Below are 132862 nucleotides of genomic sequence, written 5' to 3' on the forward strand. Positions count from 1 at the left end.
CATACAGTACCCACTCTCTTCCCCAGAGACTCCTCGCTCGTTCACTACAGCAAGAGAAATGAACTAGTGTTGTGTCGTTCGCGAACGATTCGGGCTAGTGTTGTGTCGTTCATGAATGATTCGGGCGTATGTCAGTTCAGTGTACCGTCACATCCCTAGTAAGTTCAGTGAACGAATCACTGAACTGATTCATTCACTGAGTCTGCGAACGATAGTCAGTGAACGACCAGACTGAGAATTTAAGCTCTGACAAGTCAGCTAGCTGCCTCTCTTCCAACAAGTCTTAGTAGTTTTTATTTGCTTCATCATCAGTGTCACTGTCACGAAAGTTAGCGGCTGTTACTTAAATAGACAACTAACTACAATACTACCTCGTGAAGGAATGTCTCTTGACTTCCTGGATTAAAAAAAAACATTGCAACTCATCTCTTTTAGCATATAAGCTATGTAGTCGCTCAGTAGCCTACGTCGCAATATCTCCTACTAAATTAACATAGCCTACTGGCAAATTAAATTGCCAAAATGTTCCGAGATTGATTACAATATTTTACAGTCTAATTATTTAGTTAATCAAAGAGCGCTGCAACAAAATATTTAGGAACTTTTTGTTTTTCTTTCACAAACTCCTCTTCCTTGACATACTTTTGACTTTGCTATCAAACGTCAACAATTAGCCTAAGCGGCTTTGACCAGACCAAAGGAAAGTCACCGTTGTCTAATTTGACTTCGTCAGAACAGTAACAACGGTCAACATAAGAATTTGTACGCTGGTGGCTATTTTAACGTGTTATTATACACAATGTAGGAACTTTGAAAAATGCGAGAAGGAAAGAATGAGCTTGGGCCGGATCTAGAAGTCGGCACGGGTGGGCAGTGCCCACCCAAATTTCTGCTGTGCCCACCTAATTGGTCAACTTTATTCTGCGCCATTTGAATCTGCCAATCACTTTTATTTCATTCGCCCCGTCAGAATTTCCTGATTTCTGATTTGCTGTTTGAACAGAATAAAATTGTAAATGGACTGCATTTATATAGCGCTTTTATCCAAAGTGCTTTACAACTGATGCCTCTCATTCACCCATTCACACACCAACGGTGAAAGGCTGCCATGCAAGGTACCAACCAGCTCGTTGAGAGCAATTAGGGGTTAGGTGTCTTGCTCAGGGATACTTCGACACGCCCAGGGCGGGGGATCGAACCGGCAACCCTCCGACTGTCAAACAACTGCTCTTACCTCCAACGGTATAAACAATAAACAACGGAGATGCCTTAACTCCGATATCATTCTGCAGAGCATTTGTAGTCACCTGTGACAGTGGAGGAGGAATATTAGCTCATTCTTATTAAAGCTGATTCTTGTTAAAAATGTAATTTCTAATGTATTGTTGCTGTATTTTTTTGTAGCGTTGTGTTGAATAAGGGTCTTTGCTGGTAGTGGTTTAGTTTACTAGATAAATAGCTAGCTAGCTAGCTAACGTTACTGTTAGCTAGCAAGCACACTAGAACAGTATTTAACATCTGACAGTTTGCTAACATTGATATCAGTGCTCAGCATGGCTGGATTATGGACCGGGCCAGTCGAGCCAGTGCCCCGGGCCCTCGGACTGCCAAGGGGCCTCCAAGCCTCAGGCTGCGCGCGAGCCTCAGGCACAGCGCAAGCTGACCACTAGGGCCCCTGGGTGCTTATAGCATGAGCTAACCACTAGGGCTCCCCAGACCCCTCAGCGCTTACAATGTAAGGGCCCCCGGACCCCTTGGTGTTTAAAATTTATTGTATGTATTTCTCTTAAATACAAAAAAGTAATATATAAATCTAAATAAACATGTAAAATAATAAATTAACAAATGAAGCAATTTAAGATTAGACTTCTTTTAGATGAAAATAAATGCAAGCGGTTTAAATAAATTCATGGCATTGTCTGCTTTGAAATAATAACTGACCTCTCGTCTTTAGAAGAATATTCTGACTATTTCTGTAGGTTATTTCCCTTCAAACACAGCCAAAAAATAACTAATAAATCTAAACAAGTGTAAGAGCCTAAATAGGCTAAATAATCAAATTAAACACAAATTAGGATTAGTGTATAATTATTTAAGATGAAAAAGCAAACTTTTGTATTCAGGCTTTTCCTACACAACAAAATAAATAATAGGCCTATAAAATGAATGATTTAACAGGGGGGGGTCCTACTTTCCCAAGTTATGCAGTGTTCTTCTTCAACCTTGACATGTTGTGGGTGAGGAACACAAGTTTGTCCACGTTACTTGGGAGAAGTGAACTTCGGGTTTTGCTAACGATGAAGCCAGCCTTTGAGAATATTCTCTCCGATGGTGTGGATGTGGACGGGGATACAGAGCACACGTTTGGCAGCTTTGGATAGCGGTCCTCATTTTTTCTCCACCAGTTCAGTGGCCCCCCCGTTGTCCTTCAAAATTCTGAAATGCTTACATACTTTAGACTTCTTCCGAGACTTGTTCTAGCTAGCTTATAGCCTACTAACCACTCCACCACAGGTTTTGGCTTCTCCCTCCAGTTTACCGCGCATGTTGTCACGTGGAATTTTTTTAGCATGCACAGATTGCAAGAATATAAACACTAAATTTATAATTCCCTTTATTTTACTCATAATTCAATATTGTAATATAACCACTGTCCATTTTTGTAAGATTCTATAATGATGTATTCCGGTATTGCATTACACATTGACTGTCTAAAAAAAAAAAAAAAAAAAAGACTGCTCGACTCAAAGAATCTCAGTCGACTGAGGGGTCTCTGACAGAAGATTTGTCGACTTTCAGGGGGCAGCCCTACAAATAACCGTATTTGAAAACAAACAAAACAGTTAGTTTCCACCTTTGTTTGCAAAGCACAGTTTGTTTATGGTTTGGTAATTAGATTTTAATGTTTTTTCTCTTTAAGGAGCATCCTTCCACTATATTACTGTTTATGTTACATGTTCTGTTCTTATGTTCTTATATATCAGTTCATGAGTTCGAGTTCCAAATTTGCCTTTGATATGCCAGCAGATAAGCTTTTAAGTCAAAGTTTATGTTTGATTAGCAGACAGTTTTATCCAAAGCACCTTACAGAAATCACATAAAAGGTAATAGTAATAATAATAATAATTATTAGTCTTTCCTGATTAGAGAGATGACTATGAGAACATAATGTAGAGTTCACAAATAGTGCAAACATGAAATATGAAAATGTCCATGAGCGAAATTGTTCTACCCCTAGAAGTCAGTATTTTGAGGCTCAGGTAAGTGCTAGTGCTCACACCTCTGATACTTCTCTATTAAAATCTTAGCCTATTCCTCATGTGCAAATAATTTTGAATAATTTTGAGTGCAACTGTATGTAGAGTGGTAATGTTGACAGACACATCAGTCGTACATTAAAAATAGGAAAACAGCTCAATACTATAGTATAACCCACTGTGAAAAGGTGCCTACCCCAAATTTCAATTGCCACCCCAATCTGAGCAGTCTAGATCCTGGCCTGATTGGCTTGTCATTTCCCAATTATTAAGATCTGTGTACCACGCGAACATATGGGCAGATCCCTATAGGGCCTATAGGCTATATCAAATAAATTAAACATAGTTTCTGTGCGTTTTGCACTTCATGCGATCAAATGAACAAACTGCAAATTAATGGCTGGTTTGCTTTCTTCAATTAGACAGTAGGCCAGCGCTGTCATATTTTTTAAGTATGGGCAAATGTAATATAGCCTATAAAAAACTTTCCAGCGTCATTAGCTTAATATTTGTTCAGTCTTGTGATGTCTTTAGAAATCGATTAAACAAGCAAGACCATACGATGTATGTAAATTTTAACCCCATTCTTAATCGTTATACTGTTAAATTGAGATGGGGTTAGAGCTAGTCAAAGCGTCTAATCTGAATTAGCACTGTCGTTTTAGTTCAGTTTTCTGCAATACACTAAACGCAGACTAGATTGTTAGCTATCTACCCATCTGTCCATAAATGCTTGTTGAGACATTACATTAAGATATATTTCAGTAGCCTATGAATCTATCAGCAGTTCTGAAATACAATGCAACACCAGGTAGAAATTTAGACAAAACAATTTTTAAAACCTTTTTTTCTCTCGCCAACATAGCCTATGTGAAGTGGCATTGGCAGTAGCACGCAAATTACAGTAGCTAGTGAGTATGGCTGGTAGGCTTGTTATTTAAGTAGCGAGTTAATAATGTCAGAAACCGAAAATATACGCTACAGCTTGTGAAACAAAAGTAGACTAACAAATAAAATGATATGAGCATTACCTTAACGTTCTGACAGGCTTCCAGTGCTCGGATAGCAGTGTCGGTCAGCTTGACGTGGTAAAGTGTTTTATTCTGTATATTTTTGCTAAATTTTCCACACGAAAGTCCATAACGATACTCCTGTCTCAGCGCTGCCATGTCTGGAACTGAGACGGATGGAGACATTCTCACTGAAACGTCACATAGGCGGGGTTGCCCATGGAAGCGTTGTTCTGAGCTCGTCCAGCACATGCACGCATACAAGGCACAAACGCACAAACGCACAAACGCGCGCGCACCCATCACCCACAGTAAAGAGTAGGCTAGCAATAAAGTGTAAATGGACATCAGTCTGCAGACAGTTAATGAAATAGAGATGTCTAGTTAAAAGTAAAAATTTGAAGAAAAGTATATTTGTATAGGCTGTTTTTAAAAGAAAAGATTGAATATATAAAAACAAATAGCAGTTTTGGCTGTTCTTTTGGTTTATTATGTTAAACAATTTTATTGTTTTTATTTTATTCTAGAATTTTTCCCTCAGTCTATTTCTGAAAAGCTCTAGCAGGATGAATCCAGAAAAACTAATATGGTTATATTAAGTTTCCTTTTTATAGCTTCAAAAATTATGTCTGGTTAAAGGCAATAGAAAATATTCTGAGACTGTAGAAAGAAATAAACAAAAAAAATAAAACATTTGGAAATGAAAAAAACATACACATCTTATTGCGAAAGGGATTAGGCCAGACAGAGTAAAAGTATATAAATATATATAAATCTGGCTAACTGTGCCATGTATCTGTAAAGCCCACAACCAGATGAGGTGAGACAGACAGTCACATTAAAAAGAGGGAGAATTTGGGTTAATTAGTGAGCAGGTAATCCTCCACATGCAAGATGCTTACCTCCTGGATTAAAAAGGCTGTTTATAGGCACCAATAGACTCCTTTCTTGCCATATGGCTCATAGAGAGTCCCCTGGATGTGTAATTTGGATTATATGAGGAAGACATTGTTGTGCAGAACAGTGTTATGGTCAGGAAGAAAATACTAACTGTATTCCTGGTAAAACAACAACCAGAGAGAGAGAGAGAGAGTGAGAGGTCTAGGCCTCTAGTAATGCATTACTAGTAATGCACAGTAAATCTAAAAAAAGAGACAACGGTTTGAAGTGAAAGTGAGGCTCAATGTGGATGAGTCATAACATGTAAGCCTATTTAGGCAAATTGCTTGGCCTCTGTTTCATTGGGGAGAATAAATTCATGGCCCCACAGCAGCTGATAGAAGTGGAAAAACATGCTTGTTGAACCACCTGAAGCTGTGTGGCACACACTTCAGCTCCTTCCAGGCTTTCCTTTTCATCTGGTATTTCACCCCTGCCCTTCCAAAAACAAAAAAGATATAAAATAGAAACGGACAAATTAAAGTGATCTCACATTATGATTTTGTCCTTTTTTCTTCCACATTATCACTCTTTATTGAGGCTGATTGGGTGATAGTGGGAAGACCTGCAGCACTGAGAAATATTATTAAAAGCGGCCACTTTCCCCACAGATGCTTCTCTGTTCTGCAAATACCTATCAGTTTGGTTTGTTTAAGAGCAAATGTCGGACTTGCACAGTGCAATGATTTGCACTAAAATGCAGCCTCACATTCGGCCAAATCTAGTTCTGTGCTAAAGGTCATCTCATGCAATGATTTTGGTGTGATTGAGGCCAAATCACAAAGATTGGGGGGAGGCTTTATGTCTGCAGTTTCTGTTCTTCATGGGATTGGGTACAATACACAAGAACTATTTTACAAAGTAACATGTTAATTTAACTTACATGAGTTTGTATGAGTCCAAGATAAATCCAATGTACTTTATAAGAGCAAAATGTACATTATCTGAGTTTATTTAAGGCTGCACATTTTTACTGAGTACACCATTTACATTGAGACATTCTTCTAGAGTGACATACAAGTCTGTGTATATAACAAGGCTTGAACAGATCTTTTTTTTTTTCCACTGGACATGATATTGTTAATGTTGTAAACTCCAATTGAGCTGGTCAATATGAAATCACACACCTAATTAGTTTTCAAGTTATTTAAGTTTATGACAACAATATACTAAAGTTTGAATACCTGTAGTTTTAAATATGTAATTGCTGTTGTTTGAAATCTATAGTTAAATGTTTTGATAATAATACTAGCAGTGTTTTAATGCCGGTTCAATGCCTTTTTCTAAACGGCTTTCATTTTTCTCACTGTCACAGCAAACAAAAATCAAATTTCTTTTGTCATGATACAGTGCAAACAAATGAATCAGAATTAGTCATTCTGCACTCGCAGCCGTTCATCTCATATTGCTATTACTATTATCTACGTAGCATTTGGTTGGGCGCAACACCATAGGCGCATAGAACAACAACCCCCCATCATGAGTATGTGTTTGTGGTTTGTCTGAAATTGGATAATCTGTGTTTGTGCTTCTCTGTTGGAGGTTGCTTGCAATGAGAGCCATCCGACTCACCCTACGATGCATCAGTAAAAATTCTGCCAAAATTTTAAAATAGGATATTGTGTGTGTGTGTGTGTGTGTATGCAAGCTTGAGACTCAGCTAGCTCACCATGAAAGCCTGTTTTGTCTTGCTGTTAACTGTTTCCCACTATCTTGTAGTTCACAGCAGGTATGTCACAAGCCAAGAAAAACCTGCTCTATTCTTGGAAGCCTACGATGTCTTCTCTGAGATTTACATATCTACATCTAAATATTTCTAGATCTGTATACACATATATGGATGTGTTTATAATCAGGAATAAAATGGTTCCATTATTTCTGTATGATCCAACAAAATTATTCTTGCCCTATCACCTGCCACCATTTATCTAAATTAATTCCTGTCTGAACACTTAAGTTGTGAAAAAGTGCTGATGTATTTACACTAAGAAATTCAGTCTGTTTCAGGGGAATTTTCCACCAATAAGGGTATTTGAACAGAGCCTGGGACTTAGGATGCTTCATTTCAGAGATACGTAAAATTGTCCCGTATTGATCTTACTGAAATATGCTGCCTTTATACTGATGCAGGCTCACTGAACACCAGTTTTTCAATCAGTGTCTGCCATCTCCAGGCAAAAGTTTTTTCTTGACCTATGGAGCTCTCATCTGTGTCCTTGGTGTTGGGCGATATCAGGCTGGTGAGGTCATCAGGCTTATGATGTCATCTACTGACTATTTCTGATACCTTGGACAAAGTGAAAACCAATCATATCAGTTTTAACGGGACAAAAACTGAACATGTCAATAGAAACAGAAAGGAATAAAAGATTTGGCACAGTACTAGTTTCCCCCTGGAAGAACTCAAAGGTGGGTTAGGATTGTTTTTTATAGAAGTGTAACATGGGCTTGCATGATGAGTCATTAAGGAGCTTACATACATTGGACCAGATTAGATTTGTCTCTCCTAATCTGAGAGATTATCAGCACAAGAACCTGTTGACCAGAATTGCTCCACGGCGCCACACGTTTCTTTTCATTGCTAATTATTATTTTTAAAATCCATCACTTCCATTTCCCCAAGAGATGTAATCTTGGGGTGTGAGAGGGAGGGAGAGACCAGCAGAGAGAGGGCAAAGAGACAGAGAAACAGATACAGAAAGGAAAAGCAAGTTGTTCAGTGCAGACATCAAAGTGTGCCTGTGGGTTTCAGTAGTAAGGATTCTGCAGCAGTGCTCCTCCAAGCAGGGGGCTCTGTGCTGTAGGCAGAAGGGTTTTGCATCATCTTGAACTGGTGATGAGCTGGGCTGTAATTGAATTACAGACCCATGTGGGTGCAAGCTTTAGAGAACTCCACCGTCTGACAGTTGTAAAAAGCCTGGAGATTCAGCTCCAGGGTGGGCAGAAAAAGAGCTTTTTCTCACTTATACACCAGATCACACCTCCAATTCCTCCTGCTTGTGGAGAGAACCAGTGCTTGAGAGACTGCTGGAAGACTACTGAGAAACCTCTTGGAGACCACTGGGCTTCCTGTGGGGCAGCAGCTGGGAATGCCAGTGGAGAAAGAGGTGTAACCATGGAGATGACCAAGGCTATACCAGACCCTATTGCTGTTGAGGGGATGACCCCAAAGTCCTGGACAGAACAGGAGAAATTCCCAGCAGAGGAGAAAAAAGATGAGAGTCATGAACAACCTACTGCTGAAGGTGACAGCCCCAATTTTGTGGCCTCAGCCGCCGATGCCTGGCTGGAGGAGAACAGTAGGACTTTGAGGAAGACAGCCAGTTTTGGGAAGAGGGTGCACTTTCGGATACCCTTGGGTGGAGAGGAGACAGAGCTGGAGAAAAGTGAGGGATTAGAGGAGTGCCTCTTCCCAGAGTATGACTCAGATGAGTTGGCCTCCTCCTGTTTTGAGGAGCTATTTCTGGCAGAGGACTGGGTGGACATCACAGGTGCGTGACTCACAATGGCCCGATTATGTCATAACAGGGAACCTTATTAGCTTTATATTCCTTGTTTCACAGAAAGGAAATTAGTTAGGGGCGGTCACACTGAGATGAAATGTCTGAAAATTGCATATATATAAACTCTGCTCAATCTTTTTGTCAAAAGGTAGTTTAATGTCATGTCACTGTTGGCATCATATTATCATAGAGACACACATACTGAAACTGTAAAAATGGTTACCCAAGTTTCATCCACAAAATAGGGCAAGTTGCATTTTTTATTTTTTGGTTTAATTTCATGTTGAATAACTACTAGCTGATGTCACTGTGTACCACCTAGCTAGATTAACAATTCTAATTGTATTGGGATGGCAGGTATACCATCCCACCAAGTTACGCCTTGGCATGCCCCATACCTATGCAGCACCGAGAGTTTGGCACTTTTCAGGGTTCCCCACAGAAATAACCACAACCACAGACACTCAACCCTTAAAAATTCTGTACATTCTCACCCAATTTCAACTGACAGAATTCATAAACAACTTCACATGTCCACACAATAAAGCCCCAAACTAAGGGGATTTTGCGTTTTCTCCTTCTTCTTCTTCTTCTTCTTTTTATGAGAATTAATTTTCAACACAAGTGCTAATGTGCTAAGATATGTTTAATTATTGCTCTAACAATCGCTGCATCAAAAATTATTTCTCTAACAATTTCTGCTCAAAAGGGTGTAGATCTGTTGGGTAGTTGAGCGCTACGTTCCCTTTTCTGTGCCATCTTATGGCTTTAAATGATGCCAACTTTAGTGTCTTTTGGCTATTGTTGCACAGCTTAACTCTCTCTCCCTGCTGATAAGACAGCATTATTCACTGCATGGTCAAAAGTATGTGGAAGCCCAAACATCACATCCATATGTGCTTGTTGAACAGCTCATTCCAAAACCATGGCCATTAATATGGAGTTTGTCCCCCCTTTGCTGCTATAACAGCCTCCAATATTCTGGGATGGCTTTCCACTGCATGGGATTTCCTTCCATTCAGCCACAAAAGCATTAGTGAGGTGGGGCACTGATGTTGACCGGTAAGGCGGGGTTTGCAGTCGGCATTCCAATTTATCTCAAAGGTGTTTGATGGGGTTGAGGTCACGGCACTGTGCAGGTTAATCAAAATTCCTCCACACCAAACTCAGCAAACCATTTCTTTATGGACCAAGGGGCCTATCACAAACCATGAAAAATAGCCCCAGATGATTATTCCTCCTCCACCAATCTTTACATTTGGCACTATGCATCTTGGCAGGTAATGTTCTCCTGGCACAAATCCTGATTCATCCGTCAGACTGCCAGATACTGATACATGTGATTCACCACCCCAGAGAACGCGTTTCCACTGCTCCACAGTCCTATGGCAGTGTGCTTTACATCACTGCAGCCAACACCTGACCTTGAGCATGGTGATCTTAGGCTTGCGTGCGACTGCTCAGCCATGGAAACCCATTTTGTGAAGCTCCCAATGAACAGTTCTTGTGCTGATGTTGCTTCCAGAGGCAGAATTCTGTAGGGAGTCTTTCAACTGATGACAGACAATTTTAACGTGCTACTCATTTCAGCACTAGGCAGTTCCGTTCTGTGAGCTTGTGTGGCCTACCAGTTTGTGGCTCAGCTGTTGTTGCTCCTAGATTTTCCCACTTCATAATAACAGCACTTACAGATGCAGCTCTAGCAGGGCAAAGATTTGACTAACCAACTGTTTGGAAAGCTGGCATCCTATGACAGTGCCATGTTAAAAGTCACTGAGCTCTTCAGTATAACCCATTCTACAGCCTATATTTGTCTATGGAGATTGCATGGCTGTGTACTTGATTTTATGCACTTGTTAGCAATGGGTGTAGCTGAAGTAGTCAGGGTGTCCACATACCTTTGGTCATGTGGTGTGTATTTAAGTAGCATTTTGTTACCTTGTAATCCAGGTATTTATTTTTCTTCCTTGCTTGGTAATCATAAGATGGTTTAATCGAAAACTTCCGACCAGTAGATGCTAGCAAACAGTGTTAGCACCTAATGACCAGCTTGGTTTTTTAGACACCTATCAATTAGGGATGGTGCTGAATACAAATACCATATTCGGCAACACTCGAATAATGCATTCTTTCAAAATGTTTTTTCCTCTGGAATCTGTCCACAATTATTCAGATTCGGATCTTTTTTCCCATCTCTGTGATGCAATTCGCTCAGAGTACATTACAAAGTTTCTCAATCAGACACACACACACACGCACACACACACACCTGCAGAGAGACACCAAGTGAGAGTTTCTCTTAACACTAGATAGGCCAGAGCGATGCCATCAGACTTTGGGGATTTTAAAATTAAAATTACTCCAATGCCATAAATGCTATATCCTCCTCCTTCCAGGACTTTCCTAAATATTTGGGCTTAAATATTTAGGACTCCGTTTTTAAAATAAGAAAAAATTGACCCAGTAAAAAAATACAGGTAGCGTGTGCCATTTTCTTCACAAAACCCCCACCAGACAATAGATAACAGGTGCTTTTACCCAGGTGTAAACGTGTCTCTGTCTACTACGATACGCTATTCAGCAACTGAATGACAGATGGTTTGCTATGAATTATCCAATTAAGCAGTATCAGAAGTAATTAGCGGGCTCGCTTCCGGCAAGCCCACTTTCGGTAGCTTTCATATTTCATATTATCTGCACTTTCCGCCCAATTTTCTAGCTCTAACTAGTCCTTCAGTTTTTGCACTACATTCAAACTTTTTATACCAAAATGACCGGCCAGACATTGTTGCTTGTATTCAGATTTTTGAAATATTCAAAACTTTTTTTGAACATAGAGGCTCATGCAGGGACGTTTCGTGGAACGTTTCGTAGAACGCTGTAGGACGCATGCGCAGGTGGTCACGGTCTATGAGTAGGACGCACTTCCAACGGCACAAGATTTTTAAGCACAGCTTTATTGCCTACGCTAACATGTTCACGTTTTGCCTACTTTAGTTAACCTACTTAGCACGTACGGATGCTACCTGCACGCATGAGTAGGAGCTAATGACGCACAGCTACAACCACCGATACAGATGTATGGACACGCGGATGCTACAACGACCGATACAGATGTATGGATACACGGAGGACAACAAATAAGCTGAGGACATGCCATGGCTAGCTAGCTATATAGGTAGCCAAGTTTTACTCATGACACTTTCAGGATATGACTGATCCCTGGAACATAATCGCTACTCGCTGATCCCCGGCTGTATATGTAACGCTACAGTGCGCCGTGGGTCTGGACGGTTTCGTGCTTCTTCTGAGCTATGTAAAAACGGTTTATAAAACGTACGGTTTATTTTAAGTTCTAAATGGTATAGCGCCTGGTTGATAAGGGCACAAGGTTGGTAAATCTTTTCCTAATATATATACATATTTATTTATTTATTTATTTTTTATTTATTATTTTATTTTATAACATGTTAACACTTGTAGAATGAATAGTTCATTTTGTAAACTTGGTGAACTAACGTGTTACCTGCTATGTTAATTGATATAGTAGTTTATTATCTGCTATATGCTAATTGTATCAGCATTTTTTCGCGTCTCGTTAACAAGCTGTTTTCAGGCATTTTGTATAGTTTATTTTGGTTTTAAACTATTGAGATGTGTTTGATGTGCAGAACGCATTAAGAAGTTAGCGCTCTTGTTTGTGGTTAAGTGCGTTTTGGGTTATTAGCCACATACATTGGTGGTTGTTCGCTGCATTAAAGACATGCCATTTGTTAGTCTATTCTGTCAAGACCTGTGTTACAGGACCGAGCAACGCTAAAACTGCGCCTTTCAGAATATACGCACAAATATAATAATAGATATAGTGGCAAATCTCGTTCCTCGCACGAATTGCTGAAATACCGTTTGTACGGAAGTAATCCTCTTGTTGCCGGTGTTTTGTTGAGATGAACGAAGGTATGTTTTAAAACTATTTTAATCTAAATTCCACAGTAGCCCCCGACTGAATATTATTATGTAGCCTGAGTGAATTAAAGCGGGCCCATGTCATTTGTACCGTCGCGGTTATCACGAACATTGTACTGGTCTCTAGACTTGGAATAAGTGTCCCATTTATAACAACCGGTGTGTGGGAATCACGTATCGCGTTACGAGTTGCTTTACATTAAAGAATGTCCTTATATTAAAAATACGATTTCATTATAGATGTCCATCGACGCTGCGGAAGGCCAGAACTTAGTTGGTGGCCAAACGTGAAAGGTAAAACCGCAAATGATTTGTTAGTAAGCTTAATGGTAATGTATTGGTTTTAATGTAGTTTGTGTCTATTAGCATATTGCGTGTTAACCTTGTTAGTAGGAACATGTGGCGTGAATATAATGCTTATGTATGGGAATCCTTGATATGTGCCCCAGCTATGTAAATATGCATTAAATCATGTTGAACAGATGTAATAATTATTAAAGCAGCAAGCGGCGTTGGGAGGGGTCCAAGCATTGGCACCATCGCGCCCCCCATGGAGCGATTTTAAAATGGCTTTTTCCACATGATCATATGCCTTCACCCAACATATCTACTGAATATCATGATGATTGTATGAAATATTGATGACTTATGGCCAATTTTGTGCTAAGAGACGCTGTCGGATGGATGGATGTGTCCTGGCCGCTTCCCGTAAAGGCCTTTACTATGTCGTAACACTTAGATGGGATGTCGTAACACTTAGATGGGATGTCGTAACACATATATGGCCCGGCGTGTATGTACAGCTTCCATGCTGTAACTAAAAAAGGCGTCACACTAGTGTTGTCACAAGACCAAAATTTTGACTTTCATACCGATACCAGGTTTAGTATCACAATACTCAATACTGAAACAATATTGATTCAATATTTGGTACCTAACAATACTGAAAATACCTTCATAGATCAGAAACCTAATGTCCAACAGGGGTAACCTCATTTTCGAATTCAGTTTATTAAAAACCTGGTTTATTAACAACCTTTAAGTTGAAGCCTGTTCAACATATTAATAAGCATAGGCCTATAGTGGTACAACACTAAACAATAGAAAAATATAGCCTATTAAATATATTTCAATAATTAAACAATTGTAAAACTAAATAATCTTTAAACGGATCTTTCACTTTTAAATAGATCTAAAAACTGCATATTTTAATAACAATACAGCATCTTCCTATAATAAAATATTTCCAAATTAGAACACCTATTGCTACTGAAGTGAACTGAGTCGAAGCTTGCACTGTATCAACGAGTGAGTGCACAAGTGCAAGTCACCTCACTTCACAACCTTAGTTGCTACTGCCATCTAGCGAAGATTCTGACAAATTACACCTTTCATCCTCTCAATCAGTAATGCGTGAGACACATTCCCCAGGCTTTTACATTTGACACAAAACTACCGAATGTCGTAAAATTCTAATACCGAACCTTTTTTCTTTTTTTTAAGTACCGAAAAAGTGCTGAAGTTTCGGTATACCGTCAGACACATATTCCAATCCATTGCTCAGGTTAGCAGAGAATGCACATTTCAGAGCGCCTCAGAGACAGATAGAATAATAATAGGCTACACATTTCAAATAATAGATAGGACATTGAGAAAAAAACAAAACAAAAGACGAAATATCAACTCGTGACCTGCGTGCTGCTCGCAGAGTAACCTACCGTATTATTTATTCAGACACTGGCATATAAGAAAATGTTCGGTTACGCTGACCGATAAAACGCTATGCCAAAAGCAAAATCAGACATGTTATACATCGTTAGAAGGCCTATACTCTCACCTACTGAATAAATGAATTGTCAATCAAGCCAAATTGTACTAAAAAGGACGACAACGCCGTAAGCAACAGGTGTGGTATTACGCACAGGTGTTTTTGAAGGTAGCCGACCCAGGTGTGACAGATGCACGTATATTTCACAAACGGATTGTCCAAGACAATATATGACCACTCAGTCGCAAAAGGGACATCTCTATGCGTAAAACCAATGGTAAGATGTTTAGTCCCAGATATTGACTGTAGAATGACATGGTATAATTTTAAAAAACTTTGTCTTGTTTATTTCGTTATTCAGTGAGCAGCGTTTTCACTGCTGTATTGGCATATTTTAGGGCTAATGTCGGGTTTATCTTGTTGCTACGGAATATTACATTACATCACAGGCATTTGGCAGACGCTCTTATCCAAAGCGACGTACAACAAAGTGTATAACCATAACCAGGAACAAGTGTGTCGAAAACCCTAGAGAGAAGTACCGTTGGTGTTAGATAAACAGCTTCACTGCTTGGACCCCTAATAATAATCCTAACAGATACAATCGGGTTCCACCAGCTTTGCTGCTTGGACCCGTAAATATAATAAATTAGAAGAATAGTTGAGACTATTGTGATGTATGGATGCACATTATGAATACACATTCATGCAAGTACATTTTAATTCGGTAAATGTTTGAAGCTATACATTTAATATGCACTTTTGTTGTCTTAAAGTAATAATCTCGAAGATTTTCATTAAAATAAATGTCTGTTAAGTCACTATCTATCGCCAAATTAGGTAAAACAATGGTGATTAAGCATATTATTATATTAATTTATATTATTATTATTATTATTATTTATGATTAAAGAACTGGGTGTCTGTGGCGACATTCCCGGGAAAAAATCACAAGCGGCGCATAGTTAGTGACTCGTTTTCCATCACCCATCAGTGCTTGGTCCGCCAGAGAGGGTAGGCGGAGCTAACGCAGCAGGCTCGCTCTTCAGATGTTGTGTGAGCGGCGTACTGTTTTTTCCGGTGTCTGCATGCGTTACAATAACAGAGAGGGAGGTGGGTGATTATGGAACCCTAAAAAGTTTTTGTGTAACATGAGAGGTCATATTATTTGTTGATGTATATTTCGTATTACATTTGATGATAATGTAACGTTACTAAATGACATAGCTATTTGAACAGCTAATGCTAGCTACCGGACCATGTCAACAAAGGCAACATTAGTTTAGACAACGTTGCGCACAGTATCCATCTCTCATATCAGGTAACGTTGCATTAGCTAGCTAGCTAATGTAAATAACACAATCTAATGTCGGCTAACAATTATAAAAAACGTTAGCCAATGCTACCGACCTCGCAAACCGTCTCTCAAATGCAATGCTACCTTGTGCAACGTTGCAGTGTAGCTAACTAAAGGCCAGTTCAGATCAATGATTCGCAACGAGACTGGATGCAACTTGCAAAATTCCAAGACGTCTGATTGTAAACGTTCTAAAACTGCACTTGGCGATTTGACAAGGTGGGTCTTTTGAGACCCCAGGCAACGGCTTCAGACGCTTTGCAACTAACCAGTTCACACCGCTGCAATTTTCTCTGCAACATTCTAAAACCGTTTCGTCTCGTTGCGAATCATTGATCTGAACTGGCCTTAACGTTACCGTTATTTACACTGCCATCAAGTTCATCAATATATTGATCGGAATAAAGCCGGGGTATAGGTGGAGCAAAGCCGGGACTGATTTCTGTGTAAAGATGTCAAGCCGGAGAAAACTAAATAAAAGAATACGGCAGTATGGATTAACGTTGTTATTATTTTATTATGCTTCCTCATATGTTCCTTCAGCCTTGATGCCCTTTTTTGATGAAATCTCCTTTGTTTTTGTTTTATTCTTCTTGTTCTGATTGCTAATTTAACACCCAGCTCAGCTTTATCCTCAGTTTAGCTAGCAAAACCAGAAACACGAAGGGTAACATTTTGCAATGCGGTTGTTTCAAAAATATCACACAACAATCATTCACAAAAAAGACTGTTTATTGTGCACGAGATAAATAATTGCACAAACCACAGCGAATCCCACAAATTCTTCTCTGCAGTGTAAAGACGTTCATACCGGGCAAAAAGTGGATAAATAATGTTTGTGGAAATTGATCATCACTAATTCTACTCCAGGTCTGCTACAGCATTTTAACCCGGCTCAGCAGTGTAAAGACAGCTTAAGTTAGCCTAATGTTAGACAATGAATGAGTATGTACATACCGTTACTTTTATAACAACCACTTTTTTATTCAGTAAATAGTAGGATAAGTGTTATAGTTGGCGTGGCCCAGGTGCCAACTGGCTGACGTCACACAGGCGACACTGGTTGGATCCGGTTGGATCTCTGGGAAGTGAGGTCCAAAAACACACCTGCAATTACTGCTTTTCGCCATTGGTACCGCCAAAGAGAACGAAACGGAAATCTTCGAGATTGTAACTTTAAACTCAGTAGCAAAATAAAGGGATACTTAAAAGAGACTCTAGGATTAGTAAAGCCATGTACACAAAGGTTGTTTCCTATCATTTAAAGTAAATATATTCATGTATTTTGTATTTGTTTTTGCTTTAGCTTTTACGGCCCTGTTTATGATTAACAACATTAAAGAACTTCATAAACCATCTGTAAAGAGGCTGAACATCATTCAGCCGGGAACGCTATACACTCATTAAAATGCATTGAGGCTTGAGGACAGTGCCAGCTGGAATTTGAAGCAAGCCCACACAATTCCTTCAGGAATTGTAACCTTTCTAGTTTCACACATATAATGGCACACAATTTATTCACTGCAATCATGTGATTAAGTTTATAAAGCCTCTAGGGTGAGTATGAATAATTGTGGACTCTGTAGTTATAGAAATGATAGGCTTAGAACTCTGGAGGTATTTTCAGCATATTTTCAGATTTTAACTGAAACTGAGACTTTGAATAAACTGAATAGCATAGCTACATGAAAACTGTGTGAAATGTAACCGATTTGTGTGTGTGCGGTCCCAGAAAACCACCAAAGCTGTGCATGCTCTTTGGAATTGATGACAGGAAAATGACAGTGTGTATGTGCGATATAAAACCGCATTCCAAGGAGAAGGGAGGGAGAAATGTGGTGAATTCATTATTTACTTAAAAAAAATATTCACTACTTTTCCCATTTTGTGTTTTGTCCTGCACATTTTAGTGCTTTTCTCAATGTTCCTGTAATATGCCTCCATACATTTCACCTTTGCCTATATAACAAAATTGCTTTAATGTAGAAATACAAACGTTGAAATTGATTCAGTTTTGTCCTTTATTTCAAGAAAATAGTTTTGGAATATATATTGTTTTGTAAGCTTTATGAAATTAGGTCGCAACTGGTGCAGAAATCGATGCTGTCATGTTGTATACATTACATTACATTACATTTATTTGGAAAATGCTTTTATCCAAAGCAACATACAATAAGTACATACCGAAGGTAATTGGAACAACTACAAAACACAGATCTGATACATTACAATATTCATTATGTAACATTATGTCCAGTTCACGCAGTAAGCATAGGCTCAGTCAGAAAGTAATGTTAAGTTAAACTAGGAGGCATGACAATGAGCTACAACATCAAGATAACAATACAAATGCAACAAAAGTGCTGGATAGAGGTAAATGTGTAACATGAAAGTGCTACAGGTATAAGGCAGAAGGGTACAAGTAATAAGTGATCCTACATTTGGAGTGCCCTGAAGAGTAGTGATAGTTAGTCCAGGTACTGTCTGAAGAGACGCAATTTCAGACTACAGTGGAAGACGGGCAGTTACTGAATGGTTCATAGAGGAACAGAGTTTGTTCCACTACTGGGAACTAGGGTGGAGAAGCTCTGTGGTAGGGAGGAGCAAGAACCATTAGCCTGTATAGTGGGGAGTGCAAGTCGCCCTGTTGCAGCAGACCGGAGTGGTTAAGCTGGTGTGTAGGATTGAATCATGCCCTGTAGGTAGGCGGGGGCTGTCCTGTTGACTGCAGTGTAGATGAGGGTCAAGACTTTGAACCTGACCCTGGTGGCGACTGGTAGCCAGTGGAGTGACCTCAGCAGGAGAGTGATTTGAGAGAACTTAGGAAGGTTAAAGACAAGTCAGGTAGCTATGGCAAGCCCTTTAAACAGCAAATAAAGTTGAATCTAAATCTATATCTAAATCTAATAGCCCATCTAGTAACCCCGATTCACATTACGGATATCTGTAATTAATTTATGACTAGTCAAAATGCTAATTTAAGATATCCCTAATTACATTTTGACTAGTCAAAATGCTAATTTCAGATATCTCTAATTCCATTTTGACTAGTAAGATTTTGCCATTTCTATGGAAGTTCTATGGAATTCAGATTAAAGATATCTACAATTCAGTTTTGACTATCTAAAACGTGAATTTCAGATATCTCCATTTAAATTATGACTTGTCGTAACTCAGATTCGAGATATCTTCAATTCAGATATCAATTACAGATATCTTTAATTCCTTGTTATTGAAGTTATCTAAATTATCTTTTTTGATATCTGAAACTAGGATATTACTAGTCAAAATACAATTGTAGATATCTTGAACTGGAGTTATGATTAATCAAAACTAAAGTGGAAATATCTTGAATTTGAGTTATTACTAGTCAATTGTCCTTTTGATATATACAAAGAAGTTCTGAATGTCTTGAAACTAGACATTATCTTATTTTGGAGATATCTTCAATTATCATTCTGACTAGTCGGAATACATTCATAGATATCTTCAATTATCATTTTGACTAGGTCAAAAGGCAGTTGTAGATATCAAAAACTGGCTCCTTGTATGAATTTCCTCGTTCTACTAATGCAGCGACGCCTGAACCAGAGTCAAGCGTCTTTGTCAGGGTTTTCAATGCTGCGGCCCATGCGAGAAATGAGCTGTTAACTTTACTGTCTGCAACAAGACAACTGTTTCGCCCCATCTCTTTCCACTTCGTGGAATTTTCTTACACGTACATTTTTTAAGAACAGCCACCGCCATTTCTTAAACCATTATTGATCACACTAGGTTTGCAAAACATTACATTTACATAATATTTTATTTGGCAAACACTTTTATCCAAAGCAACGTGCAATAAGTGCACACCGAAGGTCATTGGAACAACCACAGAACATAGGTCAGACAAGGTGCAATTCTTATAATGAACACAATGAACATAGTTAGTTCAAACAGTAAGCATAATGACCAATATCCATTGCGAAGCCTTGCATTAGAGTCACGTCAGGCACAGCAGATTTGACTAGGAATAATTCTAGTCAAAATGGAATTACAGATATCTTTAATTATCATTTGGTATGTGTGACAAGTCGAATGATGATTCTTCTGACGTCATTATAGATATCTTTAAAGGCATTTTGACTAGTCACATTGTAATTATGAATAGTGAAAATGCATTTGTAGATATCTAAAATGTAATTATGGATAGTAAAGTGAGGCTATTAAATGTTAAGAGGGCTTGCCATAGGTAGCAGAATTCTGGATTTGTCTGATGCCACTGGAAATCAGCGAGGCGGTAGTAGGTAGTGAAAAACACCATCTTTCTTGAGTTAAAAAATTACAGACACAGGTTGTTGGCTAATGACACTCCCAGCACTGGCTCTAAAATATACGACCTGCCCACTAACAAATGTTTCCTCCAAGCAACTTTTCAGTATAGCTGAGGATGTTGTCTCCTCATCACTCTAGGCTGCTCCCAGCACGTGCATGAGCTTGTCTTCACAAAATATAACTTGGGGAAGTTTGAGTAAGAGTATAAGACCTGAAGATATATTCCACCCACAGAAGCTTTAAGGGTTTTTCTTTAATTCATCCCAGCTTCTGTAAATCAAACATATAGATAAAATGGGGCTTCAACAAAGAGTGGAGAAAAAGTATTCAACAAAAAACAACAAAACATTTTAGCCTTACATTTTGTAGTTTTTTTTATTTCATTAAGAGTTCATTGCATACATTAGTTCACCATGAAGATGAGAAACTATTTTTTAATTATAAACGTATATTACAGTTTATACAGTAATTGACTTCAATGTCCCTCAGGTAGGGGTGGTGGTTCATACAGTTCATACAGTGCAGTTCAGAGTGAGGCGAGTAATTATGTTTTGATTTATAAAACATTTAGCCTATGTTTTAAACTTGATTTGACTGTTTCTTTACCTCCGTGCTATAAGAACCTGTTTTGGCTGTATAACATACAAGTCATTGTTTGTTTTAAAAATTAATTATTAAAATGATAAAAGTCAGGGATTTTTGGCATTTTATATAGCTTCCATGTTAAACTCCACCCACTTCTGGCTTTTATCAGAATACAAATACAAATAGTTCTGTTGTTTGAACAAATACAGATACAAATACGAATAGTGGCATCTCCCACTACATCATTAAGTTAGGGGAAGCCTAACTTAATCCATGTAGGCTACATTCTGCTTTAGACATTGGTGGGGAGTATTTACATACTGTTTGCTTGCTGATTACCACAGGGAGAAATAACAAAGAACAGGACTTTGTTTGGTATATTGTGGTTGTTGATTTCGATTTCGTGTTCACTGATTCTACTGCCAGAGATTTGTAGCCGCTTTTAGGTGCTAATATGTAAATTGTGTTTAATATTTGTGATATCATGATTGCGTTAACTTTCTATCGCTGCTGGTAACACTTGCCTTGTTCTGTTTTGGTGCACACTGGGAATTTGGTAATGGGTTTCAGCTTGCCATTGCTCTAAAAAATGTTTGTTGCATTGAATTTGTTCTGCATTTAGATAGATAGGAAATGTCTGAGTATTTCTCTACATCTTTGTAAAAGAAGATGTTTCATTAAAAGCAAAGTAATAAATAATAAAATTTGTTTTAACAGCCAATTCAAACTATTATGAATTATTTGTGACAATATTTGTCCTGTGTTGGCAATCATGCTACTTTTTTGTACTACTCATAATCTGTTTATTTTGCTTGTTGCTGCACTGCCATGACAGTGCCTATCCAATGCATCCATGGGTTCCTGACACCTGTCGAAGATTTCACCAGAGATGGAGTGTTACTGCCATGTTGCTTTTCTGCCATACGCAACACATATCTCAAATACTGGCAATGCATTTAAATTAACTTACCGTGACTGGTGGCTGTGTTCATTAACATAACAAGTCTTAGTAAATAATCCGCTAAATTGAGAACATGCACCGATGCAGAATTTTGCAGCACTAACGGTAATTTGCTGCATGCTTAGTAAATATGGCCTCTAGGGTGCTCAACTTGTGTAGGGGAGAACGGGGCAAAATCTAACAGAGTTAAATGTATCACAGACTTTTTAGGTCGATGCATCAAGCTTGAATGACATATTTCAGGCTAAACACACAAAATTACCATCACTTTGTCTCTGACGAACGGCGGGAGAGCTCAATTAATATTTCGGATGATGTTGACAAAAGCCTGCTTTGGCTATATGCAAGTGAGTTTTTTTTACCAGAAGTGTTTTTTGGCTACTTTATTATGCGTGTATGTCAAATAATTCAAATGTATGTAATCGTAAGCAGTCTTTTAGTTATGAACAAATCGCCCCCTGTAGGTACCATGGCCTACAAAAGACACTAAACTACAAAGCCCATATGTGCACTGTTTAACCATGCCCCCTACCACAGCTTACCTGTTACAGTATTGGGTTACTATAAATTTGAAATGCGCACCCTTCAATAAAACTGAGGTTGCCACTGTTTCGCTCTCTCTGTTCCATGTTCCTCTCCCTGGACTTGCCACCCTTCTCCCGTCTCCCTTTCGTGTGAGTCCACTATGAGGCGCCGATTCATTAAAAAGTCTGTCATGCCCCTTTTCCACCAAGGCATTTTGAGGGCTGGTTCGGAGCCGGTGCCTAATCGCGAACCAGTTCTTCCATTTTCGACAGCAAAAGAACCGGCTCTCGGCCAGGAAGACTGGTTCCAAAGCGGCAACTCTTAGCTGGTCTAGTACCAAGAACCGCTTACGTCAGGGGCTGGGGGCGGGATTATCGTGACCAACCAAGACCAACTAAAACTTTGTGACCGCCAGGTAGAGTGAGACCACCTTCGTTCGACAGACAGGAAAACGTAGCCTAAACTGATTTGCAACTATATATGAAATAGGCGAAATATCGGTAACAACCTGTACCTAGTTATGTAGGAAAAAATGTCCTTGTTATTCTCCAGTGATTATTTTTTCTGTACTTTCACGATTTTTTTCTGTGGCGACAAATAAGTAAGAGGTGGTCCAGCGCTATAGCTTTTGGTTGCTATGGGGACGTGTATCGACCTCCCCATATAAATGAATGGAACCTTGCATAAATTTGCTAGCAGTTTAAGTGTCCTGTCTTGCGATGTGGTCGCTATCAGTACGTCTAGGAATCTGATATTCACTGTTGTAACCCAAGGCAAAATAGCCATTAGGAAAGCAGTTTGAAATTATGAAGCAACGTCTGTGCCATTGGATTTAATGGGTCGTGATGAGATAACTCTGAGCGTGTTGTTTGTCTTGAAGTTGATATAGTAAATAAAAGGTCCCTCCGGTTTTTCGCGATTCAGAATTTTCGGAATTCAACACAATTTAAATAAAATGCCCGACGCTGCATAATTCCTAAAACGGCCAATTATTTTTTACGAATTATGCAGCGTTGGGAAAATTGTGGCATTTTGATGTTGTGTTGAATTCCGAAAATTCCGAATCGCGAAAAACTGGAGTGACTAAATAAGGCTGAAATAATATAACTAAATGTATATGTATGAAGTTGTTTTCTTTTTGTTTTTTTGTTTTTTGTTTTTTTTACATTTAGACAGTTTATTATGAGTATTTTTTCAGGACATACATTTTAATAGGTAACAATGTTGCTGGGAAAGCGGAGACGTATACAGGAGTATACAGTGACGTAATGACATGGCTCTCTAACCTGTGGAAAAGCAAACCGGTTCTTAGAAGGTTCGCAAATTGAACCAACTGCGAACTGGCACTAGCACCAGCCCAGAACCAGCACTAGGTTCGTGTTGGTGGAAAAGAGGCATCAGAGAGCGGCGGGGGTGGGTGTCCAGGAGTTAACTGCCGGTGGTGGGTATTATTTTTATTTTTTTTAACCTTTATTTACCCAGGGTAGGTTCGCTGAGCACGGATGCTCTTTTGCAGCAACACCCTGCTTCACACTCATACACATTCACACCTCAGCCACTTAACTCCTGGATACCCACCCCCGCCACTTAACTCCTGGAGACCCACCACCACTGTTCTCGGACAGACTTTTGAATTAAACGGCCCCTCATAGTCCACATGCCAGGAAGAGTTCGCAAGGCCTGCAACGGAGCAAGGTACGTATACCCCCGGCTACTGGCTGCGGGAGGAACCTCCTATGATTAGCAGTGGTTGAACAACCAGGAGAGCCATGCACGACCGATGCATCCTGCAAAGCGATCTGCAACAAGGATCAGGCTGTGTGTTTTGGAACCAGAAAAGGGTGATCAGCTTCCCCTGTTTCACAACTCCCACAGACTTCGCACTGAAAACCAGGAATCATTTCCAACAGCGGAACTACAGGACTCAAGTAAGGCTGTAACTCTGGGCACAGCATAATTCGCAACGGACTGATACAAGGGCCTGACAGATACAAAGCGTCAGACGCTTGCGTCAACAAACGCACCCATTGTTTTCAATAGCTGTAGACAAACTGGAGGCGTCCAGTGGGCATGTCAAAACCTGTTGACGCGCCTTTAGGGCTCGGTTCTATTTTTGAGAGTCGATGCGGGGTACAGACCACCAAAATACAATGTGTATATGGCATCCCGGCATCCCGACCGTTCTAAATTCTCTTTTGAGAAACACAATTAAATTTAATTAAATAGACAAAGGTCTGCACAGATCCTGAAGAATAATAGGTTTGTCTGTGAAACTACAGTAGTCCCGTCTTCCTTTGCACATACTAGCTGTAAAAAAGTAATTAGAAAAAAGTGTAGGACGAAAGAAATTCTGGGTACATACCCATCGTGATCTCCTCTGTTGACACTTCGACGCTTCAAATTCTCCCGCCTTCGATGTGAACAAGTGGCCTCACTTGACGTGCGTCATTGACGCTTTCTATCTGTCAGGCGCTTTATAGTAATTTATGACTAAATGTACATGACGATGCTAACGGTTATTGTGTTTTAATGATAAATGTAAACATTCTGTATGTTCGGTTGGCTCTAAGCCTACCACCGCACTGCGTTAGTTTAATATATGTCAGGCACAGAACATAACTTGCATGTGATCTATTTTAATTACTAACTGGTCTTAACATGGCTTGTAAAACATACACCCATTGCCAAATCCTTCATGTGTTTGGCACGCTCTATGCACCATCACTACATCCAGCTTCTTTCAAAAACCCCTCCATTCACACACTACATTATGTTCCTTTGTTCTCCGTGAACACATGTCCGTGGTACACCACCCCCACACAGGAAAATATGCACGCACACGTACACACAACCTCCAACACTTCCCACACACACATGCACTCACGTAGTTTTTTATACATCATTGAAGAGAATTGTGCTTTTCCCTTTTCGGTACTTTGTGTTTCATAAACTGTATTATATTTACACGGTTGTCTGTATTGATATTACTCTTGTGTTGAATTGAGTCAGCCACTGCTAATCAAAAGAACGTAGTGGAATACCTTCACCTCTTACCGGAATCATTTATATTAGTTTGGTATTAGCTGAATATGATATTTTGATTAGGTTAAGATAGGCTATTAATGTGTAATTTTAATAATTATTAATTTAGTTATTAATTTACATTGCCAATTTGTAGTTTGTATATTTAAAATTATGAGACTGATTATTACATGCTGGCACCACCTGTGAGGATATTGATGTATATCTTCTACAGTTTGGTGCCCCACTATGAGAAGTAGCAGCATGTCCCCTACACTCCCCCTTGCGGGGTTAAACTGAACGGGGTTGTTAGCTTGTTGTCTGTAGACTATTAATTAATCAATTGATTGTATATGTTCAACACAGACCAGATCTTCATAAATATATTTAACTCAAGTTTAAGCTACATGGTGACATGTGTCAAGCTGTTTGGATCGAACAGTCATTAGATGGGAAGAATAATGTACAGTCTTGTGAGAGATATTAACCGATATAGGTAGGCCTAAAAAACATATAAATATAATCAAAAAATAAATTTAAAATGGTATCATAAAACATGGAATTGTATTGAATTGTCTTATTTTGTGTTAACTTTTTTTGTGTAAGCTATTCAGACTGTTAGGTGTACCCCACGCCACATTAGTTTTTAAGCCAATCTCGGGGTTAAATGTAACATTTCGCTCTTGATACTTTTGGTCAAAGTTACGCCAAGTTACGCCAAGTTATGCCTTGGCGGGGGCATGCCCCATACCTATACAGCACCAAGAGTCTGGCACTTTTCAGGGTTCCCCACAGAAATAACCACAACAGCCACAGACACTCAGCCCTTAAAAAAATAAAATTCTGTACATTCTGACCCCCATTTCAACAGACAGATTTCATAAACAACTTCACATGTCCACACAATAAAGCCCCAAACTAAGGGGATTTTGCATTTTCTTCTTCTTCTTCTTCTTCTTCTTCTTCTCATTCTTATTTTTCCTGCCGCCTATCCCACTAACAACATGTCTCCCCATTGGACATTTAACCGACATCAGCCAAATCCTCATTCTCACGACCCAATCAAAAACTCGCTTACACACGCAAAATACTCATACCTTTTTACTCTGAAACATTTCCAGTTTAAATAGCTAATCTGCCTGTAGCCTAGTGGGTAAGGTTACAGTCTTGGGAACATGGGGTTGTAGGTTCAAGCCCAGCTAGGGACATGTTTCTTTAACCTGCTTTTACCCTCACTAATAATTGTCTACTACTTTTCAATTATTGCTTTTGCACCATATCTACCCGCCGTTCACCGAACGTATACACTGCATTATGACGTACCGTCTGCATGTTCAGTTATTAACCATATGGATTCAACTGGAGCTCTTCTGTGCTTACTGGCCTGTGTTCTTCTTTAAAACCACGGACAGGTTTGCTAATGATATTTTACGCATTGCATAGCTATGTCAGGGTGATGCACTAACAAAGTCACAGACTGGTAAACCTCCGGTTTAAGGATTGAATCCCGCCTCGCCCTCAGGCAGATAATTTCCTCCTTTACACTAACGTTTTCTTACGCTTTTATATTTTCTTTCCCAAAACTCACTCACGGCCACCCATATGCATTTCATGATGGCAAATGTATTCATTTTATTAAAAAGTTACACCGGTTCACCACTGTGCCATTTCTACTGACTATATTTCTTCACTTGGCTACCGTACAAAACCTTATCAGCAAACGCCACATTTCTACATTCATGTTACCTCACCTTGTTCTCTATCTAGCCACATACAAACAATTACTACGTATGTACGTTCTGCAACTCCCCATTAAAACATTACATTTAAAATCATGATTCACTCATAAGTATAACTACTAGTACTGAACATGAAAAAAAAGCACATCAGTGCAATAGATTTCACACGTTACTTAACCCTCCACTTCAACAGGTGATGCTTTACACCGACTATTATATATACCGTTCCATAAGGAAACTAAGCTCGCTCATGGTCACTTTATTTACTCCGCACTATAGTCTGTGATCATCTCAACCTTCACCTACATACCCATTCTGCTAAAAACATATTGTTTCAACTACGCAATTTCATCATTTCGTCCTAATTTCTCTCACGCTGTTATTTTATCATATGCAAAGCCGCTGGGACATATGCGTCTGCTCCTATTCTCCACTATCAAGTTTTCCGGTTCTAGCTTAGCAAAACACCTAACAGGATTCCCACCTGCAGATAAGCCTATCAAAATGCCTTATAAACCTTACAAACACTAAAAGTGCATCTCCACGAAATAACAGACAACGGAGCAGGACAGCAGGGTACACAAGTTGCGACCTAGGCAGCTCTAATTCTACGGGCTTGCTGATTCTTTTCTCAACCAAGGCTCGTTGGATGGCCGTCAAATCCGTGAGTACATACATACACTGGCCATATTTCACCTGCGTTTCTGTTGCGTTTATGCTTACGCCACCGCACCCTTTGTCACAGCCACTGTTTTACATATATAGCAAACCGAAACTGCTAAACAGTACACGCTCATCATACTGTACAAATTCACACAAGGATAGCCATAATCCACAACCGTTTCTTACAGGGTCACTTCGCATTTCTCACTCTCGTAATGAAACGCTTTGCAAAAAGAAATGATATCTCATAAAAAACACGTTTTCAACGTACAAAAATGCCAAGTTACTCAAAAGTATTGATATCAAAATGACGCCAAGTTACGGTACTACAAACAATATAGGCTATCTTGCCTCACCGAAATTACATAAGATGTATTTCAAAGCAATGCTACCCAATATTTCCTCAACTCTTTCAAGTCCGAGTCTAATCACGGACATGACACTGAAAGTTAAGATTTCTCCAATATGTCGTTTCAGAATAGTCACACTTGTATTTCTGAAACTCTGGATCAGTCTTATACTTTCTCCGAAAACATTCAAGCTTGTATTTCTGAAACTCTGGATCAGTCTTATACTTTCTCCAAAAACATTTAAGCTTGTATTTATGAAACAATATATCTTTCCTGTATTTACTTCTGAAATATTCCAGCTTCTTTTTCTGAAACTCTACGTTTTTTCTGTATTTATTTTGAAAATAGTCACGCATAAATTTTTGATACTCTGGATTTGTCTGGTCTTTACTCCGAACATAGTGATGCTTAGCCTGTTTGAGACCCTCATTGTTGCGATATTTATCTTGAAGGTCTTGAATTTTTTTCTCTCTGTAATCACATTGTAGTACCGTTGGTGTTCTTTCTTAGCTTTCACATTTTCTCGTTTCTCATTGAACTTCCTTTTTCATAGACCTATGTGTGACTTCAAGTTCTCATCATTCTTTTCAGGCTGACATGTTCCTGCACAAACATTTCCTTTTCTTTGTTTAATACATGTTTCAACTTCATAATGATTGCCTGTGTGGAATACCATTCTCTGTGCATCGTTGTGAATGTGTACCTGTAGGCCAGTGCGCATTCCATCTTCCATCATTAAAAGTCATTATAGTTGTTTGTAGAAAGTCAGCTGCAGCAAAAATATCTATCTCTGTTGCCCATGAACCACAGTAATATATTCGTGATTTGGTCACGTAGTCTTGTACAGATGTGTACTCATCTCTCAAATATATTTCAAATTTGGGACTGTTCTTTTGAAGGTTTTTCACGACATCCCATCTCATTTTCAGATGCTTCTCTTCATTTTGACATATGCTAAAGGCTAGGCTAAGATAGAAACAGATTCCATCCGGCTTTATACTCTTTATCTTACAGGGACAGCCCATGACATCATCGTTTGTTGCTATGGTACCCTCAACGTTTTCATTAGTAAGTTATAAACGTGCGCACAAAGCATCCTGATCCTGACACGTTAAAGGTTTAAAGGAGTAACATGGTGGTTTTCACACTTTCTCGGTTTTATGTGCTATTTGCACAAGAGGCATTGAAGAAACACGATGAGTAAATTATTAAATATGTCCGTTCTTTATTTTTGGAGAAATATGCGTTTTAAATTTATCGTCCGATTTTCAGCCGGTTGAGAATGTTATCGACTTAGTGCGTCACAAGTACAGTAACCACTCCCCTTTCCACGCCCCGTAAAGAAATCTGACCGGACACACCGTCCTGCTACAAGTGTGCTGTGAAGTTTAGGTAGCAAACAACAAGGCTGAATCCTTCTGACGTAATTTACATAGAAAATATACGCTCAGATCACCTAGTTTCACTCACTGTGGCCAAACAGAATTGATAACTTTTCAGAAAATATATAACTTTAAAAGGTTTAATTCAAATTTCTACTGGGACTTTTGCCGTTTATTGAGGGTGTGAAAGAAAATTTTGGTGCCGCTGACTGTAATCGAATGGTTTTCAGATTTACCGTTCGATTGAGCAAGCATCATTCAAAGTATATTTTTATGGGTTAGTGCTGTCCGATTGTGCTAGCTACTTAACATTAACCTTGTACGGCGAGCAGTAAAGGCTAACAGCACAGCAAAACTATATTTTTTTCACTTCTATCGCCACTGTAATGAACTAAAAAAAGGCGACAAACTACCTTTTCTGTGAGAAATGTATTGGCGAGCCCACGCGCATACACAGCTGGCGACATTCTAAAGCTCCGTTTTGCCCTCCCTACTGTCAGTCAGATTGCTGTGATAGCTCATTCTAAATCATATTTGGGGACCCATGGATAACGCGTGACCCATAGTTATTATATTTGACTAATGTTAGGTTCACTTATTAGAGTGCCTTTTAAGGACTATTAGACTATCTGGTTGGTTATATTCATTTATAGCTAACATTAGCTAGCTATGTAGTTTGCTTTCATAATGTAATGTTATCGATAACGTTAGTTAGCTAGTTTGCTTTCATAAGGACATTATAGTTGTGGTTTTATCTTAACTTGACTAGCTAGCTAGCAAAAATTATTATTGGATATAAGTCAACGTCCTTAGCTATCGATATTTGATATACTAAGTTAGCTAGCTTATGAAAATTCAGTCTCCCAAGATGACCGCGTATCATGGAGGTAGCTATGGTAACGGGGCACGGTCTGTCAATCGTAGCTAACTGACAGTTCTCATTACCACGCCCAGATAGTTCGGGTGAACTTTTATAGTGGGAAATTTAGGCTTAGAAAAATACGTTTTAAAATACGTTTAAATCACTGAATAATAAAAAAATTACGCGCATTTGTTTTGTTGTTGCCTAAAGACAACTGGCAAGTGTCACATTCAACCACCATGTTACTCCTTTAAAAGGTTGTTCCTGAACTCTTACATCGCTAATAATGACATTGTCTGTTCCCTCACTTTCATAATGGGTTATTTGAATGGGTTTTGTTGTGAATTTTGTTTGTCTGTCTTTATTGTTGAGGATGCCGTCGCTTTAGCAGTGGTGTCTCTGACTTGTTTAATGGTAAATGGTAAATGGTAAATGGACTGCATTTATATAGCACTTTTATCCAAAGCGCTTTACAATTGATGCCTCTCACTCACCAGAGAAGTTAGGGGTTAGATGTCTTGCTCAGGGACACTTCGACACGCCCAGAGCGGGGATCGAACCGGCAACCCTCCGACTGCCATACAACTGTTCTTACGTCCTGAGCTATGTCGCCCCATGTTTATTTTGATGGAATGAATTACTCTGGTGATGCTTTTCCGGTTTACTCTCAGGCTCAGAGCAGTTAAGGGTCTTGTCATTTTTAGGCATAGAAGCTTTAGCTTCACTGACAGTATGGTCTTGGCTGTGTGTTTTCCTTGGTGCCCTGTGTTGGTTTGCGTTTACGGCCGTGCCAGCAGCATATACTTCAGACATGTCAGCAGCAAAATTTTGTTTGGCAACACCAATACAAAACCCATCCTCACACACCTTGGGCTTACGTTTCAAAACTTCACTGTAGACTGCTCTACTGCTTAGAGCAGAAGTGGTGTTTTTGTCTGCTTCTGTCTGCGCACAATCTTTTGTGCTGTTACCAATCGTTGCTGCAAGTGTAGTTGGCTTTTTCGATTGACTTCCAACTGCCTGCTGTCCATACACCTTAAGATTACCTTTCACAACATGACTGTAAAGTGGATGGCTCCTCTGAGAGCTCACTGTGTTGACCATGCAGCTGGAAGATGTACCTGCATCACATAGCATTCTACGCAGCTCTGCACTGGCATCAATCATGACCGCTTCAACTCCAGTTATCTCAAATCTTGGTGTTCTTACCCCAAATTACCGTGCTAAGTCAAAAACGTAGCTGTACAGAGATGCAACAGCTATAATAAGAAACACAACTCACCTCCTGTCGTTTCTGGTTAACATTTCTATTACCATGTGAATCAATCAGCGAAAACCATGATCCCTCTTTAACAATAGCACATGTATTAGCACAAATGGTTAAGAGGCATGCATCATTACTCAGCAGTGTCCGTTGTAATGCTACATGAAGTGGCATGGCAACATCATGTATGGCATGGTCGTAATCATCAACACAAACAAATCCATTGAAAGAATCAGCAAAGTTTATCGAGAAATCAGAATTACACAATCTGTGTCTCCTTGGCAGTTCAGACATGGCAATGTAACCCCTTCCTGGGACATGATCTCTTATCTTACCCTGAGCTCACATTGACCTATAAAGGCAACTCCCTTTCACCAAAACATCATCCAAATCTTTGGTCTCCCACATCAACAACTCTTTGTTTTGCTCTTAAAAACTGCAGTCAGACTGATTGCACCACACTGCTTGTTCCATGAATCTCCAAACTGTGGATCACCTTGATGAAAGGATCCCATTAGCACAGATCTCTCTGGAAAATCAACAGGTTTAGTCAAAGAGAAACAATCATCGGTAGCAACAGGGTGTTCTTTCATACAGTTTTCCACAGTAGTTGACACTGAGTTTGTTGGAGAGTCATGAGAGTTTGTTTGACATAGGTGTGCTGAAAAGGTGTGTGACATATCTGTTCGGAAAGAGTTCATACAACTTTGTTGGTTGTCAGAGTTTTGTTTGGCCTTTGGATAGGGAGGTGACCCAACCCCCGACAAGTTTTGTTTGCTTTTTTTTCACGAGGAAGTCTAAACTTGGGAGTGGACCTGATCCTCTGTAGCACACCCCAGGTGAGCCATCCTTTTTTTTGGCTGCCTGGGTTCTTCTTCTGGGCCGCGGCATCGACAACACCCACACAGAAAACACATCAGAAACACTCAACTCTTAACATACCACTACTGCAAAACTATTTCCTACACTTACTCATTTCATTTTCAACAGTTCTAACATACAGATGTATTTTGAAGATACTCATGAACATGTTTACTTCATAATGATCCTCACACAAACACAAACTGCTTTCATTAGGCATACAATATTTTATTAGTTTATTTATACCATGCATATTTATTTTCTAAACAAGTACAATGTTTGTACACATACAGGGGGAAAAAAAACCTACAGTCAGACTCCTGATCATTAATTTAATAAAAATTGGGACCAATATTGGGACAATATCTGAGCAGTAACGTTTTGCTTGTTTGTGTACAACTCTCATGATATTGGTCCCAATATAATTGAATGTCTTCTACATTAAAGTAATATTTCACAATATCACACATAATCATGAGAGTTGTACACAAACAAGCAAAATGTTACTGCTCAGATAATCTCTAAGACACTGACCACATGTTCTAACATTTTCAATGATCAGAAATGTAATGCGAGATGATATAATGGGTAAAACAGGAAACACACTAACACCATCAATGTAAATTAGGTAATCCAGAGCATGGAGCTGGGATAGGTACAGGACTGAATACCTGACCTGATGTTCCTGATGTACCTGATGTTCTTGCTATTACGAATACTCCACTGCGTCCAATCCATTGCATATTTTCCAATAAATTAATTTTCAGATATTTAATATTTCACCAAACACATTTACAAAACAGCAGTAACACTTTTGCCTCTACAACTCTCAATCTAGCTTCCCTTCTTTCACATGCAAGGGTAAACCACACCACATTCATTAATAACTTTTATGCTTACCTTCACTAAAGCAGTCACAAATTGAATATCTGGAAAAGATAAACAAGTTTCTCAATACAAGATTATGGCATAGATACATACTTTGCAATTTCAAGGAAGAGATAATGCATAGCTTGCTAGCCATTATTAAAATCCACAAATCACATATTCCAATTATTCTTACATTTAACTGCCCCGGTACACTTACAGGGAAAAAAAACTACCATTAATATCAGACTCCAATACACACTAATGGCAATGATAATATTAATATTAACTCACGTCCCATTACCACATCATTTAATCACTGTTATCCTACACTCTTACATTAACTCTACATATCTTAAATGTAGCTATGGTATGTGACTAGAACATGAATGAATGAAACAATGTCTGTATTTTCTAAATAATCATAAAGATGCAATATCCAAATTGTAGAAGTCTTCATTTTATCAGCGTGTGCTGGCTGTTAGAAATCTTCTATTGCTCTGAACGCATTATGTGCTTTACCCATTGTCAACCTACTTAAGCACAAGTGACTTCATAATTACGATATTATTTCTCATGGTTAGTGAATTCACATCTTTCAACTACAGTAAAGAAATTTGCCAAAAAAAAAACTATTAAAATTAAATAGACAAATGACCATTCATTTTTGTATACCAGACAAACATAAATTTCTATTGACTTTATTAGGCATTAAGGAGAACTATTTCCAAAAACCCATCATCGATGCATCCCACAAAAAAAGCGTGAAGTCAAATTTGAGATGGTCAATTCCAACACAAAATGATGCGAATGCACTGGCGAATGGAGTAACATTAGTTCTCGGAATGATATGAAGGACAAAACGTTTGTTACCCAACATGCTAGCTAAGGTAAGGTTACGCATCTTCCATCTACTGAGAATAAATTTTTTTTTCGCTGCTTCATAAACATTCATAATGCAAGCTAAAAACTTTACGCTGTACTGTTGCTGTCAACTAATGTTACCCGACGTTACCACAGAGTTAAGCAACACTACCCGACAACGGCTAATCAACCATAACCATAGTACACAACACAATCTAACGTTAACCTTGTTAGATTTTGGTGTTTTTTAGCAATGTGTCTTCATTAGAGTGTTCACAGTTATAATCTGTTTGTCCCCACACCCATCCTGTTTCCGTTTGGGTGTTGAGTACCCCTTTTCAAATGGAAGCTCTCCCTGGGTGAATAGACTGTCACGCACACGTGAGGTAAGCGGTGTGGACAGGGCCTTAGTCATCTTTGACTTACCATCCACTTTAGTTTAAGTTAACTTGCTACATAAAAGACCAATGAAACGATTAACACAATAACAGTACGTTATATGTCGTTTGTCTCCTTAGCCCAGTCATTTACGTTATAATTTATTCAAGACATTGTTATCCAACATGCTAGCACACGTGAGTTACTTTAAAATGCCTTACAATCAACCGAGAGGAACACAAAATACCCATCCCAGCTTTTTCAAGAAATATTCTAACTGCAGCTAACAATACATCTAACGATACGGAGATAACTAACTGATATCAACTAACGTTACCTCCAGCCTGTTGAGAAGAACTAACATTAATGTTAATCTCCACGATAACTTCCCCGTCAGGCCTGACGTACGTTACCATACTCAACCATTACACAAGCTAACTTTCATTAATGTAACATTAACCACTTTAAATTTTAACATTTGACCGTCAGTTGCCTTAAACATATTATCATACGTTATTCCAGACGTAATAGACTAAATATATAGCCCTATCAATTCTAATTTTGTTGAGACATATCAAGGTAGGTCCTACCCTCTGTTCGCAATCCTGGAAAAGCAAGCTCCTGGATTTTTCTACAGATATGTAGGGTACGTCAATCATTCTACCCATCATAATAAAAGTCCTCAGACTTCATAAGTTATTAAATTCCTTGTTGATAGGCTATCTATGTGCTTTTGCTGCTATCAAAGTTCTTCCAACACTGCAGTTTGGAGGCCTACACCAAATCCCATGAATTTACCATCCCTACCAAAAACTCTTGTGAAGACATAATAAATATGAGCAAACTTAGCCTACTACAAACAAAAGCGAAGCTGCTTAGGGCACCCATTGTGTTTCTACGTTTTCTTATTGTTGGGGGCCAAGCAGCGAAACTGCATACATTGTGTTTCTACCTTTCTATCTTTTTTCTTCTGGGCAGGGTGTCTATAGCAGCCCCTAGAACCATATGGTAAAAAGTTTTGAAATTTGGTTAAAATAATTCTCCTGTCTGGTGATACCGTGAGAGGTCCCAAGGCCGACACATGGCAACTTTTCATGTCAACCTAATTGATGCGGCTGCCATATTGGATTTTATTGAAAGGTTTAAAAGATTTTCACAGGCCACAAAGTTTGCCCAATCTTCACCAAAGCTGGCACAGATCATCTTCGGACCAACCCTCAAAACAGGTCTCTGATGCATTTTTGCTTTTCAAAAATGTTGTTCCATTACCGCTAAATCAAAGGTAAACAACCCAAACAGGACGTGAGCTCATATCTCAGTTACACCCAATCTTTCGTCAATTGACATAAAACTTGGTATCCGTTCAAGTTGCCATGGCGAGTCTGCCCTGCTGGATTGCTTGGCCCCCTCATCGCTGCTTGCAGCTATATTTATGATTAGGGGTCCAAGCAGCGAAGCTGGTGGAATCCTATTGTATTATTATTATTATTATTATTATTATTATTATTATTATTATTTTTCTCTGCTAAAAGTGTCTGAGGCTCAGGGACTACCTATGTCCGCCATATTGTTTGCCCACCATTTTGACTTTTTAGTTAGGGCGTGGAAGCTTTCTCCGCTAAAATGTCTGAGGCTCAGCAACCATAAGTTGTAGACCAACCAAATTTGGTAGGTGGGTTCCTATGGCTCCCCACTACTCAGGCACTACAAATCACCTATGTCAGTCAGATGGTGGCGCTATAGCAAAGGGCCATACTTTAAAAGGCCATAACTCCAACACCATAAGTCAGATCAACACAAATCTTCATCGACCGATGCATCTGAATGTGCTCTACAACTTTTGGGACTACCTATGTCTGCCATATTGTTTGCCCACCATTTTGACTTATTAGTTGCGCTGCAGAAGAGCTGTAGCTCCACATCTAAAGTGTTACGACATCTAGTAAACTTCTTTACGGCAAGCGGCTAGAAGACATTCATGGCGACGCAGTTTTTATCAGTGAGGGGAGGGTCTGAACTTCATAATGTACAATATTATCTATGTGGGCATTCACCACTCAAAAATCGTATTCCGTCGTAGCAACAAGATAAACCCGACAATAGCCTAAGATATGCCAACACTGCAGTGAAAACGCTGCTCACTGAGTAACGAAATAAACGAGACAACAGTTTAAGAAAATGATACCATGTCATTCTACAGTCAATATTTGGGACTAAGCATTGAATAAATATACAACCTTACTGTTGGTTTTACGCGTAGAGATGTCCCTTTTGAGACTGAGTGGTCATATATTGTCTTGGACAATCCCTTTGTGAAATATAAGCGAATCTGTGATGCCTGGGTACCTTTAAAAATAGCTGTGCGTAATACCACACGTGTTGTTTACGGCGTTGCCGCCCTTTTTAGTACAGCCTGGCTTGATTGACAATTCATTTATTCAGTAGGTGAGAGTATAAGCTTTCTAACAATGTATAACATGTCTAATTTTGCTCTTGGAATAGCGTTTTATCGGTCAGCGTAACCAAAAATTTTCTTATCATCGCATTCACTTACGCATTCATTACATTACAGGCATTTAGCAGACGCTCTTATCCAGAGCGACTTACACAACTTTTACATAGCATTTTACATTGTATCCATTTGTACAGCTGGATATATACTGAAGCAATTTCGGTTAAGTACCTTGCTCAAGGGTACAACGGCAGTGTCCTACCCAGGAATCGAACCTGTGACCTTTCGGTTACAAGCCCAGTTCCTTACCCACTGTGCTACACTCCGTCACTCTGTGGTAGCAGTAAAAGAAACTGTTATCATTACTCTGGTTTTATTATTTTTTTAAAAATGAATTGACGGTGTGAAGACAGTAGTAGACAGATCGCCCCAGGTGACAGTTGGCTAACCACGATGTACTGTATGTGTTGTGATTTCAGGTGAGCGACGACGTCTAAATGTGCACAAAAGTGGTATTGCATTAGTACAGTGGATATGTATAAGAATGCTAGGATGTCAGCGATGCTGGTAGAGCGTGTGTATGAGATCGCTAAATGTTAGGAAATACAAGTACATGCTTAGGCTATATCATGTAGTCGTAGCTAACTGGCCTCACTGTAGCAGCTAGTTAACTGGCTAGTTAGCCCCACTGTAGCAAGCTAGAAGCTAGAAATGTCCATTTGTAATCAGTAATATGTGCTTATGTGTGAATGTCCAGTAAATGTGTGTTTAGCTATGGTGAGAATAATGTGTTGAGCAGAATCTGAGAATTGCAAACTTTATTTTATTGAGAATATATGACAATAGATAATAGATCCCTATGGACAGAGTGGCTGTTACGTTGGCAAGATTGTGTTGTGTTGTGTGGCGCAGCACAGCAGTGAACTCTGTATAGGCTCTGTGTAGAGGAGGAGCTCTGTGTCTGGCTGGCCTATCACGGAACGATGTGGACACTGGATACAGCTACCCAATGAGGATTTTCCTTCACCACGAGTACGGATATTGACACATTTTACTCGGATGGTACTCGTGCTCGTAAAAAGTACATTATCCGTACCGGATACTCGTTTCATCCGAGTATTCGGCTCAACCCTAGTGCCGGGCCATCTAAGTGTTACGACATAGTAAAAGCCTTTACAGCAAGCGGCTAGGAGACATCCATAGTGATGCAACTAAGTAATCCGATACCATTGGGACTAGTTTTTATCAGTGAGGGGGGAGGGTCTGAACTTTGAGTGGCATGTATCTTTAGTCATTCAGGTGAATCTATGGTGCTTTAACTATGTCAACAAAACACGCCAAAATTTCCGTGTCGTGGAAGCAATGGAAGACAGTGCCAGAGTGCATGCTACTAAAAGTCTGTTAGTAAAAGCTTTTTGAGAGGATGAATAATTACTTTTCTTTGGCATGGATCCATCTGAAGACAATATCGGGTGAGTTTGTTTAGTCTTTGAATCCGTCATTATGTTGAGAAATAGCTAAACCATTTTTATTTATAGTATTTGAGTATAGTATTTGAGTTTCTCTGCAAACGCACAAAAACACGCTGGTATGATAAAACACGGTAAATATATATAGTCTGCTTCGTTCCATTGCTACCATAATATAACAAACTTTCTTGTGTCTACAGCTGCTGTTTCTTGCTGCAATTACTAATATTGAATATAAACAAAAGATGCAATTTATGCTGTAGTCTGCCAATGTCTAGATAAATAATATGGTACTCTTCACGCGGCATGCAGGTAGCAGGGATGGCAAGTTGATATTTTGTTTTTTGTTTTGTTTTTTCTCAATGTCGTATTTATTATTTTAAATATGTGTTATCATTCTATCTGTCTCTGAAATGTGCTGAAATGTGCATTCTCTGCTAAGCTCAGCAATGGATTGGAATATGTGTCTGATGCCTTTTTTAGTTGCGGCGCGGAAGCACTGCAGCTCCACATATGTGCCGGGCCATCTAACTGTTACGAAATGCCATCTAAGTGTTACGACATAGTAAAGGCCTTTACGGCTAGGAGACATCCATGGCGACACAACTAAGTAATCCGACACCATCGGGTCTAGTTTGAAAAACAGGTTTTTCTACAGGGCTTTTTCAATTTTGGTCCAATCAGCACCAAATTGGATACAGAGCCTCAGGGGAACAACCTACATAAACGCAATATAAATGGGCCCAATTGGATAAACAGTATGGCCGCTGTCAACCGATGAACTTCTCAAACTTCAACGAAGCGCGTCTCATAATAATGGCACATAATTGGCCATAAGTCATAATTGGCCATAAGTCATCAATATTTTATACAATCATCATGATATTCAGTAGATATGTTGGGTGAAGGTATTCATGAGGACAAAACCATTTTCAAATTGCTCCATAGGGGGCACAATAGTGCCAATGCTTGGACCCCTCCCAACGCCGCTTGTGGCTTTAATTATATTTGTCTTTGATCTGCTGCCAGTTCCTTTTGCAGCTCCTGTCACATGCACTGGGAAGTCATAAAAAAATAATCAAATGTTGCAGCGTGGTGACATTATCAGAAAGCAAGTGAATAAAAGTCTTATGTATTTAATTTCTGAAATTATCTGCCAGGCTTCCTCCCTCATTTTGATCACTCTAGATGTGTTTGATTTGCTAGTAAGCGTTTGAGAGTTTGAAAAATATTGCTTTTGTCAATTTCAGCATGTTATGTCATCCAGCAAAGGGCAGCGTCACCACCCTTTGTGTCTATAAGGAGTGTGATCCTGTTTTTGGTGTGTAATTCATCTCCCCTTTATAGCAGAGTGGGTGCGTGCAGTTTCCAAGACGATTGAATCCTGGATGAACTTATCAAATCATAATTGATGTTCATGGAATGGAGTAAATACTTTAATTAACAGGATAATTTGATAAGATACGCATAAAATCATCCTGGATTGTTTAAGCGATTGTTGAAACGGCCCTAATGAACTCAAAATTCAGTCACATTTCCAACTGTTGGTCAGGAAAAATTAGGAAATGGATGTGTGAAGATGATATAATAATTGGGTTTCTCATCATTTACCTTCAGTGCAGTGAACAAGTATTTGCCCTATAAGAACAGTGAGGATTGAGTAAAATGTTATGAATCCAGCGGTTTTAACCAGTTAGCACCCTCACTTTAACATACAGCTCTCTGAATACTGAACACAAGTGTATCAACAGTTAAACCAGTTTAATTAAAATTATTTAAAATATTAATTATCAGTTAAATTTATAAATTTGTTGATGGGCAGAGCAACCTGTTGGATCAACCTTTATCAAACTATACAACACATAAACAGATTTAAATTAAGAAATGTATTTATTATTAAGTTACAACAACAAAAAAATACTTCTAATCTAAAAACAACGGTCAGGTACTTTAAACAAATAACAAATATTACCAACCACGGCCGGCGGCAGCTATGGGCAGGGGTGGGCTCAGCCCACCCAAACGGGCGTCTTGCCCACCCAATCAAAAGTTAAGAAAAAAATTTTTTTTAACTTTTTTTGTTCAGCCAATGGAAAAATAGCACCGAAAAATACCAGTACCGTTCCTAACTTCTGATTGGGTGGGCAGCCACGGGTTGAAACAGCTAGTTTCTCTGATGCAGTGTACTGCCAGTTGATTTAATTAGCGGTGTTAAAGAGCATATTGCAGGTTGGAGACCCCAGTGAATCAATGTGTAGGAAAATGATGCAGGACCTAGATAATAAAAATATACTTATATGTACACACTAGTGACTTCTGGAGTCGTTTTTTTTGTGAGAGAGTTTTACTTCGGCATCTAAAAAACGCCAACCCGGAAGTGACGTAACAGAAGGGAGATCGGTCAAGTTGAACAATAAGAAGAATGGATCTCAACACTAGTTTTGACACAAGAGGTTGTAAATGTTTATGCAAACGCATATGACGGACCACAGCCTTACCATTATGAGCCTGCTAGGCGTCCAAGAGACCAGGCACAGACCAGGGTTACAAGGAATAACGGTCAGGAGAGAAATTGAGTTGGTGTGAGGAGAACCGGTGGAGAACTGGGCAGGTGTCTTGGTGAGTGACCAGCGTTAGCTTATAGATATATCCACATTATATAATACCACTAACCTATTTAAAGACACTCAATTTCAAAAATAACGTATATAACCAAAATATTTTGAGCAGTAATACTTACATAGCAATATAACATTTTATCTGTGTTCAGTAGATAGAGACAGAGACAGTACATCAATGACACAGTCCTATCCGCTTCTGTTTCGCTCCAGAAAACGATGTCAGCTAGGCTATCAGCAAACAAATGGCTTAGCTATGCCCAGACGTCCTCAATAATAATAGTATTTTCCAAGAAATTACGAAAAATCGTTGACAGTGTTTCATTAGGTGCAGCGTCTTTTAATGCTACCCCAGAGTGTGTGTAAGTGAATGCGATGATGAGAAAAGATTTGGTTACGCTGACCTATAAAATGCTATTCCAAAAGCAAAAATAGACATGTTATACATCGTTAGACAGCTTATACTCTCACCTACTGAATAAATGAATTGTCAATCAAGCCAGACTGTACTAAAAAGGGTGACAACGCTGTAATCAACACGTGTGGTATTATGCACAGCTATTTTGGAAGGCACCCAGGTGTCACAAATGTGTGTATATTTCACAAACAGATTTTCCAAGACAATATATGACCACTCAGTCTCAAAAGCGACATCTCTATGCGTAAAACCAATGGTAAGTTTGTATGTTTATTCAATATTTAGTCACAGATATTGACTGTAGAATGAACAAGTATCTATGGGCGTTAGCTAACGATATTAACGCTGCGTTCACATCACAACATTGTAAAGTTTGCTATCATGTATCAGACTATAACAAAACTAGTATTGGTTGTCTAATACCGGCAGGAGTATTTTGTAACAAATGCAGCAGTGAAGTCCCGTCTCTTCACCTGCACAAAACGGACCCAGGCACGAAAGCTAGTGTGCTCAATGTCCTGACAGGCTGGAGTTTGTGCAAATTGCACAAACACAATAATTTACCATGATGATACATGGTGAAATGCAATATAAAACTACTGAAAAAAAACCAACTCACTACATTATGACCGCTAAGACTCACTACTACTGCACATTGGGCTAATATGACGCAATGTTTGAGCTTTGCTCAAAACCGCCACTAGTTCCTCTGAATTTGTGCCCTTATGTCTTGTAAAAATTATTCAAGCCTGCATTAACTTTTTTAACTTTTCAAATGGTCATTTACAGACAAGGTTAAGTATACATTTAGTAAAAGATTTAACCTGCAAGATGGTCTTTAATGTGACGAGAAGTGCTATATCAATTGAATGCATAACATGCGCCCACGCCCGCCAGCATCCCCCCCCCCACCGGACAGCATCCAACAGCACCCCGTCTCCCCGTCGAGCGCATCAATCGACGACACCAATCCTAGTGACAAAAATGCGCCCAAGTTGCCCACCTATTATTTCTACCAGCCCACCCTAATACAGCAGGCTAAAACCGGCCCTGTTACCAACATGAACATATTACAGTCACAAAAGAAATGGATGAAGGAATATATCAAACCGCAGCTTGCTTCTCCCAGGAAATCCAAAATCAAATATCAATAACCCAAAACTCAAATATTCCAAAATATCAGGAATGGAAATGTAAAAATGCCAGATGAGCTGTAAGTCAAAGATGTCAGACCCTGCGCACACCAAACACCAAGAAAACAACCAAGATCCAAGGTTCAGATTCCTCTTGAAAAGCAGATACAACCCCCAAATCTCTACCACACAGAATTTAACAGGCTCAAATTAAGTACCCAAAAGTCTAGAATAACTTGAGTAAAGAAAATTACACGTTTTATGTGTACTCTCCAAAACTTAAATTTTTTTTTTCTTTTCAGCCATGCAGGTACGGATTTGCTTTTGTCCTGCTGCATAACCCAACTATGCTTCAGAGTCAGCTCGCGGACAGATGACTGGACATTCTCCTAAAGAATTTTCTGGTACAGAGCAGAATTCATGGTTCCTTCACTAATGGCAAACTTCGAGGTCCTGAGGCAGCAAATCATCTCCACACCATCATACTACCACCACCATATTTGACTGTTGGCATGATGTTCTTACTGCTGTATTTACTAGACTTTACGCTAGTCATATTCAGACCTGTGTCATCAAAAAGTTCCACTTTTGACTCATCTGTCCATAGAATATTATACCAAAAAGCTTGAGGATCATCCAGGTGCTTTTTTGCAAATGTGAGATGAGCATTGATGTTTCTCTTGATTAGCAGTGGTTTTCACCTTGCTACTCTCCCATGAATCCCATTTTTCCCACTGTCTTTCATATTGTGGACACATGAACACTAAACGTAGCTAAGGCTGAAGAGGCCTGGAGTTCTCTGAATGTTCTTCTGGGATCTTTTGTGACTTTTTGGATGAGTTGTTACTGCACCCTTGGAGAAATTTTGGCAGGTCAGCCACTCCTGATAAGATTCACTACTGTTCTTAGAAATGGCTTTATAACCCTTTCCAGACCGATATTTCAACAACTTTTCTCATCTCTTCTGGAATTTCCTTTGCTCGTGGCATAGTGTGCTTGAAGAAACTGTGGTGACTACTTCACTCTGATGGCAAGGTTCAATATGAGTGAGGTTTAGATTCAACAGGGCTGGCTCAATCAAGCCTGGCTGTGTTCAGTCAGCTGAATCTTATTATGAATTAAATTAGATTAATTGGTTAATAACTTTTTTCATTAAATAAATACAATTTTAAAAAAATGTTTTGTGTTTACTCAGTTTCCCTTGGTCTGGTATTACATTTTGTCTAAAGATCTGAAACCATTCAGGATAACAAATATGTAATAACACAGTAAATCAGGAAGGGGCATATGCTTTTTTCACGGCAGTGTATCTTTGTCCTCTAATTTATGTAGCTTAAAGGTGTTTTCTTACCATGTTAAACATATTTTAAAGTTGCTTTGGCTAAGTCACATCTGCCAACATTAAATTATGAATAATAATGAACCTCTTTGCTTTGAAAATGAAGGGAGTGTACAGTAGGTGTATGCCATCAAACACATAAAAAACAGTTTGATAAAATCATTAAAATGCTATAAAAAAAAGGTCTCAAAGGTTTGTACACATTAGTTTTTTAAACAGCGGGTTTATGCAATGTTTGTTATATCTTATAATTGATTATCATACTGAAAGGTAGGCAGTAGCAGTTTAACTTCCTTTCCTGAACAGAAAAGTCTCCCTCTCCAGAGCGGCTGAGGGATTGGTCCCACAGCCAGTCTGCTAAACAGCGACAAGCAGATTAACCCTACCCCTTCCTTCATCTCTCCCTGCTTCCTTCCCTCCTACCTTATTTTCTACCAATCCTATTCCTCACTCTTTATTTCTGATGCTTCCTCCTTCTCTCCCTCACTCCATTACTTCCTCCTTTTCTCTCCTTACAACTCTCCATCCCTCTTTCCATATCCACTTTTTTCCCTCCTTCTCTCCCCCCTCCCTCCCTGTGCAGAGGACAGGCTATTGCGTAAGAAGGTTCTGGAGCCAGGTTCTGAGCATGCTCTCCGGCCTGTATGGGATCAGGAGGTGACAGTGCAGTTGCAGGGGGTACTGGAAGACAGGACTGTGGTGGAGAAGGATACCAAGCTCACCTTTATCATTGGCGAGGGTGACGTTAACCAGGTGAGACCTTAGGAGGGTGGCAGGGTTCCAGGGAACACAGCAATGGTCCATTATGAAAGAGGCAGGTGGAGGGGGACTTTGCCATTTGCTTGGTGTTAAGTTTCATTAGGTGTGTGTGTGTGTGTGTGTGTGTGTAAAAACACTGAATAATTTTCATTTCCTGAGATTAATTTGTTGTGTGCCACTGTGTGTGGTCATTGCAATTACAATCCACTAACTTCTCATCTACTTTTCATTGTCAGTCTCATCTGAGTCAAGCTAAGGCTGATCCTTATAAATTTGCAAGCAGGACAAGATATATAGAACAGTTAGCTATCTTGCTTACTAAGATTGAACGTTAAACGTTCCCCATAGTGGGGTCTATCTCAATTCTCTTCAATTTGGTTGGTGTTTTCACAGTTTGCATTCCTTTTTTATGTAACCATACTGTTTGCAGAGAGGGACTGAAAAACTGACTGTTACAAAAACTCTCCATGGAAAAAAAACATTAGATTTTGGTTTGGCTCACCATTTAGCCTTTTACAGAACCTTTTGGAATCCATCCATCATCCATTATCTATACCTGCTTATCTTGGGCAGGGTTGTGGGGGGTACTGAGCCCAGGGCAGCATGCACTGGGCGAGAGGCAGGAATACACCCTGGACAGGCTGCCAATCTATTGCAAGACACACACACACACCATTCAGTCACCATTCACTCACACACTCTCATACCTATGGGCAATTTAGAGTCTCCAATTAGCCTGCATGTCTTTGGACTGTGGGAGGAAACTGGAGTACTTGGAGGAAACCCACACAAACACAGGGAGAACATGCAAACTCCACACAGAAAGGTCTGGCCGAATTTGAACCTAGGACCTTCTTGCTTTGAGGCAACAGTGGTGCCCACTGCATCACCATGCTGCCCACGTTCTGGAATTCTGGAAATAATGTGTCCATAATTTCATTATTTGTGGATGATTAATCATGCAAAAACGTAATCCCTCTCAAAAGTCTCACTGTGTGTTGTGTCAACCCACCACAGTCCAAAAGGCATTTTACTGAAATAAACAGACCGCCCATGGAGTTAAGTTGCTGTGCAGAGGTTTAAAGGGAAGAAGAAGGTGTTAAATGTAAAGTGCTAGAGGGAAGTACAGAGAGTGGTTAATGCACAGTAATAAAGCACAGAAAAGAGAGTTAAAATTCACAGCATGAATTTACTGTGTGCAGGATTGAATACACAGTGTGAAAATGCAAGAGGGAGTGTTTAATGCAAAGCACAGAAGTGTTGAATGTACAGTGTTAACATACATTCAGAAGGGTAGGTGATGTAGCTTTCTTGTTTCTTGATCAGGCCCTGGAAGAGTGTGTGCTATCCATGGAGCTGAAAGAGATCAGCTTGCTGCTGGCAGATTCACACTACACATACGGACTTCTGGGAAGGTACAAGCCAGAATTTACTTCCGCTGTCATACTCCGCTGACTAAATGCAACCTATGCAGGTACAGGGAAAGTTTCAGTTAACACACAGAATACTATATACTATACACATATACTACTCTTCTGAATAATTATTTCACAAACACGCAGACACACACATATAACACAGACACGTGAACGCACATATACACGCATACACGCACATCCTCATAGGCGCACTTACGCACACACACGCACACACACATGCATGTACACACATCCATATACAGTATATGCATTCACGCATACACATGCAACCCCCTCCCCCCCGTCCCTTGGCAGCTCATGAATGTATTGATTGAATTCTGAAGGCAGCCTTTGTCCATGATGAGAGGCGAGCTCTTCACTTCCTGCCAAAAAGGGACACAAACACCCTCATAAGGAATGGTGGAGATGGACAGGAAAATAGAGATGGCACAATGAGGTTTTATAACTTAAAAAATGGGCAGAGCTATCACTTGAGCAGACACCAGTTTAAACCATTATAAAGTTTTACTATGGAGAGTCAAGCATTTTCATTTGTTCAGACAATACCAATGTGGGTTTCAAGCCATGACCCTCTCTAGTCACTATGAGCAGTAAAAATACATTTAGCATGCTGAGCTAAAGACCAAGTTCCCCAGACAAGGAAACTAATTATGGTATTATTGCTGCTCCTGGGATGACATTACGTTCTGTACCAGGATTTTCACGTTAATTCATGTCTTTGAAATCTGCTATTATATTTCTCTGTGGCCCCAACTATTATGGGGTCCATGAAAATACTCTCTTCCATCACTACAAGGAACATCAAATGTGAAACTGTCTGGGGAAATAATACTGGGTTGCTGAAGCTGTTGTAATTTTGAGAACCCTTTATCAAACTTAACTGTAGCCGAGTTGTCTTTCCATATCTGGGGAAACTGACCACCTTGTGCGTAAAGATCAAGACTCGACCATGTTGACTGTGTCTGTTCCCCAGAAAGCTACAGAAAAAATTGCATTTCATCTCAGGAGCCTAGCTAGAAGAGAGTCTCTTGAAGGGGAAAGCAGAATGACAGTGATCACTGAGCTCAGCCAAGGAAACATGTTTTTTTCCCTGTTGAATGAAGGCTCACAGCATGTTGGTAATAAGGATGTATGGTGGCGTTAATGTCCACCCTCCTGCATTCATTGCTGCCCAAAATGGGTGTTCACTTTTATGTCCACACTAATGCAGGGAAAGCAACTGCTTTTTGTGCATGGTAGTTGTTAAAGATTGACATGTCTTTGTTCCTTTTTATTTATTTATGTATTTATTTATTTATTTATTTATTTGATTGAAAAGACCTAGTGTTTATTATAGTACAGATGAAGAACATTTAATTTACAGTATAGTGTGGACAAGGACATGTGTTGTTATTCTTGTACTGAAGGATGGTGAGACAATTTTACAATGTAAGCAAGAGATGGAGATCATATGCTTGCTTCCAATAATATGTAATCTTTAAAATGTAACTTCCGCTTAAGGAAGGGAATGTCTCACAAACACTTTGTTCTCAAACCTGATCATTAAAATGGACAGAGCAGAGTTTGGAATTCACCTGGACACAGGTTAAAGGCACTACTGCCAGCAGAGTGTATGCCCAAGCCATTCTGAATTAACTGTTGAACAGAGTAAACATTCATCTTATTGGTAAGTAAGCAGAAGAGGGCAGTGGGCAGGGTTTATAGTTTGTAATTCACATTCATGTTTACATTCATCACATATTCGGCATGATCAGAGGCACAGAATAATTGTAGCAGTAAATTAAAACACCTTATAATGTGCATATGCAGGTTTTTTTCTACACATACTTTTTCTGCACAATCTGGGAAACACATTTTTAATGGTAACATGACACTAGCCACATCCTCAGATTATGAATCATGGGGCTTTATTCATGAAAAAAGACTTTGGGTAAACGTGCAATCCACCAGCAACTTTGTAACCTTCCAAGACATGGGTTCTGGTAACATCAAAATAGATGAGGAAAGCTGCTTTTGTTTGTGTCTTAACACCCAGGTAAGCTTTTACAAAGCAAATAGCCGACCATACGGACCAATCTGGTGTGTCCTTGTTATAGATGTTTCTTTTCAATTAATCACATGGAGCAACCAGAAGATGACAACACAGCAAGCAAATTAGCTGAACCCATTTAACATTAAACACTGAATTAACCTAAAAAGTGAAACACGTTGATGTGTAAGTTATTTCTTTAATAAATGCATCATTTAAAACGCCTAAGGTCTCCCCAAAAGGACACTGCAGTATATCTACAGTAGGTGGGTTTGAAAACCATCTACTAGTGTCCCTAATCTGAAAATCTGAAGCCCTCTCCATGACCTCCTTTGCTACCAACCGTCTTGTTATCTCTTTCGATGTTATTCTGTAAACATATAATAGCTAGAGGCGGCATAATTTATACAGAGGGGGACATCATGTTTTTTGGTAATCTAGCATCCAATTCCCACCATAATACTCTCCAAAAACCAAACTTTTCACTGCAGATAACTTTTTAAAATTATGTATGATTTGATTCATCGCAAATAAATTTAAGCCTTATAACTGGTAATTACTTGAACAGCTATTTACCTAGCTCTCTCAAAAACAGTTTTTTGGAAATATTTCCTGCAAAGGTTATTTCCTTTGGGAGGTGGTAGAGGACTGAATTGCAAGATGTACAAACCTGAAATGAATATGGTAGCTGCATTGTACAATAAGTTATTGGTTGTGTTCCATTTATCAAGCAGTACATTTATGGCGACTCATTTGTGAAAGGAGAGAATCTTTTTAAAACACATGACTCCTTCATCTTTAGGAACAGTTGCCTGTTAGAGAAGTTGAGAGATGTGACTCCTGAGATGGTTAGCCATTGGGTATGGAATTAAACAACCTGAAACATTAAAAGAGTGTTCTGAACCCTAATGAGATGTGCTAACATTTAAAGGTGACAATGCTTTTCCATTGCATCTATGGATCCTGACACCTGTCCGAAACTCAACTTCACCAGAGATGGAGCAATACAACAATGTTGCTTTCCTGCCATGCGGACGAAGCATGTGAAATACCAGCAGTGCATTTAAATTAACTCACTATGGCTGTCCTCATTGACATAACCAGCCTTAATAAATAATCGCTAAATTGAAAACATGTTTAGGAAATATGGACCATAATCTGATGATTTTGCATCACCAGATAGATGATATTAAGTGGTGCTAAATGCGATCAGTCACGCCCACTCATTGCAAAGTGCTTTGAGAGCCGTGAAAGGCACTACATAGGCCTACATAATTTTTTTAAAACAAAGATTACGGAGAAAAAATTTCAGACAATCCTTCAGGCTAGTCCCGTATGTCTGCTAAATTGCCTTTTTCTGTGGGTATAAAATGCTACCCTCCTCTACTCCATCTGTGTCTGCTGTTTCAAGCAAGTAGACAGTCTATTTTAGATAGGTGTGGTTCTCACTCACCTGTGTTTAGCCTGGGCCCATGAGTTTTCCACCACACTCATTCAACAGCAAATGTCACAAAGACACAACCTCAGGCTCTTTTAGCTCAGATACTTTTTCCACACAAGAATCACCTCTCCAAGCAAACCACCAGTTACTGGTGGTGCTTCCTTACCGCAGTGGCTACCCTGCCTCACCCTGTGACTCACTGGACACCCCTGGCATCCCACCATTACTACTATAGAGACATATTCAAGTTGGCTCTCATTTTCTCACATGACTAGACCATGGCTCCACTCCAGCAGACCCCTTTTAGATAAGGGAATGCTGTTCTCCATATCTATATGGAAGGCTGCCCTGTTTTGCATATACATGAACACTCACTGAGGAAGCAACTGGCAGCCTCCCGGCACCCTAGGATGATTCAATGCTGCAGTTGCTCTGACCCTCCACCCCCGGATGACCTTCCATGATTCCTAGGCAGGCTCCTGTTTACACACACTCTCTCCCACTGTTCTCCCTGTCTCAGTGCCCTCCTCTGGTATTCCCTGTGGTCCCTCTAATCAGAGTGCCCTCACATCTGCCACCACCTTTGCTCAGGATCCTATTCAGATTCAGAGATCACTCAAATAATATGAAATGCTTTAATGTAAGGCAGGCTTTCTCTGAATGCTCATTTATATCTTGGACAACTCTTTCCAACAGCTAGTCAAAAATGCCTTCTACCATTATTGAAGCACGCATAACCTTCTGTACATACATTATACAATGCCCTGCAAATGATCCGCAGTCTTGCCCAGCTGTCAGATCTAACCTTGTCAAAACAGCGAAAACTTCAATCTCATCCATCAACCAGGTTGGCGACCAGGGTGTCTAAACAATGATCTGCAAAGCATGTTGCCTATATTGACCACTAGCTACGTATGTATCTCAACTAAATAATTCTATTTGTAACACTCAGAATCATTAAGGTATATTTCCTTAAATTTTTGCCTGTATTTTGTAAATGATTTTAATGTATGTAGGGGACATGCCGCTACTTGTGGGGCACCAAAATGTAGAAGATATACACCTATATCCTCACAGGTGGCACCAGCATATATTAATCAGTCTCATAAATATATACAATGTCATGGCTCCTGTTGGAACTCCCAGAGGTGAAGAGGAGCTAGTGGCGAGTTGTTTCGACTTTGTGGCAAGATGGACAGCTTTTGACCATATCTTCAATCTGTTTATCCATGCCTGGCCACCAAAAGTAGCTTCTCACTTCCTTCATTTGTACTATTCCACTGTGTCCTGAATGCAGTTACTGCAAAACTTGTGTGCAAAGTGACAGTAGAATGATCACCCTCCTCCCCCACAGCAAACACCCGGCCTGGACAGACAGCCCCAACCTACTTCCGAGGAAGGGCTTCAGGTTTGAGTTATCACCAGCAGGTTGACCCTTGAAGATGATGTCCATGACCTTAGATAACTCAGGGTCATTGCGGGTCTCCTTTTTTACCTGTACAGCTGAAACAGGTGCTTTTCCTACCTCCCTGAAGTAGAATATGTCTACAGTGTTTGACTCCGGCTTTGTAAAAGGGAGTGGCAATTTGGATAAACGATCCGCGTTGCAGTGAGAGTCTGACTTGCGATACTTGATGCCATACGAATGTGCTGACAACAGCAAAGCCCACCTCTACAGTCGGGATGCAGCGAGAGACGCTATTCCGGTGTGTGGACCGAGGATGGTCGTGAGAGGTCGGTGGTCGGTTAGGAGCATAAACTTTCTTCCATACAAGTACTGATGGAATTTTCTGACCCCAAAAACAATGCTCAGTGCCTCTCGTTCTAACTGAGCATAATTAGTCTTGGCCTTGTTCGATGTCCTTGATGCGAAAGAAATTGGCTTTTCCTCACCATCCGGCAGTACATGAGAGAAAACCGTAAGGAGAGGCGTCACAGGCGAGCTGAAGCGGAAGTGTTGGGTTGAAGTGAGTCAGAACCTCTGAGGTAGTCAGCACATCTTTTGCCTTTTGGAAAGCCTCCTGACAGCTGGCTGTCCACTTTCATGTTTTATCTTGGCGTAGCAGTTCGTGCAGCGGTTGTAGCAGTGATGCCAAGTTGGGAATGATACGACCGTAATAGTTTAACAATCCTAAGAAGGATCGCAACTGACTAACGTTCTGGGGTGGAGGTGTGTCCACAATGGCTGCAATTTTCGATGGTGCAGTGTGTAGCCCCTTAGCATCAATCACGTGCCCCAGGTATTCTACCAATGGTTGGAAAGAATCACGTTTTTCCTTACGGACTCTCAAGCCGTATTCTTTCACTCTTTGAAGAGTAGCATCCAAATTGTGCAGATCCTCTGGGGTCTAAGGGTAAAATGAGGCACACTGGTGATTGTGCGATGCTCTGACATTTGTGTAAATTTCATCAACTTTATATACAGTGATTCCAAAGTGTTTCATATCTTTGTTTTCAGCACAAACTCAGCTATAATAATATGGCAGCAGTAAGTAGGTCATAATCATGTGTGGATTGTAAATTGCTCTAAAAACACACAAACTGTAAACAGTAGTTTTGAACATGCACAGGAATGTTGTAATAAAACACACTAAACAATTGTGACTAAGACTTTTGGTCACTGAAATGTGTTCATCAAGGTCTTGGGTATCAAAAGATGACAAAATATTTTAGCAAATCCAATGAGAAATATAAAATAAATTGCTAAGTGTTGTGACTACTATTTTTCAACACCAGGTGAGAATGGGAGGGCAAATGGCCTTTCTGTAATGAATATGCATTGGAAAGGAGGACTTGCCAGCTAAGTAGGCTATTCACACCTGGCCGCATGCCTCCGCACCACTAAGACAAAGACTCAGTGAGCCATTTAGAAGACAGAAACAAAGACATCTTTTGATTTTAGAACATTTATTGAAGTAAACTATATGCATGGAAGATGAGATGAGACTGGTGTACTCTTGCAACGCCTGCGTGGCCTCTTAGCTAGTGGTGAACTAGGCCGTGTTTCCTGATCAGCATCTCTGTAAATATAATAAAAACAAAATTGTTAGGAAATGTGAAATCAAATCAAACTTTATTTATATAGCACATTTCCTTCAACAGGTGAAAATTAAATGTGCTTTACAAAAAAGGGACAAACCACTAACTAATGAAAACAAAATTAATGAAATGTGACATCATATACAAACAAAGAACCAAACAAACACAACCAGACGCAGAGAGGTAGCCTATAATTTTGAGAAGCAATGGTTAGAATCATTCATAGTGTGGGAATTTACAAGCGCGCATATTGGTGAATATTCCTACAAACACACAGAGAATGTAATACAGCACACATTTACAAATAATGCAAGCTATCAACGAAACAACATTAGCTAAACTAAATAAACACTGATATTCCAACTCAACTACACGCAACTCATCAATAACAATGCCTCAATCTGAAGTAGGCTAGGTCTGTTTAGCTAAGTGGTTATTTTATTGCTATTTCCCGACTTACTTAGAGTATGCTAATATCGATTGTGCAAGGATATCAGTTTTAGAATCCTAGCCACACCACTACACGCCAGGCATGAGCTATTTATTACGAATATGATCGAAAAACATACAGTCTACCTGATACTTCTAACACAACCAGACGCAGAGAGCCTAGCCTATAATTTTGAGATGCAATAGTTCGAATCGTTTGAACGCGCATATTGCTGGATATTCCAACACACATAAAGATATGTTGCAATACAGTACACATATTTACCAATATGATCATAAGAAATATACTTACGCATGAAGTTGATCCTCAGCTGGATCAGTTCGCTGTTCGAAATGACACCGCTCTTCATCAGTGTTGGTTTCCGGATGGACCATTTTCCAAAATGTTCACCTCAAAAGAAGTGAATTAGGCGACACTTTGACATTCTATCCCGCTTTTGCAGACTTGGCATTTCTCACATGGATCTCGCATCGCCACTCCTTTAGTCTCCTTCTATGGAGAGTAATTATGTTGTTAACATGTGAATGCGATTTGGGCGGACTTCCTGCTGAGCGAAATTCACATAGTAATGAGTAAAGTTTAACAAAGCATACATGGTCTAATTAATCAAATTTAAAACTTTTAAAACAATTCATATTATTTGCCAATGGGCGCGTTGGAAAGTCGCGATTCTAAGGTTGCTGTCAATGTTTTTGTTGCGTCTGTATGATAACAGCACGTGAAGTTAATCATCCAAATAGAAACGAAAGTTAATTTCATCTTGTCGAGCTCCGCCGGCGGAGCTCTCGACCCCAGAGGGTTAATCGTTTGCTCCAGTGCACAGAATCCAGGTAGCACTGCACCCCTGGCAACCCGCTGAGGATTTAGTCCATGGCTCGCTGGAACAGTGCCGGGGCTGACGTAATGCCAAAAGGCAGTCTGCAGTATCTGAAAAGTCCCTTATGTGTGTTAATGGTCAGCATTTCATGTTCATGTGACTTTCTCTACATGCATTTGTAGGTAACCCTGACTGAAATCTATCTTGCTGAATTTCTGTCCCCCACTCAGTCCAGCAAACAAGTCGTCAATTAGAGGAAGTGGATATTGCTCTGCTGCTAGCACAGTGTTAAGCGTTACCTTAAAGTCTCCACAGGTCAGGATTTCCCCATCCTTTTTGGGTACCGGAATGATGGGTGTGGCCCACTCACTGATCGTCACAGGCTCCAAAACCCCATTCTTGACCAGAGCTTCCAAGTCAGCTTCCACCTTGTGTCTGCTAGCATATGGCACTGGTCTAGCTTTCATGAACACAGGCTTGCTACCATGTTTGCCATGCAGCTTCACTGTAATATCTTTCATGCTGACTAATTCGTCACAGAATTCAAAAACACGAATTCGTAACTCCTCGTGTTTTTCCAATTATGCTGAGAAATTGCTGAACCATTTTTATTGATAGTATTTGCGTTTCTCTGCAAATGTGCAAAAACACGCTAGTATAATAAAACAATGACGGTAAATATATATATAATCCAAATCATTCCCTTGCTACCATAATGTAACAAACTTTCTTGTGTCTACATCTGCAGTTTCTCACTGCAATAACTAATATTGAATATAAACAAAAGACGCAATTTATGCTGTAGTCTGCCAATGTCTAAATAAATAATATGGTACACTGCGCGCAGCACGCAGGTAGCAGGGATGGCGAGTTTATATTTTGTTTTCTTTCAATGTCGTATTTATTATTTGAAATATGTATTATTATTATATCTGTCTCTGAGGCACTCTGAAATGTGCATTCTCTGCTAAACTGAGCAATGGATTGGAATATGTGTCTGACACCTTTTTTTGGTGTTTGATTTGGTGGAACTGGTGTTCATGATGACATCTATCTTAACAGGTGCTCCAGGACTTGTAGAATTTTTCATATTTAAAAAAAAATAAAGACCATCTACCATATTTCAAAATGCATGGGATTTATTCCTACATCAGTTTCAACCTTCTACCCTCCATTGGAAATATATGGTACTGCATGTGGTGAAAATGATGTAGGGATATACCCCAGAATGTTTTTTATTTTCAATTTTCTTTTTCAAACAAAGGCACAAACAGAAAAGAGCACGCAGGCCCAGAATAAAGGACAAACCTGCTGAAGAGGTTATCCCTAAACCCCTCACCCATCAACCCTCTACCGCTCTCACTCTAATAAGGAAATGTTATAGATCAGGTCAACTTACGGTATCAAGATAACGGAGAAAGGGATGCTAAATCAGGATCAAACTGACCAAGTCTTTCTGCAAGAGCATATCTTATTCTCTCAAGGTGAGAAAGTCTTGTCATTTCTTCCAGCCACATTTTAGCAGATGGGGCCTCTATTTTTTCCGAAATTTAAAAACCAGATTCCTTGCTATAATAAGGGCATAAGACAGCAATCGGTGTTGGCACTTCAGCAGAGTGGACAGGTCAGCGGATACCCCAAGCACAATCAAAAGTGGGTCAGGTTTCAATACTACTTGTAGCATATTTTCTAAATACATTAGTCCATAATGAGGACAGTTTAGAACATAGGACATAGCTGTGGAGATAAGTGGCTTCCTCAATAAGACATTTATCGCACAGCGGGGAAACATCTGGAAACACTTTATGAAGCCTTGTCTTGGTATAGTGTAATCTATGGATGATCTTAAATTGAATAAGACGATGTCTAGTGGTAGCTGAGCAATCATGTATATTCTCTAAAGCGGCTTGCCAAAGTTCATCATCAATATCCGATTCCAGTTCTTGCTCCCAATGTACTTTAATTTTCTCTATAGAGGGTGAACTCTTGTCTGTCATTGGTTTATAGATTCGAGAGATTAAGTGGTTTTCCTTGCCCCCCACCTGCAAGATATCATCCAACCAAGCAAGTTGCGGTTTTTCAAGATTGGGAAGGTATGTCCTCACATAGTCCCTAATCTGTAAATATCTAAAGAAGTTATTCATGGGGAGACCGGAGTTGATCAAAGGATGTGAAAATTCCTCCCAAGAAAAGGTCCCCAATATTCTGGATACCAAGATCTCTCCATAAATGCAGAGTCTATAGTAGATAGAACAAAGGAGGGATTCCCAGCAATCGGTAAACAGCAAGAGACAGTCTTTAATTTAAACTGAGCTTTTATTTGTTTCCAGATGCGGATGGTGTTGTAAATCGTGCTATTACGATTGTAAATGGAGTTGCTTATCTTTGTTGGTGATAAAATAATGGCTCCAATATCAGAGGGGGCACAATACTCTATTTCCATTTTAATCCAATTAGGATGTGTAAACGTATGATCTAGCCACATAGTGATAGTTCGGAGTGCACAAGCATAGTAATAAAGCCATACCAACCTTCTGAAGTTAATTTGCAGAGGTGGCTTTTGCCAACTCTGTGTGCTTTGTAATCCCACAAAAAGGGAACAATAATCGAGTTGCTTGAAAAAAACCTTAGGAAGAAATATAGGGACATTCTGGAAAAGATAGAGAATTTGGGCCAAAAAAAACCATTTTTATAGCATTGACTTTCCCTTGAATATTATTCTGTAATTTGGCCACTAGAGGGGGGAAGTTGGCTTTGTACAGGGAGTGAAAGTTTTTTGTTACCCCTATTCCCAAATATGTAAATTTGTGGTGGGCAATCTTGAATGGAAAATTTTGCAAATCAGAGGGGTTACGAAGCATGATTGGCATCAACTCACTCTTAGACCAATTAATTCTGTCACCTGAGAATGTTCCAAAATGAGTAATTAAGTCCAAGATAGCTGGAATACTAGATTGAGGTTTGGTTATATACAACAAATTATCATCAGCATAAAGCGAGATTTTACTTATTGTATCTTTAGAAACATATCCATGTATCTGGGGATCAGAACGAATGGTTTGAGCTAAGGGCTCTATTACTTACTTTACTTACTTACTTAAGCCTTTAAATTCTTAAGGGAACATAGGCCATCGATGAAACCCCTCCATCTCCTCCGGTCTTGTGCCCTCAGATCCAGTTGTTGCCATGACAGCCCTTCCACCTTCATCTCCTGTTCTGTGATTCTTTTCTAGGTGGTTCTCGGTCTTCCTCTTTTCCTCTTGCCTTGTGGGTTCCATGTTAGAGCCTGCTTTGTGATTGATTTGTTTTGTCTTCTGAGTGTGTGACCTATCCAGTTCCATTTTCTCCTCCTGATTTGGATTGGTGAGTTCCCACAGATTAGCGTTTGTGATGGTGTTGGGCGAGTAGATTCCCAGGAGGCGTTGGAGGCAGCGGTTAATGAATGTCTGTAGTTTGTTGAGTATGTTGGTAGTTGTCTTCCAGGTTTCAGATCCGTAAAGTAGAGTGCATTTGACATTTGAATTGAAGATTTTTAGTTTAGTCTTGAGTGATAGGTTTTTTGTTTTCCAGATTTTGTTTAAGATGTTAAATGTTGTCCTTGCTTTTCCGATTCTGGCTTTCACATCCGCATCCATTCCTCCGTCCACAGTAATTATACCGAGGTATGTAAAACTGACTACTTCCTCTATCTGGTTTTGATCCATTGTTATTAGTGTGTTGTTCTTCTTGTTGATTCGCATTACTTTGGTTTTTGATGAGTTAATTTTGAGCCGAAGCGAAGGGCTCTATTGCCAAGGCAAAAAGCGTTGGAGACAAAGCACAACTCTGTCTGGAACCACGGTGTAACCGAAATTGAGGAGAAAGGGTCTAATTCGTAATGATCCTAGCACAGGGGTTATTGTAGAGCATTTTTAACCATGACTCAAACCGCCCCCCGACTTCGTATCTTCTCAAGGTTGCAAAAAGGTAAGGCCACTCGAGTATGTCAAAAGCCTTCTCTGCATCAAGAGAAAGGATGACCAGTTTGTCTGTGTAGTTAGGCGGATGGTAAATTATATTGTAAAGATGTCTAAGATTAAAAAAGGAATGTCTGTTTGGTATGAAACCCGTCTGGTCAGGGTGGACAAGCTTCTCCATTAGAATATTGAGTCTGTTGGCCAGGGTTTTAGCCAATATTTTTTGGTCACATGTCAAAAGTGAAATTGGTCTGTAACTACTCACTTCCTCTGGATCTTTTCCTTTTTTGGGGATCACAGTTATGATGGCTTCATTCAGTGACGGAGGTAAAGCACTGTCCTTGTATGATTGTGTGTACATATTCAACTGGTGAGGTGAGAGGACATCACAGAATTCCTTATAAAATTCACAAGGGTAACCATCCGGACCCGGGGCCTTACCTCTTTTCAATGACTTAATTGTACTTTGTATGTCTGAAATTGAGAAGTCCCTATTGAGACGATCACAATCCTCCTGCTTCAGGGTGGGGAGATCACAACGATCTAGAAAATTCTGAATAACTGAGTCATTGTTAATAGCCCTAGAGGAGTACAGGGACTCATAGAATTGCCTAAATCTGTAATTAATATGTTTTTGAGATGTTAATATATCACCGACATCTAATTTAACTTTACTTATTGTACGGTCACTCTCCAGCTTCCTACGTTGTCTAGCAAGTAACCTGTCTGGTTTCTCCCCAAATTCGAAATATTTCTGCTGTGTAAACAAAAATGTCGATTTGGTCTGAAAAAAGTAATTGATTGTATTTGTATCGCAGAGATAATATTTTATTATTATGAGTGGCTGTGGATGGTTGTACAGCGTTTTCCAGATCCAGAAGTATAATTTGTCGTTCCAAATCCACTAATTCAGCTTGTATCTTTTTCCCACGTGCAGCCTGATAAGATATGATACTTTCCCTGAGATAGGCCTTCATCATTTCCCAAAGTATCAATGGGGACGTTCCAGGGAGATCGTTCATTTAAAAAAAAAAAGATTTGTTCTCTAAGGAACACACAGAAGTCTGGCTCCTTTAAAAGTTGTGGATCAAGTCTCCAGAGTCTCTCAGACTGAGATATATTTTCTAGATTTAAAGAGAGGGACATGGGGGCATGGTCCAAAATCACGATGTCATGATATTTCACATTACAGGTGTAAGGCAACAATTTAGTGTCTATCAAGATATAATCTATTCGCATATAAACATTATGAACATTGGAGTGAAATGAGTAAGCCCTGTTTTGGGGATTGAACATTCTCCAAGCATCAAATAGATTGGAATTTTTGAAATATTCTTTCAGAAAAATACTAGAGTTTGAAGGCGCGGCACTATGGGAGGATGAGCGGCCTAAGTATGGGTCTAAAGCTAGATTCAAATCTCCGGCCACAATTAGATTGGTCTGGGATATGTCAGAAATCAGAGCGAGGACATGCTTATAAATTCTGGTGAATCTATGTTAGGTCCACATATATTAACCAATGTAGTAGGTAAAGAACACAGTTCCCCTGAAACTATGAGGTATCTGCCCTCTCTGCCCGCCAGAGTGGATTTATGAGTAAAAGGAATACACTTTTTAAATAATATAGCCACACCTCTAGATCTAACGGCAGAAGTAGACTGGTAAGTCTGTCCAATCCATCTACATCTTAGTTTGATATATTCCTTCTTGTTCAAGTGGGTTTCCTGGAGAAAAATTATATCACTGGATAGTGACTTTAAGTGGGAGAGTAGGCTACCCTCCCCCTCTTCACTGGATGATTTAGGCCATTAACGTTCTGTGATATCAGTTTAATTTGGCATCCCGTCTTCACTTGCGTTACATTATCCTGTATAATACAGGTTCATACCGAGCACTTGTATACCTTATCATTGAGACTGAAATGGTCCTAAGTTGAATAATCAGGTAGAAGTCCCATACCCATCCCAACCGAACCCAACTTGTCTGGCCTATACTAAGAGAAACACCCAGAGTAAGGTGCGACCCCACTAAGGAAGCTAAAAAAAAATTTAAAAAAAGGAACCCATATATTGCATACGTAAACAACCGTAAGGAAATAATTATCCTAGCTTCCCTTATCTACCACTTCTAGTGGAATCTGACATGGCTCCCCACAATTTATACAAAACACTCATGTAAACATTTTAAAAGAACAATGAATTTAGTAATCCTAATACTGTTGGCAAAATACTCGCAGCAGGGCAGAGAACAATACCGTCTGTTCTACCAATGATGATAGCCTATACAGTCACTGTCACCGTTTAGGTCAGAAAGAAAATGTCCTTAAAGAAAACTTATTATGTAAACAATACGTAACGAGATAGAGAGGCACCTAACGACACCTGACCCACAGCCAATGCATTATTTGCAGTGTATGGCAATACTAATCTTAAACATAACAGTTATATGTATTACAGAGATTACCACTCGCCTCTAGCTAGAAGCTTCCAGGTTTTCTTTCTCCCCTGGTCTGCCGCCGGTGCCAAAATGGAGCTCCGTGAATTTCAGGGCCTCCGTTGCATCAGTAAACACAGTCTCTGAGCCTTTGAAAGTCACTCAGTGTTGCTGGGTACTGCATTCCGTACCGAACTCCTGGCTTGCCCCGGAGAAGTTCTCTGGTTTTGTTGAACGCTGCTCTGCGTCTTACTACCTCGGGGGAGAGGTGAGGTGGCATCTGATGAGTGAGTTGCAGATCGTTCTAGATCCTTGATAGCGCTATGTTTGTCGGCTACAGCTTGCAGAGCTAATATAGCGGCCCGGGTTTCCGATTTCAAAGGGGACAGTTCTCTTCTAATTGTAGTTGCAACTTCAGTAACCCGAGTATCAATTGTTTGGCATATTTCAACTTTGGTGGCTTGTAGGTCGGAACGGAGTGAGTTGATGGCCTGAAGGATATTAGCATCAGTCGGCTGTTGATCAGTGTCGCATGGGTCGTCAGGTGAGTCCGGTGCAGCCGGGCCTGTTTCAGCTGTCTTTTTGTTCTTTTTTAAACTCGACTTCATCTTGTCCTCGGAACAAATAAGTTGGACCAAAGTGAACTTAGTCACTAATGTAGACTTAGGATGTACTAAATTCAATCAAAATGTTAATATTATATATTTTTTTAAAATATTGTGCGGGAGCCAGTCGGGAAAGCATCCTACTGCCTCATTGTTAAATAGCGCCCCCCCCCCCCCCAGTTTAAAGCATTTCTAATCTTGAATAAACTGGTTCAAGCAGATGTGTCCAAAATTTTGACTGGTACTGTATATATTTTGCATTTCAATTGTGCTTTTGAAATAAAAACATTTCTATCTACATTCTTTAGGTCTAGTGTCCTTTCTGGTGCAAGGCTCAGGCACCAGGCTCTTCATGTACATAATGCAATGGCAAGTTAAATTGACATGATATTTGGTGTGGGTACTACATATACCCTGGCCTTACATTGCATGACTGTAGCTCAAATGGGGCAGGAGATATGCTTGTTCAAAATTGTCCAAAAACCACACCTATTAGCTCATGATAGCGCCACCTTATGGCCAGTCGGCTTCATATTTGCTCCCTGTCCAATTGGAGTGCTCCTATACCGATGTGCCAAGTTTAGAAAAAAATTGGCATAGTGGTTATGCCTAAACTGGAAATGAGCTCTCTAGCGCCGCCATTTTGTTTGATCGGGGCAACAATGGAGGGTTGGCCTCCACTTATGTGTGCTGATATGCCTATGAAGTTTGTGGTGTTAGATCAATGGGGCTATGAGATATGCCTGTTCAAAGTTTGCAATTTCAATTGTTTGCTGTAGCGCCCCCCTTTGGCCAAGCGATGTAAGATTTGTTTCATGGATTGTTGGCATGATCCACTACCATTCTGCAAAGTTTTTGAAAAACCGACCAGTCGGTTTTAGGGGCTGCCATAGACTTCCATGGGGAGAAAAATAATAATAAAACTAACAATAACAATTGGGTGCCTTCACACCTTTGGTGCTTGGCCCCCTAATAATAATAATAATAATAATAATAATAATAATAAAACTAACAATAACAAGAGGGTGCTTTGCACCTTCGGTGCTTGGCCCCCTAATAAAACTAACAATAACAATCAGGTGCCTTCTCACCTTAAGTGCTGGCCCCCTAATAAACAAATTAATTAAATAAACAATACAAGTTAACATTGTCAAGCAAAGTATGAAACCATGTTGTGTAGGCTGTTATTGCGCTATGTGAAAAGACTTTCTTTTAAAGATAGCTATAGAGCTAGAAAGAAAAATACTTAGATCATTCTGTGTGGAATTCTACATTCTCAAGACAGATTTTTACCTTTCTGTCTCTGATGTGCAACTGACCAAGCAGACTTGACCATGTTCTCTGTGGCCTTGGCCATGCATGCGCAGACGGACAGCTGTTAGAAAGCTGGCAGATCCAGATCCTCACTCGATTGGTAGTGAGCGGTCTGAGGGAGGTTTTTTTCTACATTAAATAAATAAATGCCAAAAAGTGATTCATAGGGTGCATCCCATTACTCTTCACTCCTCACCTCCTTTGCCTCCACTCCCCACTACCACTCCTCCTATCCGGAAGCATATAGAGGAAAGAAGGGGAGGAGACACAAGTTTGACCCCGCTTTGCCAATACAGTTATATGCGCTTTGCTCGTCTCCTCCTATCTTGGGACTCTGAATGGAGGGAGGACACAAAGATCAGTTTCCAGGGCATGGAGAAGAGACAGTTTCTGGTAAACTTAATTCATAAATGGTGCCTGTGGAAGAGAGTCTATAAAAGCATGAGGTTATACAGGTTGAGTTTTTTTTTCAACTATATTTTAATTGAAAAAGTCTAATAATTGTCCATGTAATTTTTCTCTAAAATAACTGGCAAATAAGGGTCATATAGGGATTAAGGAACAGGCCTGAACGAACTGTTCTGGGGACAAAAGACAGCAGTCTATAACAAGCTGTAATGAATTTGACACATATTAGCTTATAATCATTGTTGCTAAACTACACATTTTAGCATAAGTGGGCTATTGGTAAATAATTGCAGTACCACAATGTATCTTAACACAATGGTATTTTTTCAGAAGGGTCTAATTTTTATTTTCGACCCTAGAGTAATTGGTGTCATCAGGAGAGCAGCTGAAAGCCATATTTTATTATATTATATTATATTATACTAGAAAGGTACAATTCCTAAAGGAATTGTGTGGGCTTGCTTCAAATTCCAACTGGCACTGTCCTCAAGCCTCAGTGCATTTCAATGAGGGTGTAGCGTTCCCGGCTGAATGATGGTCAAACTCTTTACTGATGGTTTATGAAGTCCTTTAATGTTGTTAATCATAAACACAGCGTAAAAGCTAAAGGAAAAACAAATACAAAATACATGAATATATTTACTTTAAATGACAGAAAACAACCTTTATGCAAATGGCTTTACTAATCCCAGAGTCGGTTTTAAGTATACCTTTATTTTTCTACTGAGATTAAGCCAACAAAAGTGCATATTAAATGTATAGCTTCAAACATTTACCGAATTCACATGTACTTGCATGAATGTGTATTCATATAATGTTCATGCATACATCACAATAGTCTCAACTATTCTCCTAATTTATTATATTTATTATTATATTCATCCGTATATTCTGAAAGGCACAGTTTTAGCGTTGCTCGGTCCTGTAACACGGGCCTTGGCAGAATAGGCAAATAGCGATGGGAAAAACAGTTCTTTTTAGTGTACTGAATCAGTAGAATCACTTCACTAAAAAGATTTGTTCACCGAATCAGTAGCGTAACTATGTTTGGCGTCGGTCAGTCGGTCGGGGGGGTTCGACCCAGTGTACTGAAAAATCATACCGAAAACAGCTGACGGTTAGTAATGAAAACAGGCGAACCGCGGTTCATATATTAGCACATTGTTTTATTTTAATTGAATGTAGTTTTCCAGTTTAAAAAGTAGGCTATAGACAGAGCATTTTCCCACAGAATATTTAATAGCCAAAGAACCAAGCACTTTCTTTCCCTGTTTTTAATTAAATTTTGTTTTCGTTTCGATTTTATTCTAAACAATGTAGTTTGAAAGAATGTGTTTGATATGGCCATTTTATTTGACTAAATTTCCCAAAATGTGTTGTTTTAGCCCTAGATGCTGATTTCTTTACCGTGACTTGTTCTAACGGCTGCTTGAAAGAGAAAGTGCTGATATACATTGGATAAGTAGATAGCCTATAGGCTATCGTTTTTTCATAAAATGTAGTCGATAAAATAGTAGCTTTGGCTAGCCTACTTTGAAATATGTTTTTTTTAAAAAGGCTTGTTATTTCATTGAAAATAAACAGCACACTTGACAGTGATGTTCGATTATTATCCATTTATTATCCATATTTCCATACCGTACCCACTTTCCTCACCAAAGACTCCTCATTCGCTACAGCAAGAGGAACTATTGTTGTGTCGTTCGCGAACGATTTGGGCAAGTGTACCGTACTGTTGTGTCGTTCGCGAACAATTCGGGCAAAAGTACTGTTGTGTCATTCGCGACAATTCGGGCAAGTGTACTGTCCTTCGCGAACGATTTGGGGCGGGCGTAGTACGTTCAGTGAACGAATCACTGAACTGCAACCGATAGTCAGTCAGTAAACGACCAGTTCACGTTCACGTACGAATCGTTTCATGAAGTGATTCAGTACACTTCGCTCACCCAAAAGATTTGTTCTTTTGAACGAATCGTTCGGGAACGACACAACACTAGCCAGTAAACCAGACTCCAGGGACCAAACTAAAGCTACAAGACAGAGTGTAAAAAACACCTACATTGCAAACACATCTTTGTGTTGACATGCAGAGTTTGCATGTCACCTTCTTGGGGGTCGTCCTTTACACGCTCAAAATAATCCCACACCTTGGATGATTTCCTGCCCGACATAGTCTAATAACCTTTTAACAATATGGCGCAGCTCTCGAATGGAGTTTGAGGGGTTTTTTTTCCTGCGACTAACCGACCAATGAAAACTTGGTCGAATAATACTCTTCTCATCGACAAACGGTTTGGTCGACTATTAGGGGGCAGCCCTAGAACATATACACTGCATTATGACATACCGTCTACATGTTCAGTTAACCGGCTACATTTGCTTTCAATGTGAAAGTTTACTAGCAGGCTACAATACAGCCAGGCCATATGGAATTAAAAAACTGGAGCTCAGTTGTGCTTACTGGCCTGCGTTCTTTAAAATCACGACCACATCACGGCATTAAACAACCTCTTATTGCAAAGCCATTCATTCCCCATTTCACTAAGTACATGTTCATTACTTACCTTATGCAATATTGACCTTCACATTATATCAGTATGTTCAATGCATACGTTTCACATACACACGCAGAAATCACATATTCCACCAAGAAAATTCACGCATGAGACAGCTACTTCGTTGCTGACTCACTGGTAAAGCCGTTGCCTTGGAATTGTAAAGTCAGAAGATGAATCCAACGCATCTCATGCAAATCTTTAATTTGTTATGCACACCTATTTGCTAACTAATAATTTCCTATTGCTTTTAAACTATTTCTTTTGCAGTTATCAGAATATCACAATCTTCAATGCATATGTTAACAAAACTCACGCACTAGGAGCCATATGCATTTTGTGACGGCAGATTTCTTGATTAGTTACAACAGCTGACCACTGTGGCATTTCTACTAGCTACTTTTTTACTTGGCTACTGTACTTTCTTATCAGCAAACACCACATTTCTACATTCATTTTACTTTGCCCTGTTCTCTATCTACGGCATACGAACACTTAGTATAGCCGCGTTTCCACCAAAAGTGGAACTTTTAGTCCCAGGAACTACTTTTCAAGGAACTAAAAGGTTCCTTCAGCCCATGGTTGTCTGCGTTTCCACCGCGGTCTAAAGTCCCGCGAAGATTAGGCAAATTAGCCCACTGACGTATGAAAAAGCGACGTTGTCGTCGGTCCATCTGTCATATGATTTCTTCTGTAACCCCATACTACCACCGAAGTAGCCTACATTATTTTCTAATAAACGGGACAGCCCGGAGGGGTTTATTCCACTTATATACAACGAGTTACCAACAATGACTATATATGGTTACTTTTGTATTTATTGATTTTTATCGATTTAATCACCTGGAATTGAAATATTCTTCTGCAGCCGTTTGGGCATATTTTACCGTTGTCAAGCAAAATTGTCGTTGGTAGTTGAACTTGGACCGTTGTTATGCAACAAATAGGATATAACAAGCCAATAGTCAGATTGTAACTGTTTTATATATCCTCTCAAACACATTCATTGTTTTTATGCGAACACTCGCTTTCATGTCTTGACATCCGAAGCGACAGAATGCATTCACATTTCCAATATAACTGGCAACAACAGCAGAAAACATGCACATTGTAAATTGTAAACAATTTGCTGTTTGATTACTTTCTCATCGTCAATTCTATATAGGCTAATCGCAAAATGAAAAGAATAGAACGAAAACTCAGACTTGCGTAAAAATTTTAATTAGTAGTGGTACAGCCACCGTTTGCTTTCCTTCGAAGTTACTGCTAGCCGAGCAGCGAAGTGTGCCCTCCAGATGCGAACCATGCACCATAAATTAGTCCATAGTCTTCCTGGTCTTTTTGTGGAATTAAAGAATGGCAGAGTAAAATTACGGCAGTCTGAAAACGCTAAAGGGACAATTACTAGAATTAACCTGTTATTTTATCCTGACAAAAAGTGCGGAAGGTGATTTCCAGTTTGCTTTTACTGTATCACCAATGTGAATTACGCAGAACTACCGCATACCTCACATAACTGTATCAAACGTTTTGAGTCAATTACAACAGGCTAACAAAGAAAATCCGGAAGAAAATATTCAGCAACCGAATTAATCCGTTTGAATGTTTTGGTACGTACTATGCTGTCCCAGCACGAATGCTTAGCATTTTATAAAACGAATACTAAAGCAAGAAAAGAACAGAAGAGCACACGTTATAATTCCAAGACGTTGGCAGGCTATAACCAAAACTAGGCTACTGCGCCGCATAACATACAAGTTTGATTTGAAGTTATTATGAAAATAAATCGGTTTGCGCCTGCATATTTTTAAACATGGCGGCTGAAAATGAACACAAAAAAATGCTGCGAGTACTCGACCAATCAGAAATGTTCAGCGCTGAAAGCTCCACCCAAAAGGTTCCTGTACTTTCGGAAAGTACTACCCCCCGAGCAGGAACTTTTTTGGGGGTAAAATAAAGCCCTCGGAACTAAATTTAGACCCTAGTTCCTGCGGTGGAAACGCAGAGTTCCTCAAAAGGTTCCTAGTTCCGGGGTAAAGTTCCTGCGGTGGAAACGCGGCTTTTGTCTGTAGTGTCTGCAACACCCCATTAAAAACATTCCATTTACAAACATGACTCATTTATAATTACCAGTAGTCTACGTGAAAAAAGTACATTTGTACAACAGTTTTTCTACGCATTTTCACATGTTCTTTTAACAACTTTCTATGTGATTTTGAGCCAATACCGTCTGTTTTAAGTAAGTGTATAATTCGTCCAGGTGCGTAGAACTGCTGAAATCCGTCCTGCTAGAGTGGATAAGTATCTGCGTTCATTTACTAATTACATACCGCGTTAGATTTTAAACTTTTCCCTGTGTGGAAACTGGTCTTTGTTTTCAGGTTGCGTTAGGTGTCTTTGGTTTTAGGTTGCGTTAGGTGTCTTTGTGTTTTTAGGTTGTTTGATTCTTAGAATTGATAGATTGCGATTATTGCACTATCACAAACTGTTAACCTCTGTAATCAGTGCGTTATTCGACTCAGCTTTTCAGCTGCTAATTAGGTACACTCGTAGCGCTAGCGTCGCTCCCTCCTAGTTTATGAGCTAGTTCCCCATTCCAGTCTGTGCTCACCCCCTCAGAAGGCGCTTCCAGCAACGTGGCCCCCCTCGACAACGGAACCCCTCTAACCTCTGCTACCCGCCGCTGACCCCCTGTGAGAACTTCACGGTCACAGGGGGACTATGGAACTGCCAGTCTGCTACGCGCAAGGCAGACTTCATTTCTGCCTATGCCTCCCTCCAATCCCTGCAGTTCCTTGCCCTCACAGAGACCTGGATCACACCAGACAACTCTGCCACTCCTGCTGCCCTCTCATCCTCCTACTCCTTCTCCCACACCCCCCGGCGATCTGGCCGTGGTGGTGGTACTGGTCTACTGATCTCCCCCACCTGGAAATTCTCTGTTCTCCCCCTCCCTGACCTGTCCATATCCACTTTTGAATTCCATCCTGTCTCTATCACCTACCCTGCTAACCTTTATATTGTTGTTATTTATCGCCCCCCGGGGCCCCTGGGAAGCTTCCTGGATGAGCTAGACACCCTGCTCAGCTCCTTCCCTGAGGACGGCACCCCGCTGATCCTCCTTGGAGATTTTAACATCCACCTAGAAGCCTCCCAGTCTGCTGCCTTCCTACCACTACTTCACTCCTTTGACCTCTCCCTACAACACTCTCCTCCAACCCACAAGGCAGGCAACCTCCTAGACCTGATCTTCCTGAGGACCTGCTCCAGCTCCAATCTTACGGTTACCCCCCTGCATATGTCTGACCATCATTTCATCTCCTTCTCCCTCCCCCTCTCTCCATACCCTCCCTCTCCCCCTCCCATCCCCACTGTCACTGTCCGCCGTAACCTCCGCTCCCTATCACCCTCTTCTCTTGCTCACAGAGTGACTGCTTCCCTCCCCACTCTTCAATCATTTTCCAAGCTCCCCACTAACTCTGCATCCTCCACCCTGACGTCATCTCTCTCCTCAGCACTCGACTCCCTATGCCCCTTCGTCCCTAGGCCAGCACGTTCATCCCCTCCCAGTCCATGGATGTCTGACATCCTGCGCACCTCCAGGGCCACCCTCCACGCTGCTGAGAGGAAGTGGGCCAAATCCAGGGACCCATCTGACCTCTCAGCCTATCAGTCTCTCCTGACAGAGTTCTCTTCTTCTGTCACTGCCGCTAAGGCAAAATTCTACCAAACCAAAATTCATAACTCCATTTCTAACCCTCGTCAACTTTTCTCTATTTTCTCTTCTCTCCTCAGCGTGCCACCTCCTCCACCCCAGTCTTCCTTCACTGCAGATGACTTTGCAGCATTCTTTGACGAAAAGATTGCAGACATCCGCAGCTCCTTTGTGCCCTCTGCGTCCTCCGCCCCCTCTGCGTCCTCCGCCCCCTCTGCGTCCTCTGCCCCCTCTGCGTCCTCCGCCCCCTGTTTCTCCACATTTTCTCTCCTCTCAGACACTGAAGTCTCCCAGCTTCTGCTCACCCACCGCCCTACCACCTGTGCCCTCGACCCTATCCCCTCATCTCTCCTTCAAGCAATCACACCAGACATCCTCCCTTTTGTCGCCTCCCTCGTGAACTCATCCCTATCTTCTGGATGTTTCCCCTCATCCTTCAAGAAGGCCCACATCACCCCGCTGCTGAAGAAACCCACACTAGATCCTTCAGTCATTCAGAACTACCGCCCGGTATCTCTCCTCCCTTTCCTATCCAAAACACTCGAACGTGCTGCATCTAACCAGCTCTCTGCTTTCTTCTCTGAGAACAACCTGCTTGATCCCCACCAGTCTGGCTTCAGGCCTGGCCACTCGACTGAGACTGCACTCCTCTCGGTCAGTGAGTCACTCCATGCCGCACGAGCAGCCTCCCTCTCCTCTGTCCTGATTCTTCTAGACCTCTCCGCTGCATTTGACACTGTGGACCACTCTACCCTCCTGTCCTCCCTGGCAGCAACAGGGATCCGCGGCACAGTCCTTGACTGGATTGAGTCCTACTTCTCTGACCGCTCCTTCCAGGTTGCCTGGGCGGGTAAGGTATCACCACCCCGTCCCCTCACCACCGGAGTTCCCCAGGGCTCAGTCCTTGGTCCTCTTCTCCATGTACACCAGATCCCTTGGCCCTGTAATATCTGCCCATGGCTTGTCCTATCATTCCTATGCCGACGACACGCAACTCTTTTTCTCCTTCTCCCCATCGGACACACAGGTCCCCGCCCGCATCTCCGCTTGCCTGAGGGACATACAGAGCTGGATGGACAATCACCACCTGAAGCTCAACCCGGGAAAGACGGAGCTAATCTTTATTCCTGCTCTATCCTCTCCCCTCCTCGACTTTTCCATTTCCTTAGGGGACACCGTAGTGACATCATCACCCTGCGCCAAGAATCTCGGAGTGATGATGGACAACAGGCTGTCCCTCTCCAACAACATTGCAGCAGTAACCCGGGCATGCAGATTTTTCCTATACAACATCCGCAGAATCCGCCCCTTTCTCACCACCTACTCAACCCAGCTCCTGGTCCAAGCAATGGTTCTATCCCGCCTGGACTACTGCAACTCTCTTCTGGCCGGACTACCGGCATCTGCCACCAGACCCCTGCAGCTTATTCAGAATGCTGCGGCTCGTCTGGTCTTCAACCTCCCCAGACACTCCCACGTAACTCCCCTGCTCACTACCCTCCACTGGCTGCCTGTTATAGCTCGCATCAAATTCAAAACATTGGTTCTAGCATACCAGGCAGTCAAGGGATCAGCCCCAGCATACCTTCACAAGATATTCAAACCCTACATGCCAGCCAGATCCCTCCGTTCTGTTACCTCAGGACGCCTAGCACCTCCCCCTCTTCGCACCTGCACTTCCAGAACACGTCTTCTGTCTGTTCTGGCCCCACGATGGTGGAACGACCTCCCTGTGGAGGTCAGAACAGCTGAGACTGTGACCCATTTCAAACGACGACTGAAGACCCACCTCTTCAGGCTGCACCTCTCCCCATCCCTCCCTTCCCCCCCTGTAAATGACTAAACTTAGGATTGTAACTAGGCAGCTGTTTAATAGGTGACTTAGTTGATGCGCCAGTCTTAACGACTACTTGTATTTTTATTTATTTTTATTTTTCCATAGATTGCGTTGTTGCCGTTCTCGTTGTTAGTGTTAATCAGTTTAACCACCAGGGTCCAGGTTGAACTATGCGGTTGTTCCCTGTACTTGGACCGGTACTTCTCTCTAGGGGTTTCGTCATACTTGTTCCTGGTTATGGTTATACACTTTGTTGTACGTCGCTCTGGATAAGAGCGTCTGCCAAATGCCTGTAATGTAATGTAATGTAATGTAATGTAATGTTTTATATACCGTTCAATAAGGGCACTTATCTCGGTCATGGTTAGTATATTTTCTTTGTACAATAGTCTGTGATTATGTCAAACTTCACGTAAATGCTTTTTCTGCAGAAAACATTGTTTCAACTATTCAATTAAATTTGTGTTAATTTCTTTGGTACTACTGTTATTTTCTTATATGCAAAGATAGCTGGGAAATATGTCTGTGCATGCTATTGTCAAATGTCAAGTGTTCCATTTCTCAGAACTGTTACCAAGTTTTGCTTCTCACATTGTCACGTTATGTCAGTGATCTAGCTGTGGAAGACAGCAAACAGGAGTCCTACCTATACAGCGCAGCATATGAAAATGCCTTATGAACCATATACATGCAATAACTGCATTGCAGAACAAAAAACAGAAAACAAACCAGGACAGAAGGCTACACAACTTGCCAGCTCGGGAGCGACAAATTTTGTAAATGAACACTTGTTGGATGGCCATCAAATCAGTGAGTACATAAACTGGGGATTTTTATTGCGTTTTTATTGATGCTACCAGCCTGTTATACTTTGAATTGCGCCACTGTCTGTCACGTTCTTTTATATATATATAGCAAAGTGCCAGTGCTAAACAGTAAACCCTGATCAGACTGTAAAAATTCAGTCAAGGACAACTATCATCCGCAAGCGTTTCTTAAAGGGTTACTTTGCATTTTTACACCCAGGTCCGCTGCGCTGCTCATCACAAATTATGTGATAAAGTTGGCCCCCCAAAATCTTGCTCTGCCTCCCAATCAATACAATAAATACATATAAACATTTGAAATATTTAGGCCCATGAAAGAAGTACTGCATCTTACAAACCTATCCAGACATACGTTTGTCCCAATTATGTACTATAGGCTTCATATTCACATGAGGTTTTGCCAAATAAGTACATAGTATCATTTTTTCTGCAATGCTAAACAATAAAATATCATTTTTTACATAATTTTCTAAACAAAACTATTTCATGCATGCATTTCATTCAAGATGTGCTTTCCATACACCCAAAGCACTGCATGCATGCAGTTGTTTCAACATATTGTGTATTCATTAAAAATAGACATTGGTGTAAAACAGCTCAAATTGTTTAGCAGGATTATTCCCACTATAAATGATTGCCATTTCACACTTCCATATGCTTTGAATGACCACATTCTTTTCACATGGTAAAATGTAAAAACACAGGGCCAAGTTAATTGAAATAATTAAGGAGGCACTGGGTAGCAGCATTGCTTTGGAATTCAGCATGTTTAATGTGTGTGAGGTAAGATAGCCAATATTGTTTGTTGTAACTTGGCATAATTTGGTATCAGTACTTTTAATGGCAGGCATAGATTTTGCAAGTCGTAATGAATTATAGTGGTTTATAAGTGTGAGTAACTTGGCATTTTTGTACGTTGAAAACATGTTTTTCTTAATGTCAAAAATTCCCAGCCAATAGCATTATGAATCCCATAAACAAGGAATGTTTTGTGAACACGAAGCAACATACCAGTGACATTCCCATTCAATTGTGAGTTAATGTTATATCAAGATTGTTTCCTCCAAAGTCTTGGAACATATTTGTTTTTTTCCAAAAGGTTCTGTTATGGTCACAGAACTGTTACATGCATAAAACATACACCATTACTGGCCTCTGTTGCTTGGTAGTCATGAGTCATTGAATATCTGTCAAGAACACTTTCATTATTTTCAGAATGTACGTCTTTAAATAGCAGATGTTGGGTACCAAGCTTGAGTCAAGCTTGAGAGCACTGATGGCAATCTGTCTGAGATTTCTGCAAAAACATTAACAAAATTATGCAAGAATTTAGTTGCCTTCATACCACAGTTGTGTTGTTGTAGTGCAATACATCCTGCAATAGAGGAGGGAAACAAGCAGAGTGTGCAAGGTCCAGTTCTTTGGTTCTCCCCAGCCTGGGATGTGCACACATAAGGTCCTAATGGTGCTGGAGCACCAGACCATTTGCCCCTCTGGTGCTAAAGTACCACTTTGAGTTGCAGATTTTTCCCCATTGCCTGCTGCTGCCCATCCTTGCCTTTTTGCCTGTCTTGTTCTCGTTCATGTAACTTCAAATGCAAGTAAAACATGCTACTTCAAAATAATATTTTAGAAAGGATATGTTCTCTGGCTTCAGTTAATGCGTGCACAGTGACAGTCACTATTGCTGAATCCTGTATCAATCAATCAACCAATCAATTTTTATTTGTATAGCGCTTTTAACAAAGGAGCTTTGTCACAAAGCAGCTTTACAGAGAACCAGCCCCGAAATAGTAAGCCTAGGGCAACAGTGGCAAGAAAAAACTCCCTGACTGATAACAGGAAGAAACCTCGAGCATGACCGGACTCGGAGGGGGAACCCATCTGCCGTGGGCAGGCACCGGTTTGTCATGGAAAATCAATGGTGGCAGGAGGCGGGGGTGCCCAGCTGGTCTAGCTGGTCTAGGGCTGGAGCTCCGGGCCGGGGGGGGGGTGCTCAGCAAATTGGGCTAGAGGTCCAGGCAGGTGCCCACAGCCGAGGAAGACGAGAACAAAAAAACATTGTTAGGGGGTTCAGATGGTAGATTCGCCAGCAGAACAGAAGAGACAGAGGTGCCATAGTGCAATAAGGAAAACCCTGGCAGAATAAGGCTATGGCAGCATAGCTAAGGGAAACAGGCAGGAGCCAACTCTGCCATGGAGGCAAGCTTGAGACAGTCATCTCCAGGCCATGACCAGTTCAGCTTAACACAGCACTACCAATGATGATCCAGTGACAGCACTAACCACTCAGTCCACCAGAGACTCTATAGCTATGCCCGCCACACACTCCTGCCCCTCAAATATAGGAGAGACTAAAAAGATATGTTTTGAGCCTAGATTTAAATAAGGTGATAGTGTCTGCGCCCTGAACATGGGCAGGCAACTTGTTCCACAGGAGGGGAGCACGATAGGAGAAGGCTCTACCACCTATGGTACTTTTAGCTATTCTAGAAATAACAAGGAGGCCTGCACCCTGCGAACGGAGCGTTCGTGAGGGAATATAAGGAAGAAGTAAATCATTTAAGTACAAAGGGGCAAGCCCATGTAAGGCTTTAAAGGTAAGAAGTAGTATCTTATAGTCTATTCAGAATTTAACTGGCAACCAGTGAAGTGATGCTAGCACTGGGCTGATGTGCTCGAATCTCCTTGTTCTAGTGAGAATACGAGCTGGTGCATTTTGAATTAGCTGGAGCCCTTTCAGACTGGAATTTGCACACCCAGACAAAAGAGCATTGCAGTAATCTAATCTTGAAGTAACAAAAGCATGAACTGGCTTTCCTGTATCATGTAAGGACAGTATTTTTCGAATTTTTGAGATATTTCTCAAGTGATAAAAAGCAACCCTAGAGATGTTTTTAATATGTATATCAAATGCAAAATCTGGATCAAGGGTAACACCAATATCTTTGATTACAGCACTTGAAGTAATGGAGACTTCAAGTGTCCATTACTTCAGTGCTGTATGCACTTCATTAAGGTAATTGGGCATGCACTGAAGCTCTAGCCTGCACTTAGTGCAATTTACAGTAATAGCAATAATTGAGAATAATTCCACTCCCTGGATTGGTTAACCCCTTTGCACAGATGCTAAATCTGGCCAATTCTTACCCATTTTGGCGGGTGCTCGATTTAAAGCTTTATAACTCCAGGTGTGAGCATCACAGAGACTTGGAAAGTTAAATTTGTCTATATTCATAATTTAGGTATAAATAGAGTACCACAAAAGCAGTTATCTTGGCAAAATTACATGTATATGAGAGCATGATAGGTTGTTAATTTCTTAATTCTATGATGCAGTACACCTGTATGGAAGCATATGCACCTGTCTGTATATAGCAGGTACAACTATACATGTCTGGGTTCATAAATTCCTTAAACAAAATCTGAGGGTGATATGCTGAACTACTAAAGATCTATAAGGCAAAAAGTAAGCAGTGTACCCTAGTCTCTCCGAATGTATTCAAAATATATAGATTGTGCATTGCTGTAAATCATAACATAATAGTATAGAGGGTATGTACATGACGTCACAGTAGGTGGAAGTCAGTGCGGTTACACCCATTGAATGGCAGAAAGACTACAGCTTGAATGCCATGAAAACACAAAAAACACATCTAAAATGGGAAAGACCTGTTGTGCGATTGACTGTACAAATAGATTCAACAAGAAATTGGAGCTACCGAAAGCTAAAGAAAAGAAAAGCAAATGGATCGCTGCAATTCGCAGAAATAACTGGAATCCAGGCACCAAAACGTGGATTTGCGGATTTGTCAGGTATGTTGGATTTTTGGGTAAAATCATACCTTAATAATTTATATGCTTGGCTAGCTATCTAAACATCCCCCCTTTGTTTATAGAACAGGTGGTTGCTAGGGTGAACATTCCGCCATTCATTCTCTATGGGGAAAAATTGCCCACAAAAATTCAATTTTTCAAAAACTGTGCAACGAATCTTTCCACAAAGTAATAGCACACCATTCCCGATAATGCTGCTCGATTTGACATATTGCACGTGTATGTGGTGCGAAAACTCTGGGTGGAGTAGCGGTCCAAAAAATGGGTGGAAAGAAAAGAAGAAAAAAAAAATGTGCAATAATAATCATGTGATTGCCTAAGGCAACCACACTAATAACTAGACAATTCCTGCAGAAATTGTGAAGTGTGGTTGCCACCAATGCAAAGTTGAATTTGTGCTGAACAGAGTGAACCGTGCTAAGTAGTAGTTATATTATTCTAGGCAGTTGCTAGGGTGTTTTGGGTGGTGTCTAGGGTGTTGCTTGGTAATTGCTATGGAGGTTTAGGCAGTTGCTAGGGTGTTCTAGGTCATTGCTAGGGTGTTGCTTGATGGTTGCTATGGAGTTCTAGGCAGTTGCTAGGGTGTTGCTAGGTGGTCGCTATGGAGTTCTAGGTGGTTGATAGGGTGTTGCTAGGTTATTGCTATGAAGTTATTGGAGGTTGCTAGAGTGTTGCCAGGTGGTTGCTATGGAGTTCTAGGTGGTTGCTAGGGTGTTTCTAAGTGGTTGCTATGGAGTTCTAGGCAGTTACTAGTGTGTTCTAGGTGGTTGCTAGGGTGTTACTAGGTGGTTGCTATGGAGTTCTAGACAGTTGCTAGGGTTTTGCTAGGTGGTTGCTATGGAGTTGTGGGTGGTTGCTAGGGTGTTACTAGGTGGTTGCTATGGAGTTATAGGCAGTTGATAGGGTGCTGCTAGGTGCTTGCTATGGAGTTATAGGTGGTTGCTTGGGTGTTGCTAGGTGGTTGCTAAGGAGTTCTAGGCGGTTGATAGGGTGTTGCTAGGTTATTGCTATGAAGTTATTGGAGGTTGCTAGAGTGTTGCTAGGTGGTTGCTATGGAGTTCTAGGTGGTTGCTAGGGTGTTTCTAGGTGGTTGCTATGGAGTTCTCGGCAGTTACTAGTGTGTTCTAGGTGGTTGCTAGGGTGTTACTAGGTGGTTGCTATGGAGTTCTAGACAGTTGCTAGGGTGTTGCTAGGTGGTTGCTATGGGTTGCTATATCTACGCTGCGCGACCACACCATTTTAAAAAGCAAGACAGGTCTAGGGAGATTCATTTGATTGATTGTTGATTTTACGTTAAGTTCAGCTCATTTTTACCATTCAACTAAAAACATTTAACTGGGCTGCAATTCAGAGTTTAATCTGTTACCTTAGATACCAACTCATAGACAGAGGATAATCTATTACCTGTTAGCCTCAATGCAGTTATAAAGAGACCAAAGTTTCCAACTCGCTGGAATATAAAACGGTACTACAAAAGTAAAATGTGACATATTATACATAGTTAGAAAGCTTATTCTATCACCTGTTGGATCGATGAAGTGTAGATAAAGCCAGTTTGTACTACAAAGTTACAGAACACTCAATGCAGTATGTGTGGTATTACAAGCTAACGTCTTTTTCTGGAGTAAGACCGGACCTGAAGCTGCTGCACACGTTTTGTTGACGGCGTTGTTGCACTTTTTAGTAAAGTCTGGCTTGTTTGATAATTTGTTTATTCAGTAGCTGAGAGCATAAGCTTTCTAACCAGGTATAACAGCACGTCGATTTTAGGTTTTGGAATATCGTTTTTTTAGGTCAACCGAAAGCTATGTCATCATCTCATAGAACGCATTCGCTCTTTGTTAGCACTAGCATGCAAAGATGCAAAGTCTGGCTTGTTTGAAAATTTGTTTATTCAGTAGCTGAGAGCATAAGCTTTCTAACCAGGTATAACAGCACATCTATTTTTGGTTTTTTAATATCGTTTTTTTAGGTCAACCGAAAATGCTCTCATTATCGCATTAAAGCCATTCACTGTTTGTTAGCACTAGCATTCTAAGACGCTGCATGTGACGAAACGTCGTCAACGAATTTGCGTAATATGTCGTGAAATACTATTATTATTGAGGACTTCTGGGTATGCCTAAGCCATATGTTTGTTGATATACCTAGCTGACAGCGTTTTCATTTGTAATTTTTCATTTGGAATACCGTTTAATCGCGTTCACTTCCGCAATCAGCTATGTCTTATCCTGGCTGCTGAGACCGTAGAGCTGACCGCATCACGTGTGCAAAGCCGACCAATGCTGTAACTTCACCGTTCGCATATGAATGACGTTGCCAAAGGCAACCACACTAATAATAATAATAATAATATGTGCAATAATAGTAGTGTGATTGCCTAAGGCAACCACACTAAATATGTGCAATAATAATAGTGTGTTTGCCTAAGGCAACCACACTAATAAATAATATGTGCAATAAGAATAGTGTGTTTGCCTAAGGCAACCACACTAATAATAAATATGTGCAATAATAATAGTGTGTTTGCCTAAGGCAACCACACTAATAATAATATGTGCAATAATAATAGTGTGTTTGCCTAAGGCAACCACACTAATAATAAATAATATGTGCAATAATAATAGTGTGTTTGCCTAAGGCAACCATACTAATAATAATATGTGCAATAAGAATAGTGTGTTTGCCTAAGGCAACCACACTAATAATAATAAATAATATGTGCAATAATAATAGTGTGTTTGCCTAAGGCAACCACACTAATAAATAATATGTGCAATAAGAATAGTGTGTTTGCCTAAGGCAACCACACTAATAATAACTAGACAATTCCTGCAGAAATTGTGAAGTGTGGTTGCCGCCAACGCAAAGTGGACTTTGTGCTGAACGGAGTGAACAGTTTCTGTAGTATAAGCAGAGACAGAGTATGGTATACATACTATAACATCACGGCAACGAGTTTAATTGCAACACACATATTCAGAGCTAAATTAACCCTTCGTCAATACTTGAGATCAGCGATTTACTCATGGTGTGCTGTGACGAGTGACGGCGAATCATAAAGCTAGCTGGCCAGTTCAGAGGGTCTTGGAAAAACCCTATATCTACACTGCGCGACCACACCATTTTAAAAAGCAAGACAGGTCTAGGGAGATTAATTTGATTGATTTATGGTTTTACGTTAAGTTCAGCTCATTTGTACCATTCAACTAAAAACATATAACTGGGCTGCAATTCAGAGTTTAATCTGTTACCTTAGATACCAACTCATAGACAGAGGATAGCCTATTACGTGTTAGCCGACCCAAATTTCTAAGAAAGAAAATGAGGCAAGAAATATGTGTTAAAATAGTTGCATACAGCTTCTGTGAATAAGCATCGGCTGGTAGCCAGTACTAGTAACTTCTGTTATAATGAGGGGTGCATCAACAAGCAAGCGGAGTTGTGTACTGTAGCAAATGCGTTGGGGTGAGAAAGCGCTGCTTTCACTCACTGAATGCAGTTATAAAGAGACCAAAGTTTCCAACTCGCTGGAATATAAAACGGTATTACAAAAGTAAAATTTGACATATTATACATAGTTAGAAAGCTTATTCTGTCACCTATTAGATCGATGATGTGTAGATGAAGCCAGTTTGTACTACAAAGTTAGAGAACACCCAAAGCAACATGTGTGGTATTACAAGCTGACGTCTTTTTCTGAAGTAAGACCGGACCAGAAGCTGCTGCACACGTGTTGTTGACGGCGTTGTTGCACTTTTTAGTACAGTCTGGCTTGTTTGAGAATTCGTTTATTCAGTAGGTGAGAGCATAAGCTTTCTAACCAGGTATAACAGCACGTCTATTTTTGGTTTTGGAATATCGTTTTTTTAGGTCAACCGAAAGTTTTCTCATCATCACATTAAATGCATTCACTCTTTGTTAGCACTAGCGTTCAAAGACGCTGCACCTGACGAAACGTCGTCAATGAATTTGCGTAATATCTTGTGAAATACTATTATTATTGAGGACTTCTGGGTATGCCTAAGCCATATGTTTGTTGATATACCTAGCTGACAGCGTTTTCATTTGTAATTTTGCATTTGGAATACCATTTTATCGCGTTCACTTCCGCATTCAGCATCACGTGTGCGAAGCCGACCAATGCTGTAACTTCATAATTCACATTTGTATGAGGTCACAGTCCCCATTCAATTTCAATGGGAAAAATTGGCCAAAAAAAGTCATATTTCTCAAAAACCGTGCAGCGAAACTTTCCACAAAGTAACAGCACACAATTCCCAAAGAAGCTTGTCAATATGTCAATTTGACATATTGCACGTGTATGTGGTGTGAAAACTCTGGGAGGAGTAGCGGTCCAAAAAATGGGTGGAATAATAATAATAAATAAATAAATAATATGTGCGATAATAATAGTGTGATTGCCAAAGGCAACCACACTAATAATAATAATAATAATATGTGCAATAATAGTAGTGTGATTGCCTAAGGCAACCACACTAATAATAATAATAATAATATGTGCAATAATAGTAGTGTGATTGCCTAAGGCAACCACACTAATAATAATCCTAACAGATACAATAGGGTTCCACCAGCTTCGCTGCTTGGACCCCTAATAATAATAATCCTAACATATACAATAGGGTTCCACCAGCTTCACTGCTTGGACCCCTAATTAAAGCCGCAAGCGGCGTTGGGAGGGGTCCAAGCATTGGCACTATTGCGCCCCCTATGGAGCATTTTTAAAATGGCTTTGTCCTTATGAGCATATACCTTCACCCAAACATATCTACTGAATATCATGATGATTGTATAAAATATTGATGACTTATGGCCAATTCTGTGCTAAGAGACGCTGGCGGATGACTTAGTTGCGTCGCCATGGATGTGTCTTGGCCGCTTCCTGTAAAGGCCTTTACTATGTTGTAACACTTAGATGGCATGTCGTAACAGTTAAATGGCCTGGTGTGCATGTACAGCTGCAGCGGTTCCATGCCGCAACTAAAAAAGGTGTCACACTAGTGTTGTCATGATACCAAAATTTTGACTTTGATACCAATATCAGGTTTAGTATTACGATAATTGATACTGAAACAATACTGATTCAATACTCGGTACCTAACGATACTTAAATTACCTTAATAGATCAGAAACGTAATGTCCACAAGGGATGACCATTTTTGAATTCACGGTTCATTAAAAACCTGGGCTGCGTTTCCCAGAATCTCCTTAGCGCTACATGCGTCGTAAGGTATCCCTTAAGCTCTTCCTTTAGCTCTCGAGCTGTTTCCCAGCGTCTCCTTAGCTAAGGTATACCTTAATTAAGGTATACCTTTAAAAAGGTGGTCTGAGGCACTCGTAAGCTGTCCCTTAGCGATGCGCTCCGCGGTTTCCGCCTTATTATGCCAACATTTTGCTTTTCAAATCGACAGTTGTACTACAGTGCGCATCTAGTAGCACATCTGCATGCGAAAATTACATAGATAGTTTAATATTAACTTTACGAAAATTAATTATCCAATCAATGTTTCTGTGCATAGCACGTCGTGAGAATGTTGTCGTTTTACCTGTCTATCCCCATCATGATGGTAATTAAGTATAGGGCCTATCCATGATACTAATCCAATTTGTGAAAAGAAAAAAAAAGTTTTTTTAATTTATACGTAGTGGTGCTAACTTAGGATATGGCTTTTCTGACTGCATACCCTGTAGAAATTAGTTCGTTTGTGTGAGTCAATGATCGCACTAACTTGGAACAAACCGCCGGTTTATTAAGAATATAAAACCTGTGTGTGCAAAAACAACGTTGAGTGAGTCTACTTGCATGACCGAACTAGAGCACGTTGATTGGCCTAGCCATAAACACACATACAGGTACAGTGGCTCATAATGGACAAACATAGCCAAATGATCTACATCCCCTTCCTTTAGCTCACACCTCCTATATAAAACAAAATAGCACTGGGTAAATATCAACATTACGGAACATTTTTCTTACCATGTTGTTTTACAATTTTCGGTAAAAAACCCAATAATGATATTCTTGGTTAAACTTAAGATTATCCAACAGCAAATTAAGGTGGATGAACAAATCACTTTAACAGGTAGACCTATTCATAAGGCAGAATTCATCATGGTCAATTTCCACAGACGCGCTTTTGCCTTTCATCTACGATCATTTTTGCATTGCAGAAAAAAGTTCGCGGGAATCAGTGCAGTGCAGTGATATGCTGCTACAGTTGCCTATATATTGTGTGACAGAAACAAATTAACATTAGACCTTTGTTTCAATAAGAACAAAATAATTCACCCATATGTAGCCTATATCCTTTTCCCTGGGCTTCCACGAAGTCCCAGACTATGGCTTATATGTCCCGATTGATGCTTTTTTTATTTTATCCTTTGTAGCCTATATGTACGTATTTATTGAAACTATCACAACATCTCGTCTTAACGGACTCTTAAAGAGATTAGCAGATGATCTCTAGTAGGCATAGCTTCCTCTTCTGCAATATTAGATTGATGTAAAATGATTATGACAACACTTGTTATATTAAAACGTCATTCACAAGCCTTTACAAGTGAGACAATCGATTCGCTTGGCATCGATTGATAAACTTTTCAGCACCACAGTGAAGGCCAGCTCCAACTTACGATGTACCTTTAAGTTGTCCCTTAACAGTTGCCTTAAGGTATAGTCTGGGAAACACTCGTAAAAAAGCGGTTTCCCTTAAGAAGGTATACCTTAAGAACCTTCGTAAAACGTTAAGGTACATCAAAACTCGGAAACGCAGCCCTGGTTTATTAACAACCTTTAAGTTGAAGCCTGATCAACATATCAATAAGCATAGGACTATAGTGTTACAACACTAAACCATAGAAAACTATATTAAATTTATTTCAAAAATGAAACAATTGTAAAGTAAATTATCTTTAAACAGGTCTTTCACTTTAAAATATATCTAAAAACAGCATATTTCAATAACAATACAGCATCTTCCTATAATAAAATATTTACAAATTAGAACAGCTATTGCTACTGAAGTGAACTGAGTCTAAGCTGGCGCTGTATCAACCACGAAGAATGCACAAGCGCAGGTCACCTCACTTGCCAACCTTAGTTGCTACTGCCACCTAGCGAAGATTCTGACAAATTACAGTTTTCATCCTCTCAATCGGTAATGCGGGAGACACATTTCCCTGGCTTTTACATTTGACACAAAACTACCGAATGTCGGGAAATTCTAATACCGAACAGTTTATTTTTTTAAGTACCAAAAAAGTTTCGGTATACGGTGCAACACTACGTCAGACACAAATTCAATCCATTGCTCAGCTTAGCAGAGAATGCACATTTCAGAGCGCCTCAGAGACATATAGAATAATAATAGGCTACACATTTCAAATAATAGATAGGACATTGAGAAAAAAACGAAACAAAAGACGAAATATCAACTCGCGACATGCATGCTGCTCGCATAATAGCCTACCGTATTATTTATTTAGACACTGGCATATAAGAAAATTTCCGGTTACGCTGACCGATAAAATGCTATTCCAAAAGCAAAATCAGACATGTTATACATCGTTAGAAAGCTTATACTCTCACCTACTAAATAAATGAACTGTCAATCAAACCAAAGTATACTAAAAAGGTTGACAACGCCGTAAGCAACAGGTGTGGTGTTACGCACAGCTATCTTTGAAGGTAGCCTACCCAGGTATCACAAATGCGCGTATATTTCACAAATGGATTGTCCAAGACAATATATGACCACTCAGCCTCAAAAGGGACATCTCTACGCGTAAAACCTGTGGTAAGATTGTATATTTATTCAATGTTTAGTCCCAAATATTGACTGTGGAATGACATGGTATAATTATAAAAAAACTTTGTCTCGTTTATTTCGTTATTCAATGAGCAGCGTTTTCACTGCTGTATTGGCATATTTTAGGGCTAATGTCTGGTTTATCTTGTTGCTACGGAATATTACATTACATTACATTACAGGCATTTGGCAGACGCTCTTATCCAGAGCGACGTACAACAAAGTGTATAACCATAACCAGGAACAAGTGTGCCGAAAACCCTAGAGGGCAGTAGCCTACCGTTCCAAGTGCAGGGAACAACCGCATAGTTCAACTTGGACCCTGTAGGTTAAACTGATTAACACTAACACAAACAAGGACAGCAACAACGCAGTCTATGCAAAAATACAAGCAATAGTTAAGACTAGTTAAGTCACCTACGAAACAACTACCTAGTTACAACCCTAAGCTTACAGTCAATTTAGAGATTAAATTGAGAATACGATTTCTCTCAGCATAATGATTGATTCAAAGACTAAACAAACTCACCCGATATTGTCTTCAAATGGATCCATGCCAAAGAAAAGTAATGATTCATCCTCTCAAAAAGCTTTTACTAACAAACTTTTAGTAACAAAAAACGAAATATCAACTCGCCACCCCTGCTACCTGCGCTCAGAGTACCGTATTATTTATTTAGACATTGGCAGACTACAGCATAAATTGCGTCTTTTGTTTATATTCAATATTAGAAATTACAGCGAGAAACTGCAGCTGTAGACACAAGATAGTGTGTTATGTTATGGTAGCAATGGAACGAAGCGGACTATGCATGTATTACCGTCATTGTTTCATTATACCAGCGTGTTTTCGCGCATTTGCACAGAAACTCAAATACTATCAATAAAATGGTTTAGCTATTTCTCAGCATAGTGACAGATTTAAAGACTGAACGAACTCACCCGATACTGTCTTCAAATGAATCCATGCCAAAGAAAAGTAATTCATCCTCTCAAAAAGCTTTTACTAACAAACTTTTGGTAGCCTAGCATGCACTCTGGCTGGTCTTCCACTGCTTCCCCGACATTCAGACCCTCCCCTCACTGATAAAAACTAGACCCTACGGTGTCGGATTACTTGCGTCGCCATGGATGTCGCTTGCCGTAAAGAAGTTTACTAGATGTCGTAACGCTTAGATTTGGAGCTCCAGCTCTTCCGCACCCCACCTAATAAAAAAGTCCAAATGGCGGGCAAACCATATGGCGGACATAAGTGGTCCCAATTGCAAAGTTGTAGAGCACATTCAGATGCATCGGTCGATGAAGTTTTGTGTTGATCTGACATACGGTGTGGGAGTTATGACCTTTTAAGCATGGCCCTTTGTTATAGCGCCACCATCTGGCCAACTTGGGTGATTTGTAGTGCCTGAGTAGTGGGGGGCCATAGGAGCCCACCCACCAAATTTGGTTTGTGTACAACTTATGGTTGCTGAGCATCAGACATTTCAGTGGAGAAAAATAATAAGAATAATAATAATAATAATCCTAACAGAAACAATAGGGTTCCACCACTTTCGCTGCTTGGACCCTTCATAATAATCCTAACAAAAACAATAGGGTTCCACCAGCTTCGCTGCTTGGATCCCTAATAATCCTAACAGATACAATAGGGTTCCACCAGCTTCGCTGCTTGGAACCCTAATAATAATAATCCGAACAAATACAATAGGGTTCCACCAGCTTCACTGCTTGGACCCCTAATAATCCTAACAAAAACAATAGGGTTCCACCAGCTTCGCTGCTTGGACCCTTAATAATCCTAACAAATACGATAGGGTTCCACCAGCTTCGCTGCTTGGACCCCTAATAATAATAATCCTAACAAATACAATAGGGTTCCACCAGCTTCGCTGCTTGGACCCCTAATAATAATAATCCTAACAGATACAATAGGGTTCCACCAGCTTCGCTGCTTGGACCCCTAATAATAATCCTAACAGATACAATAGGGTTCCACCAGCTTCGCTGCTTGGACCCCTAATAATAATCCTAACAGATACAATAGGGTTCCACCAGCTTCGCTGCTTGGACCCCTAATAATAATCCTAACAGATACAATAGGGTTCCACCAGCTTCGCTGCTTGGACCCCTACTTAAGTGATCAGCGAACTGGAGAGAGCCCGTCCTGGGAACTGGCAGCAGCCTTTATGTTGGAGGAAAGGCCCAGATCCAGGTGTACGCCCTCAGCTCTGACGAGCCACCTCCCAACCTAGAATGACAAGGTAGAACAGAAATTAACAGAAACAACTCAAAAGGGGGCGGGTCGTCACAATATGTACAGGTAACTTTCCAAGAATGGCCTTGTAGATGAACATATGCCAGTGTTGCATCCTATGTATACCTAGGGATTTCCAATTTACCAAGTCATATAAGGTACAATGATGTGTCTTAAAGCCTGCATTTGTAATAGATCTGAGGGCAGCATGATAAAGAGGGTCAAGTTTGGACAAAGTTGATGGACAAGCAAAGTGGTAAATGATGTCACCGTAATCTAGTTGAGGCAGGAATAAACCTGCAACCAGCCGTTTACGTGAAGACATAGAAAAACATGACTTTAACCTATATAAAAAGCCCAATGTGAACTTAAGTTTCCTAGCAAGAGTTTCAATGTGTTTTTTAAAGTTAAAGCTTTTGTCCAACCAAATACCAAGATATTTATAAGTATCAACAAACTCAATAGCTACGCCTTCAAGGGTGTTAATAGAGAGAGCTGGAACCTTGACGCTACTAGGAGCAAATATCATTGCCTTAGTCTTATATGCATTTAAAAGCAGCTTCAGGTCAATAAGGGCATGCTGCAGTGAAGCAAAATCCAACTGCAAGTTTGCACAAGCAGTCTCAGGAGAAGGGGCACAAGAATACAAAATTATATCATCAGCATACAGATTGTACAGTGAGTGTTCAGTCTGACTGCAGATATTGTTAATATGGATGATAAAGAGCAGAGGACCTAAAATAGATCCTTGGGGAACACCCTTTCTAAGAACAACAGGGTCAGATGTAACATTCCCATGTCTGACAAATTGCATCCGATCAGAAAGATAGCTCTGAAACCAATTTGCAGCTTTGTAACTAGTACCAGCCTTCAACAAGGTGTTTATTAACATGGGATGGTCTAATGTGTGAAAGACCTTAGTAAGGTCTATAAACATGGCCACACAGAATGATTTCGTATCAATGGCTGCATTTAGTATGTTGTGAGTCCAGGAACATTTTAAATTGATCAGACACTAAAGACTTCAAAACCTTTGCTAATGTAGAAAGGTTTGAAATAGGTCTATTGTTGTTCATTTCACATGGATCACCAGTTTTCAATAGTGGTGTAACATAAGCTTGTTTTCATGAAACTGGAACTTTATTTGTATAACTGAAAGGTTGAAAATGTAAGTGACTGGTTTGGCTATAATCTCTGCTGCTGTTTTCAATAAAAACGGGTCAAGGCACAGCTGCCTTCTTAGGATAAATTGTCTGCAGGGCATGCAGAACATTGGGCACCAAGAAAGGTGTGAACTCGAAGGTGGGGGCTAATGGGGTAGGACTAGTAAGCACTTCACTATGAGCTACATTTTCAACCAGGGAAGACTGACTAAACTGTTCATCAAAAATATTTCCTGCCTTATAAAAATGATAATTAAAAGCATTTAGCATCTCCCTCTTATCTATTATGGAAGCGTTTCCTATTTTCAACTGGTGTGGAAAGCTAGAAACCTTCTTGTTCTGTAGAGCTCTAATGGTCTTCCAGAATTTAGAATGGTCATTCAGACTATTTGAAGTTTGTGTTAAATAGTACTCAGCTTCTTGATGAGAGATGTACATTGATTTCTAAGGGTTCTAAAAAGCCGCCAGTCATCAGCAGTTTGGGAATTCCTGGCTAAAGACCATTGCTTATTTCTAGCATGAATAAGGTCAGCTATTTCTTTAGAGAACCAAGGGTTGTCCCTATTCTTAATCCTGAACTTTCTAATGGGGGCATGTTTGTTTGTGATCATTAAAAAGTGTTGATGAAAAAAAGCTGCAGCCTCTTCAATGGTAGGGATCAGCTACCATTTGACTTTAACTAAATCATGCAGGAAGGCTTGCTCAAAGAAGTGATTGAAACAACGCCTGAGAACGGTCAGTCCTTTGGATTTGGGTAGCTTAGTGCTCCTAACACATGCAATAGTACAATGATCACTTATGTCAATTGGGCAACATATTTATGTACTGTGTTTGTTAACATGACATCAATAAGTGTATCATTACCTGGCTTTGAGGGATTTACTCTGGTGGGGCTGTTTATAAGCTGTGTTAGATTCAGTGAATCCCATGTTTGAAATTTTAAGATTTATCACTCAACCAGTCCCAATTTAAGTCACCAATCAAAATCAGTTCAGATGAGTTTAAATTAGACAATACCTCTGTCAAGCTTGAGATGATTTCATTAATGGCAGAGGGGGGCCTATAACAGCCAATGATAGTAAATGGGGATTTTGCTATTGTTACTTCCACAGCCAGAAGTTCAAATTGCTTAGGAACTGATTTAGAAAGCAAAACAGAGCTCTGAAACATTCTCTTTTGTGTCATGTTTTGGCAGGGACCCGGACATTCCAGCCTGCAGCCCCCTGCTGTACCAGCTCCAGCTCCTGGACATCAGGGAAAAGCCAGACCCCCTGGACCTGCTCATCTCTGACCGGATCCGAATTGGCAACCAGAAACGGGAGCGGGGGAACTTCTTCTTCCAGAGGGAGGAGTTTGTCATGGCAGCACAGTCCTACTGCATGGCCTTGCATGTCCTGACCACACAGACCAGAGGTAAACCATTCTCTGTCAGCCCTGCCACACCCTGCCCTGCACTGTCCTACCCTTCCCTACTATACCCCTACTTGTCCCACCCCACCCTAGCCTGTGGTTGGTGGAAGTACACTTGCATTATTATATCTCAGACATAATAATAATAATAATAATAATAATAATAATAATAATCCAGGAGGATGCAGGTCCATGCAAAAGATGCATTTGTATGCATTTGGAAATGTTATATATTGAATTTTGAACATGTAAAATATTTTAATGTTATTATTGTTATTATGTCTGGACGACTTACCCAGCATTCACACAGCGAACAACTGAGTAGAGCAGTTGCCGGAAGTCTATTCATTTTCTATAAAGCTGAACACCTGGGCTGTTGTTGCCTACGAAAAGTTGTCCGTGGATAAACCTTTCAATCTATCCATTTCTCACTAGCTAGCTGGCTATCTAGTGATCCATCTATCTAGCTCGCTAACTAAGGAATATGTCTCTCTCTTGCTATCTATCAACAATGATCAGTGTCATAACATATCTATAGAGACTTTGTTTTTCTTCATAAAAAATGTGTAGCTGCATGTGATCACTAAGAGAGCACAACAGGAAGCTCTTGCTCCACCCTCAGCATAGTAGTCTTGACCAACCAATCAGCCGAGTTGCTTCAGGCGTGAACGCGAGGTCAGTAGCCAAGACAACTTTCATAGCTCCCATATTATCCTGTTATGCTCATATATGATTAAACAGTATCAATATGTGCTGTTGGTTATGTGCTGGAGTAATTTATTCTGAGCGTCCTAAAGGTACAGTAGTGGTGTATCAAACATTACAGCACAAACTCACATGGACACACAGCCTCTAACGTAAAACAGCGATCTCCGTCAAAGAAACCTCGTGAAATGGGAGGCTGGTCACGCAGCTAAATGGACATTTCTCAGGAGCAGGTCTCTGAGGAGGGATGTTGTGGTTTGGGTGCTATCTGCAGGTGGAGAGGGAGCTGTTTAGCTGGCCTGCAACCACAGCTGTAGGCAATTACAGTGATTGGTAACACTTTATCTCTTCTGCCTGCAGTGAGACGGAAGCCTGGAACGAGAGATGCGCGCGGGAGCTACGTGACCCCTCTTCCTGCTGTCCTGTGTTTATTCTGCTTGTTTTGTGTTGTAATATTGTGGAACACACAATAAATGCCCGTGTGTGTCTCAGACTTGCAGACTGTGTGCTATGTGTAGAGAGAAACAACGAAACCTGTTACAGTCTCTCTTTCTCCCAAGCCCCACTGCCCCACTCTAATCATGACATTAACATGCAACACCAGGCAGACAGAAAGCATTGTGTAATTTAGTTACATGCCTCACCAATCAGGGTGAGATAATGAAGCATAAATCACCTTGTTATATAAATTTTTTGATAGAGCAAAACAGTACATACATTTTTAATTAAATCAACATTCAGTAATTATTTTGCATTGTATAATTATTCATACAAAATACATTACTGAAATTATAGTGGCGTGGGTAATAAAAGTGTTTGAAAATTATACCCCCAGCTCTTATACCCTCCACTGGAGAGATTTTTTTGTCCCTTTGTGTTTACTCACACAATGGTTTAAAGAGTAAATATCGTTTATGTACTATGTACAGTTTTTTTTTTTTTTTTGGGCGGGGGGGTTTTTTGGGGCTTTTCTGGTGCTTCAACCTTGAGGATCCATTGAGGAAGAATTCTTAGTTTAGTGTAAAAATAATTCGGAGTTCTTAAGTGCAACAGAAATTAATCACTTTGCACACATGCCAAATATGCCCAATCCATTTAGGGGGATTGGGCATTTACCTTATTTAAAGCTTTATAATTGCAGATGTGAGCATCACAGAGACTAAAAAAATGGCTTAAATGAAGCAGGACATTTGTACGATTTACAATACTAGATTTGTTTATATTCATAATTTAAGAAAAGAAGAAGAAATAAAGTGCCACAAAAGCAATTGTCTAGGCAAAAAAGCAAAAATGAATTTACTCTTTTAGTTTGCAATGAAATACTGAAAGATTCCATATATAAAACAGGTTAATACATGTTAGTACATACAGGTTTATACATGTCCTGGATAAAAAACTATGACAACAAGTGCGTAAAATCTAAGGGTGGATATGCAGAACTTCTAAAGGTATATGAAGCAAAAAGTAAGCAGTGTACCCAGTGTCTCCCAATCTATCTAAAATATCTAAATTATGCTCCACTGTATTGTAAATGGTACAAATGTCTTGCTTCATTTAAGCCATTTTTCAAGTCTCTGGAGTTATAAAATCTGGAGTTATAAAGCTTTAAAGGAGTAACATGTTGGTTGAATGTAACACTTGCCAGTTGTCTTTAGGCAAAACAAATGTGCATAATTTTTTATTATTCAGTCATTTAAATGTATTTTAAAACATATTTTTCTAAGCCTAAATTTCCCACTATAAAAGTTCACCCGAACTGCCTGGGCGTGGTAATGAGAACTGTCAGTTAGCTATGATTGACAGACCGTGCCCCATTACCATAGCTACCTCCATGATATGCGCTCATCTTGGGAGACTGAATTTTCACAAGCTAGCTAACTTAGTATATCAAGTATCGATAGCTAAAGACGTTGACTTATATCCAATAATAATTTTTGCTAGCTAGCTAGCCAAGTTAAGATAAAACCACAACAATAACGTCCTTATGAAAGCAAACTAGCTAACGTTATCGATAACATTACATTATGAAAGCAAACTACATAGCTAGCTAACGTTAGCTAGCTAGCTATAAATGAATATAACCAACCAGAGATAGTCCAATAGTCCTTAAAAGGCACTCTAATAAGTGAACCTAACGTTAGTCAAATATTTGCATTGTCTTGCTTGTAAGCCAGCGGCACAAACTATGGGTCACGAGTTATCCATGGGTCCCCAAATATGATTTAGAATGAGCTATCACAGCAATCTGACTGACAGTAGGGAGGGCAAAACGGAGCTTTAGAATGTTGCCAGCAGTGTATGCGCGTGAGCTTGACAATACATTTCTCACAGAAAAGGTAGTTCGTCGCCTTTTTTTAGTTCATTACAGTGGTGATAGAAGTGACAATAATTAAGTGGTGCTGTGCTGTTAGCCTTTACTGATCGCCGTACAAGGTTAGTGAAGTAGTTGGCACATTCGGACAGCACTAACCCATAAAAATGTACTTTGAATGATACTTGCTCAATTGAGCGGTAAATCTGAAAAACATTCGATTATATTCAGCGGCACCGAAATTTTCTTTCACACCCTCAATACACGGCAAAAGTCCCAGTAGAAGATTGAATTAAACCTTTTAAAGTTATATATTTTCTGGAACATTATCGATTCCACTTGGCCACAGTGAGTGAAACTAGGCGATTTTAGTGTATAGTTTCTATTTAAATTACGTCAGAAGGATTCAGCCTTGTCGTTTGCTACCTAAACTTCACAGCACACTTGTATATTTCTTTACGGGGCGTGGAAAGGGGAGTGGTTACTGTACTTGTGACGCACTAAGTCGATAACATTCTCAACCGGTTGAAAATAGGACGATAAATTTAAAACGCGTATTTTTCCAAAATTAAAGAACGGACATATTTAATACTTTACTCATCATGTTTCTTCAATGCCTCTTGTGCAAATAGCACATAAAACCGAGAAAGTGTGAAAACCACTATATTACTCCTTTAAATAGGGTACCCCCTAAATGGGCAAAGATTGGCCAGATTTGGCATGTACGCTAAGGGGTTAATGGCATGCAAAATCTCTATAATTTTATCAAGCAAATCCAACTATTTTATTTATTTAGTAAATACAACTATTCATTTTTTGAGTCTACTAAATAATACTGCGTACAAGCACTAGCCAACATTTGTGTGTGTGTGTGTTCTACAGTTCTTTATCTAGTGTTGGGCAGAGCTGCTAGCTTAACTAGTCTACGTTTTCCAGTACTATGTGTGTTGTTTCCAGTGCTGGACAAAGTACACAACCCCATTACTTGAGTCAAAGTATAGATACCCCTGGTCAAATATTACTCCACAACAAGTGAAAGTTGTTCAGTCAATTTTTTACTCGAGTTAAAGTACTGGAGTACTTGCTTTTAAAAATACTTAAGTATTCAAAAGTACATTTTCTTTTTAATGCCAACGCACTGTTGTATTGTTTCTACGGTGCATTTACAGAAGCTCATTTACAGATGCATTTTCACTGTTATTAGATAGCAACACATGATAGATAGCATTGCCTGAAATGTGAAACAGTTGGATGACCCTTCGCTCAAATTCCATAAAATGTCATCTGACCAAAGCTCAGCCAACTTCATAATTAGCAAACGGGCTACCATTAGCTAACGTTTACATACCTCGACATCAGGGGTTAAATTGGGATTTGGGAGGTGGGTGGACCCTGAGATCCGGTGGGAGGTGGGTGAAAAAAGGTACAAACCAATGAATGTCTCAGCTCAAAATAATTGTATTTTTAATTGTGCACATAATTGTAATTACGGAAAACAATGTTTGAAAAAGAATGTATACTATTGATGCAAGCTTTTACATAAAATATTTCAAGTTTATTGAGTGTCATTAATGCTGAGAATATTTTTACCCACGAAAATAATCGGTCATCCTCCTCTTTTGTTCTCCCTTTCTTCCTCCTTTATCCATCTTTCTTAAAAAAAATAAAACCAGCGGTGACTGGTGAGCTGAAAATTGGTGATGCTCAAAACTTTCCTTTAAACTTTAAACATTGATCTCAAACGTGACTTTTAATGAGTAATTTTTCCTTTATTATTAACCGTGCCAACGATCTGACTACGCAATTGGTAAGGGACACACAGCTTCTTCGCGTTGTGTTAGGGAGATTAAATGATAAATGCGATTTTTAAAAATCTGATTTAATCACTAAGCAGTGGTGGAATCTTATGATTTTCCTTGAGTATCAATACAATTAATCCACAAAATAGGCTACTCAACACTATCATATATAGCCAGCTCTCCCAAAATAGGCATTTTTAGCGAGTAGCCTAGGCCTTATAGCCTACATTTATTTTCATTTGCAGTACAAAATTGTGCACATTTTTAATCAACATTATTTGTGGATACATGCACTTCTTTCTCCGCACTCAAATTCATGGCAAATATCTGCACTGTGTGGATTGTAAACAAAATTGAGGTGCAGGTTTTGTTTTTGCTGGTTATTCTGAAAGCTAACACGGTAGATAACAGACTGGTGTATCTTGTTTGTTAAGTGTAGACTACTTGGTGATTAACATGGATTTTTAACGGATAAATTGAATTTATGATTTAATCCCCCTAACACGGTATGAGTGTGTTAGGCTACTTGCCATTTGATTAGTCCGATCGTTGGCACGGTTGATAATAAAGGAAAAATTACTAATGAAAACAAGTTGAGATCAATGATTAGTTTAAAGGAAAGTTTTGCACCCCACCAATTTTCAGCTCACCAGTCGCCGCTGAATAAAACGGTATGTGGGAAATATTCAATCCTATCTTAGCTGCTGACCAGCAACCTGCTGAGTTTGCTCAAGCAATCAAAGTTTCCATTAATAATAGCCGGCGATCGTGGGGGCTGTTTATTCATCTCTCTTAATATAAACGACTGTTCCTCCTGAGTTTTTTTTCTTCTGATTTTTGATTGGTTGAGCGAGTAACTGGCTAGAGGGAACACATGGATTGGAGCATACGAAAAATAGACTGTATTGTCATAATTATTTGTAAAACTGCCGGTCAAAATTATTTATTTATTTACCAAAGGTGGGTGGACGCCGTCCACCCGCGTCCACCCCCAATTTAACCCCTGCTCAACATGCTTTTTCAGGTTGGACGGCAAGTTTTTGAATGCAGCGATGTAGTTTGTGCGCAGTAAGCAGAGCAGACATTTAAAACAATATGAATCTTTTTGAATTTCACAAATCTCAAACATGGACTTGAGATATGGCCAAGGTGGCAAAGAATCGTCCTTATCTTCTGCCATCGCCATCATTACTGCCGCCAAGTTCAAATTGAACTGTTCAATCACTGGTGCAACAAGAAAGCACTTTGAACTTGACCGACAGTGTAGTAGGAGTAGGCTACTGTGATTGTTTTTTCTCCTGTGAGGAACACAGCGTGTGGCCAATTGCATTTTAGAAAAGAAAAAAAAAAGATTCAACTGCTGACTTCAAAGCTATGCTTCAAAGTAACGAGTAACGAAAACCTTCATAGAAATGTAGTGGAGTCAAAAATACAATATTTATCTTTCAAATGTAGTGGAGTAAAAGTCGTAAGTTTCCAAAAAAATAAATACTCAAGTAAAGTACAGATACTCAAAAAATGTACTTAAGTACAGTACTCAAGTAAATGTACTTCGTTACTGTCCACCCCTGGTTGTTTCTGTTTCTAAAATCAAGTAACTACAATTGTAGGCTAGCTGTATTGGCATAAAAGTACAATCGTTGGACCAGCATAATTCTTGGCCAAAGAAAATCCCAGTCTAGATTTAAAACACCATTGTCAATTGGATATTGAAAGCAAAATCTAAAATGGACCAGATCAAGACACCGCCACAATTGCCCAGCGCCAATGGCATTGGCAAAGTGTGTTACTATTAGCCTACATAAAAATATAAGCCAAATTGTATAGACACCTGGTGCAGTGAGTAGCACTGTCACCTCACAGCAAGACGGTTCTGGGTTGGAATCCAGCCTGGGCCTTTCTGTGTGGAGTTTGCATGTTCTTCCTAATTGGAAACTCTAAATTGCATGAATGTGCCCTGCGATAGATTGGTGGACGGTCCAGGATGTATTCCTGCCTCTCGCCCAATGCATGCTGGGATATGGTTCAGCACCCCCCGCGGCCCTGCCCAGGATAAGCGAGTATAGATAATGGATGTATAGAAACCTGTATTGGCATAAAAGTAGATTTTAGATTCACACCATGATCCGTCAGATATTTACAGCAAAATTCCTTTCCTAAAATGCACCCGATTTATCCCATGTAAAATGCAAGTTATCGTGCTGCTATCACGTAATATTGGACATTTACGAGACCATACCATGAATGGACACGCTTAATGCAACAAAGTTCTCAACAGCAGCAGATTGGCCACATTTCACATCAATCAAGTGAACCTGTCTGTCAGGCAGAAGCCATAGGGAAATACGATGAACATGAATTTTTAAAAATGACGTGACGATCTATCAGCATGGCCTCTGGTTGATCGCAATCTACGTATTGGGCACCTTGGCCTACAGGGTATGGTAGCAACAGAAGCAGTGGTATTCCAAGACATAACTAATTAGTCTAACTAACAACATTATGTAGCCTAGGCTATGACATCAAAAATGCAGTCACAGTATAACATATGTAATGTTGTATACATTTACATCTAGCAAGCTAGCCTACTTGCAATACAATCAGAAACGTTATTGTTAGCTAGCCATATCAAATTAGATGGTTAGCTAGTCTAGCTAGATAGACATGAGAGTTGCCATGAAGATTCAAGCTACTAAAAACAACATTTTTCACCACACCTGTAATTAGCTGGCTAATAAATAGCAAAGAGAATACGGTACTTAACTTGAATTGAACTGGCGAGCCATATGGTTATTTCCTTGATTTACTTGATCCAGCATGTTAAAGTTAATTAACTGTTTGCCACTTCAGACAGAGTCAGTGTATGACAGTCAGGCTTCTGATGTTGATGTGACTCAGCTGTCCGTTGTTCTCATGTTCGTTTTGAACTTTGGAAAGATGGAATTATTCAAACTTGAAGAAGCTAGCCTGATTAGCAGTTAGCATTGTGTCTCTCCATGTTAAGTCTGTTCAACGTCCACATTTCATAAAAACTGAATAAAGTCAACAGCCATTAAAATAATAAAAAGCGTGCATGTCTCAAAATGACCGACAGAATGAGGGGTCTTGTGTCAGGATCTGTTGGGTTTAAACTGAGTTATGTTTGTGCAAAGAAAGTCTTAATTTTTTATGCTAATTTTTATGGGGTATCCACAACACAGTAATGGCATAATGTAACTACACCAAAATTGGTATTTGGTGAGCCCATGACAATTTTAGACCACCTGTGAAATGGCAGATTGGTTCTGAAACGGCAGAGCTATCAAGGTTCAAATATTGCTGTTTTATGTGAGAGTGCTGACCAGTGCAAACATACACTGAGCAGCCAATTTTCCAATTACTTTTGGTACCCAAAAATGGGTGAACTATCCACTGTACAGAAAAGTGGTAATGTATACATGGTTTACCTGATATTGTTGTTCTGACTATCTGTGCTTTAAACTCATATTTACTGTTTCATTTCTAATTCAATGTTCTGGATTTCATAATCAGAGCCAGAACATCTAAAATTGTGTCTCACTGTCCAAAAACTTACGGACTACACCCTATGTTCTTCTTGGTCCCACAGCTGGAGAGAGCACCAGGGTGGCAGAACATGAGGAGGTGCAGGAGTGCAGGGTGAAGTGTCTAAACAACCTTGCAGCGACTCAGATGAAGCTGGAGCACGTTGACGAGGCATTGCTGACCTGCCAGGATGTCCTCTTCCTGGACCCCCTCAATGTCAAAGCTCTCTTCCGGAAAGGAAAGGTAACCTCACATCAACCTGTCTATCCAACACATCCCCTTTGGGATACTACAGAGCCAAATACAATACAGGTCAATACACCAATCTAGAGTTTATATAGTGATGACCAATATAAAGACAAGAATATTACAGTACATAAAGCAGGCATTGTCTGGTGCTCTTTTTGAGTGCATCTGCAAATTTTTGGTATTTAAAATCCGGTTAAAGAAAATGCCTTTTTTTGTTGAATTTGGAAGTCTGTAGTTATGGGTGTGTCTGAGAAATGTGTTTGTTTGCAGCTGCTGTCTGATAAGGGGGAGTACCAGGAGGCCATGGAGACACTGAAGAAGGCCCTCAGACTGGAACCTTCTACCAAGGTGGGACTGAGACCAACTCTGTTTGAATACTTTAAAATACATTTGTGTACTCTTGTCCAGAAGAGCCTTAAAGGCTACAATGGCAAGGAATGTTTGATTTTGTTTAATAAATGAATGAAGGGGACATGATTCATCCTATCCTCCTTCAGCAAAGGATATATTACATTACATTACATTACAGGCATTTGGCAGACGCTCTTTTCCAGAGCGACGTACAACAAAGTGTACCATCAGAACAACCTGCTAGACCCCCACCAGTCTGGCTTCCGATCCGGGCACTCAACAGAGACTGCACTACTAGCTGTGACGGAGGCACTTGCCACTGCAAGAGCCTCACGCCTCTCCTCTGTCCTGATCCTTCTTGACCTGTCTGCAGCTTTTGACACGGTCAACCATAAAATACTCCTCTCCACCTTGGCTGGGATGGGAATTACCGGGACTGCCCTGTCTTGGTTCTCTTCCTATCTTGCAGATAGGACCTACCAGGTCACCTGGAAGGGGTCTGCCTCTGCCTCTCATCCACTTGTCACGGGAGTGCCGCAGGGATCTGTACTGGGTCCTCTGCTGTTCTCCTTATACACCAGATCTCTTGGTTCAGTCATTAATTCACATGGTTTTTCCTATCATTGTTATGCAGATGACACACAACTCTACTTTTCTTTCCCCCCCTGGGCCACACAGATCAATGATAAGATCTCTTCCTGCCTGGCTGACATCTCCACTTGGATGGCCAGCCACCATCTGAAGCTCAACCTCAACAAAACTGAGCTGCTCTTCTTCCCGTACAAGACCTCCTTGCTTCGTGAACTCTCAATCACGGTTGATGGCACCACAGTGACTGCCTCTCACTCTGCAAAGAGCCTGGGGGTGGTCCTGGATGACCAGCTGGACCTCAAGGAGCACATCAAGGCAACATCACGGTCCTGCAGATTCCTCCTATACAACATCAGGAGGATTCGACCATACCTGACGACGCACTCCACCCAGCTGCTCGTCCAGGCTACGGTGACCTCTCGCCTTGATTATTGCAACTCTCTCCTTGCAAACCTGCCAGCTTGTGCCATACAGCCACTACAGATGATTCAGAATGCCGCTGCCCGACTCATCTACAACCTCCCCAAATTCTCCCACGTCACTCCCCTGCTGCGATCACTTCACTGGCTACCGGTCGCTGCCAGGATCCGATTCAAAGCCCTGACCCTTGCCTACACTGCCGCCAACAGGACAGCCCCTATCTACTTGCAGGACATGACTCAATTCTATGTGCCTGCTCGACCACTCCGCTCTGCGGCAGCAGGGCGTCTTGCAACCCCTCCCACCCGCCCAAAGGGATCACAGAGCTTCTCCACCCTAGCTCCCCAGTGGTGGAACGAACTCCCCGTCCCTCTCCGAACCTCCCCCTCACTATCCATCTTCCGCCGTGGCCTGAAGACTCATCTCTTCAGACTATACCTAGAATAACCACCACCACGCTGTGTATATATATATATATATATATATATATATTAAAAAAAAAAAAAAAAAAAAAAAACCCTTTTTCCTGTCACTTGTTACATGTTGCCCCATCCCTGCACTTCTTGGTAAATTGTATTTGTCCTAATACTCTAGCTTATTCTTCTGCCTAGTTTGGCTTTGCAGATGTTAGACCAGGATAGTGTTCTTTGTTCTCGGCTAGAAATAGCTTTACAAAATAAGTAATTGTACCTTACTGAACCCGTGTTCAGCAGTTGTCTACGATCATGAAAATGCACTTTTGTACGTCGCTTTGGATAAAAGCGTCTGCTAAATGAATGTAATGTAATGTAATGTATAACCATAACCAGGAACAATTGTGTTGAAAACCCCAGAGAGAAGTACAGTTCAAAGTGCAGGCAGCAACCGCGTAGTTTAACTTGAACCCTGTAGATTGCACCCTGTATCTGATCAACACAAACATCCCTTGATCCCTTGACTGCCTGGTATGCTAGGACCAATGTTTTGAATTTGATGCGAGCCATAACAGGCAGCCAGTGGAGGGTAGTGAGCAGGGGGGTGACGTGGGAGTGTCTGGGGAGGCTGAAGACCAGACGAGCTGCAGCATTCTGGATGAGTCTGATGGCAGATGCCAGTAGGCCAGCCAAAAGAGAGTCGCAGTAGTCCAGGTGGGACAGTACCATTGCTTGGACAGGAGCTTGGTTGAGTAGGTGGTGAGAAAGGGACGCTCAGCTCACCACTGTGATGTTCTTGGAGAGGGACAGTCTGTTGTCCATCACCACTCCGAGATTCTTGGCACAGGGTGATGACGTCACTAAGGTGTCCCCTAGGGAAATTGAAAAATCAAGGAGAGGAGAGGTTAGAGCAGGAATGAAGATTAGCTCCATCTTACCTGGGTTGAACTTCAGGTGGTGATTGTCCATCCAGCTCTGGATGTCCCTCAGACAAGCGGAGATGCAGGCAGGGACCTGAGTGTCTGATGGGGAGAAGGAGATCAAGAGTTGTGTGTCATCAGCATAGCAGTGATAAAACAAACCATGGGCAGAGATTACAGGGCCAAGGGATCTAGTGTATAAGGAGAAGAGAAGGGGACCGAGGACTGAGCCCTGGGGAACTCCCATGGCAAGGGGATGGGACAGCAATACTCTACCAGCCCAGGCAACCTGGAAGGATCGAGCAGAGAGGTAGGACTCAATCCAGTCAAGGGTTGTGCCACAGATCCCTGTTGCTGCTAGAATGGACAGGAGGATGGAGTGCTCAACAGTGTCGAAAGCAGCTGAGAGATCTAGCAGAATCAGGACAGAGGAGAGGGAGGCTGCTCGTGCAGCATGAAGTGACTCACTAACAGAGAGGAGTGCAGTCTCTGTCGAGTGGCTAGGCCTGAAGCCGGATTGGTGGGGGTCGAGCAGATTATTCTGAGAGAAGAAAGCAGAGAGTTGGTTAGATGCAGCTCATTCAAGTGTTTTGGATAGAAAAGGAAGGAGAGATACTGGGCGGTAGTTCTGGATGACGGAGGGGTCTAGTAAGGGCTTCTTCAGCAGCGGGGTGATGTGGGCCCTCTTGAAGGATGAGGGGAAACATCCAGAAGACAGGGAAGAGTTAATGAGGGAGGTGACAAATGGGAGGATATTTGGTGTGATTGCCTGGAGGAGAGATGAGGGGATAGGGTCAAGAGCACAGGTGGTAGGGTGGTGGGAAACATCAGAGTCTGTGAGGGGAAAGAATGTGGAGAAACAGGGGGAGGGCGCAGAGCGGGTAGAGGGTGCAAAGGAGGTGCGGATGTCTGCAATCTTCTCATCAAAGAATACTGCAAAGTAATCTGTAGTGAAGGAGGACTGAGGTGGGGAGGAGGTATGCTGAGGAGAGAGGAGAAAATAGAGAACAGTTAACGAGGGTTAGTAATGGAGTTATGAATTTTTGTTTGATAGAAATTTGCCTTAGCGGCAGTGACAGCAGAAGAAAACGCTGTCAGGAAAGACTGATAGGATGAAAGGTCGGATGGGTCCCTGGATTTCCCCTACCCACCCCAGCTGGCTAACTACTGAATTATATGCAAAACAGCGGTTACTATAAACGCAATCGTTAACAAAGATACAAAAGAAAATGCGTCCCGTAGCCATGAGTTACATACGGAATGCCTATTCTACTGTCCAAATAAGGGACGATTCAGTATTTTGAGGGATGGTTGGCAAACCTAAATGAAGCCAGTAACTAGAAACATAATTCAACATTGTCATCAATTGCGAAATTGGACATTGAAAAGGGGGAGGGGACGTAACAACAATTCAAAATCGAAAGAAAAATGTTGCTGTTTTAACTGCTTTTGAATGCTGGATTTTGTAGCGCATTGATTTGAGAACTGTTAAAAGGCTGTGGTGTCTCTTTACTGAGAATTAATGCCCACCCTTGGACCAACCAGAATTGAGTATTCAGCCAAACCATTGTATAAATATGTGTATTTATTTAAATGAACCCTGAAAAGTGCCAAACTCTTGGTACTGTATAGATATGGGGCATGCCACCCCACCAAGCCGTAACTTTTACCTTTACCAATTACCTTTACATAATGACATTACACCACATTACAACATGGTTAGATCAGATGCGATATGTTTACATTAGCACGTCTGTGACAATCAGCATGGCTCATCCCTGTTCTGCTCAACCAAAGCTAGCCTAAATATTTTATCTAGCTCGCCATTGGCGTAGGAACTGGGTGGGACAGGTGGGAAGTGTCCCCCCAAATATTGGAAACAGTTGCATTTGTCCCACCCAACAATTATACCGCGGGGGGAGAAAAAACTGTAAGTTTGAAACTTTTATTTTGAAAGCGTAACACCGAGGGTAACGTAGCGTGTTTTGCCAGTAGGCTAAGCTAGCTAACAAACTAGTTAACGTTGCCCTTATGTTAGCCTATGGCCAAGATAGCTGGCTAGCTAGCTGGCTACGAAAGCACAACGAATAGCAACGACGGATAATTATAGCTGTGAAAACGGCTTGTGTATAACGTCTTGTTACGGTAACGTACTAGGAGGGTTTGGGTTAGCTAACGTTAACGTTAACTATGCTCAAGTTGTCAAAAAGCACTCTGGTAACGTCAGGTAATGTTAGTCTCTCTGTCTAATGTTAACGTTAGTCTCAGTCCTGTAACGTTAGAGCTTTCTCGGTGTTAGCCTTAACGTAAATTGTTTTGTCATCTCATTTCAGCATAATGCCACCAAAAAAAAATTAAAACCATCATCACAGGGCATAACGTTACTGAAAACGTTACATACGTTTTTTAAAAAGAGTAACGTTAGTGTAAGTATACAACAGATTTTACACTCAAGGACAAGACAACCTCATAACTGATCATTTACCAAGCCTAATATTACATTATTTATTTTAAATATCATATATCATCTTATCAGGAGAATGCTGGTACAAACAGGGAAGAGGCAGGTGAGGAAGGAGTGGCAGGTGAAGGAGTAACAGGTGGAGGGAGTGAGGTGAGGTCTTAAATGGATTAGTGATGAATATGTGAAAGTTTGTGCCTTTTATCAAGCATTTTGCACATACAGAAGAGCTCAAAATTAACATAATTGATCGCCTACCAAGTCCAGTATTACTTTGTTTGAAATATAATACATTTTTATGAGGAGAACCCTGATGCAACCATGGAAGAGACAGGAGGAGAGGCAGGTGAAGCTGCAGGGTGTGAGGTGAGGTTTTAAAATTGATTCATGATTGTAATGGATTAAACCCAGAAAGGAGAACAGGCAAGGATGGAGGCTGAGTTGCTCCCTGTTCAGTGCCAGTTTCTCAGATCAATAAACAGAAATAATACAATATGCTTAGTTTCTCATAAGCATCTTGAGTCCCCTTCAGAATTGTTTTCAAGCAGCTATTCAGCTCTGTGACTTTAGTGGCAGGGATCCATCTCTCTGACTTCCAACCGACTAAATGTGAACATGCATACATTTATTGCTGATGGACTCATTGGTGCCCGCTGCACTCATCAGCTGCACCAGGACACCCCACTACCATCCTGCACATCACATGCTGGAATGCTTCTCCACAGTGATGAATAAGTGGATTTTCATGCCTTAGTTTTAAAATGGACTACCTTGATGTTCAGGAGCTTTACCTTAGTGTAACAGGGTCAATTGTACAGCAGTAATATGTCAAATGTACATAATTATAATTACTCAAAATTTGTAAATAGTTACCTGATGTTAAGCCTCCAGAGTCAACATGTGGAACCATTGAGACTCGGTTTCTATGTTCCTACGTGCACTTCCGGGGATTCCCCCTATAAATGAGGTCTTCCGCCTCTACCTCTCCCTTTTCAATTATTGTACTACATGGGAGAGGTAAGCAACATAATGGTCTCTTTATTAAATGATATGTATAAGGTCACGTGTTAGCTAAACGCACTGTGTAGTATGCTAATATTTTTCCTGTGTTATCTCATTTGTGTAGGAGCTCAAACTAATGTGCATGATTGACCGGAGGAATCCGTTATTTTATATTTGTAACAGGTATGTTTCTGTTTTCTATGGCTCTTTGTTATACGGCCCACACGCCTTTTCTTTCTTTCGCCTCCCTTCTCCCTTTTCAATTATAGTACTACATGGGAGAGGAGCTCAAACTAATGGGCATGATTGACCGGAGGAATCCGTTATTTTATATTTGTAACAGAATAAACAGAGATCCAAAGATATTCTGGTCTGGCCTTCATTTTATTCGAAACACAACACAGACAAGCTAGCCACCAACGCTTACCTTAGACATGCATCAGTGCAGCCATATTATATTTTTAGGAGCAGGAAGGCAGCAGCAGTATGGAGACAGGAGGAGAGGAAGATACAGGGCCTGAGATGAGGTCTTAAAAAGGCTTAGTGCTTAGTAATAACATGTTTTCTTCTGCTGTAAACACAGAGATGTCAGTGTATGATCATTTGTGCGTCTGCAAATCAGTGGTTTGAAATCTTAAAAATTAAAGGTTCAGTCTGTGACAAAACCTTATTAAATATGTAGCCTTTAATGGTTAAGTCCAGTACTGATACTGTACATTATTTTTAGAGTAACTGTTTACGGTGTTCTCTGAAAAGCTAGAGTGTTGTAAACACATTAACGTCACACAGGAACATCAAATGGTTGAGACAGGCAGACAAAGACAGGGAGAGAGAGAAGCAGACCAACAGGTAAGAGAGATTGAAAAGTATTAGCCTGTATTGGCCTTTGTGAGCTTGACGTACATCAGAGCAGAGATTTCGCAAACATTTTGGTATTGCTTGCTTGTAGTGTAGTCGCATGGCTTTGAGTGAGATTGTGACTTTTTCGCTTTAGGGGGTTCAGAGCATGCATGAGCGAAGCAGAAGCAGAAACAGGAACAGAGAGTTGAGTGACAGTGAAGATTCAAGTCAGAGGACAGAGCCACACCCAAAATTCATACAGACTCAAATGCTGTCTCACAGTTTTAAGTTTCCAAGAGAGGTGGTACAAAGAATTTCCCTGGCGGCATTACAATGCATTTCAAAAAGGGTTTTTGTGTTTTTATTGCAAGAAAGTGTATCAAGAAAAACCCACACCCTTTGCAGCAAAAGCAGAGCCTGCTTTTATCACTACAGGATTTAGAAATTGGAAAAGAGCGATCGAAAAATTTAAAGCACACGGAAGTAGTCATATGCACTGTCATGCTGTCTCTGTGACTGCACAAGAAAATCACCGTGTAGATGCACAATTGTCCAGTGCTTTGGCAATCCAACAAGCAGACAATAGGCACTGTCTTGGGAAAATAGTCCGTTCAATCAAATATTTAGCACGACAGGGACAGGCCTTGAGAGGGCATGAGGGTGAAAATAGTAATTTGTATCAGCTCTTGAAAGACAAGGATGATGTCCTTTTAGCCAAATGGTTGCAGAGGCCCCAGAAAGAATACATTAGCCCACAGATCCAGAATGAAATTCTGTCCACAATGAGCAACAGTATTGTTCGTGGAATAGCTGACACAATCAGGCATCTACCCATTCTCCAGTATGCAATCATCATTGATGGAACACAAGACATTTCTGGGCAAGAACAAGAAAGCATTTGCCTGCGTTATATTGACAATGAACTGATGCCCATGAAGAATTCATTGGTTTGTACTGTGTCTCTGAAACAACAGGAAAAGGCCTTGCTAGAGTTGCTAAGGATGTGCTGCTGAGATTAAATTTACCAATCCATGGTTTGCAAGGTCAAACTTATGATGGGGCTGCTAATATGTCCAGGAAGCATTCTGGGGCACAGGCACTGATAAAACAAGAGCAGCCACTAGCCCTCTATGTTCACTGTGGAGCCCACTGTACTAATTTGATCACACAGATATAATGGTGGGGGGGGTATCGGAGAACCAGAAGCGACTAATACAGGGGAACGAAAAGCTAACGCTACAGGAAGCGTTAACCACAAAGTCCCGAAGAACAAAGGAAAGGGAACACCAGAAACTAAAACACAAAAATAAGATCCTTGGGAGAGCAACTCCCGCACACACAGGATCATAAACCAAAAGAAAACACGGAGTAAAAAAACGACTCCGAAGGACAACCTTGTCCAGCCGTAAAACTGGCTCGCGAAACCAAAAACTACCTGTGAAAACCAGGGCGAAAAAGAAAGGGACCAGTGGTACAGAGGCGAAGCTCTGGTACCAAACCCAAAACTGGTCTTAAAAAAATAAAGACAACTGAGCAGCAAAATTACTCAGCGAAAAGAAAAAACCTGAGACGCAGCTCAGAAAGACACAAACAAAATACAATACCAGGGACAACGTCCCAATACCCAACGGCTCACACAAGCTCAAAATAAAAGTACAAATACCCTAAGGCGTCAGAATGCGCTCACTGCGCTAAGAGACTGAACGCCTTAAAAGAGGACACAGAATCACCCATGAACACAATTCTGTACACTGTACACCGTCCACCGAGCACCTATACCTTACCGGCTTAGTGAAAAAGGGTTTTAACACAGAAGCACTGATTGCTGTTCTGTCAGTGCTTATAAAGGCACCTCCCCAGGTGAAAATAATAGGGAATCAGACACCTGGAACAAATTAAGAAATTCCCAGATGCCGGGTGCCTTCTAGTGGCAGCACAAGGCCACTGCACCCCAGAACCATGACAGGACCCCCCCTCTAACGGGCGGCTCCAGACGAACCCTCAGCCCCGCGTCTGTGGAAGTCCCTTATCAGTTCTGGGTCCATAATGTCCCTAGTAGGGACCCAAGACCGCTCCTCCGGGCCATAGCCCTCCCAGTCAATAAGATACTGTTTGCCCCTGCCTACCAGTCACTCTGCCAGAATGCGCCACACCATATAAACCGGGCCCCCCTCCAGGAGCCGCGGGGGAGGTGGAGGATCTTCCACCGGAGCCAAAGCACTAATAAGAACAGGCTTGAGACGGGAGACATGAAAGGTCGGATGCACTCTCATTGACCGTGGGAGCTGCAACCTCACCGTGACCGCGTTGATTTTGCGGATGATCTTAAATGGGCCTACATAGCAAGGAGCGAGCTTCCGGGACTCCACCCACAGCGGCAGGTCCCGGGTGGATAACCACACCCGCTGACCCACGCGATAAGACGGTGCCGGACAACAACGCCTATCAGCCAGCCTCTTTTGATTGGCGCTGGCGCGTAACAACGATGCCCGAACCCTCTTCCAGGTGGCCCGACAACACCGGATAAAAGCCCCCACAGCCGGTACGCCCATATTATCCTCCAACTCAGGAAATAGCGGCGGTTGGTACCCCATCTGAGCCTCAAAAGGAGAAAACCCTGTGGAAGCGTTACGCAGGGTGTTGTGTGCGTATTCAGCTCACCCCAGGAACCGGCTCCATGTTGTCGGATTCGATTCCGCCAAACACCGAAGAGTGTTCTCAAGTGTCTGATTTGTGCGTTCGGTTTGCCCGTTAGTCTCTGGGTGAAACCCAGACGAAAGGCTCACCGACGCACCCAGGAGAGCACAGAATGCCCTCCAAAACCGCGCCACAAACTGCGGCCCGCGGTCAGACACGACGTCCAGCGGCAGACCATGTATTCTAAAAACATGATTAATTATAAGCCGCGCTGTCTCCGGTGCTGACGGTAGTTTCGGTAAGGCAATAAAATGGGTAGCCTTGGAAAAACGGTCTACCACTACTAAAATTACTGTGTGACCCTCGGATGGTGGCAGTCCCGTAATAAAATCCAGAGCTATGTGACCCCACGGTCGTCTAGGAATGGGTAGTGAACATAACAGCCCAGATGGTACGAGATGAGGATTTTTATTACGGGCACAGACCGAGCAAGACAATACAAATTCTCGCACGTCCTTGTCCATACCTGGCCACCAGAATCGCCTGGCTAAAAACTCTTTGGTCCTGTGGACCCCGGGGTGACCCGTGAGCCGCGAGTAGTGCCCCCATTTCAGCACCTGAGCCCATACCTCAGTCGGGACAAAGAGAGTCAGGAGGGCCCCCTCCAGGGTCAGGCTCCCGACGTAGCGCCTCACGAACAGCCGCCTCAATCTTCCAACAAACCGAAGCGAGAATCTGATTAGCCGGAATGATGGGATCCGGTGGACGGTCCTCGTCAGATTTGTCAAAAATGCGAGAGAGTGCGTCAGGTTTAGTATTCTTCGACCCCGGCCGATAAGTCAGAAGAAAATTAAATCGCGCAAAGAATAGCACCCACCGTGCTTGTCATGAGTTGCGTCTCTTTGTGTCTCGTACATACTCGAGGTTCTTATGATCCGTCCACACAGTGAATGGATGCTCCGCTCCCTCGAGCCAGTGACGCCACTCCTCCAATGCCAATTTGACAGCCAGCAGTTCGCAATCCCCAAAGTCATAATTTCTCTCGGCGGGAGACAGAGAACGAGAGAAATAAGCGCAGGGGTGCACCCTCTGATCATGGGGAGACCGCTGAGATAGTATGGCCCCAATCCCTAGCTCAGAAGCATCAACCTCCACAATAAAAGGCAACGAAGGATTGGGAGTGATTAAAATGGGCTCGGAGCAAAACCTCCTTTTAAGCTCCACAAATGCCGCCTCCGCTCGGGGGTTCCAGCAGAATTGACCCACAGCCGTCTTCTTAGTAAGCGCCGTGATGGGCACAGCCACCGAACTAAAATTACGGATAAACCGCCGATAAAAATTAGCAAATCCTAAAAATCGTTGGACTTGCTTTACTGAATCAGGGGTTGGCCAATTCTTGACCGCAGAAACCTTATCCGGGTCCATTTGGATCTTTCCTGCAGACGCAATAAACCCCAGAAACGAGACAGAGTCTGCGTGAAACACGCATTTTTCTGCCTTCACAAACAGGTGAGCCTCTAGGAGTTTGGCTAGTACCTGTTTGACATGTTTGATGTGCTCAGAGAGATTTCTGGAGAAGATTAAGATGGCATCCAGGTAGACAAACACGAACTTCTCCAGCATCTCCCTGAGCACATCATTAACGAACGCCTGGAAAACAGAAGGGGCGTTAGTGAGGCCAAACGGCATCACTAAATACTCATAATGGCCAGTGTGAGTATTAAAAGCTGTCTTCCATTCATCGCCTTCCCTTATGCGCACCAGATTGTACGCATTACAGAGGTCGAGTTTGGTGAACACAGCTGCCGATTGGAGGCGCTCAAATGCCGAATTCATAAGGGGCAACGGGTACCGATTCTTTATCGTTATATTATTGAGACCTCTGTAATCAATACACAGTCTCACGCTACCGTCTTGTTTTCCTACAAAAAAGAATCCGGCCCCTGCCGGCAAGGTCAAGGGTCTAATGAACCCACTAGCTAATGCTTCTTTAATGTATTTTTTCATAGCCTCGCCCTCGGGAATGGACAGTGAATAAAGCGAACCCCTAGGAGGCACAGTACCCGGATAGAGGTCTATAGCGCAGTCATATGGTCGGTGTGGCGGCAGTGTGGTGGCCCTTTGCTTGCTAAATCCCTCCGCTAATTGTCTGTAATCCTCCAGCACATTGGGAGGAAGAGGAAAGGAAACCGCTCCTAACATTTGCGCCTCATCCCCACCACTGGGATACTGGGATAAAAATTCCTCCTCTAGGTCTGAATTCAAACTACCATCCCACTCGTCTGCAGGAGGATTCCAATCACAAACCGAATCCCAAGCTAGACTCTCCTCTGGCTCCTCAGAGACCGCAGGAAATAACCCCGGAGTGAGACCTGACCCTGCCTCCTCCTCGTCCAACTCAGACCCCGTATCGGTTTCATTGAGAGGAGAGGAGGAAGGAGAGCGCACCTGCTGACAGTGGTCATCACACCGAGACCCCCACTGCGCGATAGGATTCATCTTGTTCCCCCAATTAATATGGGGTTGATGTTCCACCAGCCACGAATGTCCTAATACCAGTGGGTACGCTCCGCGTGCCCCCGGAATGGAATACGCATCGAAACCAACTCAGTCACCTGCCTCACCGTACCAGTGCCCAACGGGCGGCCGTCAAGTGCTATGAGGGATTGGGGATGAGACATGGAACGGACTGGCAGATTCAGGTTCTTAGCCCACCTGCGATCGATAAAATTATCAACCGCCCCAGAATCTAAAAAGGCTTCCGCCTGGACTACAGCCCCTCTCCATGCCAGTTCCACAGATAAAAAGGTGCGAAAGTCTGTAACTTTATTATGTCTCACTGGTGGCTTCCGCTCCACTAGTGAGACTGGTCTTTTGCTGTCAACTTCAGGCAATTCTTAACCAGGTGCTGTTTGCTGTTCCGGTTGTCTATGCGGATCGCTGTAGAAATCAGTGACCCCAAACTTACTGGTGGTTCCAGAGTGGGTCTGACAGAGCGTTTATAAACAGGGTCATGAGCGGTTCCTCTGCCCACCCCGTCTCCCCTGCCAATGTCCGAAAATTGATCGAAAACTCAGTCACACTTTGGCCTCCCTGCTTGATCCGGGTCAACCGGGTAGCCGCCTCCCTGCCCGAGATGTCATAGTCAAAGACCTGGGCCATCTCGAGCATCAGTAGCTGGGAATTGTTCATCACCGGTGCCTGTGCGCAAATTAAAGGATCAGCCCACGCCAGAGCAGTCCCGGTAAGTAGTGATAAAATGAACACCACCCGAGCATCCTCTGTAGTAAAACGGGAGGGTTGTGACTTAAAAAAAATTTGGCATTGAGACAGGAAGCCTCTGCACTTTCCTGCCTCCCCGCTGTAGCGCAACGGAAGCTGTAATTTAGGCTCCCTAGCATTCGGTAAAACTGGTTGGGGGAGTGTGGTAGATGACAGTGCTTGTGCCACTGGTGACAGTACTGGCGCCGTCGGGGAGCGGGACTCGCTCGCCAACCGGCGAAAGCTGTCTGCGAGCCCTATTAATACCTCCTGTTGTCTACTCATTCGCTCCAGCATCTCTTCCTGTCTACGGAAGATCAGTGCCTGCTGCTCAGCCGTAGTTGCCTGCTGTGCCTGGAGCAGCTGTAACCCCTGTCCATGGTTAGAAATGGTCGCTTGCTGGGCGGCTACCGCCCTCTCAAGAGTATTAGCGTCCATTTCCACAACAATATCGGTCGCTGGTATCTCCATAAGGCTTCTGTGTACTGGGTGGGGGGGGGTGTCGGAGAACCAGAAGCGACTAATACAGGGGAACGAAAAGCTAACGCTACAGGAAGCATTAACCACAAAGTCCCGAAGGACAAAGGAAAGGGAACACCAGAAATTAAAACACAAAAATAAGATCCTTGGGAGAGCAACTCTCGCACACACAGGATCATAAACCAAAAGAAAACACGGAGTAAAAAAACGACTCCGAAGGACAACCTTGTCCAGCCGTAAAACTGGCTCGCGAAACCAAAAACTACCCGTGAAAACCAGGGCGAAAAAGAAAGGGACCAGCGGTACAGAGGCGAAGCTCTGGTACCAAGCCCAAAACTGGTCTTAAAAAAATAAAGACAACTGAGTAGCAAAATTACCCAGCGAAAAGAAAAAACCTGAGAGGCTGCTCAGAAAGACACAAACAAAATACAATACCAGGGACAACGTCCCAATACCCAACGGCTCACACAAGCTCAAAATAAAAGTACAAATACCTTAAGGCATCAGAATGCGCTCGCTGCGCTAAGAGACTGAACGCCTTAAAAGAGGACACAGAATCACCCACGAACACAATTCGTGAAAGAATAATAAGGGAAAATAATAGGGAATCAGACACCTGGAACAAATTAAGAAATTCCCAGATGCCGGGTGCCTTCTAGTGGCAGCACAAGGCCACTGCACCCCAGAACCATGACAACAGAAAGCTTGCTTAGCCTCTGTTTTGATCAGAGACTCTTTGGATTTGGTCCACCAGTTAGGAGTCCTATTATCTCAGTCAGGGAAGTTTAAAGCAATTCAAGCAGCGATTGCACAGGCAGAGAATACATCTTATACCACAATAAAACTGCTTTGTCCAACAAGATGGACAGTACGGAACAAAGCCATCACAGCTGTTTTATCAAAGTATGGGTCAGTGCTAACTAGCTTGGAGGAGATGGCTTCCGGTGCCTCAAACACAGCATCTACTGCTAATGGCTTGCTAGGGAAGTTTCGTAAAGGCAAAACAGTGTTGGGTCTGATGCTTTTCTCACCAGTGGTTTGTGAGCTTGAATGCCTGAACATCTCTTTTCAGAAGAGATCTGAAACAGTTGCTGGCATGAAGGCTGCTGTTGAAGTTGTCAGGACCTCACTCAAGGCCAAAAGAAATGAAGCAAGCTTCAAAACTCTGTTTGAAGAGGCGACGGCCATGGTTCAGTCGTTAGGTGTTAAGCCCATTACAACTCCACAGAGCAGACCACCCCCAATGGCCTTCACTGGAGGAGCTGAAGCACATCAGCCTAAATCTGCAAAGGACCACTACAGAGTGGAATTCCTTAAAGTCCTAGACTGTAGACTGTAGTTCTAGACTGTAGATGCACAGTTCACTGAGCTGTTTAACCAAGATGGTTTGCTGACTATGCAAAAATTGGAAGAGACACTTCTTGGAGAGATTGATGCTACAGTCATTGATAAATACAGAGAGTCACTTTCAGTGCAGCATTCTATGTTCTGATTGAACTACTCATTTAGTAACAGTGCAGAAGCTGTAGGGATCATTCGTGGATTGTCTGTAGAGGTACGTGGATTATTTGGGCAAGTGGAAACCCTGGTCAGGTTGCTTTTGGTAGTCCCCGTTTCATCCTCTGAGGCAGAGAGAAGTTTTAGTGCCCTCCGCATGCTCTACAATGACTCAAAACAGACTTAACCATGCCGCTGTCTGTCATATCCATCAGGATAAACTTGACTTGTTGGACAAGAAGTCAATTTGCAAGGAATTTGTGGCTGTAAATGACAGGAGAAAAAAATATATTTGCTTTCTAGCCTAGGTCATAGGCCATGCCTAAAGCTCACCCCCCCATCTCCCTCACCCCCTGAAGAGGGTGAAGACACTTTGCCTTATAGAGCGCCACCCTCCTCTCTGCCCTTACCTACCCGGGGGGCTTGTAACACTTTTACTTTTCCCAATTCCAATAGCAACATACTATTTTGGGTTGTATATAACCCAGACATTGCACTGATCATTTCCAAGTTTTCTGGCAACAGAGATCAGTACCATGTACCATGTAGTACCATGTTTAGGTTGCAAATTGACCTTTTAATGACCTTGTCTAATAATAAACAGAAGTACAGATATTGATGCATTTTGTTTATTTACTTGCTGTTTATTGTGATTCCACAAATGTTGTACCACGCCACTTACTGCCATAGCTACAGTGGAACTGCCTATAGCTACCTAATATTTTAGGGGGTGGGGTGGGCTTTGATTCATAGTAGCAAATGTGTCCACCCCCCAATGTCAAACTCACTCCTACGCCCTTGTTGCTATAATTTTACCTCCTATTCTCTTTGAAGGAGGGACAGATTGTGTTGTCCCCATCTTGCCAATCATCTTCTTGTCCAGATTCTTTTTTTTAAGCGTTTCCACACACATTCACACACAGACAAGTGCCGCCGCTATCTGCTGCCGATTGTCGTTTTTCATTTTTGTTGTGCAGGCTAAGATCCCACATGTGCTGAACATACTTCTAGCGACAACACAGAACACTGATATCTAGTTTATTACGATCATGAATCGTGTAGTGTGTGTTACCAGTGTGTTACCCCCTGTGTTACCCCCTGTGTGTGTTACCCCCTGTGTTACCAGTCTTGTAAGTCATGTAGTGTGAGCGCTTCTAGGATGAAAATACCAGCGATTTTTAGGAAAGACAGTGTGACATGCTGTCCATGGACTTTGTAAGGATTTTAAAAGTTGTGTACACAAGGCATAAGTGGCAGACACGTTAATGCATAGGACACAGCAGTGCCAATTCAGCTCTCGACCTTTGCAGGGAGAACCAAAATTTAGATACTGGGCCAATGTCGGCCAAATGTGTGCTATCAGGGTTTATTATATGGCCAATTATCACTCACACTGCACACAGCAAGCCTATTGCCTCTCATTTTATAGGCTAATGTAAATGGGTAGGGAGGTGTCAATTACTCAACAGACGTCAAAACTTCTGGTTTTGAACTCTCCATTATCATAAAACAACACACTTTCCCCAAAAAAGGTCGTCCTTCTCCCTTAATCCTAATAAATCCCTCCTCTATATCCCTACTTACTTCTGCCCTGACAATGAAATATAAACATGTAACTGTACGTGACTGACAAAGACACACACAGACTGGAGAAGGAGGGGTGACACCCACACTCAAGAGGTTGGGGTCAACAGCATCATAGGGGTGGCCTGCACAGCTACAATATTATTGGTTGCTCAGATGATAGACACACAGCTGCAATGTATTATGGGGAGTCTCTTGATCGTTCTGTATGCTTGGTTGCAATTTTGCTAATGTAGTATACATTGTTTTGCCTATTCAAACTTAACATGCAATGCACTAGAAACACGCTATATTCTCTTTTTACATCACAGTTAGTATGCTAAGTATGGAGAGTATGCAGGTTTGAACACAGCCAAGGTGTTAATTTGAAGACACACAGAGGGTGGGGATGGATTTTAGACCTGAATGAACAGTGAAATATTGTTGGCCATATTAAATTGAAAATTTCAGCGCTTGGACATAACAAGAGGGTGCAGCACTCAGGGTATTATGTATCTGCAAGAAGGCCCTTGCTATGTGCTGTTAACAAGAAGAAAAGACTCCAATGATCCAAGCACTATCAAGACTGGACCAAAAAGATTGTGAAAAGGCAGATGCACATCGTTTTAGACCAGCATATCATAGTTGCCATTTCACTGTAGTAGAACTGGTTTCTTTTAAGATATTGGTCCACTGCCTGATCTTCTCCTGTTAACATTACTGCCTATCAACTGGACCCTCCTGAGTGTTGACTCTTCTGAGTGTGTACTGAACACTGCACTTGGTAATCTTAAGCTCTTTGCAATTTCTCATGGGGAATAACCTTGCCGCAATATGTTTACTTGGCCCCACACATCTAAGCCTAATATTATCTTCTTTGCCATATATCTTGCAGCGTTAGTGCCTGTTTTACTTATACTACGGGCAATGGTATTAGGCTACCGCGATTTAAAAAAACTTTAGGTAGATAAGATTTTACTCAATTTAACTACCTCCCATCCCTCATCTCCCATCTCCCATCCCTCATCTGTAAGTAAAACAGTTGGATGGACTTCCAACAATTTGTTTAATTGTAATGAGGCTATTTTGAGGAAAGTCGTGTCTAAGATTATTTCTAAGTAAAACTATTTTTTTGTGTGTTATTGTAGGAAGAAATTGAAGAAAAAAAGGTTTTACTTTGGTTTTTTATTCAATAAATACATGTTAACTGAATTATTTTTTCCCACATGTCACTATTTATCATTCCAAGAGAAATTTTATGTTCATCTAGCACATATTAGCACACAGTAAATTTGAATATTTTCCATGCCCTAAGTGATAAGTATACCCTTTAGAGATTGTTACACCCCAAAACTCACTAGAAGCAGGTTTACTCTATTATATGCACAAAGCCACCTCAACAATAACAACTACCTGAAAGAAGACTCAATTAAGCACAAAGTGATATATAAAATGCAAGAAAGCGTTTATTACGCAGCAAAGCAGTGAGTTAGATCTATCTGTCCTAAAGGAGTTCTAAGCATATGTACAGGTTCAGTGCAGGTTGAAGGATCTCACCAGGCAGGTAGATATAACCCACACAAGATGGTCCACTTGTCTAAAAGTCTGTCCTCCAGTTAGAAACTGGTAATTAAAAAAATAAAAGTGATAGCAACAAAGCACAAGAAACACTGGGACATAACAGAGATACTAATGTCCTACATTATGTACAATAAGATCACAATAAAATAATATTCCTCTAGCTTCATGGTAAACTGGTGCATCAAACATAACAAAATACTGAGCCACCTATGAACTCATACACAACAGTATTTGAAATTCTCACATTAGGAAATATCAAAAATCTCTTGAAAGACTCTCAGTTTTATTGTGAGTGTTATGAATTTTAACAAAGCAGGCCACTTCCAGCCACTATGCTAACACTGCCCAAGGTATGCTAACAATAGCCCTAAACAAACAGCTAGGCCTATTAGTTAGCCCCAGTACATATGTGCTGAGCATTATCAGCGAAGCCTAACAATTGTCTCATATGACCAATGTGAATATAACAATATAAAAAATATGACACAACATAAAGAATTTAATTGTTACAAGCAGTAATACGTACATCTTCACCATGTTTCTATGTATCCTGGCTAGACTTCATGCGTCCTCCTCTTCTGACCCTCTCCCCAGAAAATGTGCTTCAGCCATGTTGATATTTTGGCAAAATTTGTAAAATCTTCAAAAAACCAAAGGCAAGAAACAATTATGCTGCAATGAGTGCTTGTATATTACTGTGTAATGTTATGGTTAACTATGCAAGACTATGCTGTAGCAACCATTCATACTGTTCGCATGGGGCTCTCAGTCATTGTTATGAACTTAGAATTAAGCACACCATACACTGTTGGAAAACTTAAGCCACGTTTCCACCAAAATTACCCGGAACTTTCAGTCCCAGGAACTACTTTACCAGGAACTAAAAGGTTCCTTCAGCCAATGGTTGTCTGCGTTTCCACCGGGGTCTAAAGTACCGCAAAGATTAGGCAAATTAGCCCACTGACGTTGTCGTCGGTCCATCTGTCATATGATTTCTTCTGTAACCCCATACTACCACCGAAGTAGCCTACATTATTTTCTAATAACCGGGACAGCCCGGAGGGGTTTATTCCACTTATATACAACGGGTTACCAACAATGACTATATATGGTTACTTTTGTATTTATTGATTTTCATATATCCTCTCAAACACATTCATTAACAGCAGAAAACATGCACACGTTGTAAACAATTTGCTGTTTTATTACTTTCTCGTCGTCAATTCCATATAGGCTAATCGCAAAATGACAAGAATAGAACGAAAACTCGGACTTGCGTGAAAATGTAAATTAGTAGTGGTACAGCCACCGTTTGCTTTCCTTCGAAGTTACTGCGAGCCGAGCAGCGAAGTGTGCCCTCCAGATGCGAACCATGCACCATAAACGAGTCCATAGTCTTCCTGGTCTTTTCGTGGAATTGAAAAATGGCAGTAAAATTGAGTAAAATTACGGCAGTATGAAAAAGCTAAAGGGAAGATTACTAGAATTAACCTGTTATTTTACCCGGATAAAAAGTGCGGAAGGTGATTTCCAGTTTGCTTGTACTGTATCACCAATGTTAATTATGCAGAACTACCGCATACCTCACATAACTGTATCAAACGTTTTGAGTCAATTACAACGAGCTAACAAAGAAAATCCGGAAGAAAATATTCAGCAACCGAATTAATCCGTTTGAATGTTTTGGTAGCCTATGTAATATGCTGTCCCAGCACGAATGCTTAGCATTTTATAAAACGAATACTAAAGCAAGAAAAGAACAGAAGAGCACACGTTATAATTCCAAGACGTTGACAGGCTATAACCAAAAGTAGGCTACTGCGCCGCATAACATACAAGTTTGATTTGAAGTTATTATGAAAATAAATTGGTTTGACGCTGCATATTTTCAAACATGGCGGGTAATGGCGGAAAATAAATACAACACAAATGCTACGAGTACTCGACCAATCAGAAATGTTCAGCGCTGCAAGCTCCACCCAAAAGGTTCCTGTACTTTCGGAAAGTACTACCCCCCGAGCAGGAACGTTTTGGGGGGTAAAACAAAGCCCCCAGAGTTCCTGCGGTGGAAACGCACTGAGTTCCTCAAAAGGTTCCTAGTTCCGGGGTATAGTTCCTGCGGTGGAAACGCGGCTTTATTCTGTCCTGCACTGGATAAAAGACTCATCAATCAAACCAGATCAAACTGAAAAGTTACTACATCATAAAAACAAGTGGCAAGCATTTAGTCTCAGTTATTGATATTAGAATGACGTGGTATAATTACAAAAGAATTCTTGTTTATTTTACTACTCAGTGAGCAGTATTTTTTCATCGCTGTATTGGAATATCTTTTGGCTATCGTTGGCTTTATCTTATGATTAAATACTAATTTTTTGCGGTGAAAGAATATTTTCCATGAGCTCCCTATTGTCCAGTGTGCCATGATTGGAGGGCATAGTTGCTGATGAGGCTGCAGGGAAGGTATGCTTGTTAAATGAACAAACTACACGACAATTATGGCACTTATAAATTCCATATTAGGTGTGGTTATTGCGTATTATCTTAAACCTAGAACACAGAGATCATTCTTTCCATTCACAGTTTGTTTGCTAGACCACTGAATGTCTGAGTTAAACAATCTCAGGATGCCAACACCCTAGCCACTTTGGCTCTTGCGTGAAGGGGTTTTGTCAGTTATATATTTGATCTGCTTCTCTTGCTAGGCGATCCACGTCGAGCTGTCTAAACTGGTGAAAAGGCCAGCAGAAGATAGTGAGACCCTGAAGTGCAAGCCCAAACCAGTGCATGTTCAGGGAGAAAACATCATCCCTTTCCTGACCCCCTCCAAAAAGAAGTCTTCAGTAAGCTACAAAGCAGTTCTGACACAAAAAATTATGTTCCACCTCAGCTAATTTCACAAGTGTTTCTCATTTCTCATTTTTTTCATCAAGTGTCTCTTGGTGTTTCAGGGAATGTCATGGAAAATCTTGCTTGGTGCGCTGATGGTGGCCATGGGCAGTTTAGTGACATCACTGGTTCTGACTACCTGGAACTAACTACCTCTAGTACAAGACCAGGGAAATGATTAGCCAGATTTTATATGTATAAATGCAACAGAACTGAGGAGAACCTTTGACTGTGGACTTCAAACATATGCCACAAGGAAGCCAATATATGTAATTATTTAAAAAAACAACGTGTTGCGATTCCCATCAAATTGTGCAATGCTGTCTCCAGATACTCTGGCAGAGCCACCTGTACTGTGACTGCAGGTTAACTATCTGAAGATTACACATTCAGCTACTGCAAGTTAATCATGAGGACATAATGCATATGGTTACCATTATTCTTATAGTAAATTCTAAGGAAATAACACTAAATGCTAGTCAAGGCCTGACAGTTATCTACAACAACATGCAAAGACAAGAATGTAACACACAGCAGACTGGCTGAAAAATAAAATTCTTCTACAAAATATATTTATATACACTGTCTATCTTTTGTAATTCAGTATATTTTAGGATAGTCCATAGCTACACAAAATGTAGGTGTGTCAGTTCTGTCTTCAGCTGATACAGTATACATGGGTGTCTTCCAAGGCTGGGAATTTCAGAAATACCTAATTTTCTTGTCAGAAAAATGTTTATTGACAAAGGCTGGATAAGATTAATAAATTAACAAAAAGATTGTAACAAGAAAGTAATGTCCAACTGTAAATTTGTTAATGGTTGAATGTATTTTAAAGGGCAGTATGCATGTTTGTTTCCCACAGTAACTGTTCATCACAAATTGTGGATGAAATTAAAGACCCCCTGCCATGAAATTAAGTGCTATAAATTGAATAGCCAGTTAAATGCTTATGTTCCTTCAAAAAATATTGATAGTTCCAATACTTGTTTTCAGATTACCAAGTGTGTGTGCATGCACACGTGTTTGTGTATTATGTGCATAAAAATAAAGGACACTAGTTTGAACCTACACTTAGATACGTGTTATGAGTGGTAGCTCATGATGAGCATGTTAGCTTCATGCTGTTTTCATCATTAAATCATAACTTGTTTTACATGTTTCGTTGTGAATTTTGTATGTTACACAACAAGGGGTTAATTTGGGATGTGGTAACCTTAAGCTCCAGTGGATAAGAAGATAAAGAGCAGTAGTGGTGGCAGTAGTGGGGGCAGGGGAGTGGAGAGGGGGGTGGAAAACAAATGTTTCAAAATGGGAAACAAACCATCTGTATTAGCTCGGAGTAATTGCCAAATTGGTTGGTATGATTATCTCTGCAATAACATAATCTATATTATGTACTGAGCAAATGTTGGATGGGCTATTAAACTTTTTTGCACAGTGAATAAAAAGGACAATTTAAATCTCCATTCAAAAGGAATAAAATTAGACAGCTAATTTTCTAGTTCCTACTGAGCCAAAACTCCATTGTGAGTGGGTTGCAAAAATACATTGGGATGCTGGTGCACATTTCCAGGTACAGAAACATTGTTTTTTTTTGTTTTTTTTTTTAAAGAATAATGGTACACTTATGTTAGCCAGCCAAATAGAAGCTAATAGTTTCCCTAAAGTCTTTAGCTAACATGCTGCTGGCTAGGCACCTGACATAGTAACATATTCAAAAGCCACATATTTTTGCATATTCACCAGTTTGTGTATTTAATGAATCTTAGAGATTGCCGGGAAAAAACAAAGTGTGCTCTAAGCATTGAGAACAGCATGGTGATGATCCTGACAGGGATGAAGATGCTGACGAAAAGGATGGCATCCTTGTGTTCCTGGGGCACGAATGGGCATAATTCCAGGAAGCTTCTTAAATGTTTAATGTAAGCTGAACACTGATCTGCTCATTTAAAATGTAAGCCTTTCAAATTCAAATAAACAAGAAATTACATAATTCAAAAGACGTAAGTTTGCTTAAATTTGTCTCATTCCTCCTGTCAATGCTGAGAAGATGGAGACAGATAAGTCAACATCAGATTTAGCTGGTGAGATATGGTGAGTATTTCTATAGCAAATGTTTTCTTGCAGTGAAGTATAGTTCACACTGTTTTGTTCACATTGACATCCTGACATTTTTTTAATCTAACTTTTTGTCTCCTTTACAGTTGCAACATTTTCAGTTCAGTCAGGAGCACTGTCATCAAAGTTTGAATCTTTATTAACATCTTAAAAGGCAATACAGTTGTGTTTGATGGTATGGCTCTGTTCCATGCATGCATACATAATGCAGGAGGGCAGCAAAAAAACAAGACCAGGTTAAAACCTAATAGGGTAAACGTCCCTATTAAGCCCACCAAATCCGTTTTTCAGACATTTTTCATGTATACTGCCCCAATTTAAGTGAGAACATTTTAGTTATAATGAAAGTCTAATCTCTCATTTGAAGTGTCAATAATTCATTTATACCAATTTCTAATGTTTTTATTGTTTAATTTGTCAAAATATGTCAAACGTCTGGCATGGGCTTAATGGGTACCTAACGTACCCTTTAAGCCCATGGGTGTTCCAAATAAGCCCACTTCATGATTTGTTGATCAATAAATATATATTTAAAAAATCTTAACAATACAAACTTGTTCTATTCAAATCTGTAATCTCTTAGCTCTCAATAGCTGTTTTCATTTTGTCTCCACTCCTATCCTATGGCCTGTAAATGGCATTTGAAATAGGCATGACCAGCCTTTTTGCTGTGTTGTCAACACAGAAAAAGTTAAACTTACAACATGTCTTCTTTGGAATGTAGCCAAAAAACTATTTACGAACAAAATCAAAACTATAGTGGAAATTACTCTTCAATACTTCATCTTTCAATATGTGTTGTCATTTTGTCTGTATCTCTATCCTATGGTGTGCTGTTGGCATTTGAAATTGGCCAAAATTTCTGGTCCAGTCAGCTGGTTGAAAGTGCAGGTGTTTTTATGAAGATTTCTGACTGACTGAATGAAAAACAATTTCAAGTTCAATACTAATGTTCTAAGGATAGTAAATGAGTCAATTTCAGGATTTACAATTAAACAATAACTTTTCAAATGTTAATCACATTTAGGATAGTAGTTTGAAAACACTGTAAAAACACATTTTAAAACCATTCCGTTCATTGTGGAGTAACATTAAAACATACAGTTCATTATGAGGAGACATCAGTCATAACATATTGAAGCTCATGTATCATTAGCCTATAACTTAAACAAAATAAACAAGAAAGATGTCAACATTTCTGCAATTTCTACTTTCTCCTAGACTAAACGTAGGCCTATGCTCTTTGAGGTGATTGTATCGTTTTAGTAAGGCTATCATTTGCTCCATGCTCCATCTTAGTAGTGTAACATAACAGGTTATAGGGTGGTCTAAGCTTTATTTTATTTGTTTGCTTCAATCTTTAGCCCATGTTGTGGCTGTCTTTGTCTTACACTAGCAAGTCGTTCATGGCTTTCATCTTATTTTTGTAGATTTTCAATGACCTCATGATTGCGCAAATAGAATGGTCCAGGTCCCTACAGCCCTGCTTTGCAGAGGATGAACTTGCGCTTCTATCATGCGTGGGCATGAACTGTAGTTCTTTCGTGTTTTAGTCATCTTAAACTAAAACTCATCTGAAAAGTAAAGATTAAAAAATTATTGCTAATGATAAGATAGAACACAGGCCTATCCAGAATTAATTGACCTATGCAATATCACTGATATTTAAATATGGGTATTAATTATCTGAATTATGGAGCTGATTCATCAGGTGAGATCAAAATTAGGGAGGAAAATGGTTCAAAGGTCAAAAGGGAGAAAGTCCCCATTGAAACACAGTAAAGTGGGCTTAATGGGAACAGGTGGGCTTAAAGGGAACATCAGTGAATTTATGGTTAAAAGACAGAATATTTGATTCTACTCACATGACATTAAAAAACAACTATATGAAATAAATCTATATATGGTGCACTAACATAATATGAAAAGTATAAATTGATCATGTAGAGAAGTAATTAGCTATACTCATTTACATCCACCTCAGACAGTGTGATTTTTTTGCTAGAGTCCCCTTTAAGCCCACCAGGTAAAAATGTTAATTAAAAAACAAATAAAGATAAACATACACATTTATTGTCTATTTAACAGTATAATAATATAAACTGCATACAAAAATATAAACTATACATGCTTATCATGCTTTATGTCATTGCAATGAACCATACTATGTAGCTACTGTATTGATGCAGCATGTGGTCTGTTTGCTAGCGTGCTAAAACTCATATTTTGATTTCAGAAGACACAATATTTCTAATTCAGGTAGTATTCTAACATATGTCTCATTCAAAACACTAATCACTTAAATTTTGATAACAAGTGAGTACTTTCCAAAAACAGGAGTAGAAATATACAACAAAATGTTATTTTCTGAGGGTACCAAAATCACCTAAGTTTTTTTGCAACTTCTTCTGGGATCAGCAGGCACATGCCACACATATGCTTCGATAACTCAATATCGAAAAATGTGATTGACTTACAATAAAAAGTGTCATTTACGTAACAAGCAGCTTCATTCGAAAAAACATCACACAGCAAAAAATGATGATGTAGTTTTTTTTATTTGACTCAGAAGTTGCAAGTGGGCTTATATGATACGTGGGCTTAATAGGGAGGTTTACCCTATATAACGTTAGAGCGAGAGCACATTATCGACCACCCAAGGGGTGGGACGTGTATCGACCACCTGAACCGCTGGTGTAGGCTATTTACTTCATTATTTATTAGAGAGAACTGGACATCGTTACCTATTAAAATGTAAGTCCTGTAAAAATACACATAATAAACTGTCTAAATGTGAAAAACCAACTTCATACATATACATTCAGTTATATTAATACAGCCTTATTTACTATATCAACTTTAAGACAAGCAACACACTCGGAATTATCTCATCGCGACCCACTAAACCCAATGGCACAGACGTTGCTTCATAATTTCGAACTGCTTTCCGGATTTTGTGTCCTGCGATTTAGGTTACAACTGTGAATATGTACGGATTCCTGGACGTGCCGATAGTGACCACCCTTTTTCATATTAACCCCAAATACGCAAGACAGGACACTTACAAAGTATGCTAGCAAATTGATGTCATTGATATTCCATTCATTTATATGGTGTGGTCGATACAGGTCCCCTTAGCAACCCAAAGCTAGCGCCGGGCCACCTCTGATTATTTGCAAGCACTGAAAAAAATCGCGAAAGTACTGAAAAAAATAACCACTGGACGATAACAAGGACATTTTTTCCCTATATAACTAGGTACAGGTTGTTAGCGATATTTCGCCTATTTCATATATAGTTGCACATCTGTTTACGTTACCTAGCTAACGTTAGCTGGAACATTATTTCACAATATATTATTAATATTAATAAGAATTAGTTGGCCATGAACATCAATAGAGAATACATTGCAAATGTTTATTTAAACTGTAAAATCTAACTTAAGTTAGCTAGTTAAATCTACCTTTTTTCTCGTTCTCCGTTAACGTAATCCTACCCTCTGCCCTGTTTGTCACTCTGCTTGACGAGAAAATGCTGTACTTGCGCTGTCGTTCATTTGGTTGTCATGACACACGTGATCCAGCCGACATTTCAGTCACAGACATTTGCGTTTGTAGGGCTGGCCCGGCTGTTGCGGTCCAGCCAAAAAAAAACCCATAGAGTATATGAAGAGTTCATTTGCAAAAACAGATATCTCCATTTTTAGTAATTTTCATAAATCATGTTTTTTTTTTATTGTGCATTCCAGGTAATATTGATCAAACTGCAGTTGGGTTGTTTTGATCAAGTAAAAATAACTCAACAAAATACAGGTAACTTACAAAATTAAACTTTATTTAAAAATTGTTTTATTTCAAATTTAAAGTTTGTTTTTTGTCAAAAGCAGATAACTCCACCAGTCATTTCTTGTCAAAAGCAGATAACTTCACATTTCATGTTTCAGAGTTTTAAAAAGCCATGGATAATAGATATAAGTTTCTTTTAAGGGCAATATTTAAAATTCTTTAACATAAAACAAGCAGGTAAAGTGCTGGAAATTTCAACAAAAACAGCCCATCAATGGGCAATATTACACATTTACAAGATCATACCTTGGAAAATCCCAGCCAGACTACAAAACCCCTGAACATGAACGTGCCAATGTTTTAACCTGACCACAGACCACAGTTGTCCTTTTTTTAAAGAACTACCACAGTGGTGACCAGACATGCTCATTGGAGAACTGACTCATTGAGGCTGAATTCTGAGTGCAGTCTGTTTACAATGAATTCTTCGGGAACTGCACTAACCTGGAAAAACATGCTGGCGGGTGTGGGCGCAAGGAATTGCGTGTTATGCTTTTAAACGACAAAGCGCTTCTCGTTACATTAATACCGCATTGATAATTAAATCAACCGGAAGTAAACTACATCGGAGAAATTAGCTGTTATAACCCGTCGCTACACAAAACACGGCACAAAAAATTTATTGCCAGTCATTTTGGTGTCACCCGCCTCTGATAGTGTCACCCGGTGCACCCCCCGCACCCTCCTAGTGACGCCTCTGGGGGCAAATTCGACCTGGGACAAAAGAAACAAATGGCGCTTCTCCACTGACCAGCACTCACGGTACAGGACAGCAATCATTCGTATCCTACCCATGCCGTGTTGCCTGTTGCGCTTCTGCATTACACAACAGACCCGTGAAGGTAGGAGGAGTCATGGGAGGAGTAAAGCGGAGTAAAGGGTCCTAAATGTGTAATTAGTAACGTATTAACGTTACCTTGTATGTATTTCTATACTCTGTTCTCTCGTATGTTTTCTTGTATGGGGATGGGATGATATGAAAACTATTTTCACCATCCACCACGTTTTGGTAATGTTCCAACACTCTTGTCATCATTGTTGCATGCATCACAAAAAACTTTTACACTACTAACTAACGCTAACATTAGTGTGAAATATCCACATTATATAATACCACTAACCTATTTAAAGACACTCATTTTCAAAAATAACGTATATAACCGAAATATTTGAGCAGCAATACTTACATAGGAATTGTAATATCCTATGTTGCACTGAGTCTAGGAGCTCATGTGGATGACGCAATCAAGTGCGCCACAGTGTGGAATGGAAGTAAAATAAAATGGTTGCACGAGCGTGCTGAACGTGACTACTAGTTCAGTTTATTTGGACAATTCACTGTCGAATAGAACAGAACATTACATGGTGTCAGAGATAATTCGTTTTTTTATCGACCTGACGACGGAAGATGGAAAACACAGACGTTCCAACACCACGAATGGACTGGGACTCGTCCAATTTGCCCGACGCGTGGAGAAAGTTTCGTCAGCACGTGGAGCTGATGTTCTCCGGTCCACTGCATGCCAAAGCAGAGGAGGAGAAATGTAGCTACCTGCTACTTTGGATCGGGGAGAAAGGCAGAGACGTCTTTAACACATGGACTCTCACTAACGACCAAAGGAAGGTACTGAAAACATATTACGATAGTTTTGAAGCTTATGTAACTCCGAAAGCAAACCCCATTTTTGCACGTTATAAGTTTCACTGCTGCTAACGCAGATAGTTGGTTAGCTCACGCAGTTAGCAGAAAGCCATTCAGGGCAGACCAAGCGCGCCGTGGGCGCAAGACGATGAGCGGGACCGATAGCAACAGCGCCAGTAGAAGCAAAGAATGTGGAGCATGCGGGAGAGAGAATAGTCGCACGGAGGAATGCCCAGCAAAGGGGCGTCAGTGTAATAAATGCAAGAAACCGAACCATTTTGCAAGGGTGTGTAGGACACAAACACAGCAGCGACACACAAAATACAACCCCAAGAAACTGCATGCCATCTCAGATAGCGCTGAGCAGCTACAGGATGAACCAGAACTGTACATTGACACTATCATTATAGAGCATGAAAACACAGATAGGGAACAGGCATATGTAGAGCTGGAAATAGGAAAAGAGAGGCACAAACTTAAATTTAAATTAGACACTGGTGCCCAGGCTAGTATAATACCAGCCCACACATTCCACAAGATATTTGGAAATGTAGTACTAGCCCCCACATCCAGCAGGCTCTCAGCATATGGTGGGCACAGGATTCAAGCAAAGGGTTCGTGTAGGCTAACATGCAGATACAGGCAGAAAACAGTCATGGTAGGCGTTGACATAGTTTATGCAAATGCTCCCCCTGTCTTGGGTTTGCGAGCATGCCTAGATCTGAACCTAGTTAAAATGGTACATCTAGTTGATGCACAGCCAATCACACACACAAGCATGCTAGATGAGTTTGCTGATGTGTTCGAAGGCATTGGACTGTTTCCTGGAGAATGCAGCTTTCAGCTCAAACCCTTGGCAACACCAGTGGTGTGTCCGCCTCGCCGTATCCCATACGCTCTGCGCGACCGGCTCAAAGATGAGTTGGACAGCATGGAAAAAATGGAAATAATTGAAAAGGTTACAGAGCCAACCGAGTGGGTAAATGCTCTAGTGGTGCTGGAAAAGCCGAAAACAAAAAGGCTTAGGGTATGCCTAGACCCCCGCCCCCTAAATAAAGCCATCCAGAGACCCCATTATCCGCTCCCTACTTTGGACGATGTCACGCCCAAACTGGTGGGAGCACAGTACTTCAGTGTACTAGATGCCAGGTCTGGATATTGGGCAATAAAACTCAGCCATGAATCATCCCTGTTAACCACGTTCACTTCAATATATGGCAGATATTGCTTCAAGCGACTCCCCTTTGGAATAATCTCTGCGCAGGATGAGTTTCAGAGGAGGGTGGATGAGGCCTATGAAGGGCTTCCGGGTATCACCAGGGAGAAGGGAATCAGGCTGAATAAGGACAAATGCATCATCTGCGTACCGGAGGTGAACTATTTTGGGCACACACTGACACGAGAAGGCATCCGGCCTGACCCTAACAAGGAAATGTTAGGAAATGGCTTCCCCGCGAAGCAAGGCAGAGTTAGAGACGATACTGGGCATGGTCACTTACCTTTCCAGGTTTGCCCCCAGGCTGTCAGAGACAACGGCTCCGCTCCGACAACTGTTAAAGGAGAACAGTGAGTTTATATGAGACTCAAATCATGACATTGCCTTCCAGCGAGTGAAAGACCTCCTCACACAGGAACCCGGCCCGGTGCTTACCTACTTCGAGCACACCAGAGACCTGAAACTGCAGGTCGATGCCTCCAAATGCGGCTTAGGAGCAGTCCTGCTCCAGGAAGAGAAACCAGTCGCATACGCATCCAAAGTGCTGAATGAGACCGAAGAAAACTATGCGCAGATCGAAAAGGAACTGTACGCAGTTCTCTTCGGATGCAGGCGGTTTCACCAATACCTGTACGGACGACAGGTGATCGTCGAGTCAGATCATAAACCGCTAGAGTCCATCATGCGTAAGCCCCTGGCAGCTGCGCGCCGCGGCTACAACGCATGATACTACAGCTCCAGAGGTATGATATCACAATCACACACAAGCCAGGTAAGCAAATCCCCGTGGCAGATACATTGTCCAGAAAGCCAATTGAGTGTCATGACCGCTCAGTGAGTGAAGGCATGGACTATCAGACACACACTGTGATCAGCAACGCTCCAGTGAGCGACCACAAAATGGCAGAGATCAGAGTTGCCACAGCACGAGATGAACAGCTCTCAGTGTTGAGACAGGTTATCTGAGCAGGGTGGCCTGAGTCAGTCAAAAAATGTCTACCCGCAGTTTCTGAGTACTGGAATCAAAGGGATGAGATATCAGAGGCAGATGGCATCCTGCTAAAAGGGGAAAAAATAATTGTACCACACTCACTGAGGACTGAAATGCTTAAACGCATTCATACAGGGCACTTAGGGATGGAAAAGTGTAAGCAGCGCATGAGATATGTGCTTTTCTGGCCCGGGATGGGTAAGCAGATAGAGACACTAGTAGGGTCCTGTAGCATCTGCCTTGAGCGACGCAGCTCCATCCCAAAAGAGCCAATGATGCCACATCCTATCCCGGAAAGACCTTGGCAGGTAGTAGCCACTGACCTATTTCAATGGAACAGTACTGACTATATAGTTACCATCGACTACTATAGCAGGTACTTTGAAAATCACCAGCCTCACATCCTCAACAGTAATCCAAAAGCTGAAAGCGATGTTCGCCAGATTTGGAATACCACAGACCTTGGTAAGCGACAATGGGCCTTGCTACAATTCACAGCAGTTCAAAGCTTTTGCTCATACATGGGACTTTGAGCACATCACGAGCAGCCCCCCGTACCCGCAGAGCAACGGCTTAGCAGAAAAAACTGTTCAAACTGCCAAAAATCTCATGGATAAAGCACACGCCCAGAGGTCTGATCCATGCCTCAGCTTATTGGAATACAGAAACACCCCAGTAGACGGCTTAAGGTCGCCAGCTCAACTGTTGATGAGTAGACGCCTGCGCTCCATCCTCCCAACCACTGAAAAGCAACTGCAGCCTGAACTTGCTTGTCGCAGCACTATTCGCTGTAGGAGAGAACTGTGCCAAAAGCGGCAGAAGCAGTATTACGACAGGAATACAAAAGCACTGCCTGCACTACCAGAGGGAACCACAGTTTGCTTCCAGCTTCCAACAGGGATGTGGAAACCCGCCACAATAGCAGGTACCCAGAGATCCTACAACATCCTCACGGATGAAGGTCACACGCTTCGACGCAACAGGCGTCACATCCTGCAAACGTGCGAGGGTGACACAGGTCAGGAGATTCCATCAAACAACGAGCTGCTGGAGCCTCAAGTCACTGACTTTAAGACTTTGCAGCAGGACACTTCAGAGCACACAGGTTCCAAAGAGCCCCCACACTGTGCTACCACTAGATCAGGTTGCATAGTGAAACCAAGAGCTATATTAGACCTGTAAGCTTTGGGAAAAAAGAAAAAAAAAACCGTGTACTTTGTAATTGTGTCTTGTTGTCTTGTTTCTTATGCAACATAGAAATGCACTGTGTAAACTGTTTTATTGAAATGTTGAGCTGTTTAATAATCCATGTTACAAGGATCAACATACTGTATGCTCTGGTTGAGTTTCATCAGAGTAATTCTGCTTTTATGCTTCAGAGTGCTTATATACATTTGGTAAATAGAATGCCTCAAATAGATATTGTGATTTGTTATGGCAGCTATACCCATGTGCAGATTTTATTTTTTTAAAAAGAAGGGGGATGTAATATCCTATGTTGCACTGAGTCTAGGAGCTCATGTGGATGACGCAGTCAAGTGCGCCACAGTGTGGAATGGAAGTAAAATAAAATGGTTGCACGAGTGTGCTGAACGTGACTACTAGTTTTGTTTATTTGGACAATTCACTGTCGAATAGAACAGAACATTACAGGAATGATGACATTTTATCTGTGTTCAGTAGATAGAGACAGAGACAGTAAATCAATGACAGTTCAATCCACTTCTGTTTTGCTCCAGAAAACGATATCAGATAGGTGTATCAGCAAACATATGGGTTAGCTATGCCCAGAAGTCCTCAATAATAATAGTATTTTCCAAGAAATTACAAAAAAATCGTTGACAACGTTTTGTTAGGTGCAGCGTCTCTTACTGCTAATACGAGTGAATGCGATGACAAGAAAATTCTTGGTTACGCTGACCTATAAAATGTTATTCCAAAAGAAAAATTAGACATGTTATACATCGTTAGAAAGCTTATACTCTCACCTACTGAATACATGAATCGTCAATCAAGCCAGACTACACAAAAAAGGGTGACAACGCCGTAAACAACACGTGTGGGGTTACGCATAGCTATTTTGGAAGGTACCCATGCATCACAAATGCGCATATATTTCACAAACGGATTGTCCAAGACAATATAATGACCACTCAGTCTGAAAAGGGACGTCGCTATGCGTAAAACCAATGATAAGGTTGTATATTTATTCAATATTTAGTCCCAGATATTGACTGTAGAATGACATCGAATGATTTTGAGCGAAAGTTACACCACATCTCTGAGTCGCGGCCATATTGTGTCACCTGACCTGAATACTGCGCGCTGATTCGCTGAGCGGATTTATCTGGTTTTGTTCAAGAACAGCACTGGCGTTTGACAGTTTCTGCTGTAAAACGTGAACTTCCAATGCATTTTCAATGGACAATAACAGCTTATGTGACAAAACGGATTTAGGGTTCAGAATGGGAATCTGTTAACAGTAACTCACGGCAGTCAGTTCATTTTTTTAAAGGATGGCGTTTATCGGTTTTTGCAAATGAACTCTTCATATGCAGATTAGACTGGCAGCGTGCAGCAAGCCTGCATGCAGGAGGACACAACAAAATGAGAGGACAGCCTGTTTAAATAGACCGGCCGGTCAGGGCCGGCTCTAGCCTGTTTGCTGCCCCTGCCCCCCAATCCAGCCAACACACAAATTACATGAGAAATCATGCAGGTCGTAAAAATAAGCATGTCTGTACTCAATAAAGACACTTAACAATGACTTTTGAAAATAGTCATGGTAATTTACAAGAAAGTGCAAATAGCGAAATGAATAATATAAAATTATGATAATAATAAAACAAATTGTAAATACTGTTTTTTGAAAAAATATTTGGGGTCAGAAGAGTGAGCCAAAACAACATTCACTGAAATTAATCTCACAGTCACAGGGCAGCAAACTATTGTTGCAGCTCTCATTATTCTTTCGCTTTTGAATTGTTGTTACATCCCCTCCCCTTTTCAATGTCCAATTTCACAATTGATAGCAATGTTGAATCAAATTTCTAGTTACTGTTGCTAGCTTTATTTACAGTTGCCAACCATCCCGCAAAATACGGAATCGTACCTTATTTGGACAGTAGAATAGGCGTTCCTCATTTAACTCATGGCTAAGGGGCGCATTTTCATCAGTATGTTTGTGAACGATTGCGTTTCTATTAACTGCTGTTTTTTTATACAATTCAATAGCTAGCTAGCCAGGATAACAAGTATGCCACGAGACTATTCTGACCTAAAACCAAGAATTTTAATATTGGTGACAAGTGAATGCGAACCTATCATAAAGCTAGCTGGCATTCAAAACCCATTTCAGAGGGTCTTAGAAAGAGGTTATGTCTACACTGCGCGACCACACCATTTAAAAAGCAAGACAGTGCTAGGGAGATGAATTTGATTGACTTATGGTTTCATGCAGTTTTATTAAATAATGTAATGACAAAAATGACCAGAATTGGTGCTAATTGTATGGTATAAAACGAGAAGGAATGATTTTTTCTTGATATAATCATTGTTTTCATAAAATTAACAACCAGAGGTTTTTGCTTAACAACCGTGCAAATAGAACTACCAACGAGGGTTTTTGCATAACAACGGTCCAAATAGAACTACCAACCAGAGTTTTGCTTGACAACGGTAAAATAATATGCCCAAACGCACGCGGAACAATATTTCACTTTCAGCTGATTAAATCGATAAAAATCTATAAATATAAAAGTAACCATATATAATCATTGTTGGTAACTCGTTGTATAAGTGGAATAAACCCCTCCGGCTGCCCCGTTATTGGAAAATAATGTACTTCGGGACTGGTTAAGCGACCCTCAGCTTCGCCTCACCACCCCCATCGAAAATTATTTTCCAATAATGGGACAGCCCGTTGTGGTTTATTCCTTACATATAGTGCACAGAAAATGCCAAGGACAATTTAGCATAAAAATCGCTAGCTTGCTAGCTGATATAATGTTAGCTTCCTTTTGATGACAAACAAAAAGTCTGTATCCATCAAAATTTAGCAACTGTACAAACTTAACTTTATATTGGGCTTTTTTCTCCTCCTCTTACTTTCTCCGTTTTCTCCCCTCTGCCCCTGACAACTTTGTTCTTTTCATTGTTGTTTTTTATGATATAACGTTAATTACAGTCACTTAGCTAGCTATCTCGTCAAATCTGAAGAGGACGGGGATGACGTGACGTCAAGGATGCGATCATGTGCACTTGGCACTCCATCTGAAAAGGGGATGATTGGCGGTGACTGTCTGTGCTGTGTGTATCGTGGTGTGTGATTAGGAGAGAAGAGGGGGCGACCCAGGCAGGCGGCTGCGGGGTGCAATGATTGAATAGGAAGAAAAAAAATTTCTCCCTCCCGGTTTGTGCCCTACCAATGGATGCCGCCCTGGGCGACTGCTCATGTCGCCCATGCCTAAAGCCGGCCCTGCGGCCTGTTGTGAGAATGGACTGTGTAGGTCAACATCACTACCCTGCCAAGCCATTGTTGATTCAGCCGAAGCTGGGCTTGAGTCTTGTGGCCTGCCCAGGGCCAGTCCGTGGCATAAGTGGTCTATGTGGTTGTTTAGGGCCACAACCGCTGGGGGGGGGGGCACACGATCCAATGTTTATCTAAGGTAAATAACATTATTTTTGCAATTACGTTATTCATCCCCTATCGTGGAACTAGCGGTATTCATTTTTAAACGGAGCGGCAACCAAACATTTCAGAACAATGTTGTGGTGTGGGGATGGCTGGTTTAAGCAGCCACACCTGCCCTGGGTCAAGCTAATGAGACCTGGCCTATTGGATAATTGGTTAAGAATTGGATAATTGGCCAGGCTAATTGGACCCAGGAACAGGAGTGGCTGCACCTGTGCGTAGTGAGGTAATCACTGCGCACAGGTTAAATCTGCCATCCCCACCCATACAAGGAAGCCTCTCTGTCATGACAGTGTTTTACATCTGCTCAGTTGGCTATAACATCTTGCTGACCCTTGTAAATAAATGTGGACTGTTGGAACATCATCTCCCTGTGTCTCTGTGCTGGAGGGCCCCGTGGAAAGCCACTTCGGTGGCCTGTTGCAGGCTTGTTTGCCACAAATGTAATGTAAGAAGGTTTTTTCCAAGCGAACCCCCCCCTCGACAGAGTTGAACAGCATCACCCCCCCCCCACCCCTGCTTGGACAGATTTGCTTAGGGCCACCAAAATCCTAGGGCCGGCCCTGGGCCTGCCTGAACTAATGATGCGAGGCTCACTTTATGATAATATGCAATATATATAACTCCTACCTTTAACCAAATCACATTAATTACCTTAAATCCAATACTAGCCCTAGAGTGACAATTTAACTATTCTGTTATACATGCTATCATAAAATCCAAGCAAACATATATCCTTACAGTTTATATACCTTACAGCTTATATTTCCACCCAGGTTGCAGAACACCATCCCTGAACATGATTGCACACAGGAGTCCCTGCCTTTGGAAAAGTAATTGGAGGCAGTGTGGAGA

General features: G+C 40.8%; 1 protein-coding gene across 6 annotated transcripts; it reads left to right on the forward strand.

The window, feature by feature from the left end:
- Positions 1-7486: 7486 nt before the first annotated feature.
- fkbp16 (FKBP prolyl isomerase 16) lies at positions 7487-118655 on the forward strand. 6 transcript variants are annotated; one of them, XM_064335629.1, is made up of 10 exons: positions 8606-8697; positions 12916-12969; positions 42829-42930; positions 44449-44618; positions 45951-46039; positions 87772-87989; positions 96409-96587; positions 96864-96941; positions 117316-117453; positions 117562-118655. In XM_064335629.1, the coding sequence occupies exons 3-10, from the start codon at positions 42900-42902 to the stop codon at positions 117646-117648; spliced, it is 990 nt and encodes a 329-aa protein (XP_064191699.1). In that variant the 5' UTR covers positions 8606-8697; positions 12916-12969; positions 42829-42899; the 3' UTR covers positions 117649-118655. The 6 variants fall into 6 exon arrangements, with proteins under 6 accessions (XP_064191697.1, XP_064191696.1, XP_064191698.1 ...); XM_064335631.1 differs by lacking the exon at positions 12916-12969 and adding an exon at positions 38841-38967 and having other exon boundaries at positions 8620-8697; XM_064335630.1 differs by lacking the exon at positions 8606-8697 and adding an exon at positions 11548-12100.
- The last annotated feature ends 14207 nt before the right edge of the window (positions 118656-132862 follow it).

Source organism: Anguilla rostrata, chromosome 5, assembly GCF_018555375.3.
Source record: "Anguilla rostrata isolate EN2019 chromosome 5, ASM1855537v3, whole genome shotgun sequence".
Classification (NCBI taxonomy): domain Eukaryota; kingdom Metazoa; phylum Chordata; class Actinopteri; order Anguilliformes; family Anguillidae; genus Anguilla; species Anguilla rostrata.

What these genes read in the sequence shown, in the direction of transcription:
- fkbp16 (XM_064335626.1), top strand. Translation starts at nt 8,043, where the DNA reads ATGAGCTGGGCTGTAATTGAATTACAGACCCATGTGGGTGCAAGCTTT. An exon ending in GCGAGGGTGACGTTAACCAG is followed by an intron (nt 44,619 to 45,950) that starts GTGAGACCTTAG and finishes TTTCTTGATCAG; the next exon opens with GCCCTGGAAGAGTGTGTGCT. An exon ending in CTCTCTTCCGGAAAGGAAAG is followed by an intron (nt 96,588 to 96,863) that starts GTAACCTCACAT and finishes GTTTGTTTGCAG; the next exon opens with CTGCTGTCTGATAAGGGGGA.